At 42.9% G+C, this 121,896-nt stretch overlaps 2 protein-coding genes across 3 annotated transcripts in view; both read right to left on the bottom strand.

Moving 5' to 3' along the window:
* Positions 1-15,478: 15,478 nt before the first annotated feature.
* Positions 15,479-77,249, bottom strand: MBTPS1 (membrane bound transcription factor peptidase, site 1). The gene is made up of 23 exons (XM_077455747.1): positions 77,102-77,249; positions 71,689-72,138; positions 65,567-65,824; positions 60,494-60,697; positions 58,803-58,913; positions 55,044-55,153; positions 51,550-51,666; positions 48,967-49,034; positions 47,015-47,117; positions 45,785-45,936; positions 42,873-43,034; positions 40,072-40,216; positions 38,887-39,075; positions 38,286-38,458; positions 36,305-36,420; positions 33,658-33,814; positions 32,865-32,989; positions 32,690-32,767; positions 32,301-32,441; positions 28,548-28,679; positions 25,485-25,611; positions 21,336-21,466; positions 15,479-16,149 (listed from the first exon to the last, which is right to left on the bottom strand). The coding sequence occupies exons 2-23, from the start codon at positions 71,855-71,857 to the stop codon at positions 15,953-15,955; spliced, it is 3,165 nt and encodes a 1,054-aa protein (XP_077311873.1). The 5' UTR covers positions 71,858-72,138; positions 77,102-77,249; the 3' UTR covers positions 15,479-15,952.
* A 37,643-nt stretch (positions 77,250-114,892) lies between these two features.
* LOC143931214 (inactive hydroxysteroid dehydrogenase-like protein 1) overlaps positions 114,893-121,896 on the bottom strand; it is an 18,758-nt gene continuing 11,754 nt past the window's right edge. For both annotated transcript variants that reach the window (XM_077455746.1, XM_077455745.1), the window contains exons 4-5: positions 118,407-118,634; positions 114,893-116,841 (exon numbers count right to left, since the gene is read on the bottom strand). In XM_077455746.1, coding sequence (XP_077311872.1) covers positions 116,776-116,841; positions 118,407-118,634 — 294 coding nt within the window. In that variant the 3' untranslated portion in view covers positions 114,893-116,775. The remainder of the gene's footprint in view (positions 116,842-118,406; positions 118,635-121,896) is intronic.

The raw sequence follows: 121,896 nt of genomic DNA, 5'->3' as shown, positions 1-121,896 counted from the left end.
CAATAATCCAAGAATACAGAAAAGCTGCGCCAGCCCTCTAACCAATTATGTAAAAAAAGTGAAATAATAAAAATATAAATAATTAATATATAAATGATTGATGCATCAAAAAAACCTCAAGTGCATAAGAAAAAAAGTGCATAAAAAATGACAATGCAAAAAGTCCATTCATAGAAAGTTCATGTGTAAGTCCATATGATTAACAATTATGTTTTTAAATGGAGACACCACAGTGATTCAACACACTCTGAATGCGCACGAAGTGCCCGTCACCGTATAGTGAGTGCGCTTACCAGAGGGTATATAGATTGGAGCGTTATAAATAGATGGTAGGTCACACCAAAGTAATCCTCCTTATAATGGGTCAGCTCTCCGCATCACAACAGCACTCACGAAAAGGTAATCTATTCCGTGGTCCCAAAAAGGTACTCAGTGGTCCACAGGAAAGAAAGGAACCAACATAGCGTAATAACGTTGAGACAATTTACTTTCGACTTACATGTAAGTGCGCTACTTTTTATTTTTAATAAATTGTCTCAACGTTATTACGCTATGTTGGTTCCTTTCTTTCCTGTGGACCACTGAGTACCTTTTTGGGACCACGGAATAGATTACCTTTTCGTGAGTGCTGTTGTGATGCGGAGAGCTGACCCATTATAAGGAGGATTACTTTGGTGTGACCTACCATCTATTTATAACGCTCCAATCTATATACCCTCTGGTAAGCGCACTCACTATACGGTGACGGGCACTTCGTGCGCATTCAGAGTGTGTTGAATCACTGTGGTGTCTCCATTTAAAAACATAATTGTTAATCATATGGACTTACACATGAACTTTCTATGAATGGACTTTTTGCATTGTCATTTTTTATGCACTTTTTTTCTTATGCACTTGAGGTTTTTTTGATGCATCAATCATTTATATATTAATTATTTATATTTTTATTATTTCACTTTTTTTACATAATTGGTTAGAGGGCTGGCGCAGCTTTTCTGTATTCTTGGACCATCCTTACATTAGTATCCCCAGAGAGCAACCCCTCTTACATTAGTATCCCCAGAGAGCAACCCCTCTTACATTAGTCTCCCCAGAGGGCCCCTTCCTTACATTAGTGTCCCCAGAGGGCCCCCCTTTACATCAGGGTACCCAGACAGCTGACACCCCCCCCCCCTTCCATAGGTTTCCCTGTACCTGGCTGGTGGAGGTGGGAGGCGGCGATCGGCAACTCTATGGTGTCCACAGGCAGGGGGATCTCCCTGGAGCTTGTAGTTCTTCTCCCGAGTGTATACAGTGGAGAAGAGAGGGGCCTCTGACCAGGGCATGTATCAGAATCTGTGTACAAGCAGAGCGACTCACTGAAAGTGAAACTGATACCTGTCCGGGTCAGAGGCCCCTCCCCTTTCCTCTCCACTGTATACACTGACACTCGGGAAGAGAGAACTACAAGCCCCAGGCACATCCCGCCGCTCACAAGCACCATAGAGCTGCCGATCGCCGCTTTCCACCTCCCCCCAGTGCTTTCTAAAGTGCCAGCCAGAGGTGCAGGGGAGATGCCAGGTCTTGGGCCCCCCACAGCGGCAGAACGGCAGGGCCCAGTCGCAAGTGCGACTGCAGCGACCCCTATAGTTCCGCCGCTGCCACCAGGGAGGTTAATGTCTGCAATTTAGAGATGAGTATTATGAAGCAGGCCTGCACAGATTATTATTTTTTTTTTATCTAGCAGACTGACTGTAAAAAAATAAAATAAAAAAAATAAGATTCGTCCATGCACAAAAACGATATAGAAGAAGGAATTCCCCAATTGCTACATTGTATTCTATAGCAGCGCCCACAGCTGCAATCGCTGATTGAGAAAAGTCTTCCTAATGCCGTGTACACCCAACCGGACTTTTAGACGGACTAGGTCCGGCGGTCTTCCCGACGGACTTTCGGCGGAGGTCCGACGGGCTTTCTGGACAAAATGGACTTGGCCACACACAACCGGACTAAGGCCGTTCGAAAGTCTGTTCGTTTTGAACGTGATGACGTAAACGGGACTAAACAAGAAAGTTCAGTAGCCAGTAGCCAATAGCTGCCCTTGTGTCATATTTGGTCCGTCGGACTAGCACACAGATGAACGGTTTTCCCGATTTTTAGTCCGTCTGACTTGAGTCATTCGGATAGATTTGAAACATGTTTTATTTCTAGGTCCGCCGGACTTTTGGGAAAAAAAGTCCGCTGGAGCCTACACACGATCAAATTGTCAACGGATTCTGGGCCACTGGACCAAGTCTGCCGGAAAGTCTGATCGTGTGTACGTGGCATTATGTCCCTAAAACAGAAGTTGATAAAACGATCAACTTCTCTCAAGCAGGGATGACCACACGCTGATTAAAACATTTCCAGTCCTTGCTATACCAGCCAAATATTGATCAGTATATGGCTAGCTTGAGCCACAGTTCTCCATGCTGTCAAAACGTCAGTCTACTCTATATTGTAGCTGTGAACTAGCAGCGTGCACCTGTTATCTGCCTGTTCAGAGAGCATAACCTTTGGCCATTGATTCTGTGACAGTTAATCTTGGTAATCACATGCAGATTAGGCCTCATTCACACTGGCACGCCTACATTTAGCTTTTTTAAATGGAGGAGAAATAATCTGGGAAGTGTAATCAGTTTTTTTCTTCTTATAGGGGTCCCAGCTCCAGGTTTAACCTTGTTAGACAGGTTAGATGCATGATATATGTTCAGCCACATTTAGGCTGACTAAACCTATCCTGGATGCTCAGAATTTGATTTTCTCGAAGGCTGCCTTCACAATTGGTGATTTGCAATCGCAGCAAAATGTGCAGCGTGCCTTTAGGTGCCATTATTCTTAGTGGCACCCCATACCTGGTACAATTTTTCCTTGATTGTTGTGCAACAGAATCGTGTGGCAATTACGACAAAACACATTTAAAAATCGCACAAAGCTCATCACCCAAAAAAAAGGTGCATGAGCTTCAATGTGCATAGGGCAGCCCTTTCAAGTGAAAGGACTGCCCTATGCGTGACACGCGGAATTGTTTAAAACTCGCTAGGGGGAACGTTCATTCCCAATATGCAATATGTAAATGGTACCTAAATGCAGTTAAAATGATTGCCCCTAAATGTAATTAAGCGCACAGTATGAAGGCACCATAAATTAAAAACCGATCACCATTTCAGCTCCCCAAACTTACATGTATGCCTATGATGGACAATTACTGATATTGATTCAACAACAACAATGCAATTACTTACAATACCAAAGTAATGCAATTTTTATTTTTTGGGGGGACAAAAACAGATCCATTTTGGCAATACTGTCTTGCAAAAATTATTTTATTTTCTATGCAAGCTACAGACAAAAAAAAGTAACAAAGTAAAAAACTAAGCTTTATTTCTTGCTTGCCGAATAATTGTTTAAATGCTATTGTAGCTAACAACAAAGTGCAGTTTATCATATAATGTGTGCTGTTTATAATGACACAAAATTTCTGTTTCTTGCACAAAGCATGGCAAAGTTGAATTTACAAATAAAAGTAAGGCTTTTTTTCACACATTGACTGATTTAGCAATACATTGACTGATTTTGTAATAATTTACTTTTTTGCACACATTGACTGATTTTGTAATAAACGTAATAAAAATGATTGAAACTAAAATTAAGGCTTTTTTTTTTTATTATACTGTGTACTATTTTTAAATGTGGCAATACAAAAATAAAGGAAAAAAAGTACATAGGATTGGTAAATAAAACAAAAATAATTAACTAAAAAATAATAATTATAGGGGTAAGGGTATTGAATGATTAATATGGGGTTAATTAGTATTGTTACAACGCATTTATCAATGATGCCTGTAAAAACTGTTATTTTTAACGGTTATATTTTTAAAATAAATATTGAGAGTACTGGTTTTCTCTAAAAGTATTTGTTAAAAAGAGTATTCTACTTAAATTGTACATTTTTCGTTTTTTTTCTACTGGGGTCCAATATGTCCTCTTATATTTCTAACCCCTCATACACACTATTCGATTTTCTGCACATTTTTGTCTTCAGATTTAGCAAAATCATGTAGTGGAAGGGCCTGCCTGATTGCATACAAATTGAAAGTCTTAAGTCTCATATTATATGGTTTTGGTAAATCTGAAGAAAAAAAAATCTACAGAAAATTGTATAGGGTATATCCAGCTTAAGACATACAGGTGAGAGGAGATTTTGTCATATTGGCTCTCCACCTGCCATGGCCATTCTGTAGGACCGGTTTTTGTATGTCTTTGAGCTAAAGTAAGAGAAGCGAAAAACTGGTGGCGGTCAGTGCCAGAGACAGGGACACCGAGAAGCATTTCTTGCCACTGAGAGACATCAATTCTTCTCTTGCCCTCCTTCTTGAATCCAATCAATAATGAATCCTAGCGTTGTCAAATATAAAATTCAAATAAAGTCGAAATAACAGCAGTCAGTACATTTCAAAGCTATACCCTCTATACCAGTCTTTCTCAACCTTTTCAACACAGAGGAACCCTTGAAATATTTCTCCAGGCTTGGGGAACCCCTGCTAAAAATTAGAAATCTACAACTCATGATACATTAGTGTGATGGTCAGTGAGAGGAATGGTCCTTACACTTGTGGTCATTGGGAAGAATTACCTCCTTACAGATAGCTAAAAAGATGGTGTCGGTGGGAACTTATTCGAGAGGCAGAAATGGCCCAATGCTGAAGGAACCCCTAGCAACCTCTGGAGGAACCCTAGTTGAGAATCACTGCTCTATACTGAAAGCTCCCTTTTCTGCATCTCCATTTTTAAAAAATGCAGACCATATTAGTAAGGATAAAGGGATTTAATTTCGGCTCTATAAAGGAATTATGGATGCCTAATTGCTGCTGTCACCTTGATTAACGTCTGTGTGTGTGTGTGTAGGTGTATACAGCCAGTTAAAGTGCTCCTTCACTCATTAGCTCTGCTCAAAGGAATTCCAAAATAATTGGCTTGTGCGATCTTTAAAAATTGGCCAATGACTTGTAAAATTCCAGCCAGCAGGAAAGTGTGTGAAATCCGTCCGGGCCTTTGATAGCATTTCACAAAAGGGTTTAATGCGCAGATATTTGGCTGATTATTTGTTGAAATGTGAGCAGGCTTTAGCTGCCAGTGAACTCTTATGAAAGATGTTGTTCCTTAGAACCACCCCTAATAGCAAAGCTTTTCTGTTTAACCACTTTGTGATTAAGGATCAGTATTAGCAATGACCTTTAGTTAAACACTATTCACATATTGGTCCTCCATGGCTAAATGTAAATAGACCCTGTCACCAAAAAAGATGGGACAAAGGCACCCTATAAAAGAACAGCGTATGTACTTACCCTTTTGTTAGATGGTGCATGGAAACAGCTCAATTGCAGACCTTTGGGTGCCATCTGACACTTCTGGATGTGCCAAATAGTGCGCCCCCTGCTGGCCATTGTGATTTCTTCCACTGACCCCTACTTCACTACAGAACATAGTAGTGATTAGGGATGAGCTCAGTGTTCGACTCGAATGTATGTTCGGCTCGAACATCGGCTGTTTGGCAAATTCCGAACTTTGTGGACCGTTCGCACCAAATTCGTGTGGCAAGAACGGCCCACAATGCACTACGCCATCGCAGTGCATTGCTGGCTCATGATTGGCCAAGCATGCACTGTGACCCTGCATGCTTGGCCAATCACAGCGCCAGCAGCGAGGAGAGCCATAATTGGCCACAGGCAGGATGCCTGTGGCCAATTATAGCTCAGGGGGTTTAGTACACGCCCCACACTATATAAGGCTGCCAGTGCGGCAGCCTTGTGTAGTGTGTTCCAGCGTACAGGGAAAGAGCAAGATAGGCAGGGACAGTGTGTTCTTTTCTCAGCCATCTGCAGGAGTTAAAGTGGGTGTTGTTTCCTCCAGCACAGTATACACCTGTATCTACCCTTTTTTGTTGGTGTTCTCTAATACAGGCATCTGCAGGAGTTAGTGGGTGTTGTGTGCCTCCAGCACAGAATACACCTGTATCTACCCTTTTTTGTTGGTGTTCTCTAATACAGGCATCTGCAGGAGTTAGTGGGTGTTGTGTGCCTCCAACACAGCACAGTATACACTTGTATCTACCCTTTATTGCTGGTGTTCTCTAATACAGGCATCTGCAGAAGTTAAAGTGGGTGTTGTGTGCCTCCAGCACAGTATACACCTGAAGATACCCCTTATTGCTGGTGTTGTCTGTTGCATATCTTGCATATAAGCCTTTAAAATTAGCACTTTTGATTTCGAACGTTCAAGTCCCATAGACTTTAATAGGGTTCTAAAGTTCGTACAAATTTTTGGTCCGTTTGAAGGTTCTGGTGCGAACCGAACCGGGGGGTGTTCGGCTCATCCCTAATAGTGATACAGGGATCCATGGGAGGAACCACAGAGGCTTGCAGGGAAAAGCAGTGTCTGACACACCAGAAAGTGTCACCCAAAGCTTTATTTTCTTACAGGGTTGCTTTGCCTTTTTTTTTTTACAAACACAAAGGGGTCACCCTTCTAAGTGAACCTGTACTAGATGGCAAAAAATATACAGCCTCAGCTAAACAGCAGAGAGTAGGTACCATAAAGTCCTAGAGTGTATCTTTTGTATTACCGTGACATTGTTATTATAGCATCCAGAAATACCTTAAAGTGACACAGAATGATATCCTTATGCCCCGTACACACGATTGGACATTGATCGGACATTCCTACAACAAAATCCATGGATTTTTTTTCTCACGATGTTGGCTCAAACTTGTCTTGCATACATAAGGGCACACAAATCTTTTCAGGATTTCTGAACGTCAAGAACGCGGTGGCATACAACACGTATGACGAGCCGAGAAAAATGAAGTTCAATAGCCAGTCTAGCTATTCTGCTTGATTCCGAGCATGTGCGGAACTTTGTGCGTCGGAATAGTGTACACACGATCGGAATTTCTGACAATGGATTTTGTTGTCGGAAAATTTGAGATCTAGATCTGAAATTTTGTGTGACGGAAATTCCGATGGAAAATGTCCGATGGAACATGCACACGGTCGGAATTTCTGACAAAAAGCTCCCATTGAACATTTTCTGTTGGAAAATCTTACTGTGTGTATGGGGCATAATTCTCCAAAAATAATCTATATACATACACTACTTAAAATGGTTGTAAACCCTAGCAAAAAAAAAAAAAAAAAAAGACAAAGGCATAATGAGCTAGTATGCATAGCATTACGTATTACTTACCTTACATCGAAGCTCCCACAGTGGTCCTCATTCACCACTCCGGCCTGTGACATCTCTCCCGGAGTTACTTCCGGGTATTGCAAGCTCCGGCACTGTGATTGGACGGAGCCGAGATGACATCACTACTGCGCAGGAGCAGCCGGTAATGGCACAGTCTAACTGAAGCAACGGCAGGGGATATTGCCTAAACTGTTCAGGTTTAGGAGATATCCAGGGTAGCTACAGGTAAGCCTTATTATAGGCTTACCTGTAGCAAAAAGTGTGTTGTAAGGGTTTACAACCACTTTAAAGTGGCTCTAAAGCCTGTGTTTTTTTTTTTTTTTTTTTACCTTAACCCCATCCAGCTGGCGCCTCCTGGCTCCTGATTGGCTGTCACAGCGGTTACATGAATGGAAAGCTCCTAATCACAAGTATGCATCAGAAGGTTTCCAATCCCTGCCAGTGAGTGTGCTTGGAGCGCACAGGGCGTGCGCTTTTCAGCACAGTTCTGGATTGACATACGGCTGCATATTAGCAGCCTCTTGGAGTTAAAGCCCACCTGCCGTGAGGCCGCATATATGCGTGTGGCTGGAGGGAAGAGGTTAATGCATTCCCTGAATTAAAGTAAAATACACCCCACTAACGATTTCCCTCCCCCCTTCTTTAAACCTTAACCTGAGCCTGTCAGTGATCCAGCGCTGTCCCGTCTTCAGGTCTTTTCTCCCCTATTTTCCTCTTCTCACAGGGAATTGGCAGCAGCGACAGCTGTTAGCTCCTGCTATTGTCAGTCAATTCATGTGAACAGAGGGTGGGACTGAGCTGCTCTGTGTATCAATGGATGCACACAGCCAGGCTCAGAAATGAGCCCAGAGCTGTGCCCCTACAGCAAGCAGCTTGCTATGGGGACACACAGAAAAGAGGATCATGTAGTGTGAGTGGGGGACCCCAGAAGAGGGTGTTCAGGGCCACTCTGTGCAATAAGACAAATGCAAGAAAAGCACTGCTCTGAGCTGTGAAGCCAAAGGTAGGATAATTAACATTAGCAAACCCACTCCAGGTGCTCTGGCTCGGATGTCCTCCTTACATCCGTAGATGATAGTTCTATGTGCTGTGAAGAAGGCCTGTGCCGAAACGTGTTAGCCATTACTTTTGATCGGGAGCAAAGATCAGTGATGTGCCACACATAGCCACACCGCCCCCCCAGTTAATCACTCCCCAGGACATACTTAACCCCTTCACTGCCAGTGTCATTTACACAGGAATCAGTGCATTTGTATAGCACTGATTGCTGTATAAATGACAATAGTCTCAAAAAATATCTGATATGTCTGCCATAATGTTGCAGTCACGATAAAAATTGCTCAGTGCCACCATTACTAGTAAAAAAATAAAAATAAAATGAATAAAAATGCCATAAAACTATCCCCTATTGTGTAAACGCTATAACTTTGAAAATTTTTGAAAAAAAAACAAATTTTTTACATTTTGCTATAATAAATATCCCCCCAAAATATATATAACATTTTTTTTCCCTCAGTTTAGGCCTATATGTATTCTTCTACATATTTCTGGTAAAACAAAAACAAAAAACGCAATAAGCATTTATTGATTGATTTGCACAAAGTTATAGCGTCTACAAAATAGGGGATCGTTTTATGGCATTTTTATTAATACATTTTTTTTACTAGTAATGGCGGCGATCAGCGATTTTTATTGTGACTGTGACATTATGACGGACACGTCGGACAATTTTGACACACTTTTGGGACCATTGGCATTGATACAGCAATCAGTGCAATTAAAAATGCACCGATTACTGTAAAAATTTCACTGGCAGTGAAGGGGTTAACCACTAGGGGGCAGTGTAGGGGTTAAGTGTGTGTTTTTTTTTTTTTTTTAACTGTAGGGGGGCGTGGCTTAGCGTCTGACGTCACCGATCATCTTTCCCTATAACAGGGAACAGACGATCAGTGACAGGCTCAGTAGGAATCACGAGGAGAGGTTTGTTTACACTTACCTTTCCTCGTTCTTCAGCTCTGTGACCCGATCGCGGGACACCAGCGGCGATTGGGTCCACGGTTCAAGCAGCCACGGAGCTCAGAACCGGGTCGCGAGTGCGCCACCGGCAGTTCGCTCGCGACCCACGGCTGGGCACCTAAAGGGCAACGTACCTGTACATGCTTGTGCCCACCCGTGCCATTCTGCTGACGGACATCGGCGTTAGGCGGTCCTTAAGCGGTTAGCTTTTAACACCCAGCGGTGATTAAATACCACCAAAAGAAAGTTCTACTTGTGTGAAAAAAAAAAAAAAAAAGGATAAAAATGTCATATGGGTACAATGTTGCATGATTGAGTAATTATCATTCAAAATGTGAGAGCACTGAAAGCTGAAAATTGGTCTGCTTAGGATGGGGGTTTAAGTGGCCAGTGGTTAATCTACAACTACCATGATGCTGCACATGTATGTGATCAGTTATAACACAAGCCATTGGATGGTTTGACAATACGTGACAATAATGAGAGCACAACCAATGGGAGTTACATTTCCAGCACGTGCCAGAAATTAAACGTTTATGGATGGGTTTACTTCCACTTTAAGGAGATTCACCCTCTCTCTATTTGTCCTGTTTACCATTATCATGAAAGTAAAAGGAAAAACCCAAATTTTGGGTTGTTCCTAGAAAAGTAAAATCGAGGGGAAATCTTCCAATGGGGACACTAGTTCTGGTGACCCCAAGAGATTCCCTTAATTTGCAGGGATTTCCTCTCACTTCCTGTTTGGCTCTGGCACAGGAAGTGAAGGTAAATCTCCACAATTGGACACCGATGACAAAACTTTACCAAAATGGGGAAAAAAAACAAAAAACACATTTTGTCTACAATTCTACTTTTTAGCCTTATTTGCTTTATAGGCCTCATTCACACCCGTCTTTAACCAGTTGCCGACCGCCGCACGCCGATGTACGTCGGTACAATGGCACGGGCAGGCATAAGGACATACATGTACGTCCCTTGCCTCCCGCGGGTCGGGGGCCCGATCGGGCCCCCGCCCGGTGCCTGCGGCGGTCGGTATTCGTACGGGAGCGATCCCGGACGAGGGGACGGCCATTCATTCATGGCCACCCCCTCGCGATCGCTCCCGACGAATAGAAATCCCCGGTGACATCACTTCCTCTCCTGTAATGTAAACACAGGAGAGGAAGTGATGTATTCTCTCCTCCGTGTCGGTATTTTTCGTTCCGACACGGAGGAGAGCGGATCAGTAAGTTGCACCAACACTCACACACACAGTAGAACATGCCAGGCACACTCACACCCCCCCTTTACCCCCCGATCATCCCCCCAATTACCCCTGCCCCCCAGTCACAGTGACACCAATGTCATTTTTTTTTTTTTTTTTTGCATTGGTGTCATTTGTGACTGTAATAACTGTTAGGGCAGTTAGAGTTAGCCCCCTTTAGTTCTAATGTACCCCCCTAACCCCCCCAATAAAGGTTTAACCCCGTGATCACCCCCCGTCGCCAGTGTCACTAAGGCTGGGTTCACATTGCAGCGGTTTATGAGAACGAATGTGATTCGCACCGCACTGCAGTGCAAATCACATCCGATCTCTGTGCGATTCGAGTTCAGCCATTCGCCGCACCCGCCGCACCCGCCACACCCGCCGCACCCGCCGCAAATTCGCACGGGACCCTTTTTTTGGCCCGCAGCAGAATCGGATCGCATGGGTGTTCACACCATGCGATCCGAGTTTGCAGATCGCACTGCGATATGCGAACTGATCTGGGGGTGTCAGTAACATTTCACTGACACTCCCAGCAGTTCGCATAGGGCAGTGTGAACTGCCGCCGGGAGGCATGCGATGCGGGAACCCGCCGCGGATTCGCGGCGTTTCCGCATCGCTCCAGTGTGAACCCAGCCTAATAAGCGATCATTTTTCTGATCGCCGTATTAGTGTCACAGGTGACGCTAGTTAGGCAGGTAGGTATTTAGGTTCGCCGCAGCTTTTTATAGCGCCAGGGACCCCCATATACTACCGCATAAAGCCCCCTGATTGCCCCCTAGTTAACCCTTTCACCAGTGATCACCATATAACTGTTACAGGTGACGCTGGTTGGTTAGTTATTTTTTTATAGTTTCAGGGCACCATTTATTACCTAGTCTCACTAGTGTACCCCTAAATTTAGGGGTGTCTACTTTCCAAAATGGGGTCATTTGGGGGGGGTTTGTGCCATCTTGGCATTTTATGGTCTTCAAAACTGTAACGCCCTTAGAAAGCCTGAAGGCGGTGCTTGGTTTTCGGGGCCCCGTACGCGGCTAGGCTCCCAAAAAGTCCCACATATGTGGTATCCCCATACTCAGGAGAAGCAGCAGAATTTATTTTGGGGTGTCATTTCACATATGCCCATGGCATGCGTGAGCAATATATCATTTAGTGACAACTTTGTGAAAAAAAAAAAAAAAAAGTTTGTAATTTTCCCGCAACTTGTGGCAAAATATAAAATATTCCATGAACTCAACATGCCTCTCAGCAAATAGCTTGGGGTGTCTACTTTCTAAAATGGGGTCATTTGTGGGGGTTTTGTGCCATCTTGGCATTTTATGGCCTTCAAAACTGTAATAGGTAGTGAGGAGTGAAATCAAAAAATTACGCCCTTAGAAAGCCTGAAGGCGGTGCTTGGTTTTCGGGGCCCCGTACGCGGCTAGGCTCCCAAAAAGTCCCACATATGTGGTATCCCCGTACTCAGGAGAAGCAGCAGAATTTATTTTGGGGTGTCATTTCACATACGCCCATAGCATGTGTGAGCAATATATCATTTAGTGACAACTTTGTGTAAAAAAAAAAAAAAATTTTTTTTTTTGTCATTATTCAATCGCTTGAGGCAAAAAAATAAAATATTCAATGGGCTCAACATGCCTCTTATCAATTTCCTTAGGGGGTCTACTTTCCAAAATGGGGTCATTTGGGGGGGTTTTGTACTGCCCTGCCATTTTAGCACCTCAAGAAATGAGATAGGCAGTCGTAAACTAAAAGCTGCGTAAATTCCTGAAAACGTACCTTAGTTTGTAGATGTGACAACTTTTGCGCAAACCAATAAATATACAATTATTGACTTTTTTTTTACCAAAGACATGTGGCTGAATACATTTTGGCCTAAATGTATGACTAAAATTGAGTTTATTGGATTTTTCTAATAACAAAAAGTAGAAAATATCATTTTTTTTTCAAAATTTGCGGTCTTTTTACGTTTATATCGCAAAAAATAAAAATCGCAGAGGCAATCAAATACCATCAAAAGAAAGCTCTATTTGTGGGAAGAAAAGGACGCACATTTTGTTTGGGTACAACATTGCATGACCGCGCAATTACCAGTTAAAGCAGCGCAGTGCCAAAGTGTAAAAAGACCTCTGGTCATTTACCAGCAAAATGGTCCGGTCTGAAAGTGGTTAAGCAGCTGGAGCCGTTTTATGTAGTTGCATAAGGGATATACTGTAGCTTGCATTCAGCTAAGGGCACTTACACTTGGATTGTGTCTTTAAGCAGCTGTAGCCAGGTGCCAAGTGCAGGCAGCTCATTCATGTCTATGGAAACGTAGTGCCTGCACGGACACAGCTGATCGTCCCAATTTAACAGTCATGTGGGCTCAAATGCACACTGTCTGCCCCCTTCTTCATCTTGATAAGCAAAATGCATAGTAGTAAGAAGTTTGTCCCCTCTTGAACCTGCAGCAATGTGAGCACTCTACTTTCCTCAGTGAAAAGAGGAGGGTTCAGCCCTGTCATATCGTACAAACCAGTACATGCAATGTTGAGAAACACTGGGTAAAAGTAACCCAGGGAAGCCGGCAACATCACTGAGCTTGTGAATTGGTTCAGAATCAGACCTTATATGGCCACCTAAGTCCCACAGCTTTATAAGGCATCATAATTCCACATTATATACACCACCTTTGTCTGTAACTTCAACTAGGGCCAAACACAATGCAAGAACCTTTGGTTAAGATCTTGTGGGTGCCAGGCAGTGTGCGTCTCCCAGTCTGGGAAGCATCCAGCAGGACAGGTCATGTGTCAGGTCAACTGACCTCAACCTGAAAAGGGATTGTATCCGCTTCACCGTACAGCAGGGGGCGGTTCCCACAACCAGTGCATCAAGAGAAGCATTTTCACACAGTATTTATGAAAAAGGAGATTATAGGTGAGGGCGGCACTTTACGGAATTTGGCTCCTGCCACAGCCAGGAATGTGAAGCTAGCCTCTAACCACCAACTCAAAATTACATTAGTTTTATTAAAGTTTGTACTTTACCTTCAGTCACACTTTGTAGAGATTACATTTCATACTTCATCATATATTCATTATTTTAGGTTTTGTATTAAAAATATAAGACTATGCAGTTGATTTACTAAAACTGGAGAGTGCAAAATCTGGTGCAGCTGTGCATGGTAGCCAATTAGCTTCTACCTTCACCTTGTTCAGTTAAGCTTGGACAGGGGTGAAAAAAAACAAAAAAAATTGGAAGCTGATTGGTTTCTATGCAGAGCAGCACCAGATTTTGCAATCTCCAGTCTTACTGAATCAACCCCAATTGCTGTCCTTCCCTTAAAATTAAAAAATGACTAGTTAAAGTGGTGGTATACCACATTAAACAAAACAAAAAGCCCCCCAAAAAAACAGGCCCAGGGAAGTCATTATGTGCTGGTATGCATCGCAAACAAAAGAATTACATATCCGAGCATGCACCCTAGCAGGTCAGTGAGTGGACCCCCCGAATCATATCAGGCCACATGTCCTCAATGTGCTTTGCCGGCCCCCTCCTTGTTGACGAGGGCTTCTTCCCCACAAGCCTGGCCTGGTGGTTGTGGAGGTACGGTGATTTTTTGGAATCTGGAAGCCCCCTTGTTGTGCCTTCAATGTGCATCAATATGGCAGATCTGCTGCTAAATTACTGCACGCCCCAGTTGATGATGTCACCAGATGGCCTGCCCCTTAGTTAATTTAGTGGTGGGATCCTTCATCGGGTGTGGATTTTTTCTTTCTGGGTTGACAGCCAACGTTCTTCGTGATTGACGATGGAATTGGTGTAGATCCATAGTCAAATCACAATAAACGCTGACCCAGGCGGGAGGAGGGAGGGAAAGTCCACACATGATGAAGCCGTCAGATGGCAGGAACTGTCTTTTTTTTCATAATTTTGTCATTCGTGATTGACGATGGATCTACACCGGAGAACATTTAAAAAAAAAAAAAAAAAAAAAGATCTGTCTTTGTGCTGGGAGTGCACCACAGATTGGTCCCTCATGGGGAGGCCCGGGTCCTGTACGAACAATGAGGACCCGGAACTCCCAGTTCTGGGTCACCCAATTGCTGTGATAGATTCTGACTGGCTATCACAATAATCAGTCACTGTGAAGCCAGACCAGGTTTCTCTCACTCTCCTTGCAGAAATAATAAAATAACAAAAAATTATTTGATCTAGGACTAGGTCAATGCCAGGGTTACTGTTTGGATCAAGTTATGGTCAGTATATTTTGGACTAGATTCTCTCTCCCCCCCCCTTTTTTAAACATTCTTTTAAAATTAGTGTCAGTGTGTTAGATGGGATAAAAAAAAAAGAAGCAAAATGCGCACTATTGTTTCTGGGCTGTACTACGGGTACAAAGAAAAATATAACATAACATATGTAGTATCGCTGCGATCGTCGGGAGCAGGAGAATTTATTTTGGGTCGTTCTTTGGTGGTAGGTTAGGTAGTAACAAGAAATATACAGTTAGATTAAGAATTTTTTTTTTTTTTTTTTTTTACTATTTTGGGCCAGTTTTCCTTTGATAATGATAAAAAAACTAAAAACTATCCATTACCATTTACTACCAAATGAAAGCCCAAGGTGTCCTGAAAAAAAACACGAGGTATAATCCACCTGGATGCACAAAGGAGTTGTGAGGATATGTACGGTTTTACCAACACATGTCAAAGTTGCAATATTGTGCTTAGGCATTAACATTTGTTTTACCCTTAGGAACAAAGGACAAAAGCTTTACACATACTTTGTTAAAGCTTGCTGAAAGCTTCACAGAAGTTTGAAGTGAACACTACTCTGAAGACCAGGTGAACGAGGCTCTAATGTAGCTATAACGGACACCTGTACATGTTAAAACTTGCACAGAAATAAAGGTTGCACAGAAATAAAAGTTCATCATTTTGTGACTTCAATTAAATCAAAGCTGAACCACCATATCCATAGTTAGCATCTACACCACATATACAATATTAGCATGGGGCAATGTGATGTGCTTTATTAAAAGATGCTTATTTATTGAAAACAATATCCACCTTTATAGATAGAATGATGATCAAAATTACAAAAACAGAAAATATAAAAAAAAAAAAAAAAAGTCACTGTTTTAGGGCTCAATACCCCTTTAAAAGATCCCGTGCCTTGATTTGTGCTGGGCACAAGTCTTTCTAAAATATTGCATTTTTCCCAAAATGTCCCTTTTTGGTAGAGAAAAACCCTTTAATAAAGGGTTTGCTTGACATAATAAATATTAAAAAAAAGGAGCAGTTTCTACGAAGGTCCAGTTTGGTCATTAGGACAGCGACCCGAAAGTATCACTCAGAGTTCTGTCTTTGGGGATGGCAGACTTTACACAGTTTCTGCCAGGCTGTTGATACAAGTCCAGCTGGCCACATAGTGTGTCACGTGGTGAATCAGACAGATGGCGTCTTTGGGTGGTGGTACTGCTGGATGATCTGAGGTCGCTTCACTCGAGGTTTCCGTCTCTTTGGCTTGCTCTTGGCTTTGTTGATTTGCACCACAAAGAAAGCCAGGACTACCATAGCACCAAGAAATGCAAAGACTGGAATAGTCTGTCCCACATCCTGGTTATAGCGTCCAGGCATTATGCCTATAAGTGAATGAAAAATATTATATTAAGCAGCATTCAAGGTTTTTAAAATCCAAACTTTTTTTTTTTTTTTTTTTTTTAAAGAATGGTCCAAAAGAAAAAAAAAAGAAAAAACAACACACACACACACCATTTCAGATTAATCAGTAATCCAGTTTCGGATCCCCCCCCCCTTTTCAAATTAATATTTTTTTATTAAAAGGTTTTGCATTTTTTCTTTAACATACATACAACCAAACAAAAGGGCCTCAAGTTACAAAGGTGTTACAGCTGTTCTCACAACATGCACAATAACTATTTACATACTTAGATGAGTGGAACAGTAAAAAGAATCAGTAAAACACGTTAACTCACGTGTCAATGTCCAACTGGTATGAATAATATATGCAACATATATAAATTGGGTTGTTTTTACTGCTAGTAGCAAGGTATACAACAAGAAGCATTAAATGTAGCCCTGTAACATTGCCACTAAACAGTTCTAGTTCCAGATTTTTAACCCAGAAGACTGAAAACAGGGGTTCATGGACATGCTGCCCTCAGGAAGCAGCACCACAGTGCTCTGTACACAGTGTGCTGATGCAGAACGCACTTCTGATGTCAGATCACCTCTATCCATTACAGAGGACCAACCACTGCCGGGAGAATATCTCTCAAAATGTCCATGTGTCACATGAACAGCCTAAAGACAGCTGGTAAAAAAAAAAAAAAAAAAGGGTGTATATGTAAATAAAAGCATAAACACACAAACAGAAGAGAGTCAGTCTGGGAAGGGGTGGGGGGCATGGAGCCCAGAATTTGGCCTTCAGTTACTAAACCTAAGAAGCCGAGGTTGGGAAGTGTAGAAACAGCCTCAAACAGCCCAACAAACCAGAACTAGGACTGTCACAGCCCATGTGCCTTCTGAAGTATCAATGCCCATACCTAGACCTGATGGTACTGCATTCCCTAGTTAGTAAGAGAACCAGTCAGTGACCAAGGGGGTGGATGATGATGATGAGAGAACCAACCTGATGCTCAAGGCCAAGAATAGATGGGTCACTGGCAACAGGTGATAACTCCACACAGGAGGAACACCAAAACCTAAATCAAGCAAAAAACTGATTGACCAGAACCCACAAAAAACAGACGAAGAGCAAATTTCCATTGGTAGAAGAAAGGACCCAACCACCTGATGTGGTTATCTAGAAAAAATTTAAAAAGTACTCCCTTCCCATCCAAAGAAAAACAAACACTTCAAAATATATTGGGGCAGGGCTGGGGAGTAGGATGAGTGCCACTTTCACATTTGAGTGATCCCAGTTGGGGATCAGTGTGTGCGAGGCTGAAGCTCACTGTATTATCCAACGCAGGAACCAGACTATGTCTTCTGACAAGGAAAGGACTTCAAATCCCTTTCGGTGGAGAAGACACAGCAGTAGCTGGAGATAATCCTCCAAAGAGAGACCCCAGAATTGTAGGACAGTCTGTGCGAAGTCTTCATCTATGTAAAAGACAAGTGGCACCCAAGTGACAATGATGTAACTAGGCCCAAAATGCAAGGCCCCAGGTGCACACAAACTCAGAGCTGATGAGGGTCAGAAAGCCAAAAGATGACCAAGTCACTATAGGTGGGCATTCAGAACAAGGTCAGAGTTCCCCATCATGCTTGCAAAACAGGAGTGGCAGTGGCATGGTACTTCCTCAATGCTGAATGGTAGAAGAGTGTGAAGCCAGCTGGACTTCACCCAGGGGATGACATCAGTGCTCAGTCCCTCAGTGTTAAAGTGGTTGTAAACCCTTACAAACCACTTTGACCTACAGGTAAGCCTAGATTAAGGCTTACCTGTAGGTCCAAGAAATATCTCCTAAATCTACACGGTTTAGGAGATATTTGCCAACAGACAGGCACCGCTGTCTACGGCGCATGCGCCGTTGATAGCGGCGCGCAGGCGCACTGAGCGTGCCGCTGTCAACGGCGATATGCCGCGAGTAGCGGCTCCCGTGCGCATGCGCGGGAGTGACGTCATTGCGGCTTCGTCGAATGACAGTGGTGGAGCTGTGAGACCCCACTGAGAAGATGGATGCGGCGGACTACAGGGGACAGCAGTGACTTCGCTGGCTCCTGTGTCAGGTAAGCGACACATAATGGGCTACTATGCGATGCATAGTAGTCCATTATGCTTTACCTTTGCAGGGAATCAAAGAGGAAGTAAACCCATCAGGGTTTACTTCCTCTTTAACCCTTACAATGGTTAAACATAACTCCCAGTGCTTCAGGCAGATGGGCTTTACCCAACAAAGTGAGTCTTGAGAGATAGGTCATGTGCTGCGGCAACGCCATGGCTCTGGAGCCTGTGGCTAACTTTTACCAGTACATGCCGGTCAGTAAAGTGCAAAAATGCAACAAAGCCAAGTGTCCGAAGGTCACATTCCACACTAGCCCCGCACTTCTATTTCAGCAGGGTACAAGTATGGCACTCTGAGGCCAGGCTTAAGAAAAGGCTGATCTGGACCAACTGGAACAGATCAGTGTTATGTTTTAAGGAAACGTGACTGAGGACAATAGAAATAGAAAAAGTAACATTGGAAAAAAAAAAAATCACTAAGTAGTTAGCCTTAGCTTTTTACTAGGAAGATTCTCTTTTCTGCTGAGAAAAATCTAAGGCATGTTGAAAACAAGATATCCTGGGCTGGCCTACAGTTTTGTTTGGAAATGTCCAATCCTCATGTAGGTGACAGTAAACGCTGACATCAGAATTCCTGCATCCCTCAATAGATGGAACAAAGTTTATTTGGAAATCAACTGGGCTTATGTAAGATCAGTAAAGGGCAAAGTGGAATATTCTGCATGGACCAAACTGGGATCATCTTCCACCAGTTATCACTTCATTTAATTCCATCCCTGATTTTTGAACTGCCTTGTTAAATAATGCTATATGTGTCTGACAAGGTTTTTATATATATATATTTTTTCACACAGATGGGTAGAAGGCAAGCGATCATGACACTTTGTCATAAAGGCATCTGTCAGCTGTTCCATTCTACAGCAATAAAGCCAGTCTAGCCAGCCTAAGAATAAAGCTGTTCTTCTGAAGATGAACACTTCTATACATGTCATGTGTGAATTTTCTAGTCTTCTATTTTAGCCCCGTCATAGATTTGTTCACATTTTGTGAGCCTGCTTTAACCCCTTCTATACGCTTTAAAAACATTTGCTGGTAGACAAGGGGTTAAAGTGTGTCTATAGTCAAAATATAAAATCTTATTAATTTTCACATTGTGTTTCAACTATTTCTGGCTTACTCCTACTAATCGGAATGATCGTGAAGTTTGAAAATGTACTTTTTTGAAGAATCACACACATTCATGTGCTTTAACACATTCACTATGCCCTTTGAATATGTTTTACACAACTCAACTACAGACATGCTGAGAGGAGTTCGATGGGGCAGTGTCAATACACAAATCATTGTTTGCAGGCAGCTAGGAATTATGGGATTTGTAGTCCTTAACCACTTGAGATCCGTGCTATAGTCAATTGACGGCTACAGAGCGGATCTCCTTTTCGGGGACTACGTCTATTGACGTCGTCCCGTGTACGAGCGGCCTGCGCGCGCCCTGAGGGGCGCACGCGGCGCGCTCTGTGATCGGCGAGTCCATGAGACTCGCCTGATCACCGATCCGTGCAAGGGGTCGATCCCGACCCCTTATCACGTGATCAGCTGTCAGCCAATGACAGCTGATCAGGTAACATAACGGAGCCGGTAATCGGCTAGTATTCCTCCTCGTGCTGACAGCGCGAGGAGAAAAAAAAAAAAAAAGCCGATCACCGGCGGCCGTGATCGGGACATCAGTCCCGATCACGGCCAGCAATGCAAGCGCCCACCTGCCCCCTGCCAGTGCCCACCTGCCCCCTGCAGTGCCACCCTAATAAAAAGTAAGTGCCCCCTGTCAGTGCCACCCAGCAGTGCCCACAGTGCCACCCAGCAGTGCCCACAGTGCCACCCAGCAGTGCCCACAATCTGCCTCAAAGGTGCTGCACCCCAGTGCCGCCCATCAGTGCCACCTATCAGAGCCACCTATCAGTGCCACCTATTAGTGCCCATCAGTCCCATCTATCAGTGGTACCTATCAGTGCCCATCTTTGCCCATCAGTGCTGCCTTATCTGTGCCTATTAGTGCCGCCTTAACTATGCCTATCAGTGCCCACCAAGGCAGCCCGTCAGTGCCCACCAAGGCAGCCCATCAGTGCCCACCAAGGCAGCCCATCAGTGCCCACCAATGCAGCCCATCAGTGCCCACCAATGCAGCCCATCAGTGCCCACCAATGCAGCCCATCAGTGCCCACCAATGCAGCCTATCAGTGCCGCCTAATCAGCGCACTTCAATGAAGGAGAAAAATGACCCGTTTGCAAAATTTTATAACAAACTATTAAAACATGATTTTTTTTTTTTTTGCATCTTTTTTTGTTTGTTTAGCAAAAAATAAAACTCCCAGCTGTAACTAAATACCACCAAAAGAAAGCTCTATTTATGGGAAAAAAATGATAAAAATTTCATTTGGGTACAGTGTTGTATGCCCGCGCAATTGTCATTCAAAGTGCATCAGCGCTGAAAGCTGAAAATTGGTCTGGGACTGAGGGGGGTTTAAGTGCCCAGTAAGCAAGTGGTTAAAAAATAAATAAAAACAAAAGAATTAGCAAAAAGAGAAGCTGCAAACAATGCAGAAATCCAGAAAGTTGTGTAAAATAATGGCCAACAGAGGGGCAGCACTCACAACACGAAAGGGGATTTTTCATATAAGCTTAAACTGGTTTGTCAAAAATAACTAAACATCTTTTATATTGATATTACAGGTTGATATAACCTGAAAGTGTATGCTGTGACCTTCTTTAATTTATGGTGGGCTAATAAGTGAGCACTTGACTACGCCTTTTGAATGAAGATCTTAACCCCCCTGTGTCCATCCTGTCATTCATTCAGTTGGGTGTTTAAATCAAAATACTAGCATTAGATCTGCAGCTGCAGTCCTAGCTGATTATTCAATTGCTTTAAAATGATGTGCAGATATGGCGAATCAATGCTTATAACATATTTTAATGCATCTTCATTAGGCAGATTAAAGTTCACAACTTTAGGTTGTGATGAGACAGAAAACTGCAATCATGTTAATCAGAAGACTAGGCAGTCTTATAGTAACTTACCTCCAGGTATGTCCCATGCTCCACTCTCTCCTGGTGACAGTGGTCTCACTTGGGGTCGATTCAGGCGGATGTTGGGCAGAGCCACTTTATCCAAATCTATCGATAGCAGTTTTTGATGCTTCCACAGGTTACTGGAGAAAATTACAATTTAAGAATGTTATCTGTCATATCAGAAAGCATCTCATGATAGCACATTAATGATTTCACCGGTTTAGTCATCTTACACATTTTAACATTTAGCTTAGTGTTGTGAAAAAAAGGGGTTTTCTTCAGAAAAACCTCTCTTACTACCAGCCTCCTTCTTTTAGCCAAGCAGTACAGAGAGCACGATTATAAAACACAGAAAGGCAGGACCTATGCTCCCCCCCCCCCCCCCCCCCCGCCCAATAGACACCAAGGCAGGGCACAGAAAAATTCCTATCTCAAAGTACAGTAAAAAGGACACGTGAATGGATTCTTAGACCATAGGATAGATGTTGCTACCTTCAGGCAATTGTGCACTGGCAAAAAATGTGCTGGGACTGCCCCCATTGTGTCCATATGAACCTACCAAATCCTTATGAGCAAGAGTGGACTGAGACATCTGAGGTTCAAGGGCATTTTTCAAGAGTCAAGAGAATCAAATTCAGTTCCTACAAGGTAACAGGAGTGCAAACAGGGTGAGCCACATAGGAGAAAGCCTGAACAAAAGTCCTGATCAGAGAATGGGAAGCCAATGATATCTAGATAGCCAGAGTAGAACCTGGAGTAGACCTGACCCTTGATAGTGCTGAAGGCCAAATCCTGGTCCAAGCCCAACTGTAGAAAAGCCTTGCACCAAGCAAAATAGGTCTTCCAGATATTCTAAAGGAGCTTGCAAGAAGGTGAATTCTTAGCTTTGTTGGAAAAATGGAATCAGATATGCCCTTCTCTCTCAGAACCTGAGATTCAAAAGTTGTGGCAATAAAGCCAGCAACCATAAAGTATGGTCTGGAAGAGCCAATGGAGTGCCCACCAGGAGTCAGATAAGGCCAAATTTACATATTTGCCCTGGCCAATACGGAACTATAAGGATGATTAGAATGGTCCTTCATTCTGAACCCACAACTCAGATGAGGAAGGAGCTTCAGGGGAGGAGGCGCAGACACCAGTATATACAGATCCCACGGAGCCACCAAAACATTTGCTGCTTCTGCTAGAGGATCCCAGTACCTGGATACAATCACATGCAGTTTGCTGTAGAACCTGGAGACCAGAAGTCTGCATCAGACGTACCCCACCTGTCATACAGCTACTGGAACACCCCTGGGTGTAGCGATGACTACTCGGGGACCAGATGCCAGCTGAAAAACTCTTCCCGCTGTCCACACCTGGGATTTAAATGACAGACAAGGAAGAAATGTGAAGTTGTGCCCAGAATGGGATTGGTTCTACCCCCTCTTGCCACAGCAAGACTTTGGGTTCTTCACTGATGGCTAATGTAAGCCACTGTCATGGGGTTGTCTGACTGAAGCCAATCATACTGCCTTCCAACTGGATGGTCCATCACTCTAAGGCGGGGGTCTCAAACTGGTGGCCCTCCAGCTGTTGAAAAACTACAAGTCCCATGAGGCATTGCAAGGCTGACAGTTAAGAGCAAGACTCCCAAAAGCAGAGGCATGATGGGACTTGTAGTTTTACAACATCTGGAGGGCCGCCAATTTGAGACCCCTGCAAAGGAGAGCAAAGATGTCATAAGTTCTACAATTTTGATAAGGGGGATGTGCTTCCTCAGATGCCGAAGTTCCCAGGATTGAGAGGGAGGCAATGACTCTGCCCTAGCCCGAAAGGCTTGTCATCCATCATGAAGATCTTCCAAAAGCCATCCCGACTCCAGTTGGAGTCAGACAATCTGATCCTCTGTGCCAGACATATCGGTCTTTTCAAGAACTAGAATGACTTGTCTTACGATAACAGAACATTATGTTGTAGGGGTCGGGAGTGAAACTGAGCAAATGGAACTGCTTCAGAGGAGCTACCATTAGCTCCAAGACTCTCATGCAAAAGCAAAGATTCTGGAGACTCTTGGACTGGAGGGGACATGGGAGCAGGTGGTTTGTAATTTCTCTTCAGGAAGGAAAAAAAACTGGCTCGAGTCTGAGTCTAGTCTGGAGAGTCTGCTCCAGCACTGGTTTCCAAATGTTCAGGACCCACCCGAACCTCTGCACAATCGGGTTGGTCAGGGCTACATTGTCTGTAAGGACTTGTGCCAACTGTTCCCTATTCAGAAAAGAGTATGTTTGTAGGGGTGGATGTGGCATTCCTCTTCATGTCCATCCCACATGAGGTGGGGGTATGGGTAGTAACCAATTTGAGAAAATATATTAGTTGGAGCACAGAAAACATTTATTGTGGAACTCTTGGAATTGGTTTTAAGGTATATTTTCTTTATGTTCAATGGAAGTTTTACAAACAGAAAAAAGGAATGTCCACTGGTGCAGCCTGTACACCCTGCCTAAACTTAGGATGGCGGAAAGCAGTAGATGTGTAGAACACTCATGGTCATGGAACGGGTCAAACTGGGATAGATTACATGGATGAGATCTTGGTGGTGTGGAACAGCACCCCTAGAAGTGTTGGCTTCCTTAATTTTCCATTTATATTGCAATGCCAAATTATGTACAGTGAAAAGCAAATTTAATACTTAGACTTGATAAATACACAATAAATACTACATCTAAGAAGCCCACTGCAAGGATTATGTGGCTCCAGTCCACTAGCCTCATGCATGGTTTTTGATTAGAGAGATACCTACAAATTGAGGTCTTCCACATATGTCTGTAAATGAGGGGTATTTTTCCGCGATACAGATAAGAATTTAACAAGGCTTCAACGTGGGAGCAAAAAATAAATAAACACACAAGTTTACATTCATTGTCACACTCTTTGCATAAAATCCTTGCACATGCTTCTTTAAAATGTCCATAATGTACGGAGAGAAAGATTAAAAAGATTAAAATAGTAGCATAAGGGACAACATTACATACATGCAGATTCATTCTGAAGAAGTACAGTTGATGCAATAGTGGGTGGTCTCTCCCCCTTACCCACAGCACTTAAGCATATAGAATTCCCCACTTTGCACATTGATGTGCAGCATTCTAATCCTGAATCCTGTTGGGTTTTGGGCATAGTGGATACAGAAATACTACATGAGCTTATGAATACAGAATTGATGATACATACAATTTAGCACTGCATAAAGCAAACACAAAACAGAAAAAAAAGCAGTTTTGTTTCTGTCTGCATTTGGTCTCAAATTGACATAAGATTTTGAGCTGTAGGGAGTACAATGTTCATGAAGCAATATTTGCCTGGAAATGTACAGCTTCCAGTTTACATACTTCACATTTAAATAAAAGGAGTAGGATGGTATTACCCATCATTGCAGGCCAACATTTAGAAACCAATATCAGTCAGAAAAATAAGTATTTTTATAACTTGTACAGTACATTTGAGACTAGTTAGGGTAAAGTGATTAAGGGTTAGCTTATCTTTACCAAAAAACTGCACATTCTGGTAAGGGGCACCTGTAGATAAAAAACTGTGATCGAAGTTGAATAAGACCCTTGCTGTAGATGTATCCCATTTACATACCTCCTGAGGCCAGACTGAAAACATCGGAGATGGCATCATCTTGTGCTGCCTTGTTGCTAGGAAGTTGCTAAGACACTTCCAACCAATTCAAACCCCCTTGAATGCCCGCTCTCTTTTCTGTTGCACAAGCTTTGAGGTCAGCAATGCAGCAACACAGAAGATAGTGGAACACGCGTACGGAGGTTTGGGAGCTCGCTCCTTTGATGGTGGGGATGAGCACTAACAGCTGGTAGTGCCTTAGCCATGCACTAGCAGTAAGGTAGGATGTTATAATGCCATCTCTGGAGGCTTTTCAGCCAGGTTTCAAAAGGTACGTAATTGGCCTACACCCGTAGCAAGGGTATTATCCAACTATAGCTGAAGCTGCACCGTTTGGTTTTATCTACAGACATCCCTTACTTGTTTTTTGGTAAAGGTGAACTGACCCTGTAAGGTTCTTTAACCAAGGCGTGGGGCATTTTACACACATGTGAATGTTAAAAAGACAACACATTACAATACAGCCTGTACAGAAGCCACTTTTCATAGGCATACCTAGGAGCAGTTTCATTGAGTGGCAGTGGTTTGGCCCAGGATAAATGTGGGCAGGCTGGTAACGGACGTGGCTTGGGATCTCCAAGATGTGCTTCTAACACTTTAGAATAGCGATAAAGGTGATTTCCTAAAGAAGAAAATGTAATCAATTTATATAGTGCTAAAAAGGACACAGATTAATGTTTATATTGTAGCCAAACAATACATACACGTGAGCCACACAAACACAAGGAGAACATGATTGATCCCAAGAGTACAATGTTAAAAGACAAGCGCCATCTACCATCATAACAGCCCCTTTGTGCAGCAAAACACCCACTGTTTGTGTAGTCTGCAGAACAAACAATGCTACAGATTTCAAATAAATATCACTAGGAATAAATGGCCTATTTTTTACCTCCCAAGGGGAAATAACTGCTGCCTTCAATAGTTAAGAGGTGCGTTAAAACACAAGATTTACAGAAATTTCTTTATATATATATATATATATTCAGCGCTGTTACACTTTGAATGACAGTTGCGTGGTCATACAATACTGTACCCAAGCTAAATTTTTATAATTTTTCTTCCCACAAATGGAGCTTTCTTTTGGTGGTATCACCGCTGCGGTTTTTATTTTTTTCTAAACTAAAAAAAAGGCAGATATTTAAAAAAAGAATAAAAGATTTTGGTTTTCTCCTTCACCGATGGGCACTGATAGGCGGCACTGGATAGGAAGCACTGATGAGGAGCTACTGACGAGCATCTGAAGAGCATCTGAAGGACACTGACAGGCATTACTGATGGGACACAGAGTGGCACATTCAGATCTAGTAGGCTAGCCTTTGACAGAAAAGGTAGAGCCTGATCCTTTAGTTCCATAAGCTTTGATAACAATCTGTCAAAGAAGCAGCCTCCCATTTTTGGGGATCATCAGGGATGACAGAGTCAGTCTTGAAGCAGTGACTGCAAGGAAGACACACACAGTACAAGCTTTATCTTGATCTTTACCTTGGAGGAAACCTTGGCAAAAAAAGTTTGAGATTTCGGGAACCCCTGAAATGTTCAGATCTACAGCTTACAGCTGTTTTATATAGCAATTATTTTTAGAATTAGCATTAAATAATAGAATTATAAAATGTACCTTACATGGGATCATGGCTAATGACAGAGCAGTGGTCTTCTTCATTTGCAGAGCTAAGCAGGGAAGTGGCCATAATGAGTTTGGCCTTCTGCCGTGCTGTTTCCTGCCACTCCCTACTCCAATTCTCCCTTCCTGTTCATCCCAGGAAATGTCATGCAAGCACCCAGGATCAACAGGAGGGCCGATAGGTGGCAACACTGCACAGCTACACAATCAGAGCCACTTGACTGTGTAGCTGTGCATGAGTTAGCCGAGTAGATCACTGCGGAACCCTGGTTATGAAACTCTGATCTAGACATTGAAGGGGGACCGTCTTCTGACAAGCTGGAGCCAGAGGAACAGAACAATGTCTTACTTCGGGTGAAAGTCCGAAACCACCCAAAGAAGTGGACTTTAGGCCTCATCATCATCATCTTTTCCCTATGTAAAACCAGGACCACTGAGAACATTCTGGGATGAACGTTTTGCTTTCCTTGCACCAAGCAAAGTATGCCTTCCAAGTGCTACAATAGACCTTACAGAAGGTGGACTCACTTTTAGCATTGACAGGGTGGCATCCATCGTGAGGATTTTTGATGAGTCCAAGTCTAGAAGCAGAGAATTTAAATTTCCTCCTAGGAAAGAATAACTCTGGCTAGCTCTAGAATGGGACTCAGATCCAGAACGAACTTCTAAAGATTAATGATACAGCCAAACCTTTGCAAGCTCTGAACTGTCCATGCCATTTTAAATCAGACAGAACTTATGTCGACTGCTTCCTCGACAGGTCTTCCAGATATCCCACAATGGGGATGGCCTGAGTATAGCATGGCAGGCACAGGGGCCAGTACAATTGAGAATTGAGTGGAAGAAGGGGTGAATGGCAAGGTCACAAACTGGAAGTGCACATTAAAGCGGTAGTAAACCCGCAAATTTTTTTATTTTTTTTTTAAACCTGCAAAGCAAAAGGCATAATGAGCTAGTATGCACCGCATACTAGCTTATTATGAAATACTTACCTTAGAACGAGGCCCCGACATCTGGCCCGATCCACACCGAGGGAGCTGACATGCTCCCTCGGCGTCTCTTCCGGGTATCGCGGCTCCGGCGCTGTGAGTGGCCGGAGCCGCGATAGCGTCACTCCCGCGCATGCGCGCGGGAGATTTCAGTCCGGCCGGACGAGCACTGCCGGATTTTCACGGCGAGAACCCCCTTGTGCGCATGCGCCGCTGCAGTCAGCGGCGCATACCGAGGGAAATATCTCCTAAACCGTACAGGTTTAGGAGATTTTTTTTTTACCAACAGGTAAGCCTTATTATAGGCTTTCCTGTAGGTAAAAGTTAAAAAATTGACCATACAACCACTTTAAAGCAAAGGAACCACTGATGCATGGGAAAATATGCAAGTACACATTATCCTTGGTGTCCACAAAAGGCAGAAAGTCTCCCGATGGGGAGGCTATGACAGTCCGGGTGGATTTCATGCAGAATTTCTGGACCCAAATTAGGGCATTTTGTGCCTTGAGATCCAAGATAGTGCACATAATCCCTTACAGTCTGGGAACTGAGCAGGTTGGGTAGAACCCCTGAAAAGGTCCTACTGCAGGTACTGGGGCAACAGCCCCTTGCTCCAGAAGACCCACAAGTTTCTCCTGCGGCAGATAAACAACACTTTCAAAATAAAATAGTCACCCAATTTCCTGGAAATATAGATCTATATATATTTGGCATATTTTGGTTACACAAATCACTTCCCATTCAAATTCAAACTACACAGAAACAGGGCAAACGTCTACATTGCCAAATCACATTTTGATATGAATACTGTGGGTGTTTTAATCAGATAGACCATTTTTGGTAGCCTCACTAATATAAGCTGTTCTGAAAAAAAAAATTCTTATTAAAAATAAAAATTATACATCTCTATATGGAAATAAAAAAAACCAAGGATAATGTCTTTACCTTCCATCCTCTCTGGCTGTGGGGTCCCCTCACCAGTTGGTGGTTTCTGCCTGTTTTCAGAGTGACTGAGACTTGCTGGTAAGACTCCATAGGATGTATACTGCAGGAGGGCATCAAGCATCCAAAAGCAATCTACAAATCAACAGTACTTTCAAGTCATGGTGATGTTCATGTCCAGCAACCTTAAATGAGCAGTTTATTACAAGGCACATAACCAAATAATTAAGGAATGCCACTTGGCAGAACCAGCGTAAGCCACCCCCAACGCACGTAACCAAATATTTTTGCGGAACCATTCCACTATATTTGATAAAGCTATGCAACGTACATAAACTTTATTTTAGTTTCCAAAGCTTCTAAAAAGATGTTCTAATGCCCATGGAATGAGTTAGAGCTAGAGATATTAGAGCCTTTACTTTTCTATACATAAAAAGAACAAAAACGTTGATTATACAGATTAGCAAGTGCTTTCAATACAAGCACAGGTTCATTATCTATCAGAGAGTTAACTCATGTAATGCCCAGTTATCAAAATCGATGGTCCACCTTGTCTAAATGCTTATGAACAAGTGTCTGAGAATTGCTGACTGACCTATGTGAGTATGCATTTAGAACCACTTGTTGTGCAACACTCCATTGTATCTTGGACTTAGTGAAGATCATTAAATTGAGATTTTCCACTAAACACAGTAGTTACTGCTTTTGACCTTTTAGTGTCAATTCTGGTGATAGGGCAATGTTTTAATATTGGCATGGAAAGGGGAAAAAAAGGGTACAAAACTATGAAACCACAAGACTTTAAATCAATGCATAAACTGTTCAAAAAGGCAATAAAATCCAATTCACAGTAAACATTACTCAGTTCCAAATTAAATTAAGTTTAATAACCCACCTATGGTGACAACCAAATCTAAAATTTTTGTCACCAAAATGACCATCCAGCCACAAGACTTCAACACACATACTGTACATACAGAGACATGGCCTTTGTATATCTATGCAAACCATTTTGATAGGGCCACCAATGTACAGCCTAAATACACTATTACCAAAAGTATTGGGAGGACTGCTTTTATACGCACATGAACTTTAATGGCATCCCAGTCTAAGTCTGTAGGGTTTAATATTAAAGTTACCCCACCCTTTACAGCTATAACAGCCTTCCCAGAAGAGTTTAAGCTGTTATAGCTGCAAAGGGTGGGCCAACTCAATATTGAACCCTATGGACTAAGACTTGAAAGAAAGCAGAAAAGCACCTCTGAGTGCAAGGTTTAATGCGTACAATAATATGTTATCCATCCAACACTTACATAGAAGTAAGGGATGACAAGCTCATGGAAGGTGAAATCTCCTGGATCAGTCTCCAACATCTCTGGTGTGTCCTGTACGAGCAGAGTGTCCAGCCACGGTAACCGCAATGTCCCTTAAGAAAGTCAGCTAGTCCTCTCGATGGCTGGAGGAGATGAAGGTATTCTGTGAGCTAGCCAGTGAGCGTGTTACGTCACCGACGTATGGGAAAACCATAACGCGTTTCAGAGAATGCGCGAGACTCACACGGAGCATGTCCGCTCCTTTCTCAAGTGTACTTTCTGAAGAGAAAATCAATTGGCTGATTAGCGTAATTTTAACTGCTAGCTTGCCAATACACAAGTTGAACTATGAAATGAATGTCACTGATTGAATGAATTACTGACATTGTTCAAATCCAAAGTATATATGGGCATATATTACCTGCCATTTTGTACAGCCAATATGGAAACAAGTCCACGTTTTTAATCATTAATCATGTGTTCATTAAACCTAACACATTCTCCCCCCTCCCCCCAAGTTTAAAAAAAAAAAAATTATATAGATCTTTTGAAAAAACATTTATCTCAATTATTGGCTTACAAACCATATATATTTTATAAATTCTTTCAATGACATTAATTTCATAGTTCAACTTGTGCACTGGCAATCTAGTGGTTAAAATTTTGCTAATCAGCCAATTGATTTTCTCTTACTTCAGAGCATTTAAAATGTAGTTTCTTCCCTCTCCCTGTACACTTTAGAAAGGAGCGCGCATGCTCCGTGCGAGTCTCACACATGCTCTGAAACGCGCTGTGTTTCTCCCATACTCTGGTGACGTCACACGCTCACGAGCTTGCTCACAGAGTGGAATACCTCCATCCCCTCCAGCCAGAGAGGACTAGTAGGTTTCCTCCAGGGACAACGCAGTTACTGTGGCTGGACACGCCGCTCATACAGGACACACCAGAGACGTTGGAGACCGATCCAGGAGATTTCACCTTCCATGAGCTTGTCATCCCTTACTTCTACGTAAGTGTTGGATAACACATTATTGTACACATTAAACCTTGCACTCAGAGGCACTTTTCTGCTTTCTTTCCAGTCTTCTCTACCAGAGCTGGCTTCGCTCACGTGAAAAGCTATGCCCTCAGTGCTGGTCTTATCCCTGAGATGTTATAAACACCCACCTTTAAAGACAGATTATCTTAAATCTACCTGGACATTTTTCAAAATCCCCATTCCTGGACTTATCTACATTTATTCACAGTGTCCATTTTTGATTGTACTTTTTTACCGATATCCTGAGCGCTAGCATATGTATATTTTCTATGGACTAAGACAGGGATGCCATTAACCAGATGAGGTCCGGGTCATAGCCGAATGACTGGTACAGCACGGACCTCAATTTCTGGGAGGCTGTCATAGGATATCCTCCCCTGTGCATACGCCCCCCCCCCACCCGCAGGGTGTGCGGGGAGCACGCTGTGATCACCGCTCCTAGTAAGGGGCCGGTCCCAGCCCCTTACCTTTTGATCAACTGTTGGCCAATTACAGCTGATCACATGATGTAAACAAAAGCTCGGAGATTGTTTTTTTTTTCTCCTCACACTGACAGCGTGAGGAGAAAAAAAAGCCGATCACCGGCTTATGTTAAAGGGACATCGGCCCCGAAGAGGAAGGAGGTGAAAATGTCTCCTCTGTGCTATTCAGTACGCCCTACCAGTGCCACCTATCAATGTCCATGAGTGCCACCTATCAATGCAGATCCAGTGGTGCCAGTACCACCTAGCAGTGCTGCCTGCCAGTGAAAGCAAGCAATGCCCATCACTGCCACCTCTTCAGCATACATCAATGAAGGAGAAAAATTACCTGTTTACCCAATTTTATAACAAAATATAAAAAAAACATATAACATTTTTTTTTTTTGGTCTTTCAATTCGTTTTAACAAAAAATAAAAACCCGCAGAGGTGCTCAAATACCACCAAAAGAAAGCTCTATTTGTGGGGGGGAAAAAAAAAAAGATAAAAATTTAATTTGAGTACATTGTTGTATGACCGCGCAATTGCCATTCAAAATGTGACAGCGCTGGAAGCAGGTCTGGACAGGAGGGGGGTTTAAGTGCCCAGTAAGCAAGTGGTTAAAATCCATGTGTGTGTTTTTCCCAATATTTTTGGTAATATAGTCTAGATCATACTCTGCGTAGTACAGATGGCAAAAGTAGGTAATTTATGCCATTGCCCATTGGGTCCCAATACTTTTGGCAATATAGTGTATCTGTAGGTTTAACATTTCATAGATATCTAAGCAGGTCTGAAATGGCCTCTCTTGGTCAATTGTCACCGTCATTGTAAACATTACACAAAGCTACTGATGAATCATTAATATTAAATTATTCGTCATCACTCAGAATAGACATCACAACACCTTATGTTTGAACTATTTCACTAGATTGATGAAAATACCTTTTTGACGATGGCTGTCATCCAAGCAGTTGGAATCCCCATAAAGGACAATTCTCCCTCCTCCTTCAGTCTGAGTTTGGTACAATCCGAGCACAGGGATATTTTCAACCAGAGAAGTTTCCTGCTTTAAAACTTCAAGTCCTGACAAAGAGGATGAGATTAAATGTATAAAAAATAAAAACCAGCATCTTTAAGAAAAAGTAGTTTAGTGAAACACGTTAAGGACATAAAACAACTAAAGGACATAAATACAACAGAATTTGGCAAAATATATCAGAGCATCTACAGGATTTTATGTGTAAACAGCTAACAAATGTGTAAATATCTAACAAACACAAAAAAATAAAAAAAAGGTATACTCAATGATACAGCACACAGTAACACAGTACCTTGGTCCTTTAAAGTTTGTGACAAAACAGCACCATCTTCTGGAAATTTTGCAATACTGCTACCCGATGCATAATACACTGAAATTCAACAAGCAGTGAATTATTAGCAAGAGAAATATATTTAGAACAGGTAGACTTTAACTGAATGAATTAATTATATATTAATGGCACTTACTGTCATGATTTGCCATGGTAAAATCTCCTTCATATATACCATCACTAAAAGCCATATTCCAAACAGATAGCAAGTCATTCAAGGCTGGTATATTTGCACCTCCAGTGTCTGGCATCCACCACTGCCTATAAGCATAAACAACTTTCTTTGGAATACAAACATTTAAATGATGTCCCCACCCAGTCATTCTATACCTAAAGGCATCTATGAGTAATAACATTATAAATTATAAGGATACCCAAGAAGAAAAAAACGCAATATATTTGAGCTTACAGACCTGACGTGGTGCTTGCATTATTTTTCTTTTTCAAGCCAAGAATGGAATCCACCCAGATGCCTGGACTGGTAGCTGGCTCAGATTCTCAGCAATCCGCTGAGAAGCTGAGCCAGCACCTCCCAGCCCATCACTAGAGTGAGTGCTGGAGTGGAGAGCAGAGCCGCTCACTGACAGTAACAGCTCTCTGCTCGGAGGGAAGGACTGAGTGATCAGTGGTGTTTAATCACTCAGTTTTCTTGCAGAGGCAGCGGGGGACAAATGCAGCATCAGGTCGATGCTCCATCCACACAGGTGAGTATAATATTATTAATATCCATACTTCCCTTTTAAAGGCGTTTCAGCATATATACATAACTTTAGAAAATCTAACTGCATTTACAGGTTTTTACGTTTTTGTAAAAGGAACTTTTACCCAACATGCTCCCACTAACAGCAGCATGTTAGCTGAACGCAAAAGAGACTCCTAAACTGAACATGGGAACATCACGAGAGGAACAATATACAAACTGCATGTACCTGGTGTTTTCATCGTAGAATTTGACTTTCCTCATGACAGATGTGTTGTACCAGTCGCTAAAGACGATTAAAGAGAGGCCATTGCTCACATCTCTGCGAAGCTTAGAAATCTCCTCAGGGAAAAACTCTTCTTCACTATCAACCATCAATAAGGTTCCTAAAGAACCAGGCAGAGAGATTACAGATTACATTCATTGATCACATCCCTTGCAAGGCACACACACATTTTTCTAACAAAGAAGTACAAATACGTATTTACTTAGAGTAACTAGTAAGTTCCAGTTGTAGAATGAATTCGGTTCTGCTGCTTATCATCTCATAGCCCATCTGTTTGGTGATGTTTTTAGTTCCTTTTGGGACTTTATTATCACAGTACTTTATTTGTATGTCGCATATTATAAGTTTTGCTTGGCACTGCAATTCTTGTTCTAGTTTATGTGGTAAAGTTGTACTGACCCTTTATGCAAGCAGCTGGATATTTGATTAGAGCACTGACTTTATTTGCTTTACACACTCAGATCATTACCAATACATAAAAGATCTTCATTCAGACGATTCGGATAGATGCAACTGCATTAAGCCATCCATAAATGGATTGAATCTCTGCAGGTTCAGGAGGGACCAGCCAAGATTCTATCCATGTATGAGCAGGCTGGTTGTACTTAAGTTGATTCAGCAATCAAGTTCAGTACAACCAGCCTGTCGGATTTTTGGCATGATTACTGCCAGCCGCTATAGCCGCTAGCAGTAATTGTGTTCTTCCAGGCTGGAAGGCTTCCTATTGGTATGATGCAATTTTCATGTTGCCTCTTATACAGTTAGGTCTATATGTATTTGGACACAGGCACAATTTATATAATGGATATGGGCTGAAAGTGCACACTCTCACGTCTAATTTGAGGGTACATACATTCAAATTGGAAGAAGGGTTTAGGAATTACAGCTCTTAAGAATAGCCAAACCCCCCCCTTTTTCAATGGACCAAAAGTAATTGGACAATGAATCAAAAGCGGTTTTGGGCAACTCCATTGTTATTTCTTCACCAATTAAGCAGGTAAAACGTGAAGCTGAAGGCAAAACTAAAGGCAGAAAGACCCACAAAGAACAACTGAAGAAAACTGCAGTTAGAGCCTGGCAAAGCATCAGAAAAGGTGGAAACCCAGTCTTTGGTAATGTCCATGGGTTCCAGAGTAAAGGATTCTCAACACAATATTAAAAATTTACATTTTATTTATGATTATATTCATTTGTCAAATTACATTTGAGCCCCTGAAAATGGGGAGGAACTCTGTATGAAAATGGTTGCAGTTCCTACAATTTGTATGTGATATTTATGTTCAACCCTTGAATTAAAGCAGAAAGTCTGCACTTCAAATGCATTTTGATTGTTTCATTTTAATTTTATTCTGGTGGCATACAGAGACAAAAGTATTATATTGTGCCTGTGTCCAAATATAGATGGACCTAACTGGATGTAAACTCAATATGATGCACACTCGGAATTTGTTTAAACTGTAATAAAATAAAATAGTACTAATGTATGAGGTTTTACCATGAAAAAGTTTGTTGTTTTGGATATGAAACGGCATATAAAGTGGATTACTCACATATACTCAGTGAAGTGAACAGCCTCAGATGATACAAATAGATTAAACAAATCCGCCTACATAAGTTTTTGTTTATCTACGGTCCTCTATTCCCTACACCCCTTCAAATAGGCAGAAAAGTTTTAAAATCTTTCTTCATCTGTCAGGAGCACAGAGGAGAGGGCAAAGCGGTTGCAATAACAGCATGTGAGAGCTGATTGGAGGAAAGGCACAGCACCCCCTTCATACAGAACAGTGTTTTGAATAAACAAGCTGTCTGCTGAGTAACCTATTTGTTATCGATATGGAGACTAGCATGAAAAATTACCAAAAAAAAAAAAAAAAAAAAAAAAAAAGGGACCATTATTCGTCCAATAATCTCATCGTATGTACTGGGCTTTGGAGAGGTAAAAGAAAATGCTACAGATTTATGTGCTTTGTTCAGATTCCATGATTGAGGTTTACAACCATTTTAAAGCTGAACTAAGAGCTTTTGATCATCATTAACTACTTTTAACCCTTATGCTGCTAGCATTAGTAAATAGATAGGATGGTATACTATTTAATCTTGTATTAATATTTTTTTTGTAAAACATTTGTTCAATGAATTGTTATATTCAGTTATTAGCTTAAATGTGGCACTAAACTAAATCCTTATTTTCCAAAAATCATGAAATGGTTTCTTAGTGTTTTTCTGCTTTCTTGTAACATCCTTCATGGGCTCCTGAACTTCTCCTTTCCCATCCTCCATGGGCTCCTAAACCTCTCCTCCCCTACCATTTGTTTGGAATAAACACTGCGCTTTCTGCGGTCATGTGTACTGCACTTTGCACAATATAAATTCCATAGACTAGGGACTATGGACAATAGACTAAGGAGAAAGCAAGAAATGGTGGCTACCCCCTAACAAGTAGTTGGATAACAGCAGCAAGAAAAAGGAATTTAGAGGCAACAGAGAAATAGAGGGTACTTTTTGAGTTAAGAATTATTATTATTTATTTTTTTTAAACTAGAGTTTTAGTGTCACTTTAATACAACTGGACCACACAAACAGCACCTACCATACTGGCTGGCATCAAAGCATGTGAACGGTGAGCCAAGAACCTCCACAAAGTAGCCCATGCTCCTCAGGTGTTGGTACATGTCACGGAAATTGGTATGGATGTGATCCCCATTCCTGGGAGATAATAAACATACACAGCCTTTGCTATCATTACGTTTCTTTTAATTACAGTCTATATATTATGTAGAGCAGGACAAACTCGGGAAAGAAAAAGTGGTACTAAACACAAAAGTTTTTTTCTTGTTTACTTTAATGTTTTCTCTGCATTAAGGTAAACAATCTTTCAAAAGCAGTTACCCCCCAGTCCCTACCCTTAAACACTTACCCGAGTCCATTCTCGATCCAGCGCTGTGCCAATTTGCAGCAGCTCTTCTCTTTTCACTGGAAGCTGAGCACAGTGGGAACTATATGCTCCTGCTGCTGTCAATCAAATCTAGAGAGGAGGCAAGGTGGGGGGGGGGGCTGAGCTGCGCTGTGTGAGTCCATAGACTCGCATGAGTCCGCCCGCATTAGTGTCTTCTTCAGCATACGGCTTGCTGAGGAGGCACTCAGAGAAGAGGCAGAGTGGAGAGTTTCGGCATGGGACCATGGAAGCAAGGGGCTGCTCTGTGAAACATCCTTGCACAGAGCAGGCAAGTTTATGAAAGAAAAAAAAAAAAGCAGCCTTCACCAGTCACTTTAAAGTGCAACTTTACATAAAACTATGTTTCGAATGCTATATTTGTATTAAGTTTATAGGACCCAACACTGAGCATCCAAACTGTCTCTTTTGTTTTATATATAAACTAGCCAAAGCAATAGATTTGCTGACACTTATGAAGAAGTTGGAGGTGAGGTAATAAATGAACACCAGGGGGTGGCAATGAGAAGTCTTAAAGTTAAATGTGAAACACAGGAACAAAAATGTAATGTACAGCAGCTTACACCTTAAACCTTCGGTCACAACGAACGTGGCTTTGAAAGCATGCAACTTCACTTGAAGCTGCACAAATTTCAGGTCAGTGCGACCTCACGTGAAGACTTGGAAGACCATCTGTGTGGCTTCATGCATAGATGTCTACGCAAGTGCCCTCTGAACTTGGAAAAAGTAGTGCAAGAACTAAATTTCAAAATTGGTGAGACTCCGATGGAGTAGCGCTGATATGAACGCTTCCATTGCGGGCAATAGGGTGTGACTTGTCATGCGATTTGAAACTATCACATGGCAAGTCACACCCGTGTGACTGGGGGCTAAATGTGCTGGTTGTATTTGTTGTCTTTTTCAGGCTTTTCTTTTTCAACTGGCAATCCTGTCCTTAATACACTTTCTATCCTAGAACAACAATGTTCACTCATTGTACTGTATCTATGGAGAAGCAGCACCCTCACCCTAGGATATGCCTACAAAATACTGACATAGCTAGAAACAAAGTAATATAGACTGCAGCACAAGTAGACAGCACAGAAAATTCAGATTTCAGCAGATGAGCTTTATTAGATTATTTCTGATCAAATATAGTATTTTTTTTTTGCACTCAAACAGATAATGATAGGCTTTCAATAGTCAATCAGGCCAAAGTATAGCAAAAAAAAAAAAGGCAGTTAATTGTTTGGCTAGCCATATACATCTAGGCCTCCCTCACTCAGACTTCTGGGCAGGATAAGAAAAATCAAACTTCTCCATACACCAACAATGTGGAAGGAGGAATATTCTGTAGGCTACTGTATTCTAATAGCTGGCACTTGCAGATTATCTAAAGAGTAACTGCATTGGATTGGATCCAGTAACTGTTTAGTCAACATATTTTGACCTGGCTCCTTCAACAAAAGCCAATAAAAAATAATAAAAAAAAAAAAAAGACTTTTGTTGAGTTGGGAAGTTCCGACAGGGCCACCCGTAGCTCAAATTTTAGCCAATTTAGTTGGAATCACCCAAAAGTTGAGCAACACATGGCAGACGAAGGTTCATGTACAATTTAAAATGGGCAGTATTTGCTTACCAGTCCAAGGGGTCATTTTTCATTCTAAGGTTATCTCGAGGGAAATAACCAGGTGGATATCGGAGGTTGTGGTACTGATCCCACAGAACCCTCTTGCTGCGCGGTGGAGTGGGAATGATTTTAACTTTAATTGGCAGCTTGACGGTGGAAAATTGCTCTGCTGCATTATTTACCTGCAGAAAAATAAAAGGGGGGAAGGGGGAATGATTTCACATATAGCAAACTCAAATTAATTTGAAATTTCTACAGACTACAATTAATCCAATGTACTAGAAGGCCAAAACTCAATCAAGATACCCAAAAACTGATATAAAATAAGTAATAATAATAATGATAATAAGATACTACAAGAAGCAAACTAAATGTTTTCTTACTAAAATTAAATGGGATTTCTGAGCCAATCCACTGTAAGGTGCAAGAGCAACAGAATCTTTTTCAAGAATGCACAAGCAAAACAATTAGAGGAGCACAAGGCATGCTACTGCAGATGTGTCCATCACTTCAAGTTAAGACAGCTCATAATATATTGTACATACCATGCCATATTAGTATAAGAAACATGCTTAAGATAACAAGGTTGCATTGTCAGTCTTATACACACCCCATTTTCCTCTGGAGATGATACTGTTATCACCACATGACCCTGAGCAATGCCTTCCCATGATGATGCCTTCTTTGCTACAGAGATAGAAATAGCCAAATAGCCAGACCATGGCCACAGTACTGAGGAATAGGAAAATGCCAGTTCAATGTTGTCCCCATTGTGTGGTAGATATGGCTGCCATTCTGGCTGCAAAGATTAAAAAGAAAAATTATCATTGTTGTTTGTCACCAAGAATTTGATCACATCATATTTTTCTGTTCCATGCCATTAAGACCCCTTTCACACAAACGTTTTTTTCAGGCGCTACAGCGCTAAAAATAGCGCCTGTAAAGCTCCTGAAAAAAAGCCTCAACTGCAAAACCAGTGTGAAAGCCAGAGAGCTTTCACTTGGGTGCTGCGCTGGCTGGGCGTCACAAAAAGTCCTGCCAGCAGCTTTTTTGCAGCGGTGAACACACCACTCCTCCACCACTCCTTTCCATTGAAAACAATGGGGCAGAGCCGTGATACTGCCGGCAAAGCGCTGCAGTGGCGTTCTGCGGGCGGATTTAACCCCTTTTCGGTCGCTAGTGGGTGGGTTTAAACCGCCCCGCTAACAGGCGAATAGCGCGGCTAAAACAGCACTAAATAGCATCGCTTTACCGCTTACGTTAGGGGCGGCTCAGTGTGAAAGGGGTCAAAATAAATAAATAATTTACTTACAGTATGGTACCATTTTGAGTATGGTCTGAAAATATTTAGCAAGTTTTACATGTATACATTTTAGGCCCTATTCACACCCAGTGACTTGAAAAAGTGTACTGATGAACAATATAAAATTCATTGCAACTAGTAGAATCATCTATTGGATACAGAAGATAGTCTTCCTACAACTCCACAAAATTGAAAACAGAATGCAATGATTTGCAAATCCCATAAACCCAAATTTTATTCACAACAAAAAATAGAAAAACACATCAAATGTTCAAACTGAGAAAATGTATTTTTTGGATTTGGTGCTATACAAAACCTTGTTATAAAGTCAGTGAATTTCATTGGTTATAGATTAATTTCTAGCAAAGAGTCCCTTTGACTTTGTAACTCTTCCAAACCCTACGTGCCTTTTACGTTACAGCTTGCAGCAAAATGAGTAATTCTCAGTGCACTTTCATATGTTTTGTAAAGAAGTTACATAATGAATATTACCTTGTCCACAATCTTTCCAGTGACTCCCATACCATTTAGAATAGTGATGTTGACAATGGTTGGCATGCCACCATAATAAATAGGCTGAGAACAGTACGGCCACATGTACGGACACTCTGTCAGGTCAACATAGCTGGGGCTCAAACTGCAAGAGAAAAAAAAAAAGTATATAAATAAGTACATTAAATAGTTACAGACAATAGAGAAAATCTGTGTAAGCAGTAATCTGTTTTTTTTTTTCCCCCGTTACACCACCTTTCCTTACACCCCCCATTCTTTGGTAGCTTTTTCTCCATTCTCAATGTACCTGACCAATGGAAAAATCCCTACTGCAAAAAACAGATTGCACTAGCTACGTCTTTTTCTTCAATCATGACCCTGACTCATACGAAGCCTCATGTTACATGTAATTGTTATGCTACATAATGTACAAGATGTTATCCAATTTGGGAGGCCTGATCACAACAACCTATATGTCCTGATTTACAGAATGCATACCTTCACACCAAACCTCCCATTTGCATGTTGAATAGGATATTTCTAGTTAATTTATCATATACTGCTTTTTTTTTGTCAAACTGTATCTTGGAGATGAATCTTTGAATAAAACATTTAAAATCAGCTACCCTAGAACATGTAAAACAAAGCTAAAATATTAACCGCTCTATTCAAGATACATAGAAAGGGCTTTTCACAAAATATGAGTTCAGCCCCGGACCTTACAGCTAACTGCACGCATTGCACAAAGTGCCGAGATGAGCACCCAAGCAAGATGCAGGGCCCGAAACACTACAGGCTATCCTCAAAGCATAGGGTCCAGGTACAGTGCCTAAGGATTTACCAGATTTGCACCAATCCAAAGGCACTGCTTCTATAGTTTATTAGAAGACAGTGAAATGTTGATTGAAGAGTTGATTGCAGAATTCAAAAGGAAAATAATATTAGGCGGCCGAAAAAGAAAAAAAAAGTGCAGATTATAGAGCCGAAAAAGGGGTGGGGCCATCCCGCTGGGTGCTGCACATGTATCATCCCGGCATGTCCCTGTCAGTATCCCCTCCCTCCTACTCTTCTCGCTGCCGTCATGAGATGCAGCCTCCCCAGTGTCCCGCCTCCTAGACGGAACACTGATCCAATGCCAGGAATCATTGTGTCGTGTGTCAGAGGTGGGACATCGTTACATCAGCTGAACAGCGATTCAGATCCAGATCTGACACAGCATGAGATCGTGCTACCAGGCACAGGCAGGCTGCGGCATCCGATGGACACAGGCAGGCTGAGGCATCAGACTGTAGGCTGCATCTGACAGGCACTGGTGAGGCTCTTGTATCATGTCTGCAGTCTGTGACCGCCTCCTGTATTATGTCTGCTAGAGGTGCACCGAATGGAAATTTTGCTAAAACTATTAGCAGTGTGTTTAGGTTTAAGTAAGAGATTGCAGACATGATACAAGAGATGTCAGAGGCTGGGGACAGAATAAAAGAGATGGTCAAAGACTGAAGACTGCATTTTTCTTGACCTTTCTTGCACTATAAGTGCCAATAACGGCCAACAATTAATATTAATTTAAATTGACCATATATAAAATGAAAAAGTTGAATACAATTGTATATAAAAATATTTATATTTTAAAAACTGTCATTTTCGGTATTGGCCTAGTGCATCCTTAATTTTTGGTTTCGGCAACAAAATTTCCATTCGGTGCACCCCTAGAAAATATTAACGTAACTAAGATAAGAGTTATTTCTTCATAACTACTACTTCTTCTGGTCAAGGAGAAGAGGTCAATCACCTTAGGACACTAGCAAAAAACTGGAGGACTCTCAGTGTGGGGTAGGGTTGGGTTAAAGTGGGGGGCGCCCAAATCTTGTGCCCTAAAAAGCTTGACAGTGTACAAATCAGTTAAAAGTACAGCCTATAATGTAGGGTCTATGCATTTTCAGCCTGTGTCCTGTACTATTACGATAGTTTCCCAGTACACATTTGCCAATAGATGCGAAAGCCACACTGCCTTGTCAAGGTCCCTCTGTATAATGCAGTACCCAATTCTAATCTATAAAGAGATTCCAACCTGCAGAATATATAAATAACTTGAGGGTGGATATGCCTAGGGGGTAGTCCATGGCTCCATTAAGATCAGGCGCACACCAGAGGCCTAGCACAACGGCAGCTAAAGGCCTTCAGTGTGTCATCTATGGCCACCCCATATACTGAGTAGAAATATATGATCATTAACACTCTAGAGGGTCATTGTCCATATCCAAAGGGTTGAAAACACTGGTATAGTATTAGGAAATCCAAGTAGTATCTCCCATTACTGACTGGTCCTATATGAATTATAGGATCAACTTGTAATAAAATGTTATCTAGACCTGAGGAAAGATACCCAAAATGTGCAGCATTCTTTGAACCCTCAAACATTCTATCTTATTCAGACCAGTGTGTCCTCGACTTTCTTTACTCCATTGGAAAAAATGGGTTTTTGCCTCTCTCCTCATCTTGTATCCTTACTCAATAAAAACTAGAATTCCCATTATCTCCTCATTGCCAAACATGCAACTTATTATGCTAACCTTACTGCAATAAAGCCAATGTCCTCAAGACTCTTCCCCCCCCCCACCCAAACACAGATTTTCTGTCAGAGGTTTTATGTATCTTAGTCCCCTGCCTGATATAAAAAAAAAAAAAAAAAAAAAATCTTGGATATTTACAGACGCAAATTCAGTACAAAGTGTACGAGATGGTTATATGCAAAAATAATTAAAATTTCTCAATAGTATTAGACATAACAAGAGAAAAATTACCTAGCCTGTGGCTTGTAACTGTTGAGGATTTGGTAGGCTCGGAGAAGATCCAGCTTGCCGTGTCCCTGCTCAAACATATTTACTCCGGGAAGCCTACGAGCAGAAGCTATGAGGGCCTGTTTCATACTGGCTGGGTTTACCATCTCCCGCTTCTGAACCGTACTGGAGGAACACATTAGTAGATTGTTATTAGCAGTATAGAATGTGTTTCAGCAAATCAAGGTACACTCAAAGAAATGTATAACTGAATAAATGCAAAGTATAACCTAAGTTTTTTTTTTTTTTCCCTTTTAGCCCTGGGCAGCCTAGGAAAGGGTTAGCAACCATGTCAGGTTTTGAAATGCCTTCCGTGCCTCTGTTATAAAGATTCACATTTTTTGAGTTGCCCCTGGAACAGGAATAAGAAACAGTAGAAAAACTTTATCTGGTGACAATTTTTTAAAGGACGATTTCACCCACATTGGAAAGTTTTCTCACTTTCTTTTGGGTCTACAGAAACGAAGGGAACACCCCCTCCCCCCAATGGGACACAGATGGCAAACAACTTGACAGGGTTCCCCCCTACTGAAGTATGTCCTACATCAGCAGCAGCTGGGGGTATAAATCTGACAAGTTGGCAACTTTCAGGAGCCTTCCAGTGGCTGTTTCATATCCCCCCAACCCCCCTTTCCCCAGGAGGGGGTCTATCTATTTACTTTGTGCAGGCTAAACTTTTTAATTTTACCACTGAAAATTTGTGCTAGATAAACCGTTAAGTGAAAGCGGAGGTCCACCCTAAAGTAGACCTCCGCTCATCGGAACCCTCCCCCCCTCCGGCGCCACAATTGGCACCTTTCAGGGGGGAGGGGGGTGCAGATACCTGTACAGTACAGGTATTCTGCACCCACTTCCGGGATAGCTCTCTGCGGAAAGGGGCGTAGATTACGCCCCTTTCCGCAAGTGCCCCGCTGCCTGCTGGGAAACACACAGATCCCAGAGGCAGCGGGGACCGTCCTTATTGCGCAGCGCGATTCGCGCATGCGCAGTAGGGAACCGGGAAATGAAGCCGAATGGCTCCATTTCCTGATTCCCATACCCAAGATGGCGGCGGCAGCACCTTACAGATGATCTCGAGATCGGCTTCGGGTGCCGACATCGCGGGCGCGCTGGACAGGTAAGTGTTACTATTTTAAAAGTCAGCAGCTGCAGTATTTGTAGCTGCTGACTTTTTTTTTATATATATTTTTTTTTAAGGCGGGCCGCCTCTTTTTTTGTTTTTAAATCTTTCAAGCGGTATATATTTTCTAAAAGGCAGAGACCTTGGAGTATAAAATGTCGATAGTCCCAGTTTTTAATGTGGCATGATATTCAAGCGGGAGTCCACCGGGACTCCGCGTTTTTTTTTTTTTTTTTAAACGCGGAGTCCCGGTGGACTCCCGCTTGAATATCATGCCACATTAAAAACTGGGACTATCGACATTTTATACTCCAAGGTCTCTGCCTTTTAGAAAATATATACCGTTTGAAAGATTTAAAAACAAAAAAAGAGGCGGACCGCTTAAAAAAAAAAATATATAAAAAAAAAGTCAGCAGCTACAAATACTGCAGCTGACTTTTAATAAATGGATACTTACCTGTCCGGGGTGCCTGAGATGTCAGCAGCAGATGACGAGCAATCGATCGTCTCTCGGCTGCCCCCGCCGCCATCCTCTGTCAGGGAATGAGGAAGTGAAGCGTTCTGGCTTCACTGCCCGGTTCCCTACTGCGCAGGAGCGAATCGTACTGCGCGTCTTCACTGGTCCCCGTTGTGTTCTGGGAACTGTGTGTTTCGCAAAAAACAATGGGGGGGGGGGGGGCGGCCATCTGCGGCTAGTTATTCTCAGAAGTGGGTGCAGATACCTGGATTATACAGGTATCTGCACTCCCCTCCCCGCTGAAAGGTGGCAATTGTGGCACCGGAGGGGGGGGGGGGGGGGGGGAGCGGAAGTTCCACTTTAGGGTGGAACTCGGCTTTAACTAATCTTCAGGCCCAATTATGATTTTTTTTATAACATTTGCAAAAAAAACAGAACAAAAAAATGACCCCGGCAGTGAAAAGGTAAACCATAACCTACTCCCAAAAGAACGTTGGTCTTTATTTCCCTTCCAATAAAAATTTGGAATTTTTTCTTCCAAAGAACCCAAAAAAGAATAAAAACAAAAAGTTTAAAAACGAAAATTGCTTAATGGCAGAGATGTTCCGTATTAAACCCGATGTTTTCACAATTATATTTCTTCAGCAGACAGGCACATACACCTGAGCCCTGCAAATTGTGATATTGAGAGGATACTTACTACAGAAATGTTATAGTTAATCACTTAAAGCGGTTGTAAACCACTGGACGTTTTTCTGCCCCCTCTTACCTGCAAGGTAACATCCCAATGTGCTAGTATGCATTGCATACTAGCATATTATGTTAAACTTACCTTAAAACTAAGCTTTTCCTAATTCTAGGTTCGTGTACTCTGGCCCTGTGACTGGCTGGAGCCGCAATGACGCCATTCCCGTGCATGTGCCGCAGTTCATGGCACTGGACTCTGAAGGAACAGCACGGGTGGTCATTCCTTCAGAGCGCATGGAGATATTTACACTACCTATAGATGAGCCTTATTATAGTGATGGAAGTTTACTTCCACTTTAATCCTGATGAAAATGGATGCTTAAGTGAACCATTAGTCAAGGTAAATTAACAATTTTATAAAAGCAGATTAGTCCAATTTACACATTTCAAACAGAAAAATAACTAAACACCAAAGTCAATTCTGTCCACATGTCAAATAAAACCATATTGTCTTGTTCATAATAAGGAACTTTAAGGGTTTATGTGTACTAAAGAAGCATTAAAGAGTTTATTAATTAGTCTACATCTGATAAAAATAGGTGAGCAGCTTACCTAACAAGCAGTGTGACAGCCCCTGCCACGACAGGAGAAGCAACACTTGTACCAGATAAAGAGCGACAGCCACCTTTCATACCAGAACCACGGACCCCTGAACCGTAGGTGACAATGTCAGGTTTCATTCTTCCATATCCACCTGGAAGCTCCTGCATAAGATAGCGTTAAAATCAAAACTTGCCAAAATGCAGTGAACACCTCAATTACACTATGAAGTTTTTTTTAAGGAAATCTGCCTTTTCAATGCTAATATGAAGGAACCCGGTTACTGTGGTTGCTCAGTTTTACATAGACTAAGCTATGATACAAATTTCACCTCACTCATTACAGCTTAAAGAATTCCAGGCATGCAATATAGATAGTCGCATTATTTCAAACTGTACCAATGTAAGCATGTACATGCCATACCTGGCCAATGCTCATGGATGCTAAAAAAGACTGAAGTAGATACCACTTCTTCAGTGATCTCCACTTGCTTCCTGGTCCTTTTCTGAGTGGCCGGCCTAACGCATTCTGAGTATAGTATGTCAGCTGCTCAGCTTGGGCACCATTCAGAGAATGCTTTGCATTTTCTGAATGAATGCAATGTGCTCTCTGATTGAACAAAGTGGAGAGGCAGGGCAGTGGTCCTAGACCGCTTTCCATCACAGAACACTTTGTATTCATTCAGAAAATGCAAAGCATTAAATAGCACCCATTCCAAGTGGCTGAACTCCTGTGCTCACAATGCATCAGGCCGGCCACTCAGCACGGAGCCCTGAAGCAAGTGGCAAACACAAAAGAAGAGGTGTCTACGTCCATGATTTCCAGCTTCCTGGAGCATTAGCCAGGTATTACATAGGCATAGTTCTATTTGTCCAATAGAACTATGTAACAATACAATGCCTGGAATTATTTAAATGTAATATGGAAGCTTCCCTATTCAGAAACTGACATGCTGGATAGGAACAGATATAAGACCCCAAAGCACGTAAACAAAATTATGTATAATGTAGAAGGTTTTATGAACTACATCACACAATTCAAACTATTCAGAAATGGTTTTGTTCTGCTAAGTTTGAGCCCAAAGATCACCACAGGGTGCGTCTGAGGAAGGAAGGATTAATGTCAGCAGAGTAAAGCAGGGCGTCCAATTTCTACAGACACTGAGAACAAATGAGTATTGTGTACAGGATGTTTGCATAGTGCATAACTAAGTGTGATTATATTATTAGAAGACAGGTTTACCCATGTGGTCATCCCACGTGAAGAAAATCGAGCTATATTATCCTCAAAGTCAATGCCACCAACACCAATGACATCCATCTGGTCAGCAGGGTTGTTAAGTGTTCTGGTTAACACAAAAAGATATATAAAATTTCAATTAGTTCAGTATTTTGTGATAAAAAAATACACAAAGAAAAAATAAAAAAAAATAAAACACACAACGTAAAAGCAGCATGGGCTCCTAGTGCAGTAACCTTTATCAAGAGAATAAAAGTAAAGTTGCAGTCACAATTGTAGACATATGTCAGACATGTCATCAAATGCATAAACATTGTGCTGTGGACACCCCTCCTTCCCCTCATCAGCCAAGGTACGGCTCAGCCATCAGCTCTCAGGTCGGCTGTACCTGCGTTCACAATCGCTATCATACCACAGGCTCTCTGAGGTACAGGAGAGTGCATCTAGCCATCCAGCAGCTGACAGCATGCCCAGCACCACATGGATGTGAAGACCAACGGGGAGTCAGCAATCCGCAAACTTTTTTGTGAAGAAAAGTAGAATATCTACAAATCCCTTTCTCTAAATCAGTTTGGTTTCATTCACAAGGACACTGGCACCCAGATTGCTTGAAGGAGGCATTTGTTTTTAAATCTGCATCTGCCCTGAGCTGCGTGTAGGCTGTGTATGAAAGAGAATGCAGACACTGCAGCTGCAAGGACACAACCACATGTGAACATTTCACAGGTGTGCAGGAGTGGGTGTGGCCCTGAACACAAATCTGCTCCCACCCCCATTATAACTACTCTGTAAAGGAAACATGTCTATACCTACCCATACTGAAGGCACTCCAGTCCAGTCACATGATTGCTCCAGTGGCCGGTTTCCGTGAAAATCACAGACAACGGCTGCAGAGCCTACAAGGTGATGTCATCCATAGGCTTACTATGGGGCATCCATTGTCAGCTATCCCTACTCTACACTAAAGCCAATGCTGGTAGTACATCATGTGGACAAACCAGAGCGCCCTCAAAATAGGCAACTATAGGCATCTTTTCCTTCACAGCGTAGTTACAATAGTTAGGCATTGATGTTGGCGCACGTCCGCACTATTTGGCCGGCCGGCTTGGGCATCCCCATTCACAGCTGACTAGATGACCGGTTTGTACTGCCTGCCTCATATCACGCATAGACATAATATCTGCTATTTAGGGGTACTTCTATATACTATGGTTTCTTCATATACTTAATTTTTTCACCATTGTTTCAATTATACTCATGCTGATCTGGGCAGACTCTCTGCGCCTATGTTCCCGGGGGAGGCTTGATGTGGCGACCCACGCACACCGGGACAACTCATGCTCGGCATTCCTATGGGGTGTAAGTTCTGTGGACTTGATCATCTTTTTTCTATATACATTTATTTATATATAATATCTCTCATACTATGGGCTTTTTAATTTAGAACACCTGTTATTCATTATTTACAGACATTATATATTCGCTGCTGATGAGTCGGTCAACTGATGAAACGCGTCAAGCTACTGAGGATGCAATCCCTCACATTTCCATAATTTTTTACAACATTTAAGAATTCTATTGTATATTATTACTGTACTATTTCTATGAAATTTGTATAAATCTTTTTCCCTTTTATGATAATTAAGTTCTATATTATGTTTACTCGGATGTCATGTCTGTACATGTATTGAACACTTATTTATCACATATAAACGCTCCCTGACATTCATGTATAACTAATAACAACATTTCTACTCTTACATTGTTTTTGAGCCTGCCTCATTTAAAGAGCCATACGCGTTTTGTCTTTTGAAATTAGGCTTTGACTAGACTTCCACTTTACGCTGGTTACAATATCATGCGATAATTTTTCTTAAGTGTACAGAATATACAACAAAATGAAGTTAAACTATTTTGTCATCAAACATAAGCACTTCTGGATATTAAATACATGCCCATAAAGTGGTCCATCATTTCCTATGGCAGAAACCATGATCACATTGTTGGCTGTGAGCTCCCAAACCTGCAAGAAACAAAATCTTTGAGTATCTCTATATCACAATGGCAAGAAAAGCAGCCTGGCCAAGGATGATTGCACTCTATGCTCATTTGCACTGGCTGGGGAATCATAAAAAGGATGGAGTTCTGAAGAACACCTATATAAAAAACGCACAGCATTAACACTAGCAGCACTGTGATGGAAGCTAATGATTATCCTTTACCTCTGTCTTCAACATATGTTCTCATCACACTGGAGGAGAGCTGTGACAAGACTTTAAGAGCACTGCTAGTAAGTTTCTGCATTCTACTCTACAGCCCAATATTCACCCCACGATTACCAGGATTTATATAAATACAATTAGCTGTTCTCATTAGGCAAGTCCCACTTCAAACAGAGTCATCTGCAGTCAACTACAAATGTGTGTAGAACTCACTTTGCCAACAATCGGCTTCAAAGACTTATGTTGGCCAACGAGCCCAAAGCAGAGCATGTTCCTGCCTCTCAAAAGTACCCTCTAGTAGAGACTCGCAGCATAATATGAACAGCAAAGAAGGACAAACACAGCAGACCGATGGTTGTTTTTTTAAGAAGCATGGCTTAGTAAAAATAACCTATAAAATTCAGCATTTGTTTACAAGGAGCCAAATATAGTAAAGCCCTAACAGAAAAACATGGGATATAGAAAGCCCAAGGACCCAAGATCCTCAGACAATGCTGAATTTCCCCAGCAGGCACCTAGAAATGCCTACTAGTAAAGGTCCATGGATAGTAGTCTGACAAGCACAGGTATAGGTTAACCCCTTAATGCAGCCTCTGGGCAGTCCTTTAAATGGGATTTAAAGTGGTTGTAAAGGCTAAAGACTTACCAGAACGCATTAACATATGTACAGTAAAACCTTGGTTTGAGAGCGTTTTGCAAGTAAAATTTTTAAATACATTTTGACTTGATATACAAGCGGACTTGATACAAAAGAGTAGCATCCTGTCACAACGGAGTATAAAAGAGAAGAGAGAGGAGCCTCAAAGTGTAGCAATATGGTTACATTTAATGAAGGTACAACATTTAGCAACTCGCATGGTCGATGATTAAAGCAGGCACATCTAAGTATGCAGGCATCGGGGTAAAGATGTCCACAAAGACCGTCCTCCTCACTATCATCAACATCACCTCTTCCACACTGCGCTGAATGATCGCTTCAAGCCTCACTTTCAGATCTCTCTCATGCAGGGTAGTCTTCCCGGTCACAATTGCAGACTGACAGCGCTGAGAGCCGGCGGTGTGGAGGATGGTCTATGTGGATAGATTTACCCCGGATTCCTGCATACTTAGATGTGCCTCTTTTAATCATGAACCACATGAGTTGCTAAATGTTGTACCATCATTAAATGTAACCACATTGCTACACTTAGAGGCGCCTCTCTTCTCAACTCTAGCTCCTGCTGGATTTTGCTTCTAACCCCCTTGTGGAGGCCTCCATTTGTGGATGAACATTTTATGGTCACACTGCTATAATCTTTTTATATGAACCATAAACTGAAGGACTTATGAATAAATGGATGTGGAACAAATCATTTGAGTTTCCATTATTTCTTATGGGAAAATTTGCTTTGATACACAAGTGCTTTGGATTACAAGCATGTTTCTGTAACAAATTATGCTCGCAATCCAAGGTTTTACTGTATTTTTTTTGGTTTTTTGCTTTTTTTAGATTCATACTTACCTAGGTGGATGCAGCATTAGTCCGATGCTGCATTTGTCCCCCGGCGCCTCTACACTGAGAGCCGAGCAACTCTGACGTCAGCAGAGAGTGGACTTCAGCCTGCACTCTGCGGAAAACTAGTCACAGGAGTGCAAAACAAAACTGCATTTGTGTGATCCATAGAAGTACAGCCTAACAAGCTTTGGCTGTACTTCTCGTTTAAGGTAAAAAAAAAAAACCTTTAGGGGCAGCTCCCTCCCACCCCCAGCCCAGTCTAAATAATTACCTGAGCCTGATCTTAGTCCAGCACTGCTCTCCCTCCTCAATGAACTTCATTGCCATTGGCTCCTGCTGCCGTCAAACAAATTCAGTGACAGGGGAGAAGGGCCCGCACGAGTAGCCCACCCACCTCAGCAAGCTACAAAAGGCAGGAGGAGCCAGGAACATCGGCGGGGCACCCCAGAATAGGAGGATCGGGGCTGCTCTGCACAAAACCATTACACAGAGCAAAAAAAGTTAAGCCTTTGGTATCACTTTATTGCAGTGATAGCCAATTACAGCCGTAACGGAGCCTATCAAAGTGGTGACATGATTGGGAACCCATCCCGCTGGCTTCTGATCGCAAACCTTAACTGAAAGCCATCAGTGACAGCTCAGTCAGTACGTTCTCTGCACACAAACTCGGGCTGTTGTGGACATGTGTGTGGCTACTTGAAGTTAAAGACCACTTTTCTGAGCAATGCATATAAGCTTTATGCGGTCAGCAAGAGGTTAAAATCTGGTTACAGAATATTTTTTCAAGGAAAAAAAAAACACCCAAAAAAAAAAAAACAGACCTTATCAACAAACGGATGATCCATAAAGTCTGGTCCCCCAATACTGAGGTTTAGAACATCAATTTTCTTAAGGATGGCATAATTAAAGGCATCCAAGAACCATGACGTATAGGAGACCTGAAAAGAGACAAACAATGCAAACTTTAGAAAGATTCAAGAAAGATGGAATGAAAACATTAACTTATGTGTAAGAAAGGAAGACCAACAGTGACTGTTTGCACACAGACGACGACTCCCTGTTGCATGAATGTGAATAAAACAAGTAAAACATTACATTATATTGTGACCTACCCTCTGGCTCCATTCATTCCCATATTTCTTACATGTATGCGATTACAGTACTGTGCAAAACCATTAAGCGGGTGTGAAGAAATGCTGTAAAGTAAGAATGCTTTCAAAAATATATTATTTAAATTGTTTAATCTTTTATCAATTTACAAACTGCATCGTGAGCGAGGAAAAACCTAAATCAAATCAATATTTGTGGTGACAACCCTTTGGCTTCAAACAAGCATCAATTCCTCTAGATACACTTGCACGCAATTTTTGAAGCAACTTGGCGGGTAGGTTGCTACAAACATCTCAACGTACAGATCTTCTGTGGATGTAGGCTGCCTCAAGTCCTTCTGTCTCTTCATGTAATCCCAGACAGACTCCACAATGTTAGGATCAGGGCTCTGTGGGGGCCAAACCATCACTTGCAGAACTCCTTGTTCTTCTTTATGCTAAAGATAGTTCTTAAGGGCATTGGCTGTATTGTTTGGGGTTGGTGTCCAGCGGCAGAATACATTTAGGGCCAGTTACACTCCTCCCTGATAGTATGGCATGATGGAGAAGTTGAGGACTGTAAGAGATAGTGGTCAGCCAAGGAAATTTTATGCAGCACATGAAAGAAACATCATGCTTAATTCCCTTCAAGATCAGATGATGTCCAGCAATGGCATCAGCATAGAACTGTCAGAAACCAGTGGGGCCAAGTACACCCATCTACTATCTGGAGAGGTCTGGTCAGAAGTGGTCTACTTCAATGTTTCTCAACTCCAGTCCTCAAGTACCCCCAACAGATCATGTTTTCAGGCTCTCCATTATTTTTGCACAGGCAATTTGATCAGTTTCACTGCCTTAGTAATTACCACAGCGGTTTCATCTGAGGGAAATCCTGAAAACACGGCCTGTTGGGGGTACTGGGGAAACATTGGTCTACATAGAAGAATTGCATCCAAAAAGACATACCTTCAACATGGAAACAAGACCAAGTGACTCAACTATGCATGAAAACATAGGAACCAGGGAACAGAAAAAGTACAGCAGGTGCTCTGGACTGATGAGTCAAATTTTTACATATTTGGCTGGAGCCGGAGGCCGTTTGTTCGCCGAAGGGCTGGAGAACAGTACAATATTGTATGTCTACAGGCACCAGTAAGCCATGGGGGAGGTTCCTTGCAAGTTTAGGGCTGCATTTCTGCAAATTAAGTTTTATATTTGGTCAGGATCAATGGTGTCCTCCATGCTGAGAAATACAGACAGATATTTATCCATCATACCATAATATCAGCGAGGCATATGGCTGGCCTCAAATTTATACTGAAGCAGGACTATGACCCCAAACATACAGCCAATGTGATTATGAGATATCTTCAGCATAAGAACAAACAAGGAGTCCTGCAAGTGAGGGTTTGGCCCCCCACTGAGCCCAGATCTCATCACTGAGTCTGTCTGGGATTTGGAGACAAAACAATTTGAGGCAGCCTACATCCACAAAAGAGCTGTGGTTAGTTCTCCAAGATGTTTGGAAAAACTTATCTGCCAAGTTCCTTCAAGAACTGTATGGAAGTGTACCTAGAAGAAATTTATGCCGTTTTAAAGGCAAAGAGTGGTCATACCAAATATTGATTCGATTTGGATTTCTCTTCCATTTTAATTGACAAAAATAAATTATTTTTTATTTCTGAAAGCATTCTTCACACCTGCCTAAAATGTTTGCACAGTAGTGTATATTGGGAACAGAAAGTCTTCAATCTCATGCATCAATATTTATCTGGCTTTTTCCGCTACTTTGACTCTATGAACCCAGAATCACTTGTGTGCTTCTGGATTCAATGAGTGCACATGGGATTGATGAACAGAGTTCATTATTCTCCTACTGCTCACCACCCTAGACACTGCTATGGGGGGGTTCTGGACTTACATAGAAATATGATAGGCCACAAGAGTATTTCAATGCAATGCAGGAGTAATCAGAATCTGCCTAGGTACCAAATAATTTATTTGACATACAGACAAGCCAGCCACTAAAAATGTAAACCAAGTTTACAGGTGATGTTGAAGCTACAGACTTATATAAAGCCTAGTACACATGGGCTTAATGTAGGGCGGCATCGGCCGGGTTAAATAGAAATCACCCAAAATTCGGGCCATGTGTACTGCAGTCAGTCCAACAGAAGCCAGCCATTTAGCTGGTTTCTGTCAAAGGAGAACGACCGAAAAAAGGTCTGCCAATCGGCTACCAATCACGCCAATGGCTGATCTGAGTGTTCTGGTGCTGGTGGGGGGCCCGTCCCCTGTCAGACTACAATAGTACAGCTGTGGGGATCGCTGTACTAACGTTGGATAGTTAGTATAGCGGTTCCCCCTGAGCTGAAACATAAAAAAATACTAGTGTGTACTTGGCTTTAGCCTTTTGATTGCCATGATGGCAACATGTCCTTGGCAGTGAAAGGGTTAATCTAATTTATGTTACCAAAACGTGGCTGCAGGTTAGCAAAGCTTCCTCAATTGCTCTACTGGGCACAGAAATCCATATTAAGTTTAAAGTGGCAACAGGCAAGTAAAAATACTCAAGCATAGGTAAAAGTAGGTAGGTGAAGTGTTAACTTAGTTAGAAGAGTAAATTTTAGGTGTCAAGTTAAGCCCAGTCCAACTCAACAAGATTTTTTTTCTTACTGTTTTGTAATTGGTAATGTGACATGAAAGGTGCTCGATGATGCAGGGAGTGTCACTGACATAATGCATCTTTGTGCCATGTGTGCAGGGTACTTTGATGACATGGCCCCAGGGGCTGGCCCACAGCACCCAAAGGAAAAGGGTTAAGTGACACTAGATGGCATTTAACCCAGAAGAAAACTGATCAAAGATCAAAGAGGAGGGCAGCTCTGAAAAAGATTATCGCAGAGTTTAGAAGTGCTCCAGTTAGGCAAGGAGGGAAAATGATTCCTTTTAAATTTTATGGAACTCTTCACAATGGTCAGTTGTGTTTTTGGCTGCTTTAAAAAGGAATAAATTTACTATTCTCATGTTATAAAAACAGTTTCTAGAGGCAAATGTTCAAAACAAGTAATAAAATACCCTCATGGTAATATTAAAAAAAAAAATAAAAAAATAAAAAAAATGTTATGGCAACTTTGCGCAATCTTTACAATACTAACTCAACAAGCGTGCCCAGAAATATTATATTTTATGTGGTTTGCCTTTTAGTGTAAAATAATATGGAGTACCTGGTTATTGGTAAAGACCCGAAATATATGGAGCTCAGAGTCTGGGGCAAATCCTTGGCATTCTCTCATGCTGGCAATGACCCCTGCCACAAAAGTCCCATGTCCAAGCCCTTTAAAAGAATAGACAATAAAGTTTAGATCAGATTAACAACTTTGTAGATCTCATGTAACAAATGTTACATGTTTAGAGCAAGTGGCAACATGACCACTGCAACATAAGGCAAACAAAAATGAAAATCACAAAAATGATACGGCATTCCGGCAAATCATGCAATGATGCAAAAGGTACAAAAGGCTGTTCGTGACATCAGCAGTACTGTTTAATCACTAAGCGACCACCCGAATGCAGTTTTACTGCTACAGGGCGACAGCTGTGTGCAGGATCACACACTATCTAGATATCTTTCTCTATATATAAAATCACACACACACACACACACACACACACAATCCTTCACCTCCAGGTAGGGGGCAGGAAAGCTGCTGCCGCTGTGATTACACACGGGGGGCCGATTAGCGCGTAACTCAGACTAGATGTCTGCCAGAAGCTGCCGATCATCAGCCAGCAAGAGAAATGCAAGCTGCCTATGTAAACAAGGCAGATTGTCGTTTTGACAGCAGGGAAGGCATGGATTTTGTGTCTCTGCAAAGCAGGGACATGGATTCATGTCTACCGCTAGTAAAACACTGGCTAGGCACACAGTTAACCCTTTGATCACCCCTGATGTTAACCCCTTCCCAGCAAGTGTCTTTAGTAGAGTGCCCAGTGCTAAAAACAAAAATGCCCCAATCACTGTATTAGTGTCACTGGTTCCTACAAGGTGTCAGCATGTTTACTGCAATATTGCAGTCCCGCTATAAGATGCTAATCGCCACCATTACTAAAAGAAAAAAAAAAAAAAGAGAAAGAAGGATATATCCCATAGTCTGTAGACGCTATAACTTTTGCACGAACCAATCAATATATGCTTATTGTGATATTTTTTTTACCAAAAAAATTTAGCAGAATACATATTGGCCTAAATTGATTAAAAAAAAATAAAAAAAAAAAATATCAGAATTTCTTTATCGGCTAGGTTTTATAGCAGAAAGTAAAAAATTTTTCTTTTCAAAATTGTCATTCTTTGTTTATTGCGCAAAAAAATAAATAAAAATAGATGCAGAGGTGATCAAATACCATCAAAAGAAAGCTCTATTTGTGTGCAGCCATTGGCTCCCGCTGCCGTCAATCAAATACAATGACGTGGGCATCGGGGCCCAAGTCTGGCATTCGTGTCTACGGACGCAAATACTGACCTCGGGAGCGCGCCCGCAAGGTAAGCGCTTCTCCTAGGAGGTTATCTGATGCAAGGAGCCGCGATAGCCCCCAGAAGAGGATGATCGGGGCCACTCTGTGCAAAACGAGCTGCACAGTGGGAGGTAAGTAGGACATGTTTGTTATTTAAAAAAAATAAAACAGGAAGGTTTACAAATCAAAAAAAACGATCAAAAACAGCGCATCAAAGGGACTAGTAGATTGATGTGAAAAAGACTTTAAAATGTCATTTATTAAATGTAAAAAATAAAAAATAAACACAGACATCTGATCCCTGCAGGATCTCAAACACATAAAAAACACCAATCATAAAACGGACAGATGTTTGATAATGAAAAGCTCCTCAGATCTCTCAATTATAACTTTGGAAAGGTCAAAACCAAAGACCAATGTGCACAGCTTTCGAATGCCTAATGAATGCAATCAATCATCTGAAAGAACCCAAAAAGTCAGTGTAAACGAATGGAACAACGTTCCTAGGGACACTCACTTCATAGGTGTTCAATGGGCTGCAGAGCTGATGAGTCCAGTCTGATGACCGAGGGGGAGGTGTTTATTTCAGCTCCATCTGAAGCGTTCGGCTTGGAGGCAGAGGTGTAATGCTGCACGCTAGGTGGTAAGGATCAAGCTTAGTCACCAGATGATATCAGCTGTACACATAGGCAGCTTGGAGAACGCTGCACTGCCTGCAGTGCCGCTTGTCCGAGCGGCTGTGGATCACATGAGAGGCTTGTCACGTGGAAGGCTGTGAAGGGGAAGGTTGCTATGCCGACTCTCCTGCTTACATGTTTCGCGCTCCTGCGAGCTTTGACAAAGCGCAGGAGCGCGAAACATGTAAGCAGGAGAGTCGGCATAGCAACCTTCCCCTTCACAGCCTTCCACGTGACAAGCCTCTCATGTGATCCACAGCCGCTCGGACAAGCGGCACTGCAGGCAGTGCAGCGTTCTCCAAGCTGCCTATGTGTACAGCTGATATCATCTGGTGACTAAGCTTGATCCTTACCACCTAGCGTGCAGCATTACACCTCTGCCTCCAAGCCGAACGCTTCAGATGGAGCTGAAATAAACACCTCCCCCTCGGTCATCAGACTGGACTCATCAGCTCTGCAGCCCATTGAACACCTATGAAGTGAGTGTCCCTAGGAACGTTGTTCCATTCGTTTACACTGACTTTTTGGGTTCTTTCAGATGATTGATTGCATTCATTAGGCATTCGAAAGCTGTGCACATTGGTCTTTGGTTTTGACCTTTCCAAAGTTATAATTGAGAGATCTGAGGAGCTTTTCATTATCAAACATCTGTCCGTTTTATGATTGGTGTTTTTTATGTGTTTGAGATCCTGCAGGGATCAGATGTCTGTGTTTATTTATTTTTTACATTTAATAAATGACATTTTAAAGTCTTTTTCACATCAATCTACTAGTCCCTTTGATGCGCTGTTTTTGATCGTTTTTTCTGCTGCATCCATTTTTTGCCAAGTCCATAATGGGTTAACAGCCGCACATTGAGACCATCTACAGGACATTTATTTAAATAAACAAACATCCCACGAGATAGTCAAACGCTCTTAAAGAGACCATTCATTTGTGCGCCAACTTTATCTTGTTTTGTTTTAGGTTTACAAATCACTTTAACCACTTGCTTACAGGGCACTTAAGCCCTCTTCTTCCCCCACAAATAGAGCTTTCTTTTGGTGGTATCGCTGCTGGGTTTTTTTTTTTTGTTTTTTTTTTTCAGCAAAAAACCTGAAAAAAAAAAGAAGACCGAAAATTTTGAACACAAAAAAACAAAAACAACTTGCAAACAGGTAATTTTTCTTCTTTGATGTGCACTGATGAAGCTGTACTGATGGGCTGCACTAATGAGCACCCAGAGGTGGCATTAGTGGGTGACACTGCTATGCACTGGCAGGTGACACTGGTGGGCACAGATATTCGGGTGAGGTCTCACCCTCTTCGGGACTGTTGTCCCTCTGACACAAGCCGGTGATTGCTTTTGTTTTTTTGCTGCTCACGCTGTCATTGGCTGACGTGTTCACGTGGTAAAGGGCCAGGATCGGCCCCTTACTGCGATCTGTGATCAGCCGTGTCTCATTGACTCAGTGATCACAGAGCGGAGCGCACAGGCAGCACATGCAGGAAAGGCAGTCTACCGACGGCCTCCCGGCAATTAAGGACCGCACTGTAGCCGTCATTCGACTATAGCACAAAGCACTTAGAGCATACCTTTGTCTAGAAGTACCCTATATACACACTAACCTATTATACATGATGACCCTATAGACAGTGGTGCATGAGGCCAAATATATTATGGCTTGGCAGAATTGTCCATCATGAGCGCATCCTATCCTATGATACAATCAAATTGTGCTCCAATCATGATCTTGCAACAGTAGATGTGGAAAATCCAGACCCTTGTGATTGTAGAACTGGCTTTATACCCACCATCATCCAAAGTCTTCTCATTGGTCCAGTTAGTTCGTTCTTTTACGTTTTTGAAATGTGGGTGTTTTTCACTTAATCCAGTGTCAAAAACAGCAACTTTAACGTTACTTCCTGATTAAAAATAGAATAAAATTATATAAAATCATTATAAGAATAAAAAGATTAAATAATACTGTACATGTACAGATATAAAGACCAACAAAGAACAGACAAAACATTTGTGATATTTAAAAAAAAAAAAAATTGTACAACATGCCATTGAAAGCAGCCATATTTTTCTGCAGGTCACAAACACATTGGATGTATAAAAAATAAAGTAAATGATAATAAGAAGTTAAGCAAAGTCTGCTCAAAAATGTTACCTCCTCCCTCCACATACCTATTTCTGCATTATGTTTGTAAAAGAGATCAGCAAAAATCCAATTTTTTTCTTTGTAAAATAAACTGTGGTAGGGATCCTGTGATTGAGAAGCTGCGACTCCTTTACTTACACCTTAATCTTCCCCCAGTAAAAGCAGCACACATAGTACACAAATACTAGCTAGGCACACCGTTAACTCTTTGAGTACCCTAGATGTTTAACCCTTTCCCAGCCAGTGTCAGTGATCAGTGCTAGAAATATGCACTGATCTCTGTATTAGTGTCATTGGTTCCCACAAAGTGTCAGTGCCAGATTGCCGCAATACGTCATCATTACTAGTGTGTGTGTGTGTGTGTGTGTGTGTGTGTGTGTGTGTGTGTGTGTGTGTGTGTGTACAAAACACATACACACCATTGTTTGGTTTACATGTACAAACGATATACGCTTATTGGGTTTTTTTTTTTTTTTTTTTTTAACAAAAATATGTAGCAGAATACATATTGGCCTAGATTTATTAAGATATTTGATTTTTTTTAATGGATATTTTTTTATAGCCAAAAAGTAAAGTTTGTTTTTTTTTTTTTTTTTTTACAAAATTGTCTGTTTTTTGTTTATAGTGCAAAATAAAAAAAATCCAGTGGTGATCAAAAACCACCAAAAAAGAAAGTTCTATTTGTGGGAAACAAATGACAATTTTATTTGGGTACAGCCTTGCATGTCCACGCAATTGTCAGTTAAAGTAATGTAGTGCCATATCACAAAAAAAGGCCTGGTTATGAAGGGGGTGGGGGAGGGGTAAACCTTTCGGAGGTCAAGCGGTTAACCATTGGATAAAATGGAGCTTATAAAATAGAACTTGTGTCAAATTTTTAATTGGTGTACATTTCCTTTTGGGGAGATTTCCACCAACTTTTTGTCCCCTTGTCAGTAGAATAAAAATGTGAGCAGACATCTCTGCAACACAGACACAAATATTAGACCAATCAGTTTAGAAGTAGAGAAGAGTTAAGTTAGAGCCACTGTCCAGTTTTTAGTATGATCACTAAGAAGATTTTGACAATTCCCATCTTTATTACACCTCTAGTACCAGTCTGACAATATGTTACCAGGAAGAATAAAAAGGTAAAAAGCTCAGGGGGGACAACAGACATCAGTGAGTTATCCAAAAAAAAAAAAAAAAAAGAAGAAGGAGTTCCAACCCTACCCACTCTAAAACTGAAGAAAATACAAATTATGTTGGAGTAGACTTTCAATAATACACCAAAAAGGTGAATAGTGCAGAAACCTGATACCCACGTCAAAATTTGCTGGTGCTGCTGAAATCACATACCTGTATATCCCAGTTGCCACAGCACATCAGCCTGCAGTGTTTGGGCCACCTGACGTGGGATAGCTCTCAGGAGTCGTCTGCTAGAGTGTCTCCCTGTTGCGTGCCAAAATCCCGAGCTGAGAGACAGGCTGGTCCTTCTGAGTGGACGTGAAGACTGCCATTTTTGACTCCATTTTGTATCATTACATGGGGTGGAAGGTTCACCTAACGAGAAAATAACACGGATGATCACAGCAGAGGCTAAAATTCACAAAACCATTTCTTAGTCTGGATTCACACCTATGCATTTTTTGTGCTTTTTGCATTTTGCAGATTTGCACTACAGAACATGTTCCATAGGAAACCATGTTAAATGGACTGTAGTGCAAATCTGCAAAATGCAAAAAGCACTAAAACTGAATAGGTATGAATCCAGCCTTCCACAGTATTTTACAACCAAAATCCCCACAAAAATAAGTAGTTTGACATCATTTCACGTAATGTCTTCTAAACAGCTAGTACAAATACAAACCAAAATATTCCAGACACACACTATACATTATATTGCACATTCATACTGATGCTTCCATAATTGTGAAAATAAAAAAGGTAAACTATGAACCACCACCACATAACAAAGAAAGCCTGGAAGGTGTATTGTTAAGCTATACTTTGAGGAACACATTTTCATTAACATTAGCTTGTATTTTAACCATCTGACATCCGCGCTATGGCTGAATGACGGTCACAGCGCACATGTGACTTCCCAGGAGGCCGGTCATATGACCTACAGGGCACATGTGGAGCGTGCTGTGATCACCGAGTCACTGAGACTCGAGTGATCACCAGTCTGAGTAAGGGGCGGGTCACGGCCCCTTACCAGGTGATCAGCTGTCAGCCAATGACAGCTGATCACATGATCAAAACAAAAGCTCAGTGATCGGTTTTTTTTTTCTCCTCACACTGACAGCAGAGGAAAAAAAAAAAAAAAAAGCCGATCACCGGTTCAGCTTAAAAGGGACATCGGTCCCAAAACAGAAGAGACAATTATGCCTCATAATTGGAATCTACAAGTGCCTATCAGTGCCCACCAGTGGTGCCAATCAGTGCCACATAGTGCAGCCTATCAGTGTAACCGATCAGTGCCCATCACTGCCGCCTCATCAGCGTACATCAATAACGGACAAAAATTACCCTTTTTTTAAATTTTATAACAAAATAATAAAAATTAAAAAAAAAGAAGGTTTTAAAAATAATTCGGTCTTTTTACATTTTTTTTAACAAAAATAAAAATCACACAGGTTATCAAATATCACCAAAAGAAAGCTCTATTTGGGGGAAAAAAATTCAAAAAATTGAATTTGGGTACAGTGTTGTATGACCACGCAATTGTCATTCAAAGTGAATCAGCGCCGAAAGCTGGAAATTGGTCTGGATAGGAGGGGGGTTTAAGTGCCCAGTAAGCAAGTGGTTAAATGTTAAGAAGCCAAATCTAAAATACTTCACATAGTAAACGGTTTGGGTATCTAACTCACTTTGGCCGTTTGTCTGCTTTCTTGCAAGGCACCGTATTCAAACTGGGTTACCAATATTAGCATTGGGCCTCATTTACACTTGCGATTGAAAAGGTGGCAAAACCCTTTGGTTGAGCTGCATTTTTACCGCTCAAGGCCTGGGGTGTACAAATGTAAAAGCAGTATCGTGGTAGCGGGAAGAATTATACCCTCGGTCTCGCACAGCGGGAGCTACTGCCTGCCAAATGCAAACCATTTAAATAAATGGGCCTGCGCTGCACCTGCGCACGGTTGTCTGGTAATTAAGGCAGGGCTTGAAAAATTTGCTTTGAATTTATGAGCCAGCTAAAAAAGTTAGGAGCCAGTTTTTTTTTTTTTTTTAAACTAACAAAGCTTATGGGTGGAATATGTAACATGTTCCCGAAAGTGAACTAATAATTTAACCCTCAGAGCCATTTTTGCACGTTTAAAAAAAATAAAATAATTTTAGGTCTGAAGATTAAACAAAACCCCCAAACATTATATATTTTCTGAAAGCAGACACCCTAGAGAATAAAATGGTTGCAGTACCAATTATTTGTGTCACATGATATTCCTGCCAAGGTCTAGGAAACAAAAACTTTCAGAAAACAAAACAAAAAAAAAACAAACATACATTTAGACCCCTTTCACACCGGGGGGGGGCATTTTTCAGGTACGTTTGGGCTAAAAATAGCGCCTGTAAAGCGTCTCTCCTGCGGCCCCAGTGTGAGAGCCGAGTGCTTTCCCACTGGGATGGTACGCTTGCAGGACGTTAGAAAAGTGTCCCAGTGTAAAAGTAGCCTAGGCCGGGTTCACACCGCTGCGATGCGGGAACGCCGCGAATCCGCGGCGTTTTCCCGCATCGCATTACTCCCGCCGGCAGTTCACACTGCCCTATGCGGACGGCTGGGAGTGTCAATGATATGTTAATGACACCCCCAGATCCGTCCGCATATCGCAGTGCGATCTGCCGACTCGCACAGGAATCGGATCGCATGGTGTGAACCCCCATGCGATCCGATTCTGTTGCGGACCAAAAAAAGGGTCCCGTGCGAGTTTGCTGCGGGAGCGATGCGAATTCAGCCATACTATCTGTATGGCTGAACTCGCATCGCTACGGAGATCGGATGTGATTTGCGGTGCGAATCACATCCGGATCTCCCCCCGCAGCAGTGTGAACCCAGCCTAAAAGTTAATTTTAGAGGGCAGAAAAATGCAATATATTACCTAATGTTTTTGTTTTATTTTTATTCCATCTCTCTAGAGATGCGCGCGCACACACACACACACACACACACACACACACACACACACACACACGACCCCGGGATATGAAACTGAGCCTACCTGTTCAGCTGAGCATGTACTGCACTGTAGCTCATTCAGCAACAAGCAACCAAAGGCCTACATGCACGGAGTTGCATATACCAAATATCGGTATCAGACATACACAGATAGACAACAGTTGTTCACCTTGTCAGAAAACTGAGAGCATGCCATTACAGTCACTAAAACTGAATTTTATGGTTTCATTTTAAAATTTTAGCTCAAAAAATGGAAAATAAAAAAATAAAAATAAATCACAGGGAATATGGTTTACTTTCAAGTGGCTCTATAAGTAAAAAAATTTTTTTACCTTGATAGATTCCCTACACTAAAGAGTTAAAAAAACATTTTGTCATTGGCTGTGCCTCCCCTAAAAATACTTACCCTACATGGATCCAGCACTGTACCCAGCTGCTAGTCTTCTCTCCCCAGCTCCCTGCTCTCACTACACTGAGAGCAGCGGGAGCCATTGGCTGCTTTAGCTGCAAATCAATTCATGTGAACAGAGTAGGGGGCAGGGTCAAGCCTGGCTGTGTGTGTCTATGGACACACACAGCCTGGCCAAGGAATGAGCCTGCACGCCCTCCCCCCATAGCAAGCGCACCATGATCACCAGTGGGGGACTCCAGAAGTGAAGGTTTGGGGTCACTATGGGCAATTATGAAAATAATAGTTAGCTGCAGCCCTGGTCTCTACTGTTTGGGTCTATTTTTTAGAGCCATTTAAAATTTATATATATATATATATATATATATATATATATATATATATATATATATATATATATATATATATATATATATATATATATATATATATATAAAGACCCAGATCAAAAGAAAAAAATAGGTCTATTTTTAGATCTAGATCTGAGTCTATCAGCCATAGCCCTGGTATTTTTAAATCGGCTATTCTGTTTGTCATAAAGGCAATTCCTTTTAGAAGCAGCAGGAGGGGTCATCAATATACCGTGTGACAAGAAAAAAAAAAAAAAAATGCAACGATCACCATTTTATTGTCTAGGGCAGTGGTCATCAACCCTGTCCTCAGGGCCTACTAACAGGCCAGGTTTTATGTATTACCTTGGGGAGATGCAGACTAGAATACTGCAATCACTGAGCAGCAAATTATATCACCTGTGATATATTTCAGTTATCTTGCAAACCTGGCCTGTTAGTGGGCCCTGAGGACAGGCTTGATGACCACTGGTCTAGGGTCTCTGCTATAAAAAAATAAAAATAAAGAAAAAAAAATAAAGAAAAAAAAACACAGAATCACCTAACAATACCAGAAAGAACATGCTATTTGTCAGGGGGTGTTCCAGACAAAAAGGTACTTTTTTTTGTACGGTTTAGTTACCATTTTTGAAATGTTCTCCAAACATAGCAAGTCTTCAGTTTCAGTTCAGTTTCACTTTAAGATCAGTTTTAAATCAATTTGCTCCTTGCTTTTTTCCCCCCTCCAAAGTCACTGTGAATGAATGGCAGACACAAGGCAATTGGATAACAAACACATCCTAAAGGCATCTCTTGGGTATATCAGCCTTTTATGTGTCTGTCTGCACTCAAACTGGGGAAAATGTATGAAACAATGCTAGAAGGAATACAGCAAGCAGTCAGAATCTTTATACTCAAACATGGACTGCAGAAATAACAGTTGGGTGCCAACTGGACACCAGGGGGTTTATTTACTAAAGCTGGAGAGTGCAAAATCAGTCTCACTTCTGCAGAGAAACCAATCAGCTTCTAACCTCAGCTTGTTCAATTAAGCTTTGGCAAAAGAAAAAAAAAACTGGAAGCCGATTGGTTTCTATGCAAAAGATAGACTGATTTTGCACTCTCCAGCTTTAGTAAATAAACCCCCAGGTCTTTTATAGCAGATGTATTGTCCCTTGATAAAGATCTTTAAAGGGTGATACTGGCAGATATCAGATTCTGCTTTTAGGATTACAAATGTATGCTGGGAGCATTCAAGTAATAGCCAACAAGGAGTTGAGGAAGGCAATAAAAAAGTAAGCAGAAATGGAGGTGTGTAACCTTTGCAACCAAGATCAGGATACAAAACACATGTATCCAAAATTGTAGCTGGGCCTTGAAAGTCCTAATAGATACCTCTGAAATGTTACAAACAGAACAAATTCACAGCTTTAGACAATGTGGGTTTCTTATATTGTACTTTACGGAAGGTACAAGATATAGTGCAGGCATCAAAGCTAAAAAAATAAATAACGTACTTTCAGCAAACTTGAGGGAGCGGAATACGCGTTTCTGAGGCGTGACACGCTTGATGTTGGGATGGTCTTCCAATGTCAGCACTCCATCCCTGTGACCTGTACGGAACTCGATCAATTCAAAGTCACTTGGATAATCGCTGGCTGGGTTGTTTCGTGGTACAATCCTCCAGTCCTCTATACCTCTGCTCCTCAACGCACTGGTGATGAACTTGCTTCGCGCATTTGCCGTGAAATAACCATTGAAAGCTACAATATATTCTAGAGAAAGGAGAAAAAAAAAAAAGGGGGGGGGGGGGGTTATCACCGATATAAAATATATAAATACAGCACTCACAAACAAATATATGAGAAAAAATGATATACAAAGTGAACCAACAAAGTCCAAAAACAAATCACTGAAAGTGCTTCAATCCAAAGTGAATAAAAACTTCAGGTGCACAACACCCCCTTGATAGTCCCCACTCACCAGATCCACAACTTTTCAGTCTGGAGAGTCAATTCAGGCTTGGTAAAGATGTCTTTATGATGGTATGCAGAAAGCCAGGTCAGCAGATCCAGGGTTCCTCAATGAAGAGTTTAAGCCAAATAGACACTTACCCAGAAGTAAAGAAAGGGGAACTAATAGAGAAGTACCATCAAAAAATGATTTGAACAAAAGATGGGTACTTACAAAATGAAGGGATTAACAAGCATCAAGCATGGAACAGATCGTATGAAACCATCGTAAGTAGCGTGCGTTCCAAACGACCGGAACTGAAGTCAGTGTTCCCGGAAACAGCGTCAACGTTTCGCCCTCCCACAGGGCCTCATCAAGGACATTGATGATGCCCTGTGGGAGGGCGAAACGTTGACGCAGTGTTCCAGGAACACTGACGTCAGTTTTTGATGGTACTTCACTATTAGTTCCCCCTTTCTTTACTTCTGGGTACATGTCTATTTGGCTTAAACTCTTTATTGAGGAATCCTGGATCTGCTGACCAGGCTTTCCGCATACCATCATAAAGACATCTATGCCAAGCCTGAATTGACCCTCCAGACTGAAAAGCTGGGGGTCATGTGGATCTGGTGAGTGGGGACTCAAGGGGGTGTTGTGCACCTGAAGTTTTTATTCACTTTGGATTGGAGCACTTTCAACGATTTGTTTTTGGACTTTATGTTGGTTCACTTTATATATCATTTTTTCTCACATATATTTATGTTTGTGAGCGCTGTATTTAACCACTTCCCACCCGGCCAATGTATATATACGGCCGGGTGGGAGCCGCCTGCTCCTGATAGGACGTTCAGGAACGTCATTCAGGAGCAGCGGGATCGCCCGCGCAGCGGCGCGATCCCGATGTGCTCGTGTCACCCGGACACGGCACATCTCAGATCGGCAGGAGGGCTCTGTGATTGGCCCTCCTGATCACATGACGGCCGTGTCCAATCACGGCCGTCATGTGATGTAAACAAACAGCCGGTTGCTAGGCAATCGGCTCTCCTCTCCTCACACGGAAGTCACCGCTGAGAAGAGGAGAGCAGAACGCTGCAGCCGGCTGATGATCAGTGAGTATGGGCTGCTTTTCACAGCTTTTTACTCACTGATCATCAGTGTAGTGTAAACACACAACACACCACACAGTGAAAACACAGTCCCCACATATGTCCCTAAAACACACATGTCCCCAAAACATACATGTCCCCAAATAATAAAAACACATGTCCCTAATAATAAAAACATGTCCCCCACATATGTCCCACTAAAATCACATGTCCCAATGATTATCTGCACACATATGTACGTGATCACCTGCACACATATGTACATGATCATTTGCGTACATATGTCCGTGATCACACAAACCAATTATTATACACTTAACGGAATTTTTTTTACCAAAAACATGTAGCAGAATACATTTTGGCTTAAATTTATGACAAAATTTGATTTTATTGGATTTCTTTTCAAATAGAAAAAAGAAAATATTGTTTTTTTCCCAAATTTCCGCTTTTTTTGCGCTTATATCGCAAAAAAAAAAAAACGGAGTCGTGAATAAATAACACCAAAATAAAGCTCTATTTGTGCGAACAAAATGATAACAATTTCATTTGGGTACAGTGTAGCATGACCGCGCAATTGTCACTGAAAGCGCTAGAGCGCTGAAAGCTGAAAATTGGGCTGGGAAGGAAGGGGGTGAAAGTGCCCTGTATTGAAGTGGTTAAATATTTTATGGTTTTCAATTGATTACCACTTTGTGTATAGCAGCTGCAATTGTTTTCACATTATTGATTTTGTTTTTATATCATCAGCGCAAGCTTATATTTAGTTCATATATATTTTTCATATTGCAGATATAGCCAGCACGTTTGGTTGCAAAGAATTAGAAAGCTAGGTCAATCCTACCACAGTGTTTACGTTTTCAGCCCCCATTTTGGCTTGCTAAACTCCTGTGCTTGAAACTACTGTAAGGAACAACCAGAGTCTCCACCCGCAGCCCATCCTAGGGGAGGCAGCAATTATTTATGTTGCCAGATAAAACTGGAAAACCAAAGAAATGTACACTGTGCCACCCTTGGGCTGGACACACATTGTAAAATTACCCGGCATCCTTTGTGGTACATTAAGAAGATTTATGCAGGCAAGGAGTTAGCCAATTTTGATTTCTTAAGAAGATGCAGTGAACCTGCCAGGACAGGGATATGCAAATTGTTTGCCACCAAGTTATATTTGTAGATGAGCATTTGCACACTCCAAGGATGTCATCCTTATGATGACTTAACTAAGTAGTGAGTCACTGACTCAGAACAGAGATATATATATCTCATTATATATTATATATATATATATATATATATATATATATATATATATATATATATATATATATATATATATATATATATATATATATATATATATATATATACACACACACACACATACACACACACACACACACACACACACATATACACCTTTTTGGGGTCAATGGCTACCCGAGTATGAAGAAAAGGTAAGGACAAGCAAGTCTGCATCTTCAGATACAATTCTGCAAAAAATTGCCATATTTCTACTTTTACGTGGTGCCTTTTTATATGTTCTGAACTGATTTATTTCTAAACTGTGGAATCAAACTGAAGCCAGTCAAATTCCATTCTGGAAACCAAATCACAATATCACTGTAAAAGAAAACTTGCATCAAAAGAATTAGGCCCCTTTCTACACGGGGCAAGCTCCGTAGAGTCCGCCTGCTTAGCGGGGAAATCGGTCCGCTGATCCCCACTGAGCAAGCCGATGGTCCATGTCCGATCCGCTTATGCAGAACAGACACAGACTACTCTCCTATATGAGTGGTCGGATGTAAACATACCACCTGTCTGTTTACACCTGACTGCCATCGGATTCAATCCGTCTGGAGGATGGGGAACAGATCCCCATCTGTCTGTTTTTAGTGGATAGGATTGGATGATGGTGAGTGTCAATGGACACATGTCCATTGACACTGCAGCTCCACAGAGGAGAATGGAGGGTCCGCCTGGGTCCACCTGTGTGAAAGGAGCCTTATTTAGATTACCCTTAAAACAGGGCTCGACAAAACCCGGGCGTCAGGTCGCATTTGCGACTAGAAATAGCGACCTGGCGCCTGGGGCAGCACAGCTGGGGGTATCCTGTCTCCGTGGACCCCCCCCCAGCGTGATCGCATCGGGCCGTTCCGCCGGCGGCCGGTAATTGAGGCCGCGGCTTTGAGGTCTTCTGCGGTCCTATGATTCCTTCTGGAATCTGGCGCCCTCTTGTGGTGGCCGTTGGCATGACAACCAGCAATGTTAATGGAGCTTTCTCTGCCTGTTTTTCTATTACCTGCCTATCTCATTCCCTTTATTTAGAACCCCCTAAACATTATATATATTTTTTATTCTAACACCCTAGAGAATAAAATGGTGGTTGTTGCAATACGGTCTGTCACACCGTATTTGCGCAGCGGACTTACAAGCGCACTTTTTTTTGGGAAAAATAATTTATTTAATAAAAAAATAAGACAACAGTAAAGTTAGCCCAATTATTTTTTTATATTGTGAAAGATAATGTTACGCCGAGTAAATTGATACCCAACATGTCACGCTTCAAAATTGCACCCGCTCATGGAATGGCGACAAACTTTTACCCTTTAAAATCTCCATAGGCGGCGTTTAAAAAAATTCTACAGGTTGCATGTTTTGAGTTACAGAGGAGGTCCAGGGCTAGAATTATTGCTCTCACTCTACCGATCACGGCAATACCTCCTATGTGTTGTTTGAACACCGTTTTCATATGCAGGCGGGACAGGGCGCGTTTAAAAAAAAAAAAATTTCTTTCTAATTTTAAACTTTTTTATTTTTATTTTTTCACTGTTCTTTTAAAAAAAAAAAAATTTCTGTCACTTTTATTCTTATTACAAGGAATGTAAAAATCCCTTGTAATAGAAAAAGCATGACAGGTCCTCTTAAATATGAGATCGGGGGTCAGAGAGACCTCAGATCTCATATTTACACTAAAATGCAATAATAAAAAAAAAACTGTCATTTGAAAAAAATGTATAAATAAAATGTCCCTCTAAGAGCTATGGGCAATGACTTGGAGACAGGGGGGGGGGGGGGCTGCGCTATCTTCCCCTCACTCGTCTCCATGTCAGGCCAGGGACAGGTCCGGATCACCGTTACCGACCTGGCTCCAAACTTTTTTAGCTGGCTCCTAGATTCCAAGCAAAATTTGTCAAGCCCTGCCTTAAAATCTTAAAAATGCTAGACGCTGGATGTCTCTGGATTCAATACTGTGTTTCACGCACCTAAAAAAAAATCAATGCAGTCAGTGACATCAGAAAGCCTGATCTGCAGACTTGTTCTTGGTCATGGATGCAAATTAATGGATTTAAATAGCAGCATAGTTACTAGTATAAGAAGATCAGCAGTGGCAGGATCCATATTTCCCCTAGTACAGGTTTCCTTTAAAGCGTAACTAAACCTTCTTATCGTTTTCAGCCACAGAAGCTGACATCTTCTTAGCCTCTGTTTGATCGGATGTTGTCAGGATGCTGCACACGTGATCATTTATCACACCAGTCATTGGATAGTTTGGTTGAGAGTGCAACCATTGTGACAGTTCCATTCCTGGCTCGTGGTGGGAATGTAACGGTTTTCTGAAACTTAAATTGATGGGTTTATTTCCACTTTGGAAATGGAAGTAAACCCTCCTATAGTTTTTAGCCAAGGAAACTGCCATCTTCAATTGCCATGGTGCTGCATATGTGATCAGTTATGACACCAGTCATTGGATGGTTTGACAGTTTGGTTGAGGACACAAGCAATGTGACAGTTACATTCCTGGCATGTGCAATGTAACTTTTTCTTAAACTTAAATCAATGGGCTTACTTCCGCTTTAAGTGGATACATTATAACCTTTACAGGTGTGCATTAATACATTCCCGACATGTCATAATATACAGCAAATGTAGCTTTTGACAATAAAAAGACTTTCAGTTCTCCAACAAGGATCATTTCAGTGTTTTTGTTCACATATTTATGCCATTCAAGTAGTATGTCTAGATATGTACTGCAAGAAGCTTAAATGAGTAAGGCCGTGTTCACACTGGTACGACACAACAGTCATACGACTGTGGATCTGACTTTGCCCTGCGACTTGATGTCCGACTTCAATGAAGGGCATCCGACTTTGATCCCGACAATACCAGGCCCTTTGAGTCTGGTATGATTCTTTAGGGGAAACTCCATGGCAAAAAAACAGCGTGGGGGCTCCCTAAAATCCATACCAGCCCCTTTAGCAAGCATGCAGCCCGGCAATTCAGAAAAAGGGGTGGGGAGAAGCGAGAACCCCCTCCTGAACCATACCAGGCTACATACCCTCAACATATTGGGGGGGGGGGTGACCTTGTCTTCCCGACAACCCTGGCCCCCAAAACGGCTCTAATAGGGAACCATTGATTTATACACGTCATGCGACTTTTGCTCCTAATGTCAGAGCGTTGTCCAGTGTGAACCCAGCCTAAATGGTTTTCCTGTGGTATTTATGCAACAAATAGGACCACTTTCAAAATCTGCAGTTCTGATGTTTTCAAATGATCTTTAAAGACAGGTTCATAAAACTCACCATGTTTAACAACCGTTGAGGAGAACTCCACACTAAGGGTAAGATGGGAGCAGTCTTGACAGGACTCAGGCTCATGGGAGGAGTTTCCCGGCTGGGAGCCTTGGTGCTTCTTCAGACACAGTAAGATCACTACCAGCTGCAGCCAAAAACTTGCAAACCTCATGTTCATAGAATATGGTTTGAAATTAATATGACGAAGTCACAGCACCTATAGATGTGTCTTTACTCAACAATGTCCAGCCGGGCAACCAAAATTAGATCTAGAGGCTCAATAAAGTTCGCATGATAGAGGCCATTAGCCTGGGTGTGCGGCTCTCATTTCTTTCTGCGTTTCTTCTCCATGGCTGCGAAGATTCCTCGTTCACTCAGAGTGGGGCAAACAAAATCCAAGATCCATAACGGAGATTTAAACAAGCAAAAGAAGTGCGCTGAATGTATTGATAAAACGGTCTAAAATAAAAGAAAAAAAAGTTTATATTAGTATAAAGTATATACAACTGATCACTAAATGAGAAACAATGATTATGACAAAAGGTACAGAGTAGTAAAAACAAAGTTAGGGACCTTAGATTGTAAGCTTCACGAGGGGCAGGGACTGATGTGAATGTATAATATATATGGTGAAGGGCTGGGTAAATTGACAGCACTATATATGTGCCTGTAATAAATAAATGGTGATGCACCGAAATTTCAGACGCCAATTATTATTGGCTGAAAATAGGGTTTTCAGCGATGTGACGAAAGAGAAAAAAACAAAACAAAAAAAAAACAACTGCCGGTAATGGTGGTTTTCATAGGTCATGTGACTCTAAAAATGCATCAAAAACACAACACGGGTGAATTTTTGATGCGTTCTTGCTGCGTTTTCAATGCATTTTAATGGGGAGGTACGTCTTTGGTGCGGTTTGCCAAATGTGCATCAAAAAATGCAGCAGGCAGAATTTTTAACACCACTTCAAAAGGTCCCGGTAATGGCAGACAAATTCACAGGCATTTAAATTCATAATATTAAAGCGCTGTTCCAGCCTGGGGGAAAAAAATTAAAAGCCAGCAGGTACAAATACTGTAACTGCTGACTTTTATTATAAGGACGCTTACCTGTCCAGGGAGCCCACGATGTCAGCACCCCAAGCCGATCCGTCCATCAGCTTCGGGTGCAAGTGCTGGCATTGCAAGTAAGGGGAACCGGTAGTGAAGCTTTCATGTTTCCTACTGTGCATGCGTGACTGAATGGTCCCGTCGTCTTGTGGGACGCACACCGGTCCCAGAAAAAAACTGGGGGAGTGGAGGGACGGATAAAAGCATGGAAGTGGCATACCTCGCTGCAGCGACATAGGACAGAAGTCCCGAGCAAAACATGCCCAAAGGCTAGAAAAAAAAGAGAAAAAAAAAATCCAAAAAACGAGGGGGGGGGGGGGGCAAGGTATTCTTTTTACCTGGAACTTTCTTCGCTTGAACTAAAAAAAATATATATATATAATACAATTATTTTTAAAAGATATGAAAGAGCTATAGCCAGGATTCCTACATGTACATTAAACTGCAAGTTTTGTATATATGCAGTATGGCTCTGCTTCAAAAAGAACCTATTAAATGCAATCTTATTTCACTAAAATTACCACACAGTGCAACAAAAGCAGTACACTGACCTGTACAGCAAAAAGGACGTTGTGTTACTTCCCAAAGATAAATAAGACATATCAATCCATGTGCTCTGATCCTTGGTCACTAATACAAGGTTCAGAATTGGCAATTAAATGGCCATAAAACTACTGACAAATTGATGGATTAATCACTCATAAAAAAGGTAATGTATGAGTCATAAGGACACACGTTCATCCTTAAAGGAGTTGTAAATCAGAAGTTTTTTTATCTTCATGCATGAAGATAAAAAGCCTTCTGTGTGTAGCAGCTGACCTAGCACCCCTTAATACTTACCCGAGCCCAATCTCTCTCCAGCGTTGTCCACGAGTCCCCTGACTCTCCCCCTGATTGGCTGAGACACAGCAGCGGTGCCAATGGCTCCCACTGGTGTCAAGCAAAGTCAGTCAAGCCAATCAGGAGAGTCAGGTGGCGGGGCGAGACTCGGTTTGGGTGCCCCCATAGAAAGCTTCTTGCTGTGAAGGCACTCGACAGGAGGGAGGGGCCATGAGCTCAGAAGAAGAAGGACCCAAGAAGAGGAGGATCCAGATTTCTCTGTGCAAATTTTCCAGCATGCACTTGCCGAGTAGCCAGCTTCTGTTGGACAGACCAACATACACACGGGCAGAATGTCAGCAGGTATTTTTTGTACCGGCAAATGTCTCCTGACATTCTGCCGGTGTGTAGGAGGCTTTATAGGGCCCTCTACAAACACAGTTACTTTGTTTAGAATGGGCAAGGTGATAATGTCTTTAGCCAGCCAGCTCCATCTAAACCTAAGAGAAAATATTTGTCTGGAGTTACACTTCATAGAAACCCCGTTCACGATCCCAGGCATGTTAGGACTAAGCAGGGTTTGACAAATTTGCATTGAATCTAGGAGCCAGCTAAAAAGTTAGGAGCCAGTTTTGTTTTTTTAACTAAGAAAGCTATATTCTTCATCGACACACACCCTTCTCTTATGTAGCCTTGATGTGGATCTCTACACACGGGTTTACACACAGAATGCATGGAGGTGCCGGTATGTGGAAAAAATAAACTTTAGCACCGCTGCATATAAGCAGAGGTAAAGGTTATTATTTTTTTTATTATGTTAACCATTTGCCTACTGGCCACGTTCACCTCCGTCCTGCCCAGGCCAATTTTCAGCGCCGTCACATTTTGAATGACAATTGCGCGGTCATACAACACTGTACCCAGATGAAATGTTTATCATTTTTTGAGACAGATAGAGCTTTGTTTTGGTGGTATTTAATCACCACTGGGGTTTTTATATTTGCTAAAAAAAAAAAATGTTTGAAAAAAATACAAAACATTTTCCTTCATTTCTGTTAGAAAATGTAGCAAATAAGTAATTTTTCTTCTTCACAGTTGAGGCTGCACTGATTATCAGTGTAAATGTGCCTGTCAGAATTGCCAATTACCGGTTCTCCTTTCTTCATGCTGTCACAGGGCATAAGGAAAGTACTGCCGATAACCGACATGTCTGTTTACAATGTGATCAGCTTTGATTGCCTTTTACCTTGACCTCTGATCAGCTGTGTTTGAAGGATATAGCGATCACAGAGCGCGCTCAATGCAGGCCCCAGGAGCGGGTTTCTAGGACGACATCAATAAACACCCTCCCAGAACTAGCCGATCACGCGGTCGGCAAACAGCTGCATGTCCGCGGCATCGGGGCAATAGGAATTGCTCATGCCTGGGAATGGACGGACAGAATCCCAGGTGCCAGGACACAATTTCTAGTTGCCATGGCGATCTGGGATTTGCCAAGCCTTGAACTAAGCTGCACACACCAAAATAGCTGTGGCTTCCTTTATTTTCAAAAAAAGTTAAGATCAAGCCTGACACCACCTCCCGGACCCTGAAGACACCCATATTCTTAGAAGTGACTGAGGAAGCCCCATGTGATTGCGTAGACAATCCTTTCCTGCAAGGCTTCCCTGACAGCTGCCTGTGGTATGGATGGCATTACATCCAGGGAGGGGAGGCAGCAGCCTTGGGCTTTGATGTGTGCGGGAAGCTGACAGTTTTTCTGCCGCAGTAAGTTCACAGTTTCCTTCTGTTTTGCCAACTTTTGGGTGAAGTTCAGCTTTGGGTTGTAAACCCTCGAGGTTATTCACCTTATTGCTTATGCATTAAAGTGGTTGTAAACCCTTTACAACCACTTTTTACTACACATAAGCCTATAAGAAGGCTTACCTGTAGCTACCATTGATATCTCCTAAACCTGCACGGTTTAGGACAGGGGTAGGCAACCTCGGCCCTCCAGCTATTTTGAAACTACAAGTCCCATTAGACAGTGCAAGACCCTGACAGTCACAGGCATGACTCCTAGAGGCAGAGGCATGACGGGATTTGTAGTTTCACCACAGCTGGAGGGCTGAGGTTGCCTACCTCTGTATATCATCAGCACACGCACACTGAAGCAACAGCTCTTTTGTGTCGTTGCTTCAGCTGACGTGCCGTTACCGGCGGCTCCTGTGCGCATCGTCGTTGCGGCTCTGGCCAATCACAGTGCCGGAGCCCGCGATACCCAGAAATAACTCTGAGAGACATGTTGCCGGGCAGAACAGTGTGTCAGGACCGCTGTGGGGCTTCGATCTAAGGGGAGTACTTCATAACGAGCTAGTATGCTATGCATAGTAGCTCATTATGCCTTTGTCTTGCAGGTTTTTTTTGGGGGGGGGGGGGTTACAACCACTTTAAGGTGAGAAACCTTCTGCGCTGCAGCACCCCCCCCCCTTTTACTTACCTGAACCCGGTCTTTCCCGTGACGGGGACAAGCACACCAGCTCCAGCCAGTGTCTCAGGTCCTGGTTGGATAGATTGATAGCAGCACAGCCATTGGCTGATGCTTCTATTAATCAAATCCAATGACGCAGGAGCTGGGGCTGAGTCCTACTGTCTGTGCCAGTGGATGCAGCAGCAGGACACAGGAGCGTGCCCACATGAGTGCCCCGAGGGAGGGCGGCTCTCCAATGGAGCACTCGGGAAGAGGAGGAGCCAGGAGGGCTGCTGGGGGACCCCAGAAGAAGAGGCTCAGGGCCATTCTGTGCAAAACCAACTGCACAGAGGTGGTATGACATGTTTGATATTGTTTAAAAAAAAAAAAAAAATCTTTACATATCCTTTAAGCTGTAACAGGTAGCAGATAGCGGCATTTACAAGCAACAATCACAATGCTTTATGCTTGGGGCAAAAATGACCAAGCATGCAGCAATTAGCAGGTGGCAATTTGGGTGAATGGGGAAGCAAACACCCTGCAACCGCATGCAATCCACACAACTGTGGCATGGTGGTTGGCAAAAGTTGGGTTAAAATAGGCGAAGAAAACGTCACATCACCTCTGAAAAGCAATCCACATGCAGATCACTCTTCAGAGAGGCAGTAAATCAGAACACACATCTAAATCTACCCTTAGAGAAAGTAACTCCCCCAAAGGGGACAAAAGCAGCAATAAATACCTGACAGGGGCTCCATCCCCTCATCACTCCACTCAAATGTGAAAAGAAAGTTTGCCCCTTTGTTCTAAATTAGGGGGTAAATGCAGTAATTTCCAGTGAAGGGGGTCTGAGGGTTATTTGTAGGAAGCCAAATCACTGGAGGTGACCCCCGGGGATAGTACACTGCTCCGGGGATGAAGCATGGACAGACGAGGACTGCAGACAGTACAATGTAAACAATGTGGGTCTCAGTACATTGGAGGAGGCTGGTAGTCAGGCCCGGCACCGACCGACCGACCATGACACCCACCGGACTCAGCACTTACCTCCCTCCACACAGCTCCGGAGCACCTACTGTCACTCACACGTCCCCGGACACCGCTCTCCACTTACACCGCCACCATATTTTCTAATTTCCGTTCTTTCTCGGTCTCAGAGTGACTTCACCGGAAGAGGCGGAGAGAGGCCCCTCTGCCCGGAAACTTTTTTTTTCCCCTCTGTACAGCAATGAAAACTTTATTCACAGAAGCCAAAAATAAAACGACACTATGTAGTGTACAGTAGAGGAGACCCTAGTAAAGATCACATAGCCCTGTTCTCCTTCCACTGCTTATTTCTGTGCAAGGTCAAGCCAATCGTCAGTTATAAAATAAAAATCCTGTAATTTTTTTATAGTAGATATGTAAAACCGCTGCACTACCTTCAAGCAAATAAATTGTCAGCAAATCGCTGGGAAGTCGCTGCTATTCAAATTGTGTGACCACAAAGTAGCTACTTTATTAGGTACACCTGTTCAATCGCTCATAGTTGCCAACATTCTGAAAAAATTAATAGGGCACTTTTTTTGTATGTTGGCAGAGTCGTACATGGTAAAGGAGAGGGTGTAGACATGGTACAGGAGAGGTAGAGAGGGTGCACACATGGTACAGGAGAGGTAGAGAGGGTGCACACATGGTACAGGAGAGGTAGAGAGGGTGCACACATGGTACAGGAGAGGTAGAGAGGGTGCAGACATGGTACAGGAGAGGTAGAGAGGGTGTAGACATGGTACAGGGTAGGTAGAGTGGGTGCGGACAGGTACAGGAGAGGTAGAGAGGGTGCGGACATGGTACAGGAAAGGTAGAGAGGGGGCACACATGGTACAGGAGAGGTAGAGAGGGTGCGAACATGGTACAGGAGCAGTAGAGAGGGTGCGGACATGGTACAGGAGAGGTAGAGAGGGTGCGGACATGGTACAGGAGAGGTAGAGCGGGTGCGGACATGGTACAGGAGAGGTAGAGCGGGTGAGGACATGGTACAGAAGAGGGTGCGGACATGGTACAGGAGAGGTAGAGAGGGTGCAGACATGGTACAGGAGAGTTAGAGAGGGTGCAGACATGGTACAGGAGAGGTAGAGAGGGTGCGCACATGGTACAGGAGAGGGAGCGGACATGGTAGAGGAGAAGGTGCGGACATGGTACAGGAGAGGGTGCGGGCATGGAACAGGAGAAGGTGAGAGGGTGTGGACATGGTACAGGAGAGGGCGAGAAGGTGCAGACATGGTACAGGAGAGGGTGCAGACATGGTACAGGAGAGGGTACAGACATGGTACAGGGGAAAGTGAGAGGGTGTGGACATGGTACAGGAGAGGGTGCAGACATGGTACAGGAGCGGGTGAGAGGGTGCAGACATGGTACAGGAGAGGGTTATAGGGTGCAGACATGGTACAGTAGAGGGTGTGAACATGGTACATGAGAGGGTGCGGACACAGTACAGGAGAGCGTGAGAGGGTGCAGAGATGGCACAGGAGAGGGTGCAGACATGGTACAGTAGAGGGTGCAGACATGGTGCGTGAGAGGATGCAGACATTGTACAGGACTTGATGTGCACCTCCAACACAGCGCTCTGTACCCCCCCCCCCCCCCCAACACACAGAACGTCCAGCAGATCATCATCACCCTAGGCATGGCCACTCGCCTGCAAAATCCTGGTGCCTGCAGCATCCTCCCTGCACCTTTGGCTGTCAGCTCACTGAGAATTGAGGGGGGTGGCAGCTCTGTGGTGCCTGCAGGACCTCCATATGGCAGGCAGGTCTCTTCTGTGTGTACAGTGGAGAGGGGAGGGGCCTCCGACCCGGGCAGCTAATCGGCTGCATTGTACAAGAAAATTGCTCTGCTTGTACATTGAAGAGATAAGCCGATTAGCTGCCCAGGTCAGAGGCCCCTTTCCTCTCCACTGTACACACAGAAGAGACCTGCTAGCCGCATGGAGATCCCCGTGGCCATGTTTTCACAGCCAGAAGCTTTGGCCGGTGGTCGGCTGGTGACGGGTTGCCAGGACAAAGCCAATTTCCCATGATTTTTCCCGAGACACAGACAGACCGGGACAAGGGTCTGAATACCATTAATGTCCCCAAAAATCGGGACTGTTGGCAGCTATGATCGCTTGGTAACACAAATTGCTAATCAGCCAATGACATGGCAGCAACTAAATGCATTTAGCATCTACAGCCATGGCCAAAAGGCCACGCCCCCTTGCAACATCACCTCCCAGGGCATGATGGGTCAGTGACATCACAAGGGGGAGTGGCCTCTGGATGACATAATCTGATTGCCACACCCCCATCGTTATTTAACCAATTCCAGACCAGCGCACAGCAATGGTACGTCGGCAGAATGGCATGGCTGAGCAAATGGGCGTACCTGTACGTCCCTTTAAATTTGCTGCCGTGCCAGCCGGGACCTCCGTGAGTCGGGTCGCGGGTCCCACGGACTCGATCGCCACGGGGATACCCACGATCGCCTCACGGAGAGGAACAACAGGGAGATGCTAATGTAAACAAGCATCTCCCCGTTCTGCCTAGTCACACTGTCACTGATCTCTGCTCCCTGTGATTGGGAGTAGAGATGAGTGACGTGTCAAACGTAGCCACGCCCCCCACAGTTAGAATCACTCCTCAGGACATACTTAACCCTTACACTGCCCCCTAGTGGTTAACCCCTTCACTGCCAGTGTCATTTACACAGGAATCATTGCATTTGTATAGCACCGATTGCTGTATAAATGACAATGGTTCCAAAAATGTGTCAAAAATGTCCGATATGTCCACCACAATGTCGCAGTCACGATAAAACTATCCCCTATTTTGTAAACGCTATAACTTTTGCGCAAACTAATCAATAAACGCTTATTGCAATTTTTTTACCAAAAATATGTAGAAGAATACGTATCGGCCTAAACTGAGGAAAAAAAATGTTTTTTATATATATTTTTGGGGGATATATATTTTATTTGGGAGCCACGTCGCAGGACCGCACAATTGTCAGTTAAAGCGACGCAGTGCCGAATCGCAAAAAGTGCTCTGGTCAGGAAGGGGGTAAGAAATGTAGGACATCAGCACCGACAGATCAGCAGAGCGCAGCATCGGAGAAGGGTCATTGGTGGGAGCAGCGGAGAGGAAAAAGAACACTGAACAAAGAAGACAGAAGAAGAGTGGAAGAAGAAACAGGGGGAGAAGGAGAAGACCGGAGGATGAAGATGCGGGAGAAGATGGAGGAAGACTGGCGGAAAAAGCGGAGAAGAAGAAGATTTTTAATAAAAGACTTGTCAAAAATTGTCTACTGTATTTTTTAACACTACGCTACTTTTTTTTTTGTGAATGGGTAGTGGTACAATGTACATGGGGGGGGGATCTGGGGGCCCCTTTGTTAAAGGGGGCTTCCAGATTCCGATAAGCCCCCCGCCCGCAAACCCGTACAACCACCGGGCAAGGGTTGTCGGGAAGAGGCCCCTGTCCCCATAAACATGGGGGCAAGGGGCTTTGAGGTGGGGGGCACAAAGCCCTCCCGCCCCAAAGCACCCATCCCCCCATGTTGAGGGCATGCGGCCTGGTATGGTTCAGGTGGGGGGGTGCGCATGTTAAAAAATTTCCCTGCATTTCTAAAAAATGCAAAATGCATCAAAAAACGCATTAGTGTGAATCAAGCCTTAGATGGCTGAGGGGGGCTGCTGTGCACAGATGGCTTTTTATCTTAATGCATAGAATGCATTAAAGTGGAGTTCCACCCATTTAAAAGTCAACAAAAATGGTGTCCACCACCCCCACCTATAACTGGCCTTTGCAGTGAATAGCATAGGAAGGCTGCACATGATAAAAACATTTAAAAGTCAGCAGCTACAAAAAGTGTAGCTGCTGACTTAATAATCAGACACTCACCTGTCCCACAATGCGGGTGCACAAAGCTTCGCTCCTCTCCTCCTCCTCTCCGCGGCACCGTAATTCTAACTGTGAGCGCCCGAGCCACGATGCGTGCTGTGAATGGTTGGGCAATCTTCTGAGACCTGTGACATGTCCCAGAAGATTTCAGGGAGGGAGGGGGGAGAGGTAATATTCCTTTTCGGTGCCATGGTGCCAGGGGAGGAAGTGGGTGCTGGGTGCCTGTAAAAACAGGGTACCCGCTCCCCCCCAAAAATATTACATGCCAAATGTGGCATGTCAGGGGGTCACCAACACTTAAAGCGGAAGTTCCATTTTTGGGTGGAACTCTGCTTTAAGATAAAAAAAACCCTCTGCCTTTACAATCACTTTAAATAAATTGCTAGTGTGCATGGAGCCTTATATATTTTTGTCAGATGGTACTATGGTATACTGAAGTATAATTACAAGCATTTCATACGTGTCAAAAGGTTTTTATTGACAATTACATTAGATTTATGCAAAAAGTCAATATTTGCAATGTTGACCCTTCTTTTTTAAGACCTCTGCAATTCGCCCTGGCATGCTGTCAATCAACTTCTGGCCCACATCCTGACTGATGGCAGCCCATTCTTCATAATTATGCATAATCGATGCTTGAAGTTCGTCAGAATTTGTGGGTTTTTTGTTTACCCGCCTCTTGAGGATTGACCACAAGTTTTCAATGGGATTGAGGTCTGGGGAGTTTCCTGGCCATGAACCCAAAATGTCGGTGTTCCCCAAGCTACTTAGTTATCACTTTTGCCTTATGGCAAGGTGCTCCATCATGCTGGAAAAGGCAATGTTCATCACCAAACTGTTCTTGGTTGGGAGAAGTTGCTCTCAGGGGATCTTTTTGTACCATTCTTTATTCATGGCTGTGTTCTTGGCTGAGAAGCAATCCCACACATGAATGGTCTCAGCATACTTTACTGTTGGCATGACACAGGGCTGATGGTAGTTCTTACCCTTTCTTCTCAAGGTTTTTTTCCGGATGCCCCAAAGAATCGGAAAGGCGATTCATCAGAGAAAATGACTTTACCCCAGTCCTCAGCAGTCTAATCCCTCTACCTTTTGCAGAATATCAGTCTTTCCCTTGTTTTTCCTGGAGAGAAGTGGCTTCTTTGCTGCCCTTCTTGACACCAGGCCATAACTCCAAAAGTCTTCTTCTCACTGTGCGTGCAGATGCACTATCACCTGCCTGCTGCCATTCCTGAGTAAACTCTGCATTGGTGGTGCCCCGATCTTGCACCTGAATCCGCTGTAGGAATCCTTCTTCACAACAATTGAACCTCTCCCCTTGAAGTTCTTGATGATCTGATAAATGGTGGATTTAAGTGCAATCTTAGTAGCAGCAATATCCTTACCTGTGAATCCTTCTGTGCAAAGCAATGACTTCCAGCTTTTCCTTGACGGTAACCATGATTAACAGAGGAAGAACAATGATTTCAAGCACCACCCTCCTTTTAAAAGCTTCTAGTCTGTTATTCTAACTCAGTCAGCATTACAGAGTGATTTCCAGCCTCGCCATTGTCAACACTGACACCTGTGTTAACGAGAGAATCGCAGACATGATGTCAGCTGGTCCTTTTGTGGCAGGACTGAAATGCAGTGGAAATTAGTTTTTTGGGGGATTAAGTTCATTTTCATGGCAAAGAGAGACTTCACAATACATTGCAATTCATCTGATCACTCTTCATAACATTCTGGAGTATATCCAAATTTCCATCTTAAAAACGGAGGCAGTAGACTTTATGAAAATTTATATTTGTGTAATTTTCAAAACATATGGTCAGGGCTGTAGACATGGTGAAGACGACTTGCTGAAGTTCAAACCGAGCTTCAGAATGGGGAAGAAAGAGATTTAGGTGACTTTAAACGTGGCATGGTTGTTGGTGCCAGACGGCTTGCCTGAGTATTTCAAAAACTGTACTGAGTGGCAGTTGTGGATAAAAATACCTTGTTGATGTCAGAGGTCAGAGGAGAATGGGCAGACTGGTTCGAGATCATAGAAAGTCAACAATAACTCAAATAACCACAACCCGGTACTAGCAAGGTGTACCTAATAAAGTGGCCGGTGAGTGTATTTCAAGCTGCACTTACCAGTATATTATACAAACCATCATACGTTATCAGTGCAATATATTACATTATTGTGGAATAAGTGCTGAAAGTCCAAAATAAGGTGCAAATTAATTTGAAATAAAGTGCCATTATAAAAAGTGACTGTGCTCCATGCTAAAGATGACGCAATATCCCTCCTATGACCACTTGCATGCCCTCCCAGAATCGCATCCACTGCAAGTAGTTAGCCCCCTGAGCATACACTGAGATGGGTCAAACTGCACTTAAAGTGGCTTAAAGTTAGTGATGACTTTAAAAAAAACAATAGTTTATATCAACTTAATGTTTACAAAACGTGTCAAATTGGATATTCCAATGTGCCAGTTCTCCAAAAGCCAGGAGGGGCACTGGAGATTGTGAGTGGCTTTAAAAACATTGTTTACATGTGAATTTTAATAAAATGTTATGCGCTATGAGACTTTCTCTGTTTTCTCGATGTTCACACCGATGTGACTTGTCATGGAATTTGATAGGTCTAATCGCATGACAAGTCGCACCTTATTGTCGGCAATGGAACTGTTCAAATCGGTGTGACGTCGACTTTGAAGTGCCCTTTATTGTCGATGTTAGGTGCGACTTGCATAGACATCTGTGCATAAAGTTGTACAGATGTCAACCAAGTTGCACCTGAACTTGCACTGAAATGCGGCTTTGAAATCGTGCGATTCCAAAACCTCATTTAGTGTGAACGTAGAATAAACCCTTCTCTGTATGTGAGCTATGGTGTGGACTAAGGACAGAGACCAAGGGGAAAACTGTTATACACAGCGGTGCTCTGAAACAAGCATATTAGACTGACCTTGGTATATGCTAGGGTGGCCATCTCCATACGGGGGGTGTAATCCTACATGGGAAGGGCACCTTTTTGCACAAGAGTAGAGTATTGACGGTGGAGACTTCATTTAGAAGAAAAGGCACTTCATAACCAGCACTTTTTTGAGCACTGGCATATGCAATTTGATACATTTTAGACATTTTAGACAACTTAAGTTTATATGAACTATTGGTGTTTTATCTTTCACATATATTTCATGTTTATATATATATATATATATATATATATATATATATATATATTTATATTTATTTATTTTTTCACTTTTATTTATGTTTTTGTTATATTTTGGTTGTGATATTTTGGTATGCATTGGTTCATATGCTAATTTGAAATATCACTGGGAAAGTGAGGCTGTAACATTTCAGACATCTGGTAATGTTAGCACATTATAAAAGCTGCAGCTATACACATAGGTGTGACTGTACGATTGTGCAGGTTGTATATAAAATAGTTTGAATCCAGAGTGGTTCCCTTCCGGAATTCAGAATGAGGCTTGGCTCTCTTCGTCCTATCCACGGCACTGGGTGGGCATTTAATGCAGAATGTGCATGGTCTCCGTGCCCCAGAAGATGTCTAATGCCCCGTACACACGAGAGGGATTAAGTCTGACAGACCTCCAAAGGAGTTCCGCCGGAGTTCCGCCGGAGTTCCGACGGAGTTCTGGCGGACTTTTCGACCGAACGGACTTGACCACACACCATCACACCAAACTCCGACGGAGTCGAACGTGATGACGTACGACTGGATTCGACGTAGGAAGTTCCTAGACAGTAGCCAATAGCTGCCCTAGCGTCGGTTTTAGTCCGTCGGAGTAGCACACACACGAGCGGATTTTTCAAAGGGGACCGGGTCCGGCGGAGTTCCGTCGGGAAAATTTAAAGCATGCTTCATTTCTAAAGTCCGTCAGACTTTAGCTTCGCTAAAGTCCGTTGCAGCCCACACACGATCGGATAGTCCGCCGGACTCAGTCCGTCGGAGTTTGGATGTCGAAAAGTCCGCTCGTGTGTACGGGGCATAATTTGAGGAAATGCATAGGAAAAAGCCATGTTACGTGACATCACGCTGCCAAGGTGTTCCCTGGAAGTGTGATTTGCCCATATTTTATGTAGTACCACTGTGATGCCTATATTGATGTGAATGCAATATGCTTTTATAAATAAAACAGTCTATTGGATTTTACTCTATGTGGAGCATCAATCTCCTTTCTTCTTTTTAAACATGGTACAGTTAGGAGTGTGAATTCAAGTGCTGTACTGGGGTCACATCTCTAGCAGACTGTTCCTAAGTCTGAGTTTGTTTCGTGCATTCCTTAGACTGGATTTTTAACATCATTCCTAATAGGACTCCTCTATAATTTTAGGGTCATATTAGTCTGCTGTATATCTGTGATGGTGGCAACTCTGGTGGAGAGGGACGTACACTATTTGGATTTCTGCAATGCTATAATTTTGTGAAATATTTCATGATTTGTGGACAAATTTGATTCATTTTTGTTGTTTATAATATGTATGAAATACACAGTTTTAATAGAGACATATATGAATTGCGAACATTGTAATACAATACAATGATTCTACAAATTAAGTTTTACTTTTATGACCTCTTCCAAAAGCATGGCAGGAAAATGCACAGATGTTAATTGGGCCCAGAAAAAAACAATATAAAATGGACTGGCGTGTGTTTTTGCACTTCAGCAAACACGCAACAAATCACACAGGTGTGAACCAAGCCTATATAATACTTTAAGCAATAATGGAAGTGAAAACATGATTTATGGAGTAAAAGACAGTGGAAATGACCAAAAAGGAGAGAAGGCGTGGATGAATGTGGAGGAGAATGGTCATAGAGTAGGCATGGGCAGAAAAGAATGATAATGAGCAGAAAGAAAAAATGGCAGGAAATAGATGTGAAAGAGAACCAGAACCACTAGAGAATCAGAGGCGAGAGTGGCAAGAATAGAGGTAAAGGAAAAGTCCAGGGTGGAGAGCATGAATTTATTCAACAGAACGATCACGGCGAGAAGACCCCCCAAGACGGAAGACCACCGGAGCTGTCTAATAAATTATTTTAAAAACTTGTGTTGTTTTTTTATTTACACTTTTTCCCCCAGGTGAATGGGTAGGGGTACATGGTACCCCATACTCATTCACATAGGATGGGGGCCGGTATCTGGGCCCCCCTTATTAAATGGGGCTCCCGGATTCCAATAAGCCCACAGACCCAGACAACCAATGGCCAGGGTTGTCGGGAAGAGGCCCTTGTCCTCATCAACATGGGTACAAGATGCTTTGGGGTGGGGGGCCCCCATGTTGAGGGCACGCAGCCTGGTATGGCTCAGGAGGGGGGGCGCTTGCTCATCCCCACCCCCTTTCCTGACTGGCTGGGCTGCGTGCTCGGATAAGGGTCTGACATGGACTTTGGGGGGACCCCATGCCGTTTTTTCGACGTAGGGCTTCCCCTTTAAGTCCATACCAGGTGACGGGGCTAGCGATGTGTCAATCTCGCCATTGACTTCCTTCGCTAGTCCAGTCTACCTGGAGCCATGTTCAAAATGAACAGACTTTTCTCCGTGTGTGGGCAAGTCTGTTCCTTTCAAAAGTCCGGCGGACTAGCACACAGACGGGTGGATTGTCCTCTGGGTGGATAATTTTAAGTCAAAACTTCTAAGTCCGCCGGACTTTTGGGAAAAAAAAAGTCTGTCGGAGCCCACACACGGGCGGATAGTCCAATCGTGTGTAAGGGGCATAAGACTCGAAGGGTCCGATATAGAATTTGGGGGTGACTCCACACCATTTTATTTTCTCATGGGTTTTTTATTACCGTATTTTTACTGTATCCACATTTCAGAAATTTCACCTCCAAACAGAATAATATGATTGAAATAGTGTTTTTAAAATGTTTTGTCTAATATCAGGCTTTATTGTTTCCCCTGTTCTTCATTTGAAAGAACAAGATGAGAGTATAGTTAGATAATGTCCTGCTCTCTGTGTAACCTAGGCAACCTCAGTACTCTCAGGTTAACACGATGTGTCTCTATAAGCTAGAAAATATTGTTTCATAATGAAAAATGCACCAACTTTTAAAATGAGCAGTTTAAGACCTTTGTCTGAGCTTATTTCAGGAAATCAATATTTACTGCATTTGCTGTAAGCGTTAGTCTGTCTAACTTCCTAATCACAAAAATAAATATAGGTTTTGCACATTTGATATTATATGTTGGAATTGCCGATGTGTTTGTACATCAGGTGGACAGTTTCTGTCTGGGGCAGCAATTCTCAACCAAGGCTCTGTGAAACCCTAGGGTTCTTCTAGAGGTTGTTAAGGGTTCCTTTAGTTGTGGCTGATTATCCTTCAACATAATGGTGCTTCGATAGTTTCAGGGCACTCAATGCAACTTGGTAGAGCCACCAGTATGTCACCAATTACCTTTTTAGATGCCTGTAAGAGTGGCATTCTGACAACCACTATAAGGAAGTATTCTTGCCACTAACCACCATTTTTTCCACTGTTCCCAGATAAATCAATTTCAGCAGGGGTTCCCCAAGCTCTATAATTATGTTAAGGGGTCCTCTGCAGTAAAAAGGTTGAGAAAGGCTCGGAAAGACAGTTTCCTGAGGCAGAAGTCATTGACAAGGTGGTAACATTCAGAGTTCCTCCAATGCCCAAAGTCTGAGTAAACCGAACCAAACAATTTTGGGCCAAAGAAAGTCTAATGCTGCGTACACACGATCGGAAATTCAAGCAAAAGACAGATGAGAGCTTTTGGTCGGAAAATGAGATCGTGTGTATGCTCCATCGGACTTTTGTTGGCCGATTTTCAGCCCGCAAAAGATTGAGAGCATGTTCTCAATTTTTCGGTCGGAAAAAGTTCCTATCCGAAAATGCCTTTGTGTGTATGCAATTCCGACGTGCAAAAACTCATGCGCAGATTCAACTACAAGACTATTGAACTTCCCTTTTCTAGTCCCGGCATACTTTTTGCACGTCATCACATTCTTGACGGTCGGAATTTGGTGTGACCGTGTATATGCAAGACAGCTTGAGTGAAATTCCATCGGAATCGTTCTGGGACTCATTGAAAGGTAACACTCCAGCATCATCGGGACTGCAGCATGGTGTACAAGCAGTAACTGGACGATGCTTTAAACACCCATCACACAAGATGAAAGAGGCGTCTCAGACAAGTTAATGTCATAGTGTCCTTTGCATGTAATAACAGGCTCTTGTATGCAACATCTACATGTAAAAGTGTCATAAGATAACATAATGTGATTGCCCAGATGTCTGTCTTTGACCGTGTTCCTTGAATAAATAAAATAATTGTAAAAAAAAAGAAATTCCGTCGGAATTCCATCGGGAAAGCCAGCAGAGCTTTTTCCAACCAAAATTCCGATCGTGTGTACGCGGCATAAGAATAATGTTTTATTCCACCACCCTTTTCTTTTTTTAGGGCATGCAATAGTATTCCAAAAGGGGAAAGGGTGCAAGTAAGGTCTGATCTCAAACCTTGAGGCATCTTTAAGGTGTGCGAGAAAATCAAAAAAAGGAGCTAGTCTAAGCTACTGATTTTAACTGGATATCAGACTTTTTAAGCCCTTGTGCAGTAGCATGAAACTTCAGAAAAAAGAAGAATCACTAGGGGGGAATCAGGGGTGCAGCATGTACATACTTGTCAAGGAACAAGATGACAATTTGAGAGCGTAGAGATGAGATTACCTTACCTCTGTGCCGCTGCTCCTTCGTAGTCCAATCACAGGCAGGGTGCAAGGAAATTACCTGGCTGTACTGCCATGTTACAAGTCTGGCTATGTTGTCTGACAAGGCTGTGTAAATGTTATTTCAGCATTAGATAGACAGATCTACAAATACTTTGGTGTATATGTATTTCAACATTATATTTAGCTGTCTGCGACAAAAAAAAAAGTTATATAAAGTTTGCAAGGTTAAAAAAGGCACAGGCTGATCCAGTTCAACCTACGTGTGTGTGTGTGTCAATCTTATTCTCTAGCCATCAATTTGTTAAAGTGATACTAAAGTCTCAGTTTTTTCTTTAAAAATAACAAACATGTACCCGTATTTCTGGCCCTGAAACTTCTTGTAGTAGCTCTGTACAGCTGGTCAGGCCTTCTGATCACTTTGGTTAATGCATCCACGTTTTGATGATTACCTGAGAATGTTCAAGTATACATTTTTGTATTGTACTTAAAATTGTAATAAAAACTACTGAAAAGAAAAATAACAAACATGTTATACTTACCTGCCCTGTGGAATAGTTTTGTATGGAGCAGCCTGGATCCTCCTATTCTTGGGTCCCTCGCCAAAGCTTCTGGCCCCTCCCCTCAGCCGACGCTTCGGGCCCCTCCCCTCAGCCGAGTGCCCCCACAGCAAGCATTAGAATAGCAGATATCCGTGCTTAGGAAAAAAGCAGAACTGCAGCCTCCCTAATTAAAAAAAAACACCACCTAAGTGGAGTCCAAAAAATATTAAAACTCTAGAAAGGGAAATTGGTGCTGTTCAATTAGAAATATTTCCTATGTGTAAATGCATATAGACAGGGGAAATAAGATCGGGTGCAAGTAATAGCAACACTTGCTATAAAGTGAAATGTGCCTACACAAATGCAGTGAAGTCTGCATGGGCTGTAAAGTGAATTGTGCATGTAAACATATAGGTAAAAAATATGCAAGTGAAAAAATCGGATGACCAATACTAAAATATATATATATATACAGATTAGATCATGTGTTACCACAAGATTGGAGTGACAAAAATAAAGTGACAAGTGCTAATTCCTGCTAGAATCAGTCCCAAAAAATATATATACAGTGGTGTGAAAAAGTGTTTGCCCCCTTCCTCATTTCCTGTTCCTTTGCATGTTTGTCACACTTAAGTGTTTCGGAACATCAAACCAATTTAAACAATAGTCAAGGACAACACAAGTAAACACAAAATGCAATTTGTAAATGAAGGTGTTTATTATTAAAGGTGAAAAAAAATCCAAACCATCATGGCCCTGTGTGAAAAAGTGATTGCCCCCCTTGTTAAAACATACTATAACTGTGGTTGTCCACACCTGAGTTCAATTTCTCTAGCCACACCCAGGCCTGATTATTGCCACACCTGTTCACAATCAAGGCATCACTTAAATAGGAGCTGCTTGACACAGTATGGTCCACCAGAAGATCCTTAAAAGCTACACATCATGCCGAGACCCAAAGAAATTCAGGAACAATTGAGAAAGAAAGTAATTGAGATCTATCAGTCTGGAAAGGGTTATAAAGCCATTTCCAAAGCTTTGGGAATCCAGCGAACCACAGTGAGAGCCATTATCCACAAATGGCGAAGACATGGAACAGTGGTGAACCTTCCCAGGAGTGGCCGGCCGCCCAAAATTACCCCAAGAGCGCAGCGACGACTCATCCAAGAGGTCACAAAAGACCCCACAACAACGTCCAAGGAACTGCAGGCCTCACTTGCCTCAGTTAAGGTCAGCGTTCATGCCTCCACCATCAGGAAAGACTGGGCAAAAATGGCCTGCATGGCAGAGTTCCAAGGAGAAAACCACTGCTGAGCAAAAAGAACATCAAAGCTCGTCTTAATTTCTCCACAACACATCTTGATGATCCCCAAGACTTTTGGGACAACATTCTGTGGACCGATGAGACAAAAGTGGAACTCTTTGGAAGGTGTGTGTCCAAGTATATCTGGCGTAGAAGGAACACTGCATTTCATAAAAAGAACATTATACCAACAGTAAAATATGGTGGTGGTAGTGTGATGGTCTGGGGCTGTTTTGCTGCTTCAGGACCTGGAAGACTTGCCGTGATAAAAGGAACTATGAATTCTGCTGTCTACCAAGAGATCCTGAAGGAGAATGTCCGACCATCTGTTTGTGTACTCAAGCTGAAACGAACTTGGGTTCTGCAGCAGGACAATGATCCTAAACACACCAGCAAGTCCACCACCGAATGGCTGAAGAAAAACAAAATGAAGACTTTGGAGTGGCCTAGCCAAAGTCCTGACCTGAATCCTATTGAGATGTTGTGGTATGACCTTAAACAGGCCATTCATGCTCGAAAACCCTCTAATGTAACTGAATTAGGACAATTCTGCAAAGATGAGTGGGCCAAAATTCCTCCAGGACGCAGTAAAAGCCTCATTGCACATTATCGCAAACGCTTGGTTGCAGTTGTTGCTGCTAAGGGTAGCCCAACCAGTTATTAGGTTTAGGGGGCAACCACTTTTTCACACAGGGCCATGATGGTTTGGATTTTTTTTCACCTTTAATAATAAACACCTTCATTTACAAAATGCATTTTGTGTTTACTTGTGTTGTCCTTGACTATTGTTTAAATTGGTTTGATGTTCCGAAACACTTAAGTGTGACAAACATGCAAAGGAACAGGAAATGAGGAAGGGGGCAAACACTTTTTCACACCACTGTATGTATACAAGTGAATACGTGGATTCACACTATGAGGCTCATCCTTTTTGTATATATGTGGATGCCTGGTGCTGAGGAACTTTAAAAACCATACTTGAGAGGAGGATATCGTTTAAGGCAGGGGTGTCCAAACTTTTTTCAAAGAGGGCCAGATTCGATGAAGTGAACATGTGTGAGGGCCGACCATTTTGCCTGACATTCTTTGAACCATTAAAATTCGGTCATTCGAGCACTCATACCTGGCCCAACAAAAATTCTCGTGCCTTTGTCGCGCTCGTTTGCCTGACACACAGACGAATGCTCTGTTCTTTGGGGGTACCGTTAAGTCTTAATGGTACCCCACACATTGGAAACATGGGGTGCTTTTGGTGCAGCGCAATAAAAAAAAAAAAAAAGCTCTGGGACTTCTTTCCCTGCATTTTTGTGGGTATGGAAGCCCATTGAAATGCATGGGCTGCCCTACACACAGCATGCAGCCATGCAGATGTGAACCAAGGGCTTATTGGAGGGGCAGTAAAACTACATGGTTAAGCTGTTTTTACCACCCCCAACTTCTCCCCCTTTAGCTGCAGAGGGAGCAGCTGGGGGTGTACACATGCTGTGGCTGCAGCTGGAGGTATGCTCAGGGTGAATGGGCCTGCACTGCAACTACCCCGCAACTGTGTAGACTGTACAGTTGCGGTATAGTGATGCTACATTTACGGGCTTAAAACAGGTGGTGAGGAGGCAACATAATGCCTCTTTACCACCTTTCAAATGCCTCTGAAAAGCGATCTGTATATGGATTGCTTTTCAGAGGAGCAGCAATCCTGGCTGCTATCACACACACAAGCACCACAAAAGCAGTTCTGATGGTACAAGAATGGGGGGGGGGTCTGGATTAAAAGTAACACACATGCATACACATACACACAGACATACACACATACAGACACATGCATACACATACAGACACATGCATATACTTACATACATACAGACACATGCACACACACACATACAGACACATGCACACACATACATACATACAGACATACACGCACATACACGCACATACAGACATACATACACACACACACACACACACATACATGCACACAGATACATACAGACACACATGCTGCACACACATACAAACACACATACATGCACACACATACAGACAGACATACACGCACATACATACAGACACACATGCACATACGCATACATACAGACATACATGGACACACACACACATGCAATCATACATGCACAGACACACACACACATGCACATACAGACACACATACACACACACACACATACATACATACATACAGACAGACATGCACACACACATACATACATACATACAGACAGACATGCACACACACACACATATATAGACACACATGCACACACATACATACAGACATGCACACACATGCACAGACACACATACATACAGACACACATGCACACACACACATACACACATACATACATACATACATACAGACACACATGCATACAGACAGACATGCACACACATACATACATACAGACATGCACACACATACATACATACAGACATGCACACACATACATACATACAGACATGCACACACACACACATACAGACAGACATGCACACACACACACACATACAGACACACATGCACATACAGACAGACAGACATGCACACATATACATACAGACACACATGCACACATACAGACACACATGTACACACATACATACAGACACACATGCACACACACACACACATACACATAAATAAAGCCTTTTTAAAACGAATCTAGCTTGTAGTACAGTACCTTTCCATTCCATTTCCTCATTTAGCCGGGTACTGCACTGTAGGGGGAAGCAGAGAGCACAGCACACTCCTCTGCACTTTACTTTCACTTTTGAAGCCGACGGAGCTTCACACAGTGCCGGGGATCGGCTCATTTGACAGCCCTGATCCCGCAGCACACCAGGCGGGCCGTTCAAAACCGGACTGCGGGCCGCGATTGGCCCGCGGGCCGGACTTTGGACATGCCTGGTTTAAGGATTGCAGCTGTCTAGACCAGAGGGATATCCTGTCAGGGGGATATCGCCGTTTGGACACAACTATTTACGCCTGTTACCCCTGCAGGGGTGAGGCGCTCTGGTGAGTGCAGACAAAAGAGGGGGAAGCGCATGAAGGAGGGGAGCACTGAAGAGTCACCTTTATTATCATTTATTCATTTTTGCTTCTGCACGGATCACCGCTTATAGACTGTTTTTTTTTTTTACTGCATTTTTGAGGATTATATATAGAGGGAATTTTAAGGAAAAAAACTTACATTTAAATGCCCATCAATGCAGCCTTATCAGTGTCCATTTGCAGCCTCGTCCAGTGTCATTTGCAGCCTTGTCAGTGTAGCCTTATGATTTGCAGCCTTGCTCCAGTATCATTTGCAGCCTTGTCAGTGTAGCCAGTGTGATTTTCAGCCTTGCTCCAGTGTCACTGCAGCCTCCAAGTTTAAAAATGGTTCCGCTGAGATACAGAGCTGTATGTCCTGTGTATCTCTGTGGCACTCGGTGGCTCTTGGCTCCTCTCGCAGTCCCTGGGTGTGACTGTGAGCGTAGCCGACTGCCGCCGAGATTCAAATAGCCAAGTGTACTGGGCCCAGCTCGCAGTCACTCCCAGTCCCTGTGTTACGTCCATCATAGGGCGGAACTGGGCATGACTGTGAGCGGAGCAGAGCCGAGTACACTCGGCTATTTGTATCTGGGCAGCACTTGGCTCCTCTCACAATCGGCGGAGGATTGGCGTATAACACGCACCCGCGATTTTCCCCCGATTTTAAAGGGAAAAGGGTGCGTGTTATACGCTGATAAATACGGTATATTTTTTGGGACTGATTCTAGCAGGAATTAGCACTTGTCACTCCAATCTTGTGGTAACACATGATCTAATATATATATGTATATATATATATATATATATATATATATTATTATTATTTTATTTTTTTAAGTATTGGTCATCCGATTTTTTCGCTTACATATTTGTTTACATGCACAATTCACTTTACAGACTATGCTGACTTCACTGCATTTGTGTAGGCACATTTCACTTTATAGCAAGTGTTGCTATTACTTGCATCTGATCTTATTTCCCCTGTCTATATGCATTTGCACATAGGACATATTTCTAATTGAACAGCGCCAATTTCCCTTTCTAGAGTTTTAATATTTTTTTGGACTCCACTTAGGTGGTGTTTTTTAATTAGGGAGGCTGCAGTTCTGCTTTTTTCCTAAGAGCGGATATCTGCTATTCTAATGCTTTCTGTGGGGGCACTCGGCTGAGGGGAGGGGCCAGAAGCATTGGCGAGGGACCCAAGAATAGGAGGATCCAGGCTGCTCCATACAAAACTATTCCACAGAGCAGGTAAGTATAACATGTTTGTTATTTTTCTTTTCAATAGTTTTTAATACAATTACATAGGACATATCCCCCACAGCAAGCAGCTTGCTATGGGGACATACATGCCGAGCCACTGCTCTGTGTGTCCATTCAGACATGGAGCCGTGGCCAGGCCTTGCCCCCTCTTTCCTCATTGGCTTACAGACTTTGATTGACAGCAACGGGAGCCAATGGCGCTGCGCTGCTGTCTCAGCCAATGAGGAGGGAGAGTCCCAGACAGCCAAGACACTCTTGCAACATGGGGCTCAGGTAAGTATTAGGGGGCTGAGGAGGACTGCTGCACACAGAAGGTGCATAGAATGCTTTAAGATAAAAAAACTTCTACTTGGGTATCTGAGCCACGTGGACCTGCATCATCTGTAAATACAGTCATAATAGAGCACCTGTGTATACTTAAAGTGGAGTTCCACCCAAAAGTGGAACTTCTGCTTGCTTGTCTTCTCCCCCCTTCTGGTGCCCCATTTGGCACCTTTCGGGGGGAGAGCAGATACCAATAAGAGAGTGCATCAGTGCCTCGAGCATGCACAGTAGTAACCCAGCGTGAAGCTGTAATGCTGCACTGCCAGGTTCCTTTACTGGCAATGGCAGTGCCTGACAGCTGATGGAAACATCAGCTGCGGTGCCAACAACGATGGACTCCAAGACATGTAAGTGACCTATATTGAAAGTCAGCACCTGCAGTATGTGTAGCTGCTGGTTTTTAATTTTTACAGGGTTGGGCGGACCTCCTCTTTAACTCAGGCCTTTAAAAAGAAACTTCAGTTAAAAAAAAAAATTAAAAGTCAACAGCTAAAAATAGGATAACAATCAGCAGAATTTAGTTTAATAAGTGAAGTTCTGCCTCAAGGAAATGTCAACATGCAGAACCATTTAGAAGCCTGCAAAACAGGATTCCAAAAGGGATGGATTTCTTTTCTTGGCCTGAGAAGACACATTAGCATTACATAAGCAAGATGCATTAGCATACTTAAGAACACTTGAAATTCTCGCTCAACTGCCGTGGAGCAATTTTAAAAGTAAGGTGAAAAATTGGGTGGAAATACCGCGCCAACTATAATAATGGGCAGCCAACACAACAATCAGACAAATTGTGAAGGACAAGTAAAACAAAAAAGTGTGGCGCTAGTGATGTATGTATTAGACAAAGACCTAACCAGAATGGAAATCTGGAGGCAAATTTTGCTATAAATACTTATAACACTCAAAATTTAAAGTGTATAAATCACAGTGAAAAGCAAGTGAAATTAAAATATATATTAAACCTATGGGGAAGCAACCATAGGCGCGATTTAAAAACACATGTGATCGCATAAAAAGAGTGTAAATTTCAACACCCAATTAATTGTGTATACCACTGAATAAAAGATGTAACTACAATACCAACTATAGTATTCGTACCCACAACAAAAAGGGAATTATATAATCAATACTGAAGTAATATAGGCACAATGCTGTACACACATTGGACGGCTGAGTGTCACATATAAAGACATGCAATCACAAGGTGTGATGGCAACTGTTAAATGTATTATTATTATTATTATTATTATGTATTATAAACAATTAAAGCACCTAAGTCTGAAAACATATATCCAAACCGCAAGTGTCACATATAGTAATATGCAAACACCTATAACAGCTTTGAGGATGCACAAAGTCAAACGCAGAATATAAAATGATACAAAGTATAAAAATAGTGATAGTGGTGAAAACATACCAGTGAGTGTCATCCCACACAAATATCTCCCATGGTATGTGAATAAAACTATAACAAAGCAATATATATATATGTAATACTGCAATATTTAGAATCTAGAACAGACTGCAATAAATAGGGAATAAGTAACACCCCTAGAGGGAAAAATGCTAGTCCGCATAGATGTATACCAAACGCTCATATGAATAACTTCAACTAGTTGGTATAAGTTCTGCTTATATTTAAAGTTGACTATCGGTGTATTCTCTGTTGAAAGTAGACACTCAAACATTACTTGTCAACTTCAAAGAGTAGGAAAGAAGATGGGGTACCCTTACCGGAATTGGTGGACTCACAAGCCAATAGCGGTGAATCAAACAAGCTTTTACCGGAATAAGGTAAGTACAGATGTTAGCCCAATGGGTATAGATGTCGAACTTTATCCCAGATAGGTCAATGAATGACCCTGGCTACTACTTACCGACCATCAACAGTAGATATTACCAAATGGAAACCTCTAGTTGTATAAATCAAAAACTCAAATGGTATTGCCAACACCAATCTTCATCTCCAATCCTCTCCATATTGATTGAAATTCCCAAAAGAAGGGGGCGCATGCGCACGATCACGGGAGATGGCTGCTTAATCCGCGTGCTCAGCGCCACCGGCCGCTTCACCTTCGGCTGATCGAGCACCACTGCCGAGCTACCGCAGACCACATAGCTCCTGGAACGGCAGACACCATCGGGCACCCGCGGGCATGCACCATTCGCAGAAACATAAGGCTAAATTCCTTAAACAGACCAAACTAGCTGCCGCCACGGGGAAGGGCAAGATGGCACTCGAACCACCGGAGCCAGACAACACCACAAGGCTCTCTGCAGCTCTCCCAGCTCCCCCCACGGACAGCCTGCTGCAATATCCCTCGGACCTGGTAAGCCCTGATAATCAGGATGATGATATGCTGGCTAAATTTCTCTCAATAGTGCGGGATGAAATTACCATAGCCTCACGCAAGCTCTCCTCAGATCTCATGCGGGGCCTTAAAGAGCTAGGCCACCGCACAAATCAGCTTGAACAGCACATGGACTTAACTACTACAGTCCTAGAGGGTCATGAGGAAGAGGTTGACAAATTACATGCTGAGCTGGAAACTTTGCGTGACAAATTAGAAGACTTTGAAAACAGGGCACAGCCGCGGCTCTTTTTCAGGAGTTAGCCCCAGAGATTTCCACCTGAACGGCTTGAATTCGATCGTATTCACAGATCCTTAGCACCTAAACCCATGGATGGTCCCCCTAGGGATGTTATTATAAAGTTTAATTTCTATCGCACCAAAGAAAGACTTTTGCAGGCAGCAAGAGACCACCTGGAGATCTCTTTCCAAAACCACTCTTTGCAACTGTTTGCTGATCTCTCTCCAGTCACAATTGCTAAGAGGAGAACTCTGAAACCTTACCTCCGAGTATTGCAATCTAATGGCATCAAAAACAGATGGGGTTTTCCTTTTAAACTTTCCTTTTTTTACCAAGGCAGTCACGTTCAAGCCTCCTCTGTGTCTGATTTGAAACGCCACTTCCAAGAACTTCATCTGGATCTCCCTGCATCTCAAGACGGGCCCTCTACTCTACGCCCACAGATGTCTCAGCCTTTCCGCGGTTCCTCACAAGCCTCCAAGCTCCCGGGCCCTTCGTTCACTTCAAGCCCAGCACTTCCAGGACGCTCCTAATGGATGAGAAACTGAACTCTTTTTGATTGGAATTACTGTTTCCCTCAGGTCCTGTATCCTGAGGAGGCTCCTTAGAGCCGCACCGCTGGTATCACACCTCTCCCAGTTAATTCCCCTCCTTCTCCTTTGTTTTTTTATCAGCTTACCCGTCACCGGGTCTATTGTTAAATACTTGTGCAGGACCGGTCTGCCCACCCGCGGGACTGCCACCCCAGGTCGCCCAAACAGCTGATGGCGGCCGGGGTGGACCGTGCTGGGTGGTTAGCGACCCGGCTGTTGTTCCAGAGGCCACATGGTTTACATGCTTATTAAGTACGGTGGGCCCACGCTCGGGGCTCGCGTAGTGTCTCCGGGCGTGTCTCCCACCACTTGATTCCTCGGTCCTTTGGTCCCTGGGGAAGACCCCAACTGTATAGTTGATTTTATGCTTCAATGATGGAATTCCCCTTTTTTTTTCCTGCTGGTAATGGACCATGCAGTTTCTCATTGGGTGGGGACCTCATGGGGACCCCACCAATTTCAGGTTTAACTTGGGAACCATTGTTTATTCCCAACGAGTTGGTAATTTATGTTTACTGTTATATTGAGTGCTCATATTTTTTAGGCATTTCTGTTTTATAGTTTATTGACTGCGCAGACCGAAGGGGTCCGGTGGACCACTGCGCCCCCAAAGAGTTGACGCTTGTGTGGAACTATGGTCTTGGCCAACCACCGACCCTTTAGTGGGCCTCCGGACCCACGATTAGTTGCACTAACGTTTAGCTCACGATTGATGCACCGAGATTTTCTCAGCTTTATTGTGCTTGATTTCTCTCTCTTCTTCTACTGCTCACTTCTTCTCTTTCCACCCCTCTTTTTCTTTGCTTTCCTCAAGGTCCTTGGGGATCGTGCCCGCGGCCACATCTATGATGTCTATTATCTTCTAACAATGACTCTACATTGGTTATCCCTGAATGTTCAGGGCATGAATTCCCCACAAAAAAGAGTAAAAATATTTAAATAACTAAAAAAACAGCGCATACATGTAGCATTTTTGCAGGAAACCCACTTCTCCTCCTCTTCTAGCCCCAGGTACCTTGACGCCCAATATCCCCAGGTATTTTTAGCTAATGGATCGACCAAACAGAGGGGAGTATTGATAGCTTTCCATAAGTCTGCCCCCTTTAACTGCACTAAACAGATAACCGATCCCGATGGCAGGTATCTTTTGTTAGTGGGATCAATCCAGGATGTTGAGGTGACCGTGATGACATATTATGCTCCTAACTCTAACCCGGGCCCCTTTTTGTCACATGTTTGTTCCCTTTTGCTATCTCACCAAACGGGGACCTTGCTTTTAGCCGGGGATTCAAATGTTGCCCTTGACCCAGTACTGGATAAATATCCATTGGAACGCGTGGCTGCGACATCTGCTGCTAAAACCTTTTCCCGTTCCCTATGTTCCCAAGATTTAGTGGACTTATGGAGGGAATTCCATCCAACGAGTAAGGACTATACGTACTATTCCCACCCACATCATTCCCATTCTAGAATAGATGTTATGATAATGCTTAGAAAACATCTCCCACTGATAGAATCAGTCTCCATATTAGCAGCTCCCTGGACGGATCATGACCCAACATTGGTGGTCTGTCGGTCTTTAGTGCACAACCCCCGACGATTTACATGGATTATGAATGACTCATTATTGGCACTGTCAGACATTAGGGAAGATCTTCTTAGAGCTTCTGAGGAGTACTTTCGCCTTAATTCTCTATCTGTCTCCTTTCCGGTGACCCTCTGGGAGGCCTACAAGGCCGTGCTCAGGGGACACATTATACAGATAGCATCTAAACGGAAAAAGGAGAGACTAAAACTACAAGCGACGCTTGAATCTCGGTTCGAGGCTATCTCCCCATCTTTTAAGCAATCCCCCACCCCAACTAATCGTAGGCTTCTGGACCAGGCCAGGAATTGGACCTTAGCCTTACAGACCAGGCAGAGCGTGTGCTCCGCTGGTCTAGACAACATTGGTATGCTAAAGCGAACAAACCCAATGCGATGCTGGCCAAAAAACTACAAACCTTCTCCTATCACCTTACGCACTCGACACAACATACTCACTAGTAATCCGATTCGCATACTAGAAGAGTTTCGCTATAGACTCTCTAAATTATATTCTGCCCAAGACTCCGTTAGTGAACAAGATAAGGTAGACTTCCTGCGGCGCATCTCGCTCCCGACCTTGTCCGAGACTAGCGAACTTATGGATCAAGAATCTGAAGTGCGACAATGTATTAAGGACTTAAAGATAGGTAAGAAGCCTGGTCCGGACGGCTTCACAGCCCTTTATTATAGAAAGATGGTGGATGTAGTAGCCTCTCCTCTGACAAACATGCTCAATGCAGTCAAAAGCGGACAAACATTAACACCTGACTTACTGACAGCTAACATAGTGATGCTACCAAAGCCAGATCGAGACCACTCCTCTTGGGCCAATTTTCGACCTATATCATTAATTAATCTTGACATGAAGATTTCACCAAAATCCTGGCCAATCGCCTAAAATATTTCCCCCCCCCCCGTTTAATTAAGAAGGACCAGGTGGGGTTTGTCCCCATGAGACAAGCAGGGGATGCTATCAGGAGAATCATTCAATTACAATATTTAGCTCGCAGCCGTTCTTTGGAGACTATGCTTTTTTTTTTTTTTTTTTTAAATTATTTATTTATAACAGGGACAGGGCCCAATCGACCCGGCAGGTTACATGGTATCACATGAGGCAGACAACGAGAGAAAGGATGAACATACAAGAGAAAGGATAAAACGATATAAAACAAGAACCAGATATGACAAAGTAGGACAAGGGAGCAATATGTGTAAAAGTCCAACAAATCGCCTTATGACAAAACATACATAATTGTAGTCGTAGGCTTCCATCTACTTGTCATGAGGCAGACTCAAATATTCCTTGCTCCGCGCAACTCTTATCCTAGGTCTGGTGTTTGCATGTTCTGCTCGTTCTTCGTCCAACGTGTGTCTATACCCACGGGCGCACTCCCCTCACGGAGAGGGCGTCTGTACTCAAGTGTGCTGCATGGCATATCGACGGGGGCGTGTGCCCGGTCCCAACTTTTCATTTTATCTGCCCTCCCTACTCCCATCGGAGGGAATCCTCCAGCATGAGGGGGAGAGCGTGGTTAGAGAGAACAGTAAGACAAAGCAAGAAAAAGAAAAAGGTGGGGGAAGGGGGGGATGGGTGGGTTCCCATGAACATGGGGTGTCGGAAGGCGTACATGCTACTCACATTCGTGTATGCGTGGGGGGGGTCAGCCCCGTGCGTTTGCGGTGGTCTCCCTCAGAGCTTGGCCCTCCACTGAGTATATAAAAGTGATCCACAACTGCCATGTGTTGGAAAATGTTTCCTGTCTCTGTTGCGCCGTGAGGACAAGGTCCTCCATGCGTCTTATGTCCTCTACCTTAGAAATCCATGAGGCTATAGTCGGTGGGGTAGTAGACTTCCATTGAAGTGGTATGCAGGCTTTGGCTGCGTCCAGCAAGTGTCTAATTACAGATTTGTTGTATACTTTCTGTGGGGTGTTGGATGCGTGTAGAAGGAAGTACGCAGGGTCCTCAGGTATCGGGCGGTCTGTGAATTTCTGGGTCACTTCACTGACCTTTTTCCAGAAGTGGCTCAGAACCGGGCAGGACCAGAAAATGTGTAGCAATGTGCCCTCATCCGCTTGGCATCGCCAGCAGAGATTGGACGTCGCTGGAAAGAATTTGTGTAGTAGTGCTGGGGTCCTGTACCATCTCGACAAAAGTTTATAGTTGGTCTCCTGTGTTTTCGCACACACCGAGGATTTGTGGGTAAATGTAAGTATACGTTGCTTTTGGGCTGTGGTGAAATGGCAATTTAGTGTTTGTTCCCATTTAAGCAAGCCGGGTGGCGTGTAATCTGGCTTGGGTGCGTTTAGTAGCATGTAGGCTTGTGAAAGCGTATGCGTTATGTGTCCTGAAGTGTTGCATAGTTCCTCTAATGTTGTGAGGGGGCGTTCCTCTGCGCCAGTGGGTCCCAGAGAGTGGAGGAAGTGGCCTAGTTGGCGGGCTCTCAGAAAGTCCAAACTGAATGGGCCTGCGGGGTCTGACAATTCTGCTATGGTGAACCAACGTCCTCCAGTACAGAAGTGGGAGGCTTGGTGTAGGCCCATGGCGCCCAGTCTACGGAAGACCGGATCGCGTAAGCCTGGTGTGAAGCCGGGGTTCCCCAATATGGGGAGTAAAGGGGAGTTGGGGGAGGATATAAACGGCTTAGAAAGGAGGCGGGCACAGACTCTCGATGTAGTACCGAGCAATGGGTGCTGTTTGGTGTCCGCTGGGAGAGCAGAGTAACACCAGGGGGCCCTGCCAAGGGGCGCTTCACTTTGATTTTGCTCCAGTTGCGTCCATAGCTTGGTCTCTTGGTGGCGACACCAGTCTATCAATCTTCCTAGGTGTACCGCATGGTAATACGTACGGATGTCAGGCAGTGCAAGACCTCCATGGTGTTTAGGCAAAACTAGTAATTTATGTGAAAGTCGTGGGCTTTTCTTGGCCCACACAAATTCTGTGAACGCGGATTGTACTTGTTTAAAGTAGGACATGGGTATGTGAATGGGTAGCGCCTGCATGAGGTAGAGGAATTTCGGGAGGATGGTCATTTTTAATATATTGCAGCGGCCCATCCAGGAGTGTAGGCCCGTGTGCCAGTTGTTTAGCAATGTTCTGACTGTTTTCAAAAGGGGCGGGAAGTTGAGTTCATAGAGCCGTGAGAGCGTGTTGGGGATGTGTGTGCCTAGGTATTTCAGGGCGGTTGTCGTCCATTTCAATTTAAAGATAGATTGCAGATGTAGAAGTCGTGTTTGCGGTATTCCTACTCCCATCGCCTCCGATTTAGCAAAGTTAATTTTTAAATTAGAGAGGGCTCCATATGTCGCGAATTCCCGCAAGAGGTTAGGGAGTGAGATGGAGGGGGTAGCGAGTGTGAACATAAGGTCATCCGCGTAGGCGGACACCTTATGTTGGGTTTGGTTGACCTGCACGCCTGAGATGTTGGGGTTCAGTCTAACGTGGCACAGGAATGGCTCTAATGTAAGGGCGAATAGAAGGGGGGACAGTGGGCATCCCTGTCTTGTCCCATTAGTGATTGGAAAGGGGTCTGAGATCACACCGTTTGCCCTCACCCTGGCTGATGGTGTCTCGTATGTCGCCGAGATCCAATTTAACATGTTGCCACCAAGACCTATGTGGCGTAGGGTCGCGAACATAAAGGCCCAACTGACTCGGTCGAACGCTTTTTCAGCGTCGGTACTTATAAAGACGCTAGGCGTTTTGGTATGGGTGGCTGTGTAAAGCAAGTTCAGCACTTTGGTGGTGTTGTCCCTTGCTTCTCTGGTTGGGACGAAGCCCACTTGATCTAAGTGTATTAAACGAGGCAAGTGGGACTGTAATCTGGTGGCTAAGATTTTGGTAAACAGTTTTAAATCTGTGTTGAGTAGGGATATGGGTCGATAACTGCCACAGCTGGTTGGGTCTTTACCTTCTTTAGGGATAACGGAGATTTGGGCTTGTAATGTGGTGGAGTGAAACTTCCCTCCCTTGGCAAGGCCGTTAAGTAATTTAACTAGGTGGTCCCCCAACACCGGGAGAAGTGTCCTGTAGTATTGAAGTGTGAGGCCATCAGGTCCAGGGGCTTTCCCGAGTTTGGTGTTTTTTATCGCAAGCTGTATCTCCGATAGCGTGATGGGGTCTTCCAGTGGTGCAACTGAATCTACGGGTAGGGCGGGCATGCCAGAAGTGGTAATGTAATCAGATATGCGTTCTATAGGTGGGGGTGTCTTGGTCAGGTTGTAGAGTGACGTATAGAAGGATTTAAATTCCCTCGTTATTTGTTGGGGTAGGGCTACCTTTTCTCCTGTTGGGGCACGTATGTACGGAATATAGGATACCATTTTCTGGGAATGTAGGGACTGTGCTAGTAACCTGCCGCACTTATTCCCTGATTCATATACCTTCTTGCGGGATATTTGTAGCGCCGCCTTTGCTTTAAAAGTAAGTAGGTCGGTAACCTGCGTACGTAATGCGTCAAGTTCGCAACCCAGAAGGGCAGTCGGGGATTGTTTGTGTCTGATTTCTAGGGCTTGGAGTTTGCCCAGGAGAGAGTTTAGTTGCGCTGTCCTTTCCTTTTTGAGTCTTGCACCATGTTTAATGAAAGTACCCCGGATAACCGCTTTGTGGGCTTCCCATACTAGGCCCACGTCGCTGTTAGCATTGCCATTGGTTCGGAAATAGTCGCCTAATTCTCTCGTCACCTCCGTTAACACCTCTGGGTTCCGCAGGAGGCTTTCATTAAGTCTCCACGGCTTCCGTTGGTTTCTGTAAAAGTCGGTCAGGGCATAGCTTAGCAACACCGGGGCATGGTCTGACCAGGTGATGGAACCTAGCGAGGTATGTGTGACGGCTTGGAGTTGGTTGTGGGGTACCAGAAAGTAGTCTATGCGGGAGTAAACCTTGTGAGGTCGTGAGTAAAACGTGTAGTCTCTGTCGCCAGGGTGAAAAAGGCGCCAGACATCAATTAATTGTGATGCCTGGAGAGCTAAATGAGTAGCCTTGCGCGTGCCCCTCGAGGTGGATGAGTTCCCCGTGGAGGTGTCTTCCGTGGGGATCAGGGGGATATTAAGGTCTCCCCCCACAATGAGTTGTCCCGCAGAGAATTTGGATAACGTAGTCAAGTGTTTCTTAAGGAAAATATCTTGCTTGGTGTTCGGGGCGTATATATTCGCAAATGTCACCCCTACTCCTCCAATCAGGCCCTTAATGAAAAGGTACCTGCCCATTGGGTCCGTCATAGCATCCGTCAGGGACCACGGAATTTTCGCCGAAATTAAGATGGAGACCCCCCTGGATTTAGTTTCTGTGTAGGTCGAGTGGTATACGGTCGGAAAGTATCTGTTTTTGAGAATTGGGAATTTCCCATCTCGAAAATGAGTCTCCTGTAGGAAGACTACGTCTGCTTTCAGACGTTTCATGTCATCAAGGAGTAACCTCCTTTTTTCGGGGATATTAAGTCCTTTCGCGTTTAGTGAAACAATGTTAATTGCATCCATGTTCATGGGGGGGGGGGTTTGGAGGGAGGGAAGGCAGGGCAGGGGTGAGGAGGTGGGGGGGGGGGGTGGGGTGCGAGGTAAAGAATTAGAAGAGAGAGAAGAGGAGAAGAAGTGAAGATGGGTGGGAGGTCCGTTACAACGGTCCAATCCCTGTCGGTGGCTGATACGTCCGCTGGGGGTAAATGTCCGCAGCAGCCACCCACCAGCCAGCCGACGATCTAAAGTGTTAGCAAAATAATTGCTAGTACGCTCCCCAGTTCACCCGGGAATGAGCGTTGGCCTAAGTGGGGGTGTGTTCAGCAAGGGCTTTTGGAGTGCTCCCAGTCCCTTCCCGACCACACCGGCCTCATTAGGTTGCGTGTATGTGGGAAGTAGTGGTGTGGTCAGTGAAATATAATAGAGAGACGTGAAGATTGTAAGCTCCATAACGTACAGGCTCAGTGCACATAACGTCCTTGGCTATCAGAAAATCCCAAAGAGAAGGAGAAAAAACTAAGAAAAAATATGTTTTACAACTTCAACATAACAATTTAAGCAATGCACATAGGTTGATCAATCAAACAGAGTGTATCCCCTGGGACCCCCCCAGTCCGGCAACAACAGGGGGCCCCCCAAGCCCGTCTGACCCTAGCTTCCCCGGCGAGTCAGGACATCACCCCCGCACCACCCTCATAGCCACCCCTTCCCCCCCGCCACAGCGGCGTGGTCTCACGGCAGGCCCAGGACCGCTATCCCATGGGCCTCATTTGGGGTCAGCTACACAACCTGTCAAGGACGCTGTCCCCCCACTGCCAAACATGAAGTGTACACCCCACCTCACCAGTCACCAACGTGACCCATGCATGTGTCTTTCTGCAATCAATGTCCTCCCGGGGTTGCCAGAGTGTTCCCAGTCTGCGCAGGCCATCCGGGTGCGAGGTGTAATGTACCGGTAAAGGCGAGTATGCAGGGTGGCGGTACCGGAGGTTCCAGGTCAGTTGGGCCACAGCTCCTGGGGGGTACGGAGACTATGCTTTTATCTCTGCATGTGAACAAGGCTTTTGACACCTTGTCCTGGCCTTACCTTATGTCAGTGCTCCGCCACTATGGATTTGGCGCTCTGTTTATGCAGTGGCTGGAGGCCCTGTACGATGCCCCTCAAGCTAAAATAAAATACTATGGGTTTGAATCCACTGTTTTTCCCATTCGGAGGGGCACTCGGCAGGGCTGTCCACTTTCGCCCCTATTGTTTGTTTTGGCTATGGAGCCACTGGCTGAGGCAATCCGCTCACATCCGGACATAAGAGGCATTCCAATTGCTGGTTCTGAGCATAAGCTGTCGTTATTCGCAGACGATATCTTATTGACACTGACGTCTTCCAGAGTCTCTTTACCCAACCTATTCTCCCTATTGGAATCCTTTGCATCTCTCTCTGGTCTGCGGGTCAACCCCACAAAATCAAAAGCAATGTCTGTGAACCTTTCCCCATCAGAATTGGCCTCCTTAAAAACGAACTTCCCCTTTCAGTGGCTCCCCTCGCTGCCCTATCTAGGGATCCGCCTTACTCCCACATATGATGGCTTGTACCAGGCTAATTCCCCCCCCCCCTATTTAGGAAACTTACCGACTCGTTATCTTCTTGGACCCACCTCCCGCTTTCTTGGTTCGGCAGAATCGTCGCACTACACATGACTTATCTCCCAAAACTATTGTACTTTTTTCGACTGTTACCTGTACCGGTCGCTTCCCATATCCTACGACTTCATCAACGGAGATTACTAAAATTTATTTGGGGTTCCTCCAGGCCTCGAATCCATAAGCGAATAATGTACGCTCGTCGAGTTAATGGGGGTTTCTCAGTCCCCAATCTTCAAGCCTATTACGCTGCGGCGACTATAGTTCCCTTGGCCCACCTTCACGATACTTACCAAATGCCTTTATGGGCCACCATGGATCTTATTGATTCTCATCCTATCCCCATCTCAATACCATGGTTGCCCCCACTGAACCGCCCGCGTGGGTTTGGGCCATGCATGGCTCATTCCCTCCGGGTCTGGGACTCTGTTAAATACTCGGCAGGATTACTATCCCCCCACCTGCCATTATTGCGTCTTGCTAATTGCCCTTTATTCCCTCCTACCTGTGAAAATCCTAGGCAATTCTCCTGGTGGGTGGATAATGGTTTTATGGATGTCCACTCTCTGCTCACCCCAACGAGAATGCTTACATTTGAGTCCCTGAGATCCTCCCACGATATCCCCCTTAGAGAGCATTATAGTTACCTTCAACTCCAACATTTCATACAACAACTTCTTAAAGCCCTACCTACTCCGTACGCGTTGACCCCCTTTGAACATATTTGCAGGACTCGACCCCACTCCTCAGGATTAATATCTCTGATTTACTCCTTCATTACCACTTTTAAGAAACCCCCAGTTAGAAAATACCACCTTCAATGGGAGATGGACTTGGGTAGGAGGTTGGATATGGAAGACTGGCAGACCATGACAATATCCCTTATGAAAAGCTCCTCGAGAATGCCGGTGGTACTATACGCCATCCAGGATAGCTCGCTTTATCCCCTCCTACTCACCCAACTGCTTTCAGGGCTGCGCAAGTGCAGGCACAATGGCCCATATCTGGTGGATATGCCCTACGGCCTGCAGATTATGGATTAAGGTTTATACCCTGCTACGTAATATGCTCCACTCTAATCTTAGAAGGGACCCCTTTGAAGCCCTCTTATGTAAACCCATGCTTGAACTTCTTTGCCCGGAGCATCAATTAGCTCAGCACCTCTTTAGCGCCACTAAGATTACCATTGCGAGAGCATGGAAAACCCCAACACTTAGCTTTGAAGTTGTTGAAAATCGCATGAATGACATAATGGTCAATGAAAAACTGACATCATTTACTTCTGACAGCCATGACAAATTCCTCAGAGTTTGGCAACCCTGGATAACTTACATTCGGCCTTCTAGGTTTAACAACCAACTTCTTTCAATTTAAGGGCGTGTGGGCGCGGCTCCCGAGGACCCCTCTTCTTTCCCCCTTTCCTGCTTTTCACCTTTTTCTGTATTCCCTCTGTGGGCACTCTTACCCACGGTCTGTAGTCTATCTATTCTTTTTCTATCTGTCTTTTCTGGTGACTCCCGTTTTGCGGAGTCGACATAAGGATGTTGGTTACAACAACATGAGATATTTGAAGTCGCTGTGACACATCTTGGGGAGGAGAATTTCATTCATTTTATTTTTTCTCTTTTTTTTCTTTTGCTTCTTTTATGTCCACTTAGCAGCAAAGTCTGGAACATATGTGTCTTTACGTCAACATTTCTGATGATACCGGAGCTAGGCTGCACTCCATATGGCCTGTTTTGTGGCGCAATCAAACTAACATTGTGATTCTTTGTTTATAATAGGCTTTTTTGCCACCTTTATTGCTCTGTGGAATACTATAACACCTATGTACCCTCCGTCTCCCGGGACACCCCTTTTTTCTTTCTTCTGTTTGATGTATCCGTCGCATGACTGTACTAATATGTTATGACTGATTTTCAATAAAATATTTGTAAAGAAAGAAATTCCCAAAAGAAAAAATGGCTCCACAATAAGGAAATTTATTAACCACTTGAGGACCGCCGTATTGCCAATGTACGTCAGCACAATGGCACAGGCAGGCACAATCACGTACATCTACGTGATTGCCTTCCAGCGGGTGGGGGGTCCGATCGGACCCCCTCCCGCTGGTTACGGCGGTCCGATTCGGTCCAGGAGCGCTCCGTGATGAGGGGATGGCCGTTGGTTTTCGGCCACCCCCTCTGGATCGCTCCTGGCCAATGAGAAGCTTCCTCCCCTGTGTATTGTTTACACAGGAAGGAGGAAGTGATGTCATTCTCCTCGGGGCGGTCTTTTTGACCGGACTACGAGGAGAAGACAGAAAGTAAGTGTGCACCAACACTACACTGACATGTAGGTACACACAGGCACACAAACCCCCCCCCGATCGCCCCCCCTCCCCCCCAGTCACAGTGTCACTGATTGCATTGATCATTTCTTTACTGATCAATGCATTCAGTGTCAGTTGTGACAGTAAAAACTGTCAGGACAGTTAGTGTTAGGTCCAGGGTAGCCCCCTATCACCCCCCAATAAAGATTTAACCCCCTGATTGCCCCTAGAGTTAACCCTTTCACCCCCTTTTGCCAGTGTCACTAAGCGATCATTTTTCTGATCGCTGTATGTGTCGCTAGGTAGCTAGTTATTTTTTTAGGTTCACCGCCAGGTTTTTATATCGCTAGGTACCCCGATATACTACCCAATAATGGTTTTAACCCCCAGATTGCCGCTAGTTAACCCTTTCACCCCCTTTTGCCAGTGTCACTAAGCGATCGTTTTTCTGATCGCTGCATTAGTGTCGCTACAGTCGCTAGGTAGCTAGTTATTTTTTTAGGTTCACCGCCAGGTTTTTATAGCGCTAGGTACCCCGATATACTACCCAATAATGGTTTTAACCCCCTGATTTCTGCTAGTTAACCCTTTCACCCCCTTTTGCCAGTGTCACTAAGCGATCATTTTTCTGATCGCTGCATGTGTCGCTAGGTAGCTAGTTATTTTTTTAGGTTCACCGCCAGGTTTTTATATCGCTAGGTACCCCGATATACTACCCAATAATGGTTTTAACCCCCTGATTGCCGCTAGTTAACCCTTTCACCCCCTTTTGCCAGTGTCACTAAGCGATCGTTTTTCTGATCGCTGCATTAGTGTCGCTACAGTCGCTAGGTAGCTAGTTATTTTTTTAGGTTCACCGCCAGGTTTTTATAGCGCTAGGTACCCCGATATACTACCCAATAATGGTTTTAACCCCCTGATTTCTGCTAGTTAACCCTTTCACCCCCTTTTGCCAGTGTCACTAAGCGATCGTTTTTCTGATCGCTGCATTAGTGTCGCTACAGTCGCTAGGTAGCTAGTTATTTTTTTAGGTTCACCGCCAGGTTTTTATAGCGCTAGGTACCCCGATATACTACCCAATAATGGTTTTAACCCCCTGATTGCTGCTAGTTAACCCTTTCACCCCCTTTCACCAGCGATCACAGTATAAGTGTCACTGGTGACGCTGGTTAGCCAGTTAGTTATTTAGGTTCCCCGTCAGGTTTTTATATAGCGCCAGGGACCCCCATATACTACCTAATAAAAATTAGAACCCCCTGATTGCCCCTAGTTAACCCTTTCACCACTGATCACCGTATAAGTGTTACGGGTGACTCTGGTTAGTTTGTTTTTTATAGCATTTTATATTCAAATCCGGAAGGCAGTGCTTGGTTTTCGGGGTCCCGTACGTGGCTAGGCTCCCAAAAAGTCCCCCACATGTGGTATCCCCGTACTCGGGAGAAGCAGCAGAATTTATTTTGGGGTGTAATTTGACTTCTGCCCATAGCATGTGTGAGTAATATATCATTTAGTGACAACTTTGTGCAAAAAAAAAAAAAAAGTTTGTAATATTCCCGCAACTTTTGGCAAAATATAAAATATTCCATGGACTCAACATGCCTCTCAGTAAATAGCTTGGGGTGTCTACTTTCCAAAATGGGGTCATTTGGGGGGGTTTTGTGCTATTTTGGCATTTTATGGACTTCGAAACTGTGATAGGTAGTGAGGAGTTAAATCAAAAATTTGCACCCTTAGAAATCCTGAAGGTGGTGATTGGTTTTCGGGGTGCCGTGCGCGACTAGACTCCCAAAAAGTCCCACACATGTGGTATCCCCGTACTCAGGAGAAGCAGCAGAATGTATTTTGGGGTGTCATTTCACATATGCCCATAGCATGTGTGAGCAATATATCATTTAGTGACAACTTGGTGCAAAAAAAAAAAAGTTTGTAATATTCCCGCAACTTGTGGCAAAATATAAAATATTCCATGGACTCAACATGCCTCTCAGTAAATAGCTTGGGGTGTCTACTTTCCAAAATGGGGTCATTTTGGGGGGTTTTGTGCTATTTTGGCATTTTATGGCCTTCGAAACTGTGATAGGTAGTGAGGAGTTAAATCAAAAATTTGCACCCTTAGAAATCCTGAAGGTGGTGATTGGTTTTCGGGGTGCCGTGCGCGACTAGACTCCCAAAAAGTCCCACACATGTGGTATCCCCATACTCGGGAGAAGTAGCGGAATATATTTTGGGGTGCAATTCCACATATAACCATGGCATGTGTGAGCAATATATCATTTAGTGACAACTTTTTGTAAAAAAATTATTATTTTTTTTTTTGTCATTATTCAATCCCTTAGGACAAAAAAAATAAATATTCAATGGGCTCAACATACCCATCAGCAATTTCCTTGGGGTGTCTACTTTCCAAAATGGGGTCATTTGGGGGGGATTTGTACTGCCCTGCCATTTTAGCACCTCAAGAAATGAGATTGGCAGTCATAAATTAAAAGCTGTGTAAATTCCAGAAAATGTACTCTAGTTTGTAGACGCTATAACTTTTGCGCAAACCAAAAAATATACGCTTATTGACATTTTTTTTACTAAAGACATGTGGCTGAATAAATTTTGCCCTCAATGTATGACTAAAATTTAGTTTATTCGATTTTTCTTATAACAAAAAGAAGAAAATATCTTTTTTTTTCAAAATTTTCGCTCTTTTTCCATTTATATCGCAAAAAAAAAAAATCGCAGAGGCAATCAAATACCATCAAAAGAAAGCTCTATTTGTGGGAAGAAAAGGACGCAAATTTCGTTTGGGTGCAATATTGCATGACCGCGCAATTACCAGTTAAAGCAGCGCAGTGCGAAATTGCAAAAAGACCTCTGGTCCTTAAGGTATTTATTGGTCCGGAGCTGAAGTGGTTAAGAAATCAAAATTTCCAGCCCCAGACAACAAGGGCATAATAAAAAATAGGTTCAATCAATCAAACAAGATAAAAAAGCACTATAAAATCGTAGCTCGGCAAGCATATCAAATTGACGCGTTTCGCCTACGCAGACTTCAACTGGGGTATATGTAAAAAAGTAGGGGAAGGAATGTGTCTTTTCAAGGAAAGTAACTAGTATAGGAAAAACACCCTAGGGAGTTATATGCAATTTTTTAGGTTATTCACACTTTTTGGATACCTTTCCTCTTTTTACAATGTATTCCCCTAGTATGTGGCTTACCTCTCTTTTAATCACCTTGGTGGAATTTGACAATTTATGACTTTTTCCTACATAGTAGATTTCCACGTTGTTGTAGGACTATGTGAGTCTCTTATTCCTTGGGAAACGGTTGTGTACGTATTGTGATCTACAGCTCCATATGTATCACACCAAATACTTGTCTGCTATCTCTGCATTATTTAATATGCTTAATAAAAAAATATTGAAAAAAATGTGTGCCAGTCTTACCCCAACCTGAACAAAATTAACAATGTTTTTTAGCAGTTGCAATAGGAATATAAATTTTGTATGAAAAAAATAATTCTTTCTCTTCTAATATTGTTGTCAGGCACGTTTTGACTTTGTTCTCACCCAATCCCCGGAGGGACATAAAAGCTTGAGAGAAAGATTTCTTCCTAGTAGGAAAGTCCAATCCGGAATTAAAATGTAAATCTTCAACCTCTAGTCGGTTGAAGCACCACAGTTATAATCTACCTTTTTCCTTGTACCAAAAATGTGAAACAATTTCCTCCTTAGATGTTTTCATCTCTGACTCCTGAGTTTAATTTACTGAAATGTTAATAGCCCTGATTGAAAATTTTGGCCTGAAAATGATGGTGGTGACCCTCAGGTTCTCACACGATAAGCCATACAGTTTGTTGATTTCTGAATTGCACATGTTGTTCTTCAGGGTTCTGCCCCAGCAATTTGTGTCTTCATTATCAAGAAACAACTTCTGTTGTGTGAGTATCATTCAGTCTACCATTTGCAAAATTACCCCTTCACACCTATGAATATACATTTTATTGTGGTTCCTATTTTGGACCCATTAGAAATAAGACAAAAGATGATCAGGTGCCTGTTGGAGAGGGCTACAAAGATGGCAAATTGGTGTCAGTCCTGGATCATAGCTGCTAGGAAATTGCTCCTGGGAGAAAGTGACATGAGGCGAACAGCAAAAAAATCCATAAAAACGGTTATAACCAAGATATAATGTCTTACTTAAATTGTGGGATTGTAGAGCATAGCATGTTGAAATGCCAACTTTCATTGAACATGTGAATGTAAAGTTTATTGGTAATTAAATAGGATAAGATAAAAAGCTTAACCCAAACATGTGCAAAATATACACAGTCATTGATGTTTGAGGCTGCCTACTTGCATTGCTCTGAGAAAGTCAGATATGTGTCCCAATGCTGACAAGCCTCAGTGGTGGTGTAGTGCAACTGAACTAAGCCATGGGATCAGACCTCATCAGTGGAATGTCTGGTGTAAGGAGCCGTCCATGGCACCGATGGAATAAGGACCAGAGGAGGCTGTGACAAGCTGTGGTGTAACCCCCTGAAGGTGCCAGGATTAGCGATGACGTCACTCGCTACACTGAGATGACCACAGGTGGTAGAGACTGGCGAGATGGGCACTTGGAGAGCAAGCTGGTTTTGTGGTCCCGTCACTATGACAACATGTTTTGCACACCTGCACCTTGTCAAGGCCGTGGACGGCTCCTTACACCAGCCCTTACACTGATGATGTCTGATCCCATTGCTTAGTTCAGCTGCTCCACACCACCATTGAGGCTTGTCAGCATTGGGATATCTCTCTAACTTTACTAGAGGAATGCAAGTAAGCAGGCTCAAACATCGATGACTGTGTGTATATTTTTGGCACTTGTTTGGGGTAAGCTCTTTTTATCTTATCCTATTTTATTACCAATAAAATTTACATTCACATGTTCAACGGAAATTGGTATTTTATCAGGCTATGCTCTACAATTGCACAATTAAGACATTATATCCTGGTTTTAAGCGCTTTTATGGATTGTTTTGCTGTTCACCATTAGAAATAAGAGACCACTGCTCTCATACAGTGTGCAGAAGTTCTTTTCTGCAAAATATTACATGGCAGGGGCTTTTCTCTGGGCTACGTGAAATAGAGGAAAGACATTGATCTGTTACTATTATATTTGCCTCACCTTCATTTAAATTTTCGCAGCTGGAATTAAAGTTTCATTGTGCTTTAGTAAAAAGCCCATATGTTGTAGGCATTGTCCTCTACTGAATGATTAAACTCACTTGAAAGTATTTACCTATTACCGGTGTTTAATTTTCTGCTAGGTTTACTCTGCATTGAATTGAACTTGCACTACTTTTAGTGGCCTTTTACTAGTTCATTAGGCCCATACTTTCAAATGGAAGAGCCATACTATAGAGCCTACCTAAATATTTGCAACCCATGTGGCACTACACTGCCAGTGCCTTCTTCTCCTGTTGCTCTGACTCAGATCTGCCTCATATGTCAGGTGTATGTATATGAAGAAGCCCCAATCACGAGCTACCGCCAATCTGTGAACCACCGTCCAAAAACACAAAGAGAAAAAAATATTACAAATACTGGTTTACTCACACAAAAACAATACAGAACAAGAATTATGTGTTTCTACTTAATGACTGCTGTTGATGACAAACCATGTAAAGTGCAAAAAACACAGGCACTATGGCTCCACATGACTATATAATGTTAGAGAGAAATAAATAAGCATTACTTGTGTCTGGGGAACACTCATCTTGTTATTTTTTTGACAGATTACAGGGGCTGGTCTGTGCGGTGCATATAACTGATGTTATGGCATGAGCATTGATGCAGATTGTTTAAAATGGAAGCTGGTCAGAGGCAGGATCATGCCAGCACATCCAGCCACCATCTTTTGACTATGCACAGCTTTGAGGAGTAAAGGGTTTGGCTACTGTGTAGATCTCCAAACCGTTATACGAGGAAAGCCACACCCCACAAAGATCTTATTTTGGATAAAAATGCACCAGTGCTCCTCAGCTCTGGGCTTGTGGAGTGTATATGCCACATGGAATTATAATTTTTTTGTATGTTAGGGTACATGGGGTGCAGCTTTAGTTGTAAGATAACTTGAAGATGTGGAACTGGGTGAGCCCCAGAACTGGTCTGCACCCATGGCTGGTGTATATTACTTGGCGAGGCTGAGTGGTGCTGCCAAGCTGCAACACACTGTGCAAATAACACATCATTTGCAGATAGCCATAATATATAGGGGGTGCACAAGACACCCAAGGAAAATAGATATTTACTTGTAAATTGTTGTGATTGAATATGTATGCAGACACCAGGAACATAACAGGCTTGGACTTAGATCTCCTCCTCTGTCTTCCTCTTGCCACACCTACAGCAAAAACTGAATGCCAACATCTAACTACCCCGATATCATGGGAGACACAGTTATATCTATTTTTGTTTGAGGACTTAAAGCGACACCGGGGTTTGATTTACTAAAACTGGAGAGTGCAAAATCTGTTAAAGCTCTGCATAGAAACCAGCTTCCAAGTTTTTTTTGTCAAAGCTTAATTGAAAAAGCTGAAGTTAGAAGCTAATTGGCTACCATGCGCAGTTGCACCAGATTTTGCACTCTCCAGTGTTAGTAAATCAACCCCACTTTCACCTTGCCCATGTAGGGCAAAATGTCAGTGTATTTGTAAAGAACCCTCCTTTCTGACCTACATAGACTCACCTTGCCAATGCTCACTCAATGCTCCTGTCTCCATCACAGAAGGTGACAGTGCCTGGTGCTTCAGGGTATGGTGAACATGTGACCTGCTCCAAAATTACATCGCTCAGGTGTAGCAAACAACCCCTCAGCTTGAGCACTGTCATATGGCAGAGGGAGTAACGCAACTGATGTCAAGGCACATTGGCTAGGGTTTAGGGGCAAATAGACAAATAATGTAGAAGATGTTGTGCAAAATGCCTCATCAGTTCATATGCCATTTGTCACAGGTTTTGAAACAAAAAATAAACCAACCCTCAAACACTTCCAGTAGGTAATGTACAGAACAATACAAAAGTGACCTCCTACCACTGACTGACACTTCCTAGTAAGAACATCCTATCCAGTGCCACATTCAACTGGTGGATGTGCCAATATAGTAGCCTCTATGGGGTGCTTGTTAAACAGCGGAGCCCTGGGGGAATTCTAAAGCAAAATACTATAAAATAACACATCCTCCCCAGTGTACACTCTTACTATAACGCCATATAAAAATAACAAATAATACATTCAGAATTCTAGTAACAATTATAAAATATACAGTGTAGTAACATATACACAATCAACTTGCTTTGTAATAAAGACAAAACAAACAAAAAAAACTGCCTACAACTCAAGTTTTGAAGTCACTAGTGCTGGTAGAAAGAACAAATGGTCCAATGTGGTTCAGTAATAAAGCTGCTTTCTGTCGTCAGTACAGAAGAACTCTTCCTACTGATGTGCACATCCAGCCAGGTACCCATTGGAATGCAAGAAGCTGTAGAGACATATGCAATCACACAAACATTTCAGATTTTTTTTCCTTTACTTTTCACCAAAGCAATGTAAAATACTAAATGCAATTATGTTATGCTTGCTAACTTGTTGGTATTCTTTAAACAGAATTAATACAGAAGTGCATGTCAGTGCAGTGGTGGAGAATGTTATAGTGCAAGTTGGTGCACTAGTGTGCTTTGGTACCATGGCGGCAAGTGAAGGGTGCATCAGCACGATGGCGACTAGCAGGGTCATGCTGTGTTGGTCATGCAGTGAAGTGGTGGTGAATAAGCAAGTTGGGCAGGGGCATGATGGCAGTGCAGTGACCAGTGGATGGGGCTGTGGGGGCAGAACAGAGTAAGTAGGGTCATGTGCATTGGTTCAGTAGCAGCAGGGGAAGTTGTGTACATTGGTTCAGTGGATGTGGTGGGGGTCATGCACATCAGAGCAGTGATGGCAACTGGGATCATAGATGTTGGTGCACTGGTGGCTTGTATTATGAGCACCACTTCCGGCTTTGGTTTTCTGCATCAAGATAAACATCAATTTTGTTCTGCAGTGGGATCAGTCACCACTTACAAAGTGTTATTCTGCCTAATTTCTATTAAGTTAAGGCTTGAGAGCTCTGGTTACGGCTGATTCTGGTGCGAGGAGGAAGGGATGTCACCACAGAGACAGCGATACAGGCAGTTTTGAGCCAATCACTATCCTAGCACACTGCCTGTGTGGACATGTACTGCTGAACGAACTGTACGCCACCATGGCAACAGAAAAGTGTGAACATTGTGGGTCTTAACTGTTATGGGGCAGCTGGGAGTCACAAGACTCCTTGCCCCTCTGCTGAAAGCCCAGAAAGACAGAAAGAGGGCAATATAAGCTTTCACTTCCTGGGATTTTCCTTTAGATTAACTATGGTGTATTTAACACAGAGCAAAAAAGGCATACCAGCATCATGTATTAACTCAGGACTACAAAAAAACAAATATATATATATATATATATATATATATATACACACATACATACATACACACACACACACACACACACACACACCTCGTTGAATCATAAGCTCATATACAACTGATAGGAGACCAGCCTCATTACAATAACCAATGCATTTTGAGGGATATACCCTTTCCCCAAGAGCTCCTAGCTCTGAGGATGAGGGTATATTTCTCAAAACGAGTTAGGTTATGTTTCTACCGTGGGGTACCCAGGGTCACCTATCAATACTGTTGAGGTTCTGTACTGAGGCTGGTTTCCTAGCGATTGTATCCGAGCCTATAATTCAGCTTGCTTTGTGAGTATATTTATTTGTGTATTCCGTTTAATAAATGGCACCTGAGGCAATGCACAAGGCTGGTACGTAATTTTTGCACTTTGTTGTCTAGTTTTCAGGAGCCCCCCCAATCTGAAGAGGGCAGCAAGCCCTGGAGCACAACTGGTTTCCTGTTGTATGATCTGCCACTGGCCCTTTACACGTTGGCTTTTAAGTGTTGCTTTTTACTGGTAACTATGGTATATCAACATAAACATCTTTGGCATGCAATTGTTATACGTTACCTGCAAGGAGTGGGCCCAGTATCCAGTGGTCCTGGAAGAGATCCCTAATGTTCTTATAGCATGTCGTGCATAAACATCAGATGATGGGACAAAAGCCGGCAGATACTGCAAAGTCCCAGTAGAAGGCTCATGTTTGTCTGCCACACACAGAGGAGTTAACAATTGTACAAATATTCCACTGGACCGAAGCTCACATTGCAGCTGTCTGCTGAATTTGTCCAAATAAGCCTGACAAAAAAAAAAAGAAAATTGAAAAATATAAATTGTAGGCAGTTGGAGATATTTGGGTCTTGATTTTGTACATGGAGAAGAAGAAGTTACTGTTTGTACAAAACTGTGCAAATGGGCAAAAATGTCACTCTCTAGATGTGCAAAGCTGGTAGAGACATCCCCAAAGAGACTTGCAGCTCTAATTGCAGCGAAAGGAGGTTCTACAAAGTATTGACTCAGGGGGGCTGAATACAAATGATTTGCACACATTTCACATATTTGTTTGTAAAAAAAATGTGGAAAATCAATTAGCATTTTTTCTTCCACTTCACAATTATGTGCCATTTTGTGTTGGTCCATCACATAAAATCCCAATACATTTACGTTTTTGGTTGTATCATGACAAAATGTCAAACATTTCAAGGGGTATGATTACTTTTTCAAGGCACTGTATATACCTAATTTTGATATTTTTTAAACCTTCTTAGTACTCATCCCTTTTGGTAGCTTTTGGACCTCTCCTTAATCTATGAAGGTGAAAAACTTTGAGCCTTTACAACCACTTAAAATATTACCGTACTTTAAATGACTTTACAGAGAAATGTGGTATAATATCGCTTAGCAGATTTTTATCCCTTTTTTTTTTTTTTTAATAAAGTACATAATTGTAACCTGCTGGGATAAATATTTGGAGTATTTTAAAGTTTAATTTATTAGACTCTTAAAATAGCCTGTAGGATATTTGTACCCCCTTCCTGACCAGAGCACTTTTTGGGATTCGACACTGCGTTAATTTAACTGACAATTGCGCGTTCGTGTGACACTGTACCCAAACAAAATTGACGTCCTTATTTCCCCACAATTAGAGCTTTCTTTTGGTGGTATTTGATCACTTCTGCGGTTTTTATTTTTTGCGCTATAAACAAAAAAAGAGAGACAATTTCGAAAAAAAAAGCTATAATAAATATCCCCCAAAAATATATAAAAAATCTAATTTCCCTTTCTCAGTTTAGGCCAATATGTATTCTTTTACATATTTTTGGTAAAAAAATAAATAAATTATATATATATATATATATATATATATATATATATATATATATAATCTATATCTCAATAAGCGTATATTGATTGGTTTGCGCAAAATTTATAGCGTCTACAAAACAGGGGATAGATTTATTTTATTATACCTGTACGCCCATTTGCCCAGCCGTGCCATTGTGCTGACGTACATCGTCGTGCGCTGGTTGGCATGTGGTAAAGTAATATGATAACGTCTTAAAGTAATATTAAAAGAGGCATTTTTCTTTTCAAATAACAAAATGTCATATTTACCTGCTCTGTGCAAAACCACTGCACAGAGCAGGTAAATATGACATTTTGTTATTTAAAAATCAACCTAATCATCCTCTTCTCAGGCCCCCCTGTCGAAGCTCTTTACCCCCCTCTTGCCTGGGGGCTCCCGAGCCACTGCTCTGCATATCCATTCACAAACAGAGCCGTGGCTTGACCTTGCCCCCTCAATGGCTGCGATTGACTGCAGTGGGAGCCAATAGCTGCCGCTGCTGTCTCAACCAATGAGGAGGGAGAGTTCCAGAAGAACCGAGGCTCCCATGCACATTACTGGATTGTGATGGGGCTCCAAGTATTAGAGGGACTGGGGGGCTGCTGTACAGAGACGTTTTTTTACCTTCATGCATAAAAAACTTTAAGCCTTTAGAACCACTTTAGAAGTTGTTCACTTTGTATATCTATAAAGAGGTTTAAAAGGTGAACTCCTGGCAGGTATAAAGCACTTAAATCTATTGCAGCACTGTATTCATTATTTGTACTTTTTTTTATGCAACAATTGTAGGTAACTGAATTTGAATTTCAATTCAGCTTCCTGCAGGACACTGTACAGCAAAGCTCAGATTGGGAAAGGGAGAAGCAGCACAGAGCTAGTCAGTTGTACCACAGTGCTCATGTGCTAGCAAGAAGCATGCTGATAGGAGGAGACAACTGTGTGGCAGAGATGAGCTCACCATTTTTTTCCTTCTCTTTTTACTGTCAGGTCAATGGCTATGACAATGACAAGACCTTAAGTACATAAGTACAGGAGAGAAAATTTGAGTCTTCAGCCCTGCCAGACAGGGCCATACTGTGTTAATTTCAGGACTGGATTGGCACAAACAAATCCATCGGCAGGTAAAACAGCCACCTTATATGTTTTTTTTCTGTGTATTTAAAGCGTTACATCTTCTTCCTCTTTATGTCCACCCACACTTACCTGTCCATACAAACAGTTAGATTACTGCTTCCAATCACCACACAGACTCTCACAAAATGGCCAAATGAGAAAAAAAAATTGCAGACATTTTTTGAGTTCATTAGATTTGAAAACTTGTGTACATAAATGTTCCCAGGTTGGGAACTAATTAAGCACTGCTACCATTAATAACATCAGAAACAAAAAATGTCACTGTACAGAGTATATGGCCCTGTTTTCTGATTCCTTCTATACTCAAGCAAGCTGGGTAACAGCTGGAGCCCAATACTGTAGTAATGGATAGGACATGTATGTGCAGGACTAGAGCTGCAAAAAAGCTGCACACATTTATACAAAGGCCCAGGCAGTTTTTTTTTAAGGTGTCACAATAGCTGTAAATAGCTATATCGTCAGGAAGTAGGAAAGGCAATTTGTTCAATCCAAAGAATTAACTAAACTTCCTGCGCCATTATAAAAAGGTGCAAAAAACTGTCAGGGAACAGTGGGGAACACAGCAGTTTTACATATAGAAAATGTAGATTCCTGCCAGGTCTGACCTGTCATGAGGGATGTGACCCATCAGAAGACAGACAGCTTACGTCTCTCTCTCTCTGCTTGTGCAGGGATTACACTTCACAAGCAGAACCTGCACAGTTAACAACCCTCCTCCTATCTTATACATCAAGCTGAGCAGGGGGCAGGGACAGGCAGAGAGATCGGCACATGCAGGCTACAGCTCCAGCTCTCCATTCTTTGTGCTGCCTGTGACAGACATAGCAGAACAGAGAACTCATTGCTTCTAATTAAAGTGTTTGTTAACCCATATAACACAAACACTACCAGACCCTCTATTAGAGCCTGGCATAGCACACTGCATATTAAACTTATATATATATAAAAAAACGAGTGTTTTAAATACCTATTTAGAACGATCTTCAGGCCGGTCACATGACTCGCGGCTGCTCTATTTATCCAATATATGGCTTCTGCAGGAGAAGCCGAGATCTCCCTCTGACGTCAGCCAGGGAGATC

Source organism: Lithobates pipiens, unplaced genomic scaffold (genome assembly GCF_037356315.1).
Source record: "Lithobates pipiens isolate NorthernLeopardFrog02 unplaced genomic scaffold, aLitPip1_a1.2 Scaffold_10, whole genome shotgun sequence".
Lineage (NCBI taxonomy): Eukaryota > Metazoa > Chordata > Amphibia > Anura > Ranidae > Lithobates > Lithobates pipiens.
The sequence above is the reverse complement of the archived record's forward strand: the minus strand, read 5'-3'. Positions and strand labels throughout refer to the sequence as shown.

Bases quoted from the DNA above. Each gene is read 5' to 3' on its own strand.
- MBTPS1 (XM_077455747.1), bottom strand. From the start codon at position 71,857: ATGAACATGAGGTTTGCAAGTTTTTGGCTGCAGCTGGTAGTGATCTTA. The intron at 49,035-51,549 runs GTCTGTTTTTTT...TGTTTCTTGCAG, and splicing joins ATCATCCGTTTGTTGATAAG to GTTTGGGAGCTCACAGCCAA. The intron at 32,768-32,864 runs GTAAGTGCCATT...GTTGAATTTCAG, and splicing joins TACCATGGCAAATCATGACA to TGTATTATGCATCGGGTAGC.